Source organism: Aedes albopictus, chromosome 1 (genome assembly GCF_035046485.1).
Source record: "Aedes albopictus strain Foshan chromosome 1, AalbF5, whole genome shotgun sequence".
In the NCBI taxonomy this organism is placed as follows: Eukaryota; Metazoa; Arthropoda; class Insecta; order Diptera; family Culicidae; genus Aedes; species Aedes albopictus.
Genome location: NC_085136.1, coordinates 73,412,934 through 73,534,829, shown reverse-complemented (window position 1 = coordinate 73,534,829; position 121,896 = coordinate 73,412,934). Strand labels below are relative to the sequence as shown.

Here is a 121,896-nt window from a genome sequence, read left to right as displayed (position 1 = left end):
TTTTGAAGTGAACCGATTTCGGTGGCGTTACAATGAGGGAGCATTCAAATTCTTCTACAGATGTATTCGTAGCCCGGTCAACCATTTCACAAATTTCGTTAAAGTTCTTTACCAAAATATTGTCTATCTGGTTGGAATCAGGACAGACATTCAATCAAAAATTGCTATTTCCTTGGACCACAAGTGTCGCATCTGTTTCGCATCTAGTACGCTGTGTTGCTGACAACAACGGGAAGGATGCGCACTACTTTTAACATGATTCAAAAACGTCGCGAGTTGGGTCGCGTCGCGACTTCATTGTGCGAAGTCCGGTTTGGTGGCGGCCCGACAATATAAAGAATAACGTCGACTATTCTTTACTGATTATTACTACTTTACATATATTCAAACAAATTCATCGATCGATAACGAAACTTGAAAAATGTCCTTTATCGGTCAAAAGATAAAAATATTTACCGAAAAGTAACTTAATTCCGTTAAATTTCATGTTGTCGCTTGAACTTTGGATTTCTTCGTGAATATTTATCGGAACATATTCAATTTCCGATATCAACGTAACTTTACATATTGATATCGAAGAACAAAGATTAGTCACGACACTCCTTTACCGTTCTGTTATCGTTGGATGAAGCTGAGTAAAGGTGTTCTTATATCTCATGACAGGAGCAATGTTTTGGTTTTGCTCGAATTAGAAAAAAATAAAATGAAACCAAGGATAAATCAAGACGGTTACTCCTTGAATTTATCCGAGCACGAAAATGCTTCCTTGGTCCGGATTAGGCCACAGCTCACCGGATTGCTCCCCGGGACAGCAACATCAGCAGAAATACATATTGGTAGGTATTCTGGACATTTTATTGGCAGTAGGAAGCCACCGCCGTGTTGCGTTATTTCCGTTCACCGGCAAATCTGACTCCGTTCGGGAACCCTGTGAAAGATCCGAACTTTATTTGATTAATTATGTTTTATTTGATTAATTATGGTTTCTCAATATGATGTTTATTCAGTTCGTCAAAGCCGGATACATTTTTTAATAATTCTGTTGTGGCTTTGGAAACTGCTAAAGGCTAGTAATTTGTTGGATATTTGAATGCATTTGGCCACCCATAATCATTGTAATACCGTGTGACTCAGTAAGTAACTATATAAACATAACATCTCCCAGTTCCTATAAATGTAAGTTCAATTCCCAATTTAGAAAATGATTACAAAAAAAATCATAATAAACATGAAGAGGGGGTGGTGGGTGAGGTGGCTTTTTTTAGCTTCTTTGAATAATTATGACAGTTCGGTAAAGTAGAACCCACTATTTTTAATATCGATGTGTCGTCAAAAATATTTATCAATCGATATCGAAGTAACTTGGTAGTTATTTTAATTTCTTTAAACGATGTCGATCGCTATCGATTTTCGGTATGAACGTCTTATAAATAAATGTAAAGATTTTTAAAGAAATGGTTGATCGGGAGATGTCATCTAATGAAATATTATTTTGTTTGTGTATATTGTAAATCGATTATATAATAATCGATTATTTGGGAACAAAAAACTTTGACACCCCTAACATCTTTTTTTCGAGAAATGTCACCTTGCACGGTAAACAAAAATTGATCAAAATACAATTATTGACTTTTTCTGATAACAGGTGGTGCTGTAACCATTCGTAAACGGCGTCTCCATGTCGTTGTATGTGAAAACACGAAGTAACCTATATTGTTAATATAGTATATTTGTTAATAACCTTTTGTACAATTTCTGAAGCAATCCTTGGAGAAAACTCTTTAGGAAGCTTCTGAGAAAATTTTGAAGGTTTAAACAATTTCTGATTCCTAATGCATCCGTTGAATCGTTTTCTAAAAAAAAATTCATGGAGTATTTTTGAGAAAGGTCATGAGAGGTTTTCTAGTTGAATGATTTGAACATTTTCCGGAGGAATCTTTATGAAAAAAAAATCGTAGCTGAGTTTCATGAACAAACTATGCAAAATGTTTTGAAAGGAATTCTTGAAATATTTTCTAAATGAATCCATGCAACATTTTTGGAAGCTATCCGTGAAAGACTTTCTTAAGGAGTTCTTGGAGAAATTTTCGAAGGATATTCTCAAATCTAAAGGAATCCCTAGAAAGCTTTTTGAAAGTTTTTTTTTTATTTAGGATTTCCAAAGGAATCCCTAAAAGAATAAATTTATTTAAGAATCCCCGGGAAATTGTTTCAGGAGCTCGGAAATCTCTGGAAGATTTTCTGACAGAAATTCATTTTTTTTTTCAAAAAAATATCCTTGGAGCAATTTTTAGCAAAACCCGGAGAATGTTCTGGAATACATCCTTGGAAGATCGTATGGCTAAAGAAATTTCCTAAGGATTGTTCGCAAAAAATCTAGAAAAGCATCGAAAATATAGGGTAAATCCCTGAACGATTTTCTACAGAAAACCCTGCACTATTTTATGCTTTGGAAAAAAAGTTAAGCTATGTCATTGAAAAATATAAGCAATTTGTGCAGAAGTTTTCAACATATATATCAGGGATGTTTGCATTTGCCGCATTGAACTTACAAAAGCGAAAAATTTCACAAACCTTCACCTTCCAGCGCGCCGTCATTTTCCTTTGCAACCCCCAAAATGGAAAACCACAACGCTTCGGTACATCGAACAAACGCTACAACCCCCCTCACGCTAAAAATATTTCGTACTCGACCAATCTTTGTCAATTGTTTTCTCTGATGTTCTACCACTGTAGAATTTCTTTCATTCGTCCATACAAGAAATTTACAATGCAGAAAGAATTAACCACTTGAAAAAGTTGTGCTTCAAGCAAAAGAGATCAAATTTTCTGCAATCTCTAGCCAAATATCTCTGCGAAAAGTTCTTAGCGTGATCGAATCTTCGCAAACGCTTCTCATCGTGCGCGATGATCGTAAATACACAACTCCACCACCTGGGTCGCTTGGCGCACATGTCAAACTCGCATCGGTCCGTTCGTCCGTCCGTTCGCGTTCGACCAAAAAAAAAAAAGCAGAATCAGAATTTTTGCATCCGCTGCTCTCGCGCGAGACATTGTGGCAGCTGCATCCTGCTGTGTGAAAAGAAGTTTGCTATTTTCTCGGAACTTTCCACGGAAATTTGGCTCCCGACGTGAATCGATCGTGCTGTGGAAGTGAAAGAATTGTGATAAACGGTGCGATATTCAGCGGACAAGTGCGCGCTGGTGCAGGTGTGAAAAATCGTCGCCTCGAGCAATGTTTGCCTTCAGCGGAAGGAATCGGGAATTATTACTAAAATAAAGCTTCGCTGAGTGGTGCTGCGGGAAGGACGATTTGTGAATGCACCGGGTGCTTCGGGGATGAATTCGATGGCGGAGTCCGGATCGAATCCGTCGGCAATCTACCGGATGAAGACGGAGCGCAAGCTGGTCGTCTATTACGTGTTTGTTTACATCTTCTGTCTGCAGATCATCACGACAAACACACGCACCTCGACCCTGTGGAAGCTCAACCCCGAGCAGGGGAAAATCGTTAGCGTACCGACCGGTGGCGTCGGTACCGGTGCTGGGAGGGTTAGTTTTTCTTTTAGTTGACTTGTGAAAGGACGAGTTTTAATTATTTAATTCTCTTCACAGGATGACGGCCCCGGATACGGTGAGGATGAATTGTCCGGACGGGTGGGTGATACGCTACATCCGGAGGAACTGGACGAGGACGAGGAGTCCACGTTCACCATCATAACTTCGACGGCAGCTAACTATCGTCACAACACGTGGAATCGGGGCGAGGGTACGACGGAGGAACTGCTGCGACGACTGGCAGACGAGTAAGTGTGCATTCCTTTTTGTTCCTTCTTTTCGCTTTGTTCGGAACATCTGCTGTACAGATGATATGAATTCTTTACATTAGAAATTCGTATCGGTTCTCGGTAATATTATTTATCATTATGAAACATGATTAAATTATACAAATTATTTGTAGTTTATAAGGTACACCGGGGCAATTTGAAACGGGTGGGGCAATATGAAACAGCGCTTTTTAGTTAAAAGACGATTTAAATATGACGACCACCATTTCTTGAGAGTTTTAGAATTTGTGCTGAAGTATTGAACTAATTGTTCATCACCAATTTCTTTAGGATTTCTGGAGTCCTTCAGGATTTGTCATGAGTTTCTCGGAAATTATTCAAGGTGTTCGTCGGAAATTCCTCCTTGCGAATTCCTCCAGGATTTTACCGAGATTTCAAGACTTCCTCGGGCATTCCTCCAGAAATTCCTCGAGAATTTCTTAAGGGGTTCCTTGGGAATTCCTTCTAGAGTCCCTCGGAAATTCTTTCAGGAGTTTTCCGAGAATTCTTCCAGGAATTCCGCTAAGGGATCCTCTGAAATTCCTTCAGGAGTTCCTAGGAAATTTCTCCATGTAATCCTCGGAATTTCTCGAGGAGTTGCTCGGGAAATCCTCGGAAATTCTTCCAGGAGTGCCTCGGGAATTTCTCTGCGAGTACCACGGAAATGCTTCCAAGAGCACCTTGGGCATCTGTTCAGAAGATTCTCGGGTATACCTTCAGGAGGTACTCGAGAATTCGTGCTGGAGTTCCTAGGAAATTCCTCCATTGGGATTCATCCAGGAGTTCCTCGAGAATAGGACAGATCGGTGAAGTACTAGATTTGTAGTAATGAGCTGAATTTTAGTATGGTGAGAACGTCAATTCTCCGTTTCTGCAATGAAATGGTGCTAAAAGCGTGGGTGTAGGGTTTGTACTGGCATGCACTCTCTATGTTTACATTGAGTGTGTAGATGATGCGAATTGAGCAGTTACGAATGAGCGTGTAGAGTGACAGTTGCGATAAAGTGGAGCGTCGGCGGACGACGGACAGCGAACCTGTGGGAAGTCTGGTGAATCCGAACGACCGGAGAAAGTTTCTGAACTGGAGAGCTGGAGTTTGCCGTTGCGAGAGTTGCCGGAAGTGGACCCTACAATTGGCGACGAGGATGGGATGGAAGGCCTCGTTACGGTGAATATTTTTTTGGCCCTTTGAACGTGTTTGTTTTCAGATGGATTGCTGGCAGGTTGGTTGATGTTGTGATGATGGGGGGAGAAACGGTGCAACAATCCGGCAGGTGTTAATGGATAATTTTGGACAGCTCAGTGAGAGAGCGTGCTTGTATTTCAGTGGAGAATTGCGAATGCGCGTGGTACAATCGGTATTTATCTGAACATTTTTTCAACCGTGGCGGGTTGCCGGTTAAAGAAAATTTTAACCGTGGCGGGTGCCGGTTAAAAGAACACATGAGACCGTGGCGGGTGCCGGTCGAAGCAAATTTAACTGTTGCGGGTGCCAGTTAAAAAGAACAAAAAGACCGTGGCGGGTGCCGGCCGAAGGAAATTCAACCGTTGCGGGTGCCGGTTGAACGGACAATTGAGACCGTGGCGGGTGCCGGTCGAAAGGAACATTTGATCGTTGCGGGTTGCCGATCAAAGAGAATAATTAACCTTGAAAGTCCCTGCAAGGGTGCTTGGGAGCAAGGTAGTGATTCCATGGCTTGGGGGCGTCCGGAAAAGGATCCGTAAGTTCCTGAAATCAGGTGACATCGAGGTGTTGTGTTGTCATGACTTAAGGGTGCGTTGAATACACAATAGTAGTTGGTAGTGGTTTTGGCAGTTCCTGTAACCACAACATGGTAACATTTCCATGGCTGAGGGGCGCATGGAAATAAAGTAATTTACTTTAGAAGATCCTTCCTTCAGGTAGGGTGCTTGAGAATTGGGAAGTGATTCCATTACATCTTGAAGAAAACCAGGGTATATTAGTGGATCCATTGATTGGGAACAGTGTGATGATTGGCTGGATGATGGAGAGGCGATGCCTTGCATGTTGTGTTTGAAGGCAGTGTAGTGTTTCCATGGTTTGAGGATGCCTCTAGGAAGATTGGTCTGACTTAGAGATTCCAAGTTGCACTTGAGACTTTGAGAGCACTAGAAGTAAATCGTATTATCGCCTGATAGTTCTTGCGAGAGACGTGCGGGTGTGACCATTGTATTCCATGGTTTGAAAGTACTTGTAATGGGTAATACATGTATATAATGGATCACTAAAATAACTAAAACGGCCGCTATGAAGCGAACAGAAAGTGCCACTGTAGCCTTGTGTGTTTGACGTAACTCCACTGCTGTCACAATGTGTTAATGCCCATATACGCTGGCGCCTTTGTTTACATGGGGTGACTACCCAAGCAACCAAAAGTTCGGATAAAATAGCATGTTTGGGCTTAATCAGCTATTCGAAGGTATATGAATAGCATTCTATTCAGCTCACTTTTTAAGTAATTAACCGAACTTCAGTTCACAAAAAGTACACTTGTGTCGCTGAAAGGAACGCTATTCAGCTTAAAAATAAACTTCGAAAAAATGAAAAAAAAAAGTTTAGTCCTCAAAAAAGTAATTTATTATTAAGAACCATTAGTTCATGTGGAATCCAAATTGACTAATACCTTGAAATAATGTTTGATGTTTTTTACTTACTGAGATTTGAACTCGGGATCTCCTCGTTGAAAGTCGGTGCCTAACCACTACTCCATGTATGTGTTGTTATGCACTGTGGGATTTTACTCAATGTGCTGATATCATATAGTAGAGCTCAATCAGGTTCGCGTGTGAACTTTCCCTGAACTTGGAATAGTTTTTGAAGTCGAAAGTTCGAAAGAAGTTCACGTGGAACTTCTTGTGAACTTACGCAGTTTGACATTTTCAGTTTGTTGTGGTTCGCAGTGCAAAGCAATAAATTAAGGCCAGTGTATCGACTTCAAGAAAAGATTATAAGTTTTCAGCTTGGTTTTTAGTGAATACGATTGCGTCGATTACCGGTGCGCTACAGTGACAAGTGAGACGGGTGTGAAAACATCCAGCAAAGCTGGAAATTTTTTGTGCGCAGCCGAAAAACCCCCGGCGGCATCCTAGGAGGAACAGTTTTCCGCTGCGGGGGCAGCCTTTGATCCACATAATACGGATCCTTTGCGTTGATTACAAGTAAGTACGTTCAAATATTATAGTGGAACAAAGTGTACTTGAGGAATTAACACAAGCTGTGGCTGCTGGGCTCGATTTCCGAGTGATTTAATTGAATGAGAACTTCTCCCCGGCCCCGCTGTCGCCGAAGTTCAAGTGAAGTTCACTTTTGGTACGGTTAATATTTATCCGAACTTTCAGTAGTAAGTTCAAAACAAGTTCGAAACAAGTTCGGAACGGATGATTTCAAGTTGTTGGAATATGTTCAAATGAACTATATTTGAATTTTAAAGGCACGCAAAAGTTCAACATGAGTTCGGTTAATATTTGATTGAACTCTGTTTTAAAGTTCAACATAAGTTCTTTCTGAACCTTTTTTCGACTTTAATGTCGTTTTGAAGAGAAGTCAAAAGCTTGTACATGTACTTCCAAGTTCATAAACAATACAAGAGTAACTTTTTGGAGAATTAAGTTCAACGAAACCTGGAATTGAACCGAACTTGAACTTCTGAGTTCGTTCTTCAAGTGGAATCCGAACTTTTGGTTGCTTGGGTACTAGAAAAGTTTGCTTCATTGATCCACTGATTCTGTCTTGGTAGAGGAGAACAGGGTTTTCGTAGTTCGATGGATTTGATGCAACAGTAGTCACAATTACACCAAGCGAACGTGTGATGTTTGATGGTTTGTGCATGGAGTGGAAGGGAAAGCGAGACATGTTTTGTTTACTGACCTGGATGCTGGATTCAAGAATGGATTGTTGATTATACTAAGGGTTGCTGAAACTTGGTTGTTGAAGGTTGGCTAGCTATCTGTACACGGATGGTTGGGATTGGAATGAGAAAATTTGGTTGGACTTTGTGCGTCATTGAATTGCGTATTTGAGAAGTTGGCTGAAAAATAAAGTAAAGTAGACGTTCGCTCGGTGCAAACTCTTTAACTGCAATGCTTTTTAACTGCAAGTCTGCTAAGTGCAACAATTTTGCAGTTATTGCACCGCTATCCGTCAAAATGAAATGTCAACAGCGATGCGATACTTTTTTGCATGCAATTTTATTGCAATGCGATGTTTTTCGTCTGCAGCAACTAACAGCTATGTGACGTCTGTCAGTTGTTGCAGTTATCGAATTTCATTCGGTAAGTGAAACGTAAACATGTTGTAGTTATCGAACGTCCACTGTATTTAGTGTTGAAAGGAGTTGACGTATATGATTAATAAATTTTACACCGTTCACCGAAGGGGTCAGCAATATTATGAAAAGCAGTGTGTGGTTCGAATGCAGGATAAGTTCGGAGAGTGACACACGTGGCTCCTATCAAATGAGTATAATGCACAGACAGAAAACGTGACTAAGAAGAGAAAATAGTGACTTCAAGGTTTGGGTTCATTGTGTATGGACAAGATGTGTTGTGCCATGAAAACTGAAATTTTAGAGAGGTAAACAAATCCTTAAGGTATGTTTTTGTTTGGATTTGTGGGAACTCACATCGACCCGGAAACCTCTGCACCAATGGGAAAAGTCAGCTGGTTGAAGAGTTAAAACATTTGGAGTGTTAAAACAGGCATTGCCCTATGAATTTAGGCATTTTGTCTTACTTTGTCTAGTTTCTCTCATATACATTATTTATATTCATTTGCTTGACGTTTTGGTGCAGTGCGGCTTATAGAATTCTATTGAACTTTGACTTCAAATTATTCCCTTGTCATGGAAAAGTGAACATCATGTAAAACTATTGACAAAGCTATTGACTGTTGTTCATTGGTAAAAAGTTGGAATTAGAATTGGAAAAGGTTTGAAAAGCCAAGGGGATGTTATTCGAAAATAGTTGAGCCACGTCACATCACGTTGATGTTGGGCAGCATGTGGGCCGGCATGAAAAGATGCAAGAAGGTTGATGGTAGCTGCTGAACACAGAGTCTTGTTTTGTGGATTGTTCTGATAATTTGTGTGAAGGGGGTTTGATAATTAAGGAAGGGAAGGTTATGGATAACTGTTTCTGGTTTCGCGGATGTGTTTTCGTATTTAAAAGATGTTGGATCTCCAGTTAGTCCAATGCAGTGGTGCTTGGGCTGAAGCATACCTCGGGCTAAATCGAAATTTAGCGTTCAAGCCGCAAGCCGCAGTTTGAGCAACACTGGTCTAATGGATAGGGCTTGAAATTTCTAACCCAGAGAAGCTGAGTTGCCCGAGCAGAAACAAATAACTGACACATAACTGCAGCATACCAAAGTCAGGTACCATACCAAGACAAGGTATTGGTCGGTTATCCTGACGTGGAAAATAACTTATTTTAGTTACTGTGTTGGTATTGATATAATACCTCAACGAGTTATTGGTTTGGTGTTGAGGACTGCTTGAGGTATTATTCAGTTATGGAAAAATCACTGTTTGTATGGAAAAAAAATCGCCGATTATTATTTAGGTATTGCCATACCTGATGTCATTATTTACGTGTTATGCACAGAATACACACCAGTTATTATTTTAGGTATTTTACCTCTTAAGCAGGGCTTATGAATACCTCATTCAGGTTGTAGGTATTCGGTTTTCCATACCTAAGTTTGGTATTCTTCAGCTATTTTCTCCTGCTCGGGTGGATTCCTGTCGTAAGGTATTCGAGATTTCCTGGATGTGATATATCAATGAGTTTTCCACAATGTGCAAGTTCGTCCAATAGCAGGTGGGGAAGGTCCTTGATGTTAGATTGCTTATGGAATGTTGCTACTGGGCAGGCCGAAGTCCAGCGGAGGCATTGTGGATTGTTGTTTTCAAGTATTGAGTTGCATAGCGTAAATGATGGGTGCTGAGTGATAATAAGGCTGGTATTGCATTTCAGAGCATGGGTTAAATTTGCTGAATTCAAGGGAGCCTGTAGTTTTAGTGTTACATAAAGAGAGATTGTTTAGATGTCAGGTTCATAAATTTTTTTTAAAGAAAGATGGGGGTGTAGGGTTTGTACTGGCATGCACTCTCTATGTTTACATTGAGTGTGTAGATGATGCGAATTGAGCAGTTACGAATGAGCGTGTAGAGTGACAGTTGCGATAAAGTGGAGCGTCGGCGGACGACGGACAGCGAACCTGTGGGAAGTCTGGTGAATCCGAACGACCGGAGAAAGTTTCTGAACTGGAGAGCTGGAGTTTGCCGTTGCGAGAGTTGCCGGAAGTGGACCCTACAGTGGGTATTATGATTCCTTGCCTAATTTGATGCTGTTTGAGCAAAACTTTGAGCAACAGTGTTGTTGTTTTCTCCATTTCTTGCAAAATAAACAACAAAGTTATCCAAAGTTTTGCTCAAACAGCAACAAATTAGGCAAGGAATCATAATACCCACGCTTTTTGCACCATTTCATTGCAGAAACGGAGAATTGACCTTCTCACCATACAAAAATTCAGCTCATTACTACAAATCTAGTACTACACCGAACGTGCCCCATTGATTGATTGATTTGTCTTTATTAAAGAGACCTTCAGCCCTTGGCTGGTTCGTCTCTAACCCTTTCCTCGAGAACTCCTCCATGAAATCTCGTTAATACAGACAAAAAAAAATCTTTGGGAATTCCTCCAGGCGCTCCTCGAGAATTCCATCTGGAGTTCCTCAGGAATTCCTTTAGGGGTTCACCGTGAATTCTTTCAGGAGTTCCTCGGGAAATTCCTCCAGGGGTTGAACTTCCTCGGGAATCCCTTAAGCGATTCCGCGGGAATCCCTCTAGGAATTCCTCGGGAATTCCTCCAGGTGTTCCTCGGAAATTTCTCCAGGAGTTCCTCGCAAACTCCTTCAGGAGGATTTATTCAGAAGTTCCTCGGAAAATCCTCAAAGAGATCCTCTGAAATTTCCCCAGGAGTTCCTAGGAAATTCCTTCTTGTGTTCATCGGAATTCCTCCAGGAGTTCCTCGAGAATTCTTCCTGGAGTTCCTAAGCAATTTCTCCAATATTTCGTCGTTTTCTCCATGAGTTCTTTGGGAATTCCTTCAGGCGCTCCTCGAGAATTCCATCTGGAGTCCCTCAGGAATTCCTTTAGGGGTTCACCGTTAATTCTTTCAGGAATTCCTCGAGAAATTCTCCAAGAATTCCTCCAAAATTCCTTCAGTAGTTATTCGGGAATTCCTCTAGGAGTTGGCCGGGAATTCCTTCAAGAATTTTTCGCCAAATTCTTCAAAAGTTCCTTGGGAGCTACTTGAGAATTCCTCCTGGAGTACCTCCTGAAGTTCCTTGGGGATTCATGCTAGACTTCCTCGGGAATTCCTCCAGGAATTCCTCGAGAATTCCTTAAGCGATTTCTCGGGAATTCCTCCAGGAGTTCCTCGGAAATTTCTCCAGGAGTTCCACGCAAACTACTTCAGGAGGATTTATTCAGGAGTACCTCGAAAAATCCTCAAAGAGATGATCTGAAATTTCTCCAGAAGTTCCTAGGAAATGCCTTGTGTTCCTCGGAATTACTCCTCGGGAATTCCATCTAAAGTTCCTCGAGAATTCTTCCTGGAGTTCCTCGGAATTCCTCCAGGAGATCCCCGGGAATTCTTCCAGGAGTTCCTCGGAAATTTCTCCAAGATTTCGCCGGAAATTCCTCCAGGAGTTCCTCGGGAATTCCTCCAGGAGTTTGCCGAGTATTTCTTCAGGAGTTTTTCAGCAAATCCTTCATAAGTTCCTTGGAAATTTCTCCTGGAGTTCCTTAAGAATTCCTTTTGGAGTTTCTTGGGAATTCATCCTGGACTTCCTCGGGCATTCCTCCAGGAATACCACTAGAATACCTCTAGGAGTTTCTCGGGAATTCCTCCAGGTGTTCCTCGAGAATTCCTCCAGTTCCAGAGTTCGTGAGGAATTCCACCAGGAGTTCATCGATCCAGGAACTCATTCAAGAGTTTCTCGGGAATTGGAGGGAAATCTGCAGGAGATTCTCGAATATACCTCCAGGAGTTATTCAGGAAATCCTGAAGTAGTTCTTTGGGAAATTTATCTGGATGTTCCTATGAATACCTTCAGGAAATCCTCGGGAATTCCCGGGAAACTCCTGGAGTAGGTTGCTGGGGAACCTAGAAAAAGTCCTGAGGAACTGGCGAAAAAAACCTCGAGGAACTCCGAAGAAATTTTGGTGGAATTCTTGGAGAGATTTCCGAGGAACTCCTGGATGATTTCTCAAGGATCTCCTGGGGGAATTTCCGAGGAACTCCTGACGAAATTCGTGAGGAACTCCTGGAGAAATTCCCGAGGATTTCCAGGAGTACTTCCCGACTTCTCGAGGAAATACTGAAGGAATTTCCTGGAAGAATTCTTACGAAATCCCTGGAGGAACTCTCGAGGATCTACTGTGGAGCATTTCCCGATGAAGTCGTAAAGAAATTCCTTACAAATGCCTGTAGAAATTTGCGAGAAACTCCTAGCAGAGATTCCGAGGAAGTCTTGGCTGAATATCCGAGAAATCCCTGAAACATGAATCTCCTATAAACTTCTGGAGGATTTCCTGAGGAACTTCTGAAGGATTTCCCGAGGATCTCCTTGAGGAATTCCTGAAGGAATTCCCAATGAACTGCTGCAAGAACTGCTGAAGAATTCCTGGAGGTATTCTGGAGGGACTCCCGATGAGTTCCTGCTGGAATTCCAGATAAATTCCCAAAAAAAAATCATGGAGAAATTCCCGAAGAGCTCCTGGAGGAATCCCAGAAGGCACTCCATGAGGAATCACAATAAACTGGATGAATCCCAGAAAAAAAATTAATGAAGGCATTCCAGACTCCTGGAGGAATTACAAAAGAAACTGACGTCACGATTTGGACTACATCAATGGAGCGCATGACGTCATAGTCAACCGTCCCACTCTTGAAAATTACTTCTTACACGCTTGAAACATGGGGAAACAGTGGTTTAGGCTATGGATCGCCAATCCGGAGACGACGGGTTCGATTCCCGTTCCAGTCGGGAAAATTTTCTCGACTCCCTGGGCATAGTGTATCATTGTACTTGCCTCACAATATACGAATTCATTCAATGGCTTCTCGAGGAAATACTGAAGGAATTTCCGAAAAATTTCTGGAGGAATTTCCTGGAAGAATTCTTAAGAAATCCCTGGAGGAACTCTCGAGGATCTATTGTGGAGCAATTCCTGATGAAGTCCTAAAGAAATTCCTTACAAATGCCTGTAGAAATTTGCGAGAAACTCCTAGCAGAAATTACGAGGAAGTCTTGGCGGAATATCCGAGAAATCCCTGAAACATGAATCTCCTATAAACTCCTGGAGGATTTCCTGAGGAACTTCTGAAGAATTTCCCGAGGATATCCTTGAGGAATTTCTGAAGGAATTCCCAATGAACTGCTGCAAGAACTCCTGAAGAATTCCTGGAGGTATTCCCAAAAAAAAACTCCTCAAGGAGTTCCTGGAGGGACTCCCGATGAGTTCCTGCTGGAATTCCAGATAAATTCCCAAAAAAAAATCATGGAGAAATTCCTGAGGAATCCCAGAAAGCACTACATGAGGAATCACAATAAACTGGATGAATCCCAGAAAAAAAAACTAATGAAGGCATTCCAGACTCCTGGAGGAATAGGAGGCAATCAGTGAAGTACTAGATTGAAAGTAGTGAGCTGGATTTTTGTATGGTGAGATGTTCAATTCTCCATTTTTGCAATGAATTGGTGCAAACCGCGTGGGTTATATGTTTTCTTGGCTAATTTGATGCTGTTTGAGCAAAAGTTTGGGTAACTTTGTTGTTGTATTATTTATTTAATGCAACTTCACAAACGCCGTGTCTCCGGACTCCGACGTGTGTGACACTCCGACGGGTCTCCGGAGTGCTTCCCCGCCTTTGACAGTTATACCAAACTCTACCGCTTCCAAACCTCTGGGAAACTCCCTCGTTCAGGCATTTCTGCATAGCAGACTTGAAACTCCCGAGAGCCTCTGTAATAGCTACTTTAAAGGCCAAGTTCGGAACTCCGTCCGGACCTGGATCCTCACCTACGTTAAGGGACTTTTCTATCTTCACAAGTCCCCAGTTGTCCTACGAAAGGAGGTCAAGGACTAGGATCATGAAGCGGAAAAAGTCCCTCGATGATCGCCTCCAACATCTCTGACTCAGAGACTGCTCTGCAGGAGCCATTACACCTCTCGCCATTATCCACGCATTTGCATTGGCATTATGACCGAGACCTTCAAACGGCGGTAGGAACTTCGAATAGTTCTCGGTACTGCATGCCAAGTACACAGGTACCGCAGAATCCAATAGCATTAACCTTCGGCCCGATTCCTTCTGCCATACTGTATCTCACCAACGTGTTCATCATGATTTGGCTAGCATGACCTAACCGCCGGTGTCAAAGGTTTCCAACATCCATCACGCAAAGATTTGCTGAAGCTCCTGCATATTGCAGTATAAATCGAACACATACAAATTGCCTCCGATAACTGAGTCATCTTGTTACTCCGATAACTGAGTCATCTTGTTAAATTCAAATAAACTATTTATCTTCGGCCTTCTTGGCGCGACGATGGCATTTGCCGGAAAACTTTTTAGGTATCTCCCTTTTCCGACAAACACAGCGCTGCGATCCTCACAACACTCTTCCATCCGATCAAGTTTGTTGGATTTTTCTGCTAGCAATCATTGCTTTACGGTCTCCAACGTCAGGTCGTTTTCACTGAAGTTCTCCAAAGCCGTTACCAAAGAGTCGTAGGTATCGGGGAGGGTCTTGATGTCGTCAAACTGTGGAAACACTGCCACATTGAAGTTCCCTCACATTGAAGAATAATACTAATAATATTTGAAGATTAGTCCAAAAAAATCTCTGAAGGAACTCATACTTGGAGAAAATCCAGAGGCTCTGAACTCTTTCTTCAAAAACTGTCCTTAGAATTTCAAGAGATAACCAAGCGATTATGTCGTACCATGTTTACTTACAAAGATCTCAGAAACTTTTTTGGACAAATTCGAGACTGAAATTGATTTGGGAAACCTGAAAGTAGCAATGGTAGAATTCCTAAAATTTCGTAGAAAAATTCTCCGGGGTTTCCTAAAGGTATCAAAGTACAAACTTTCAAAGGAATCCGTAAAGAAATTTCTGGAGTAATCTCAACAGAAACTTATGTAGGCATTCCTTATGGAAGGAAGGAAACATCCTCGAAATCTCGTTCCGGGAGATAGATCATTCCTGGAAATGTTTCATCATTGAAACCATCGTTACAGTTAATGAACTGTCATATGCGTGACCAGGCTCTGCAGGTTTTGTTGTGTGTCACATATTGGGATTCGGCTTCTGAAGAGTGATAGTGAAATATATAGTGAGGACTATCAGTATCCAACGTCGAGAGTGCTACTTTTCACCCAATGTCGGTTCCCTGAATGTCATTTCTCCAAACGCCAATTCTCCGACTGACCCGTATCTCCGAAAAAGACATTCTTGTTCGAAATGATTACATACCACAAAATGTTCGTGATCGTGGGGACTAGGTTAACCGACCATAATTTAACAGCTCTTTAGGGTTAATTTGGTTCTAGAAAGAACGGGCAGCAATGGAAAGAAGGAGTCACACCATTATTTATTCAGTAGTGTTTCAGCAGGTCTGAGGAGCAATAGAACTTGAAGAACCGCCTATAAAATAAAGAAGAGTGTGATTCGGGGAACCGATATTCGGGGAAAAGTAGCACAACTCCAATGTCATGTTTAGAGGCTTCAAGCGGTTAGTAACCTAGGAAATCCGGTTAGTAAAGGGAGAAATTGTAGTGGGTCCGTGGCCTGGAGGAATAAGAAGCGACCATCTAGCGAATTGGAAATCGTAGGTTCAGTTCCAACCGGAGCACGTGATTTTTTTTTTCTACCTAAATTCCAATGTGTCAATCGGCCATATTTTTTTAAAGCTTAAATGTTTCAATTTCGTTAGCTGTCAGTTTCCAGACAGTAAACACGTATCTCAAACTGCAGCGCTATCGTAATCTGAATTTTAGAAAACTGTGGTTCATACGTTTAATCTGGGAAAAACATCCCTCGCGAAGTCAGAGGTCGGCTCGGCCTCGGAGGCTGGGCCGTCCGGAAAAGCCAATATCTTGATCCGCAAAAATTACGAAAAATCCAAACTGCGCCTAACCTCATCACATCAAATTGATGATATGCTAGGGAGCTCACTAGTAGTGCCTGAAGATCCGCAGCGGAACCGGAAAATCTCCGGTAATCTTGATCATCCGGCCGATTCCTTATCGCAATCGTCCCTCCCCACAAATTCGTCCACCATCAAGACATCTACAACGACCCAACCAATGTTGTTCAACGTGCCTACCCGTAACTCCTTCGAGTCTCTGACCGAAATCGTGGATGACACAAACGCCCCCGGCGACCATGCCGGTCCAGCGAATGGTCAAATGAACCGCGACGTTCCTCGGAAGATTCGCTGTCCTCCGATTTATGTCTACGACAAATCGGTATCCGAAATAAATCAACTCCTGTCCACCGCAACCGTAAATAAACAAGACTACCTCCTCCGCGTAGGTAGAGGAAGCATACAGATCACCATCAAATCAAAACCTCACTTTTCTGCTGCTGTGGAAAAGTTACGTGCGAGCAATGTTTACTTCTACACCCACGGCACGAGCGATGAATCGCCAGATAAATTTGTCCTCTCTGGCCTCCCAAAGTACGACATCCAGGACGTGGAAGCGGAACTGAGTCGCTGTTCAACGTTATCGTTTTCTGGCGCTTCTACACTCGGAAGAAGAATGATGCGGTACAGTGCTTCAGATGCCAACAGTACGGGCACGGTATGCGGCACTGCAATTTGCAAGCAAAATGCGTAAAATGTGGTGAACTCCATCGCACGATTGACTGTAATCTCCCTGCGAAAGCTGACAACAACCCGATGACGAAAGAGAAGATAAAGTGTGCTAACTGCAGTCAAAACCATACTGCCAACTTTAAAGGGTGTCCCACCCGTATGCAGTATCTGAAGAAACTGGAGGAAAGGAAGAATCGCCAACCGGCAGCCCGTCCCACAGGCCGCGTGCAACAACCGCAGCAGCAGTCGCCCCAGCGGAAGTATCTCAATTGTCATGAACGGCCTGCTGAAGTTCTGTCAGCAATCACTAACCAAGTCCAGTCGTATGCAAGCGTTACCAGGAGTCAACCTGTAAGGACAGTAGACCAGCCTGGTGAACCCGATTTGTTTTCTGTGCAGGAGTTTTTGTCGCTCGCCCAGGAACTTTTTGCAAAGCTTTCAACTTGCCAATCTAAGGCCGCGCAATTTTCAGCTTTATCTGAACTCGTTTTGAAATATGTCTACAATGTCCAACCGTAACATCCTCAAGCTGATGAATTGGAACAGTCGTTCCTTAAATAACAAAGCGGAAGAGTTCTTTCACTTTACTGAGTCCCATGACATCGATGTCGCTGTGGTTACTGAAACATGGCTACGCAGCCACAACTCTATTTATAGCCCAAACTACACGACAGTTCGGTTAGATCGCCAGCACACTGACGCAGACCGTGGTGGTGGAGTTGCTATCTTTGTCAGGAGGAACATCGCGTTTAGCCAGCTCGAGCTCTCCACATCGATTGTTGAGGCTGTCGGAATCTCCGTTGTATCCGCCTCAACACCAGTCAACATCGTAGCAGCATACTATCCTGGGTCCAATAAAAGAGCTGATCTGCAACATTTTCGACGCGATATCCGAACGTTGACCAGCTTTGCAGTACCATTCTTCACTGTGGGGGATTTCAATTCTCGTCACACCATGTGGAACTGTGCAACCTCGAACAAAGCGGGAAAAATTCTCGTCCAGGAGTATGAGTCGTCAAACTTCTACATCCACCACCCTGATGCACCGACCCGCTACCCACCTGGAAGAGGAAGGTCGTCCACCTTAGATCTTACTCTGTCAAACAACGTGATCCAAATGTCAGTCCCGGAAGTCCACACCGATCTCTCGTCTGACCATCTTCCGATTACATTTAGTATCATCATCACCGTCCCTGCCACAGCAAGAGGCCATACCTTCCGCTGTTACAACCGTGCTAACTGGAATCTTTTTGTCAGAACAATCAACGAACGCATCGACCTCAACTCTCCATTAGTTACCAATTTGTCTGATCGCGAGAAAGTTGACGAAGCCATCTCTCTCTTTGAAGACATCGTGGTACGTGCTGAAGAAGTTTGTGTTCCATTGGTTGCTGTTGACCATAAAAAAGCTGCATTTCCCGAATCCATCAAGCTGCTCATCCGTCTGAGGAACCTACGAAGGCGTCAGTACCTGCGCACACGGGATCCTATGTTAGGCACAATAGTGTCTAAACTCAATGTCACCATTCGGGAAAAGTGTTCCGAGCACCGGTTTAAAAACTTTGGTGATATGCTGAAAAACCTGGATAAGGGGTGCAATCAATTCTGGAGACTTAGCAAAAATCTCCGCAACAAAGTGAAGCAGAGTCCCCCTCTTAGGGTGGATGGCAGGCTAATTGTCACTTCCACGCAAAAAGCCGAAACTTTTGCAAGGTCCTTCGCTGCAGCACACAACAATCCTCTCGTTGGCGATGTCGCAACGACTACAGCAGTAAATGAAGCATCTCTAAGGGTAGCCAAAGCGGATTGCGTAGTTCAGCCTTCTGCATTCGTTAAACCTAAAGAAGTAAAAACAATTATCAGTGCAATGAAATCCAAAAAGTCCCCGGGCCTTGATGGCATCAGAAATGTGCTTCTGAAACATCTTCCGAATAAGGGAATTGTTTTCCTTACTAAAATATTCAACGCATGCCTGAAATTGTCATACTTTCCAGCCAAATGGAAGCACGCATCCGTAATAGCTATCCCAAAAGCAAATAAGAACATCACCTGTCCTGGAAACTATCGTCCGATCAGCTTGTTAAGCAGTATCAGCAAGATTCTCGAGAGGGTTATCCTGTCCAGATTGAACCGTCATCTGGAAACCGAAGTCATCATCCCTCACGAACAATTTGGTTTCAAGAAAGGACACTCGCCAATTCATCAACTGGTACGCATCAAACAGGAGATCAAGCGTAATTTCTCTGCTGGTAAGTCTACCGGTATGGTCCTGTTAGACGTCGAGAAAGCCTACGATTCAGTCTGGCAGCTAGCTGTAGTCTTCAACCTGAATCAAGTCAACTGCCCTATGTACATAACAAAAATAATCCAATCGTTCCTGTCCGCTCGATCGTTTGAAGTTGTAATCAATGGCTCGAAGTCCAGCACCTATCGCATTCCTTTTGGGCTTCCTCAAGGCTCGGTTCTTAGTCCTACCTTGTATAATATATTCACGGCTGATATTCTTAAGGTTGACGGAGTGGTGTATGCCTTCTTCGCGGATGACACGGCCTTCCTAGCAGCCGATAAGGACCCTGCAATCGTGGTGACGAAACTTCAGCATGCCCAAAACAGTCTGGAGGAGTTCCAGCGGAAGTGGAGAATTAAAATCAACCCCGCCAAGACCCAAACTATATTCTTCACGAAGAAAAGAGCAGCGCGAAATCTGCCCAGATCAGTGGTTTCAACCAATGGAATTCCATCTACTTGGGTGGACGATGCCAATTATCTTGGAGTGTTATTCGATTCCAAACTTACTTTCGGAAAACACATAAATAACGCGATAAGCAAAGTGGACAGAGCGACTCGGTCCTTGTACTCGCTTATAAATCGTCGATCCAAGTTGCACGTGAGAAACAAAATGTTAGTTTTCAAGTGCATATTGCGTCCGATTATGCTCTATGGTTCTCCAGTATGGGGGGACTGTGCAAGAGATGGAAAAATCATTGAATTTTGAGAATGAATCGCTACCGATTCACTCTCAAAAAAGAGTCGACTCTTTTGACCGATTCAGCAACTCTTTTCCGTAACTTGATAAAAAATGTAATTTTTCTATGTTAGCCGACTCCTTTTTTATATGTCCAGATTTTTAGGAAATCAGCTCGCAGGTTATGGACGTCGACTCAGCCGTCGACGCAATAAATACAGGATACACAGATTTACGTTCTTTCCACTAAAGAGTCGATTCACTAGCGCGAGCCGGCCATACAATATACGAATGAAAAAATTTCGATTGGCAAAGCTTGCTTGCGATGTTCTGTGTCTAAACATCACTAAAGTACGCATTTAATCCAACTATTTTCGGCACTTGTTGTACTCGTAATGAATTAAGCGAATCGTAACTCTTTTGAAAAGAATCGTGATTCACTCCCTCATATTCGCGAATCGGTTCTTTGAGTCGACTCGCGAGTGAGTTACCCATGTCTAGTGCAAAGTCTCATCGTAGGCGCGTTCAAGTTAAGCAGAACAAACTCCTTAAGATGATACATAACTTGAACCCATGGTACCCAACGGAGCAACTTCACCATGTCACGAAAGTGGAAACTGTTGAGGAGTGCATCAGAAGAAGCACTAGTAAATTTTCTAATTCGTGCCAGTTGTCCTTGAATCCTCTAATTGAAGACCTTCTAACATAGCCGCTGTGATATTAGATTAAGACTTTCAGATCTAGGGTTTTTTTGTTAGTTAGTTTTCCCTACATTGCCCAAATACTATTCACAAACATTGCATTCCTATTAAATTAGAACTGATAATTCGCAGCTTGAAAGGTGAACCAAATCTCTGCAAATGTAATTGTATAATTGTACACTATTGTTTAAGTTGAAATCGAATAAATAAATTGAATTGAATTAAATGTTTCAATTTATTCTGTCCTTTCAGACCTAACGAAGCGTACCTTGCGGCAACAACTAAGTCATCCATTCGGAATGGAAATGGAAGCAGCAATCCAACTGTTCCTTCATCTCAATCGTCAATCGGCAGTTCCATGCCGGAATCCAAAGTTCCCCCCGAGGATTTGCTAACCTGTGGCAAACCGGTCAATTTCACCCACTACGACGACCTGGTGGGAGTGGCCCAACGCTACGAACACAACCTCGCCCCGGAACCGGAAGTGGCGTATCTGTTCCTGAAGCGGAAGTCCGGCGGACAATCGCTGGAACATTTCAACGTCGACGCGCTGGAAAGGCGATTGCGCAGAGCGAAGAAGGAACAACCGCATACGATCCAGCTGTGGAACCAGATCGGGAACTTCTGGCGCATCAAGGGCGATGCCGGCCACGCAATCGAGTGCTTCCGCCGTGCCCTGTCCATTTCGCCCACCAATCCGGACACCTTGCTCAACCTGGCCCGGGTACTGTTCAACCTGCAGTACCTGGACGATGCGATCAGTTTGACCAAGCGGTAAGGCTGACTGGATTCACCACACTAACCGGAACAGACTTTAAATTTACCATTCTTCGTAGATCGCTGGAGGTGCATCCGCCGGACCGAAGCGCCTGGAGGCAGTACTTCACCCTGGGGGAGATTTTCAAGGCGTACGGTCAGCTGTCCGACTCGATACTGCACCTGAAGCAAGCGCTGGCACTGCATCCGCACTACGAGCCGATCCGGCGGCTGATTGCCGAAACGGAAAAGATCGAGTTCGCGTCCAACACGACCCGGATGCAGTTCTACACTGGGTTGATCATCGTGGTGCTGGTAAGTAGTAAACGTATATTGTAGAGCAAAGGCTCTCTGCTTTAACTTCCGTGGCAACAATCAGCATACGAATCGTAAATGCCCCACTTACAAACGGGAAGCTGATGTTCTCAAGTTACAGACTGGTCGTGGGATTGCCTTCCAAAAGGCCAAGAACGTATGGAGAAGCGCGAAAACTGGGGGGGGTGATTCTTACGCGGATGTCGTTAGGACTACGTCTGTTGTGTTGGCCGACCTCCGAAATGAAGAACGATTACCCGATCGCAAAAGAAAGACGACGCGCGGTTTTGCTAAGGACTATCGTATATTTAATGTTTCTCACGCAACGTTTACTTATTGACTAAAAAGGGATAACATAAAAACAAACAACATACACTTGTACAATGTTCAACATGGCAGTGCTGCCAGTTTATAAGGGGCGCTCACTGTTCATCCAACATGTTGTCCCTATCCGGCCACAGACCCAAGAAAACCTCAACAGATGAAGGCTGAGAAATCAATCTCTCATAAAAGCAAAGAGGCAGATGGATCCCTGTCTTCTAAGGGACCCACCGTGAGCAAGCAGCAGAAAGCTCCCAAGTCCACCGAGAAAGTATGTGCTGGGATGAATCAGCCTACAAACGAGGCGACAGGATACCGAAAAAGGGTAATTAGAAGTTAGAACCGTTCTGGTAAAGCACTATTTTTTAGACAACTAATTTTTGAACGATGATATCTCGGAAACCAGTGAACCGAATTGAATGAAATGTTTAACGTTTATCAACAATATATTGATACTTGCTACGACGCTATAAAATGTAATATTTTCTTACGATAAATAGGGGTAGTCGGGGTAATTTGACCAATGGGGCAATTTGAGCACCACTAGAAAATCACTTAAAATCTAGTAATTTTTAAAAATCTACGTAGGAGCTCCAATACTGGCCTGAAATTGAAGCGATTGAAACATTAGAACGAAGTATTTTAGTCTCATAGTAATTTAGAAAAATAAAATTTAAATTGTTGGCCAAATTACCCCGACGAGGGCTGAACAAAAACACCTAATATGTCTTCTTTTGTTTAAATACCTTGCTTAGATAACTTTCAAATTAGTTTGTTTTCTGTATACTTCAAGTTGAAACTATATGATTCAATATCAAGCGAAGCATATTAAGTTTGTATTGCATTAGGCGATATAAATTCTTCATTGAAAATAGGGTGCTCATATTACACCGACGGTTCAAAATCGACGCTAAAACAAACCTTTTTTCAAAAAAAAAATATATTGACATTTAATCACAGTTAGACTATGATATTTTCATGCAACTAGTATTAGTATTATCAAAAACATTCTGACCATACGATGTGCGAGAGATTCAACGTTGTTTTCTGCATCTTCAGTCGACTTTTGCTTAAGGTGGCCAAATTACCCCGATTTGCCGTAAAGTTATACCGGTTTGACATTTTCATCCATATAGAGGAAAATAAGTCAAATTTACAATATGTATCATAAAAAAAAATACTAAATGTGTTATTCTTTCAATTTAAATATGCTCTAATATATCTTATCAGAGATATCTTGTGAACAGAAGCAGAAAATCTTTGGATATCAACACTGGTATTGTAATGACATTGATGTAAAAAAATACATTTTCTCGAGAAAGATCCAAATAGTTTCAATCCATGATAACTTTTTTCAACGTTCAAAAAGTACCTATGTTTCAAAGACATGAGAAGCATCAATGTATTGTTGATAAACGTTCAAAAGTTCATTGAATTCGGTTCACTGGTCTCCGAGATATGACAGTTCAAAAATAGTTGTCTAAAAAATAGTGCTTTACGAGAACGATTCTAGCTTCGCGAAAGATTAATCAATCGAGCTCAAAATTGTACCAATGTTACACATATGCGGCCCCTATTCGCATAACAGTCCCATGTTTGCAGGGTTCCCTATTCACATGGGACTGTTGTGCGAATGGGGGCAGTATGGTAGGTAAAGAAACAGTCAAAATTTGAGAATTTTTGATAAACTCTATGGAAAGTTACAGCGTTTTGAACTTTTTTGTGAGAGTACACTAAATTCTGTTTTTACGCGATTTTTTGTTCCGCGTAAAAAAAAATCGTGTAAAAAAAGTTTTCAAAATTTTTTTTATCGGATCATCCTAAACTTTTGACAGGGTATCAAGGATGATAAGAGAGATCTCTGGTAGATATTCGAGCCCCATCGGAAGTAAATTGCGACCAGGAGAGAAGAATCTTTCCAAAAACACATCGCGTAATTTCGAGAAAATCGTGTAAAAAAAATCGTGTAAAATAAAACCGCATAAAAAAAGATCGTGTAAAAAAAGAATTTAGTGTAAAAAAAAGTTGCCTATCCCAAACATTCTGGCCACCCCCTGTATATGCATTACCGCTTGCAAACAAGTATGTGGTTTGTTGTATTCTCGGAGTTGTATGAGCGAGCGGGTCGATTACCCATGGTTGAGCACGCCGGCATCCCAGGCAATGAGCTCATAAAAGGCTGGCGGCATTCTTGCAAACCAAGGACGTCATGCTCCAAGGAGGTAATTACGATTCCTCTCTGTGACAGAACCCACTGGATCATACAGACCTCGAGGTATACGTGGAGCTTTCCCATGCATCCCAGGCTAAGACGTTTTCTTAGGATTTGGGCTCTAGTGGTCTATGAAACTAGAAGTAGAGGGACTGTTTTAAAGGGGTCTTTAGCAACGATACGCGAGCTATCGTACTACGACAAAATACCGGTAAAGGCCGTGCTAAGACTTGGAGGTTGTCTCTCTAAGCATTGAAGTTGAACTTGAAAGAAATAACGTTGGTGTCAGTCATCAAGAGCGGTCAGCTCAACTAGAGGAAAAGAAATTCTCCTAAACTCTAGTTATTGGGAGTGAAGAACACCAGCCTGTGGTATTCTAAGAAATCAAGACGCAAGGAACATGTACAGTTGTACAATGAGGAAAGTGCGCGTCTAATGCAATCTTACTGCCTATGATCGCATAATTGTCCCATATGAATAGGAAACCCAGCAAAGATGGGACTGATATGCGATCATGGGCAGCTTACGTCGTAGCTGTTTGCCGACTGTGTGGGGTGAGATGGCAACAGCGTGTGCCACTCTATATTATATACTCAGCTCGGGCCCGATCATTGCTGTCCGATCATGAGCAGCGAGTCAGTCGTAGTGGAGACGTTCATACGGTAGGACGTGCGTTGTCATCCGGGCCGCAGTGGGTGATTTCTCGATAGTGGTTCAAAGTTGCACATTGGCGTCCGTGACAGGTTTTTGTCATTCCCCAACATGGCAATAAACTCCAATATCTGTGAGAAATCACCCATTGCGTTGTCGAAAATCTAATTTGACCTTCAAGAAGAAAAAGGTGCAAAGCGAAGTGACGACAGTTTGAGCGGCAGCAAGAAAAGTGCGAGTTGAATGAGAGGACCGCCAGTTGGAGGGAGTGCACCGGGTGAGTAAAACGAGAATGGACTGAGTGGTTTCAATTTGGGGATCCGCAACCGACAGGGTAAGCAGGTGTTGCTCAATGAGAATATATTACAGGTGGGGAAGAAGAAGAGATTGCTATGTATTAGTAAGCAAAGAAAAATGTAAACACAAATAGTGACGTCACTATTTGACACGCGTTCTTATGTGAGCTCGCTTTGCTTGTAGTAGTGATATGTTTTGCACCAAACACGGATCTCACGCACACGAAATGTCTCTTCCACACCTTCATTAGACTCTCATTGGGTGTTGCTGATTCGGATGCCCCGCGATTTTGCATTGTGTTGTTTCGGTCGGCCCGATATTTTGTTCGTGTTTGACGAGCTTACTACCTGATTTCAATCGTCGGCAAGATTGTCAGAGTGCGATGTCAATTATTCACAGGTCCGGTTGAACGTATTTGTTTGCCTGTATTTGCCGACAAAAATATGTAAACAAACCGATCAGCTGATCGCAACGTCACGTTCGCCAGAAAATTTGTTCGCAGCTTCTGGAACATGACGTCACCTTCGGCAACTTCGTAAGATTTCGGCTTGCCGAAGTTGACATGACACGACTACGTGCACAACTACTACTTCAAAATTATCATATCACAAACACCACTTTGTCCGATGGGCCTAACCTGTGAAATTTAGAACATTGGTCAGAGTGTTATGGGCCTTTTCATTTGACGTCTTAAATCAGCTGATTGTTCGGGCGTTTGACAGTTCTTCTATGAAGATGACACGTTCTTGTTAGCAGCTGTTGTTCAAGCTTTGTAAACAAATGCATGCACGGATCTGTCACATGAAAAGGCCTATTGTAAATGTCAGAAGGGGATGGTGCACGCTAAAAAAGTTTTAATCAATTTGGTTGCAAAATGCTTTACTTTGGAAGTTTTTTTTTTTCATTTTCAACATTGTTAGCAAACGCTATTACAATGTGTAATGTTTTTGAACTGTATTCGTCGGGACATTAAGGACAACGAAGGATTATGCATGGTCTTTGAAAATATTGTTTTGTACCACTACTCTGTGTATTAAGCACGGAGTAGATTGACTTTTACGACCTTTCTTCACTATTTTATTTCACTAGATCTGATGATTAATCTGGATCAGCAACAAAAAAAGCGTGTTTTGAGGACCGCTTAATGAAAAACAAGCGAGTTGAGAGGACCGCTTGATTATAAATCAGAAACGCGTTTTGAGGACCGTTGAAAACAAAAAGCGAGTTGAGAGGACCGCTTGTAGGTAAATAAAAAGCGTGTTTTGAGGACCGCTTAGTAAAAAAAAAAACAAGAAGCGTGTTTTGAGGACCGCTGGCCATATTCGAAGCGTGTTTTGAGGACCGCGTAATGGAAAATAAGAAGCGAGTTTTGAGGACCGTTTGGTGGTAAAGTCGAACCGTTGTTTGAGGAAAGCTTGGTAGTAAGAGGGAAGCGAGTTTTGAGAACGGCCGGATGTTAGACAAAAAAACGATCTGAGAGGACTTGTCGTAAATTGAAATAAAGTTCAGAAAACCATTAAGTGATCATTAAAAGTGTTTAAGCGCGGCCTGTGAGTAAATAAACGGCTAATTAGGGGAACACAGTTTCTAGGAGCACATAGTAGGCATGTTTTCCACTGAAGATGCACCTTTGTATTTATTCCAAGATTAACATTGTTGCCAGCCTTTAGTGAGGATTCGACATAGATACATTTCTCTGGAAGGGGAAAATCTTAACTCCTGTTATTGAGTTCTCACAGCGCGGTGTCACGTACACTAAAGCAAATCTACTGGCTGAAAATACGTTCGATTTTGACGGGAACAGCTGATTTTTGTTTACTATTTTCCACCAGTAACTATAGTAGTGTACATGTACATGCAACATCACTAAAAGCAGAAACCACTACGTACTGAGCACATGAATACCCGCGACTTATACAATTTTTGGCATATTTGTTCTATGTGTTATTGTGCTTGCATTAGCGAGTTTTCGTTGCGTATACTTTGGATATGATTTGGCGTATGGATATTTGTCAATAAGATGTGCGCTTTTCCCTGAGTTTAGTTACTCGCTGGTGTTTTCTCCTATCGTGACATTACTTCCCTAACGAATCTCGTAGTGCTTGGTTCCGCCTATTAGTATTGTTATGACGTATTCATCACCAATCTTCGCTGTGTCGTGTCTCAGTTGGGCGTATGCACAGCTGTGCCAGCATTTCAAACGTTTATGGTTTAAATATTCGTTTCGTCCGCAAAGCACATACATTGCCGGATTTAGATAAAATCGTGCCTCTGTTGTTAAGTCTGGCTAGTCGTATTACACATTCCAGGGTGATGTTACGGATTAGCATCGCAGATCACGGAAAGATTCAAATGAATTGGGTAGTTCACCTAAAACCCTTTATGCAATGCTGTACACCTTCCATCGTTGATTTGTTCAGTCTAGTCAATTGTCCAGGAAGGCTATATTTTCCATAGCTCTGCGCGGTTGATACTGTCGGTTGCCGCCTTTAAGCCGATCATATGGGCCTAGTATTTACCTGTATTTACGGCAAATTTCAATGATTTGCCATACGCCGAATATCTGGTCCGTTGTGCACCGACTGTCGATAAAGTCCATTTGATATCCAGTTAATTTGTTGGTTTTGGGTTGGTAAATGATATCCTTCAATTCCCTCAATGAAGGAGTTGATTCATTTTCATCCTCTGCTATATTCACTAAGTCATTTTAGGTAGACGAGGCACCTTGTACCATCGTAATGAATACGAGTCTTATCTCCATCTATCCGAGGAACAGAGAAAGAAATAAGGAATACTACGGAGAAAAGGCAGTTAGGAAAAAAGAATCGTCGCTAACGCATAACCGCACCTCATTTCATTTATTTAGTTAACATCAAATTCATGATAATACTGAATCAACAATTTGCCGCCATAATACTCGATTTGCAGCTGCAGCTCTCCAACGTCGGTCACGCCCAAAACTCGCCAGATCACGCTCTACCTGGTCCACCCATCGTGCTCTCTGCGCTCCACGCCTTCTCGTGCCAACCGGATGGTTAGCATACACCAACTTTGCAGGGTTGTTGTCCGGCATTCTTTCAATATACCCTGCCCACCATATCCTTTCTGCTTTGGCCACTTTATGGATGCTGGGTTCGCCGTAAAGTGCAGCGAGCTCGTGGTTCATCCTTCTCCGCCACACACCGTTCTCCTGCACGCCGCCGAAGATCGTGCTTAGCACCCGTCGCTCGAAAACTCCGAGTACTTGCAGGTCCTCCTCGAGCATCGTCCATGTCTCGTGTCCGTAGAGAACCACCGGTCTTATTGGCGTCTTGTACTGTACATGGTGCATTGGGTGCGGGGGTATATCTTTTTTGACCGCACCTCAATCCGTCTTGGAAAGGGCACTGTTGTAACTCATAAAGCGTAGAGAGCTTGTAGCTCCCTATCACATCGGGTGAAGAATAACAGAACGCCCTGAGGGTTCGGGTTTCTGAAGTCAGTTTCACTTAATAAGTACTCGGAAACGCAGTTGCGAAAACCTTGACAGTGACTTAACAAATGAAATGAATTTCCATAATCGGATTCACGGCTGTCGCATACAAATGAGTCAGCTTGGCGAATATTCGCCATGTGATAGATGAGTCTGTAGAAGCCAGTCAATGCATTTCCCAGCTTGCTGCAATTCAGCTAAGACATTTTTTTTTTTAGATTCTTCGCCACCCTTGGCGATGGCTCAGTACATTGCCATTTTGTTTGACGACATGACTCCAAACTAATCCAATATCGTTTGTGCTGAGTGGTACCCTAAATGTCAATCTGAAGCTTATCCCAACATTTCGATATCGGAATTGCTGGCTCAGGTCTAATGAAGCATGTGATATTCCAGTACGAGTCATCAGCCAATCCACTTCCAGGAATGGAAGAATGGCCAGGTACCCATACAAAGTGAACAGCACTTACAGAATTCAGCTCCTCGAATTGGGTTCGACAAGCGATAACTACATTTGATCTAGAGTTGGTCGAAGCAAGTAATTTAATGGCAGCCTGATTATCTAAACAGAAGTATTTAACTATGTTTATTACGTGTTATCTGTCAAGAGGCTCTCGCTCTCGTCCTTCTTCCTGCATATTTGGGCTCCTGTCACTAAATTATTGCATTTTCATCGATTTTTAGCGATTTCAAAAACTGGTTCGTAAAACGGAAGTGGTGCAAAAAGGACATCTACCATGGGGTAAGATGCCACTCCATGAAAACATTCAAAAATTACGTTCAACAATTTTCTGACAATTTCGACTCATTGTCACCCCTCTGTCACGTTTTTATCGTATACTCAATACATGAAGTGTCACCCACTCTCCCCGCTAAACAATGGTCGTCATATCTGAATGATCCCTAACATGGATAGCGTAGACATCAACAACCATGCGTCTCCATGAGTGCATCAATCTCCTAGGAATCACATGGCTGGTAATAAAATCACCCGAAAACCTCAATTGCAAGCACGAAAAACCGGAAGTTGCCCATTTTCATTGAGAAATCAGAAGATTTTCCGTGGGTTTGGTGACCTACCTTCTAGAAGAATGTTCAATGCAAACATATCTTGACACAATTCACCTATATCAATGATCAAGTCCCATTCAGGAATGATTGTATGGGTTGGGCCATTTTACCCCATCTTGGCATTTTGGGTTCTGTCCCCCTATTGTAAATCAGTTCCATTGAGGTACGAAGCTTGGAGTCTTCAGTTAGATCAGTCAATAGGAATTTTAGATTTACATCACCCGTACATAATTTTGATTTTCTCATCATTCTTTCCAGAGAGGAAGGGGGATGTGTGGGGTGAGATGGCAACAGCGTGTGCCACTCTATATTATATACTCAGCTCGGGCCCGATCATTGCTGTCCGATCATGAGCAGCGAGTCAGTCGTAGTGGAGACGTTCATACGGTAGGACGTGCGTTGTCATCCGGGCCGCAGTGGGTGATTTCTCGATAGTGGTTCAAAGTTGCACACCGACCAATAAGGAATCTTATTTGCATTAATAAAACTGGAAACCCCTTATCTATCCGGTTTAAATGATGCCTAATCTGTTCGTCAACGCGCCAATGTTCTCTACCTTCAATAGCTTCAAAGTGCCCTCTCCATCATCCAGCTAACACAGTTTAATCAACCAGCATAACTTGCTCGATCTTGCACGATCATTGCAAATGACGGAAGACGGCGCTGTTATTCTCCACACGCCATTGACAGTTTCGTAAAATTTGCGCACATCATTTGGTTCCATACTGTTTTGTGCTTCGGTAATGGCATTCCCACCTACTGCTCTTTCTTTCTGCCTGTTAGATCATATATTTTATTGCAGCCAGTAAAGATTTTATGTTCTGAACTCTATAGCGTTTTGGAGAACCTAGAATACCTTAAATGATCTCATAATGTTTCGTGTTATTCCAGAATATGCATTAAATAATAGCTTAACGGAATCCCTTAAACCACAAAGGGTTAATCAAAGTCTTCGTTTGTTCTCTTTCAGTCCCTAGTGGTGCTGCTGATGGTGACGGTCATGCTCAAGTCCCGGTCCTCGAGTCACGGACACTGCGGAGGGTCGTCCATTAGCATCACCAATTTGACCAATGGTAGTGCCGGTGGTGGTGGTGGTGGAGGTGGAGGTGGAGGCGATGGCAGTGCAGGGGATGTTGACCGCGATAACAACAACCACAATAATAACCACCACCAAAATGGCCGACTGGGACCGATCATCAATGGTTTCTCGTTGGCAAGCTTCCGACCGGCCAAGCACTTCAACCGGGCCCAGGCGATGCGGTCGCTGCGGAGTGTGGCCTTCCGCTCGTTTCGACCGTTCCGGTACCGTAAGTAATTCCTAGGGCGTCGGCGTGCAAGCTGCTCCGTTATATCAACCTACTACAACTATAATATTGGATAACCGAAAGAAGCGCACTTGCAGACACGATGAAACACACACACACAAACAAAGCTATTATGTAGACACTAAAGAGAGAGATAAGTGGACGAAGAAGCGAAACTGCTGAATAACTACCTAAAACTATTTATTATTTACTGAACACTGGAAATGAACAACCGATTTCAGTGTTGAGAATTAGTAAAGTTTACTGAAGTTCTCTTGAACCTTACATATTGTTGGTACGCGATTACCAAAATATGTTTAGGTTTTTCTGAAATAAATTATTTCAGTAAATTATACACGGAAAGTAAATTTCCAACAAAGTCGGCATTTTTTGTTCAGTGCTAATGATTGGAAGTACCAGCACTCATTATCAGAAACTTAAAACTGAAAAAAGCAGCAAACAAGTCGTATTCGCGTGTTAGTTTTTAGAGGAAAACGAAACCAAGTCACAAAAGGAAAACTCAGAATACTCCCCTTTTTAATTAGGTATGACTAGATTTTAAGAGCATCAGAAACAAGCTTCGGAAGCACTTCGTGCACACTGAGAAAGTTTCGATGAAGTTTTCGGTAACATTTCATTGAAGTTACGTTCAAAGTGTGTTCTAGAAGAGATTTGCTCCGTTGCCCTACAGCTGAGAGTACTGAGTCGGATTTACTTACTTACCTTATACCTTATAGCTTACATGATTTACCCATTACAAAACTACTTCAGTGGAAGTTTCCGTTGCAAAACGTGAGTGGATTAGTTTAGGATTTGCTATAGTGGAAAAACATTGATGTTCGAGTGTTTGTGCCATCCACAACACGGGCGGCACCCTATACCACCTAACCTACCGTACGAGGTAGACGAGGCGAAGTAGCACACGGTTGTGTAATGTTCGGTTCTCCATCAATATTTTCTTCAACTTGAATGTGGATTAGAAGAAATTTGCGTGTAGTCATCATCAGTCAGATTGAAAATTTGAAATTCAGCTTCCTTAACCTTAACAACCCGTTTGCGTAAATTGAATGTGATAATCGCGGGAAAAAGATGTCCTTTTTAAAAACTGCTAGAGAGCTACCTATTACCTTTTTTATCATTATCGCCATTACTTGTTTTAGAAGACTAAAGCGTATAACTGTAATGATTTGTTTTAAAAATCGTTTCCTATGTAAGTGTAGCTTTTGTTTATTTTTATTTTTTTTATATTTTTGTCGCGCTTAGTATTAGAGTGAGAGCACAAATTTTGTTCCGTTCATTTTTTTTTATTGAAATTCTCGAATTTTACTTTTTAGTATTTGCGTTTCGGTGAAGTCGATCGAATTTAGGTAGATTCTAGTGGTAAAAATGTGAGTTCTGCCAGACATTGATTGAAATAAATATGAATCTACAAAACTGAACAAGAGTTGTAGGTGATTTGATCCGAAAGCAAACAAATTATTCTAATATGAGTCTTTGTTGGGTGTCTTTCGTAGTCTCGCTTTCACCTTTCACCCATTAAGATGCTCTCATACCTAAACTTACAAATGTAACTGCCGGTCTAGGTAGGTGATTGTTCTTTATTGGTTTCGAACTCCTTGTTGTTATATATCAATGTATTCTATTTGTTCTCATTTCATTGTTTTAGCTCAACATCAATTTCATGATAATAATGAATCCATAATTTGCCGCCATAATACTCGATTTGCAGCTGCAGCTTTCCAACGTCGGTCACGCCCAACGCTCGCCAGATCACGCTCCACCTGGTCCGCCCATCGTGCTCTCTGCACTCCATGCCTTCTTGTACCAACCGGATGGTTAGAAAACACCAGCTTTACGGGGTTGTTGTCCGGCATTCTTGCAACGTGCCCTGTCCAACGTATCCTTCCGGCTTAGGCCACCTTCTGGGTGCTGGGTTCGCCGTAAAGTGCAGCGAGGTCGTGGTTCACCCTGCTCCGCCACACACCGTTCTCCTCGCCGAAGATCGTCATTAGCACGCGTCGCTCGAAAACTCCGAGTGCTTGCAGGCAGGTCCTCCTCGAGCATGGTTCATGTCTCGTGTCCGTAGAGGACCACCGGTCTTATTAACGTTTTGTACATGGTGCATTTTCGACCGCAGTGTCTTCTGGAGCCCGTAGTAGGCCCGACTTCCGCTGATAATGCGCCTCCGAATTTCACGGCTCATGTTGTTGTCAGCCGTCAGTAAGGGTCCGAGGTAGACGAATTCCTCCACCTCGAAAGTATCCCCGTCTATCGTTACATTTCTGCCCAGACGGATCCGGTCGTGTTCGGTTCCGCCTACCAGCATGTACTTTGTTTTTGAGGCATTCACCACCAGTCCGACCTTTGCTGCTTCGCGTTTCAGGCGGGTGTACAGCTCTGCCACCGTTCCAAATGTTCTTGCAATAATGTCCATGTCGTCCGCAAAGCACACAAATTGGCCGGATTTTGTGAAAATCGTTCCCCGGCTGTTGAGCCCGGCTCGTCGCATCACACCTTCCAGAGCGATGTTGAAGAGTAGGCATGATAGTCCATCACCTTGTCGCAGTCCTCGGCGAGATTCGAATGAACTGGATAGTTCACCCGAAACCCTTACGCAGTTTTGCACACCGTCCATCGTTGCTTTAATGAGTCTTCAGCTTTCCGGGAAAGCCGTTTTCGTCCATGATTCTCCATAGCTCTGCGCGGTCGATACTGTCGTATGCCGCTTTGAAGTCGATGAACAGGTGATGCGTTGGGACCTGGTATTCACGGCATTTCTGGAGGATTTGCCGTACGGTAAAGATCTGGTCCGTTGTCGACCGGCCGTCGATGAAGCCAGCCTGATAACTTCCCACGAACTCATTCGTTTTAGGTGACAGACGACGGAAGATGATCTGGGATAGCACTTTGTAGGCAGCATTCAAAATAGTGATCGCCCTGAAGTTCTCGCATTCCAAATGGTCGCCTTTCTTGTGAATGGGGCAGATTACCCCTTCCTTCCACTCCTCCGGTAGCTGTTCGGTTTCCCAGATCTTGACTATCAGCCGATGCAGACAGATGGCCAACTTCTCTGGGCCCATCTTGATGAGTTCAGCTGCGATACCATCCTTACCAGCTGCTTTGTTGGTTTTGAGCTGGTGAATGGCATCCTTAACTTCCCTCAGCGTGGGAGTTGGTTCATTTCTGTCCTCCTCTGCACTGGCGTCGTCGTTTCCTCCGTTGCCGTGGGCTCCCGTGCCTACGTTCTCCACGCCGTTCAGGTGCTGATCGAAGTGCTGCTTCCACCTTTCGATCACCTCACGTCCGTCCGTCAAGAGGCCTCCGTCTTTATCCCGGCATATTTCGGCTCGCGGCACGAAACCGTTGCGGGATGCGTTGAGCTTCTGATGGAACTATCGTGTTTCTTGGGAACGGCACAGCAGTTCCATTTCTTTACACTCCGCTTCTTCCAGGCGGCGCTTTTTCTCCCGAAAGAGGCGGGTCTGCTGTTTCCGCTTCTGTTTATAACGTTCCACGTTCTGTCGAGTCCCTTGCGGCAGCATTACCGCCCTCGCTGCGTTCTTCTTCTCCAAAACCGTTCTGCACTCTTCGTCGAACCATTCGTTCCGTCGATTCCGTTCCACGTATCCGATGGTGCTCTCGGCTGCGTCGTTGATGGCTGCTTTCACTGTACTCCAGCAGTCCTCTAGAGGGGCCTCATCGAGCTCGCTCTCGTCTGGCAACGCGGCTTCGAGATTCTGCGCGTATGCTGAGGCGACATCCGGTTGCTTCAGTCGCTCTAGGTTGTACCGTGGCGGTCGCCGGTACCGTACATTGTTGATGACGGAGAGTTTTGGGCGCAGTTTGACCATCACCAGATAGTAGTCGGAGTCGATGTTGGCGCCACGATAGGTCCTGACGTCGATAATGTCGGAGAAGTGCCGTCCGTCAATCAGAACGTGGTCGATTTGAGATTCCGTCTGCTGTGGTGATCTCCAGGTGTAACGATAAGGGAGGCTGTGTTGGAAAAAAGGTGCTACGTATGGCCATATTTTTGGAGGCGGCGAAATCAATGAATCGTAGGCCGTTTTCGTTCGTTTGGTGGTGGGCGCTGAACTTACCAATCGTCGGTTTGAATTCCTCCTCCTGGTCTACCTGAGCGTTTAAATCTCCTATGATGATCTTGACGTCGTGGCTTGGGCAGCGATCGTGCTCGCGTTCGAGCTGCGCGTAAAATGCGTCCTTGTCTTCATTAGTACTTCCGGAGTGTGGGCTGTGCGCGTTTATTATGCTGAAGTTGAAGAATCGGTCCTTGATCCTCAACCTGCACATTATTTCGTCGATCGGCCACCAACCGATCACGCGCCTCTGCGTATCACCCATCACGATGAAAACTGTTCCCAGCTCGCGTGTTGCCGCAGCTCTGGTAGATGGTATGATTACCTCTAAACACACCTCCTGCAGCGCTACGATGCCGAACCCGCGGTCCTTCAGTAGATCGGCGAGTATGCGGGTGCTCCCAATGAAGTTGAGAGATCGGCAGTTCCACGTACCGAGTTTCCAATCGCAAGTCGCTGGGGTCGTTGCCGTTGGTCTCGGTTCGTATTATTCTGTTGCTGATTTTTCGGTACAATGGTTTTTTTACGGCTGGCTCGTAGGGCCTGACACCAACCCCCTACTTTCCGGAGGACCATAGTGCACAGTTGAGCTTAGAGTCCTTCCCTGGCACTCGGACGTAGATCAGCCGCCCCTAACATGGGGATCAGACGCTGTTGTGAGCCGCTCCTCCTGGAGAACAGACGCTCAGGTTTGCCGAAGCAAACCCCCCCCCCCCCCTTCCCTGTCAGCCTACGACCTAAGTTCCCACCGGGGTTGGTTACCCGATCTTCCCTAAGGTTGCTCATACTATCCGACCGATTCCGCGAGGAGGTAGGGATAGGAGCTGCTGGGCAGAGGCTAGTGGATCACAATGGGATCTGAATTGCGCAGCATACCCAGCCTTTACCCAGTGATCCCGCGTCTGGTAGCCATTGAACGCGTAACCGACCATGATCAGTTGTCGACTCATCACGTCGAGCTTCTTCCTTCGTTGTTATGGTATCCAGGCAAAGGCTAAACTTCCAAAAATGCACGCCTTCTCTAAATTTGGCTTTCTACCATACCATTGTTTAGCAGGCGTAACGTTGCTTGGAGCACAGCTTGACACCAGATCAATAATGGGACTAGACTCATGGCACAGACTCATGGTACGATGAAGGGTCCTGTTAAACCTTTCCGCCACTCTGTTTCGCTGCGGTGAGTAGGCTACAGTTGATTCGACTTGAATTCCCTTCTCCTTGCAGTAGGTTTTCTGACTGGTGGAGAAATATTCACGTCCTTGATCCACAGCAAGTAAGCCTTGAAATCTTTGATATGCCTTTTGTGCGACCCCTATTTTATTCGGAAAACTTTTAGATAAAACCCCAAGGCAAAAGTCGTCCATACATCGTTCCTGGATAGCACGCTTCTGAGTTGAGAAAACAGCAAGTGAGAGTAACTCTTTGCAAGTGAGTGTCCCCATCCCTGCTGGCACCAAGGGGTCGTAGGATTCCTGGAGGATCAAACTGGGATCAAACTGAGTGCTGCATAGTGCATACACATCGCTCTCTTCCAGGTTAGAACCGGCCACTCCAAGTTTCCGAACGAGGTCCTCTAACTTCATCTGCAGACGAGCGATTTGCTTCCGAATGATCCTTTGCTCAGCGGCCAACTTTCTGGCGAAAGTATCTTCGTGAACCTTCCACATTTTCTTTGTTCCAATGGTTCGAAGTGCAAACGCGACGACAAGTACTGCCACATGGCGAGGGAATGTGGGGAAAATAAAACTCTTCGATTGATTTTTGTTTTTCTTAACGAAATTTTTATTTAATTTCAAACAAACATATTAAGCATTATCATGTTCATTATTACGGGTTGTTAGCAGTAATGCGGATAGGAAAACTCTCTTATAGCGATACGATATCACTTTTCCCATTTCTTCACGAAGAAAATACCAGCAAATAGCATAATATTTTTTTTAATAAAAGGTAGCCCGTCAGTTTGATTAGCTGTACTTGTAGTAGGTGTGGTGTTTGTGTGCATGTGCATGTGTATGTGTGGGGGTGTATATTCTCGGTGCGAAATTAACCGCTCGCGTATTTCGATGTGCTGCAAGCTCTGGGCTAGGGCGCCGTCTATGCCGAGTTGTGGATACACAGCCGGAAGATGTCGTGCGCACAGAAGAACGACGTCCCCAGGGGTTTCAGGACGAAGACCTGCGAGTAGGCATGCGGTGGATCGTCGTCACACTGAGAAGAAAATAGAAAAAAATGTCAGTTGGGGATGTGTGGCGTACAGATAAATTTGCAATAACAATGGGTAACGATTGGGATGGGTGTAACAAACAATGATGGAGGATTACAAGCAATTCATAGCGAAGATGCATGCAGAAACAATTCTTAATAATAAAGCATATGCAAATTTGGGATCTTCATTCAAATTTCGAAAATGGTATTTTGTTTTTGTTACAATTGTTCAAATTTTTAGTAATATATTTATCGGCAAGAAGCAAGTGTTGGATGTCAAACTTTGGAATGAAATCCTAGGGACTGATTGAAGTCATGCAACATGAACACTCTGGCACTGTACATTAACTACGTGGACTTATTTCGGTCATCCTGGAACTACCTCCAGTGCTCCCAGTAGGGGAAGTGAACAAGGCGGCTGCAGTTGGGAATGTCAGAGTTGGTTGGTCGGAGCGTGCCCGCTCAGCATGTACGACCCGCCAGAGGCGTGCTTCAAGTGCTTCGAACAACAATACAAGTCGTGGACGCGTAAAGGTCTTCACAGGAATAAAGTTTGCAGGAAATGCGGAGTGGAAGGCCACATCGCCAGGGATTACAAATTGGTGATGTAGAAATCAAAAACTGAACGATACATATAGGGAATAGTAGTTTACGCAACAAGGTGCAGAATGAAGATTTTTACAGCACGAGTCGTACATTTATACAACGAGGCTTGCCGAGTTGGATAATTACGACGAGTGCTGAAAAAATCGAGTTCTGCACCGAGTTGCGTACAACGTTTTTTGCAATTTCATAAATTACCGCTTGAGGTTAGTTTTTAACAAAACTTTTTCATCAAACTGAACACTGATGTTCATAGCCTTGTTTAAGAAAATCTGATCATAGCAGGTTATACTGTGCAGTTGTCACAATTTTTCAAAACTGCGTCCAGAAAGCATCAATAAATTGATCAAAACTGAAAACAGTGCTGTAATGGTTCATTACGCAACGCAAATCAGTGCTGTAATGAATCATTACCGCACTGTTTATTTGGTGTGGGAAATTGGGCCTTTTCCTGTCAGATTTGCGTGAGGTAAACCAGCCTATTACGATGAGAAATTGCAAAAAGTATTTTAAGAATGTTTCATATAATCCAAAAACGTCTGATCGATTTGACCCCGGGTTTACGGTACTGGTCGATTAGTATAGGGCAGTGCATGAAATTATCTCCTTCTCTTTCACTCTTACAGACATTTTGTAAACAACAAGGCCACGAAACGTCAAAATCCCATACAAAATCAAAACAGTGCGGTGCCCTATAGCCGGAAAAGGGCGATACATTCATTGTAACGCCTTACTTTGCCTAGGGTATAATTTCACAGGCATTCAATCACTTTGCGATCTTCGACAAAGTTGTTAACCAAAAGTGATTATGGTTGAGTGCTTACAGCGCTACTTTGCAGCAAAACAAAAAACTTGTCATTTTTGCTGTGCTTGGACAAGTTTTCCCAAACTAACTTCAAGCTCGTTGAAAGACGGGCTTGGTGGTCTAGTGGCTACCCCTTCTGATTCATATGCAGAAGGTCCTGGGTTCAATCCCTGGCCCGTCCCTTTCCTTCTACTTTGTATCTTTCTATCCACTATCTCTATTCTCCTATACTCTCCTCTTTATATATACAACTCATGTATATTGATATGTTCATAGCCATCGCTATAACCAGAAATGGTTGAAAAGCCGTTTCCCTTGCTTCCAGCTTTCACATCACAGTGCCAATCTATCAGATAACGCCTACAAGTTATGCAATCAAGCGAATTGTGCCGCTTTATAGTAATAATCGCACTAATCTTACGCCTGGCATCCACGCACCAATGTGTGAACCCTCTTCCAAGCATATACCACCAACACTCCGATATACGCAGAGTTTGTGCAGACGCAGAGATACATTCGGTCTGATGTGGATACAAACGATTGCCATCATCACTTCCTTCCCCTTCCTCACATTGGCCTGCAATCTGACGAGGCAGGCGCCATTGTCGCCTAAAAAAAATAGAAGATCACCAACGCTCACACACTGAAGATTCCTGCTAGTCTCCGGTAGATAATCTCATAGATTACTTGTATGAGTGTAGCTGGTCTGATGATACTGGAGTAGCATCTACGGACGGTCAATGAAGCTCAATTTCAAGCTCAAACTAACTTCAATCTCGTTGAAAGTTATTTTAGGCCTCAAATTTTGATCGTAGCTTCTGTTAGTCCAACAACAGCTTTGCATTCTTCGAGTTTTATGTTTTTCATAGAAGTGTGTACCATCCTAGGTGAAGCAGGCATTTCAATATCGAAAGCTTGCCATTCGAACGTATCTGATGATGTCAACTGTTTATGGAAGTTCATCCACAAAACAGTGACAACAACAAGAGCAGCTGAGAAACGACATAACGAGAAGAATGTGAACGCAGAAAAGCATGCATAGGAACGATATGCAGAGGTTTAATGCAACAGTGAAAGGCACGTGGCACAAGACTGCGCCAGTCACACATTTGAAGAGAGGCAGAAGAAAGTTCCGTCGAGCCAGCAAGAAGAAGAACTTGTAAACTCATAATCTATTATTGATTTCAAAGTATCGTACGATTCAGTGCAAAACATGAGCTTTGGCTGATAATGTCAAAACATGGTTTTCCGGCGAAACAAATTAGGCTGCTACGCGCAACGCTGGATGGATCGAAATGGCTTATCTCGGTTGTGATCTTGGATCGATTGAAGAAGGGATATGATGCTCTTTCAAATTTACTGTTCATCTTTGAACTCGAATGAGCGATTAGGAGGTCTGGCGTGCAAAGAAATGGCACTACCATCATATGATCGCCCATGCTCCTCGACCTTGCGGACGATATTGATCTCATCGGCATCGATCGTGTAGGGCTGTGGAGTCAGCTTATGCTCTACCAAGACGAAGTACATGATAGCGGATACAGACAGAGGCAGGCCTAGTGGTGTTAGTGCTGAGGTAGTGATTGATGGGGATGTGTTGATGTTGTTGAAGAATTTGTTTATCTTGGAACACTTGCAACATGTAGCATTTGCCGTGAAGAGAAAATGCGTAATGCGTGAAAAGGAAACTTCTGACCGCAAAGTTCTGCAGGCAATTATTGGTGAGAAACAAGTAAAGGGTTTGTGTACAAACCTTGAGCGTCCACGGTAAATGGAGGAAAATCGCCCAAGACCGACGGAGATGGCGCTCTACTCTACGTTCAGCGCTGGAGTGAAGTTACTTTGCTATCAAGGTATCAAATTAGATTGTCTCAAAACGGTAAATATAACCTTAAGTTTTAGCAAGTTGGACACTGTAACTGCCATTTTTATACACGATTCACCCTAAAAACAGATATCCGTAGTAAAAATATCAAGCGCTGATTAGTCACCGATAAACACAAATAAGGCAAGATGCAAACTAACAAAGGAATTAGTAATACACACTTGAACACTTTGAACGTTACCTTTCAAGTAGATTCCGCATCACTTCACAAGTTGCAACGTCGAAATAAAACAATCGAGCTTTATCGTTTAATTAATAAATGATCTTCGTATTATATATATTATTCGTCACAATAATCAATACAATTCAATTACACATTGTTCGTGAGTCTGTTATTGTGATGGTGCCTAGCCAAAATCAATGCCCAAAATGAAACATTTGATAGAAAACACAAAGAATTCTTTTGAAAATTTGCCTCACGAAAAACGCAACAAATAATCCAACCAACGGCCAATTGGATAAGCTACAGCTACTATAGTTTGGTTTTCACTATTGAATCGGAGAAAATCGAGGACGTCAACAACAGTTAAAACAGAAGGAGCTATATTATTCTTTACAGTAGGTAGTTAGAGCTAAAATTGGTTTGTCTATAGCTTTCCGCATGGGGTTTTCTTATGTGCATCTTTCAATCCTCCATATGCTTTGTATGTAATTATAAAATTTGATAGAGTATCCTAGACTTTTCCTGCTTAGGGAACGTCCATAAATTACGTCACGCTTTGAGGGGGGAGGGGGGGTTCAGCAAAGTGTGACGACCCATACAAAAATTTCAGAGGTCCAATACAAAAAGTGTGACATAGGGGGGAGGGGGGGTTGAAAATGGTCGATTTTTGCGTGACGTAATTTATGGACGTTCCCTTATTCTCTTTGCTCAAAACCTTTGCTACCCTGAGGGAAATGAAAATAGCCCCACTATATGTTCCTATTAAGCGAAGACGGCTAATAACAAGACAGACAGCTCCCACCCTGTTGCAGGCGACATGATTGAAACGCCCTCAACGATTCACAGGAACATTAAAATATGATTGTGTGCGTGTACATGCGAATACGTATACGGAAATGGTAACATCGCATGCACACTCATTCATGATGTTGTTCCCTGAACTCGCTCGTGGCGCTAGTGTGCTTGTAGCTCCCAAAGTATATGGAGCAAGAGGGTAGATGTCTGTCTTGTTATTAGCCGTCTTCCTATTAAGTCGAAGCCAAACTGAGTTGTTTTCTGCTATTGCTTTGAATCAATTGTAATTATGGTAAATATCAATACGATAAGAGGAAATAGTTTTGTTTGTTCAAAGAATAGACATAGCGGTGCTATTTTCATTTCACTAAAGTGAAAATAATAGAGTCTGGAAGAATGCTGTGGTGGATAAACTGAATGGTCTTTAGCAAGTTTAGTTTCAGATTAGTAGCATTTCAGACAGCGCCCAGGAATTGTTGTAATGCTTCGATCTCGTTTATCTGTCCTGCTGTTTAGATCCAAAGTTCGGGAAAGTTGGGAGCAAAAGGGAGCGCGGAGGGTATATATAACAACAAGTTTGCTTCGTTTACACGTTCGCGTCGGGGAAACAAGCTACGCCATGTCGTGCAACGCTAATCTGAAAACGTCGTGCTGGACAAAGAAGCTGGTTCCGATGGGTTTCAGGACGAATGTTTGCGTGTAGGCGTGCGGCTGATCATCGTCAGTCTGGGCGCGCGCAAACGATAACCATATGCAAGACACCCCAAGACACAGCAGGGACGATTGCAGATGACCACGACGGAAGGGAAAACAATAGAGAGAGAAAAAGTTTGAATCAGTTCCCGTGTGCTGAAGAAGCGATTCGAAAGAGATAAAGGCTTTGAAACGGAAGGAGAGGACATAGGCTTATAGGTACTTACTTGCAATCGGCCTAGAACGTTGATTAGGACACCTCCGTCAAACATGGGCTGGGAGTCGACCGCCGTTAGGGCTCGGGAGATTTTCTGGAAGGTAAGACCCTGCGGGAGAAAAACAAATAATGATGAAGGATGCGTTGTTACAAATCGTATTTAATTACCTGTAGTTTTTCTAAGATTTTGGCTGCTCCTTGGATTTGCTGGCCTTCGAAGGACATGAAGGATAACTCGGCCTGAAATGAAGTGAAGGATTTAGTTAGATTTGTTCAAAATGGTACAGCCCAAGTAGCTTTTGTTTCAGGACCTAACTTTCGTAAGGGGAAGTTCTAGCTAGGAAACCTAGTGAGCAAACTCGCGTGTCATGCCTCGAGCATGTGTTCAACCAGATCTGGCCCGCTGAAGGCAAAGGTATCACTACACGACAGGCCCTATCAGCTGCCCAGAAGGTTGTTGACAGTAGGGCACCCATCTGCCCCGGCCCTTACCGGGAACGCTGTTCCAACCGCGGGCTCGGATCAAACCCAGTAAACCGATGCCACGACAGCAAAGCTACCATGATGTTCTCTCCGCAACCACTTAATCGCTGTAAGGGTCGATTTAGACCGCAAGGCACCAATATGGTCTACGAAGCCGACTCCGAACCCCTGGACCACCTCTTGTACCGCATCTGAATTAGCCATTCTCCGAGTCCACGCACCACCTCTTCTGTAGCCCCAAGACAATGTGGGTGATAGCCGTTGCAGTCTGCCTTTTTTGCAGTCCCATGACTTGTGCCCTGGTATCAAAGACCTGAAACTAACCTCCGGTGGCTCGTGGAATGTCAGATGGCATGCGCACCAGCCTACCTTGATCTTCCCTACTTTAACGGACTTTTTTACGTCCGCCACAGCTAGTTGAACCGAAGCTACCTGTGTCCCTACCGGCCCCTTGCGTAGCCTAACGGCTGCGGTGACCAACTGCACGTCGCACTGTTGCCGCAGTGCCGTGACGAGCTCTTCCACTTCGGTGACTTCGTCTAAGTTTTTCACCTTTAGAATCGCCTCTTGTGTAAGAGCCCTCACCTCTACCCCTTCACCAAGGACCTCTTCCGCCAAAGTTTTGTATAGGCGGCGCCCTTGCGTTCCTTGTCGCGCTGCAGCTCCATGATCATCTCGCCCGTACGAGTGCGTCTGATACTGCGCACCTCGGCTCCCAGATCCACGAGCTTGGCGTCGCTTCGCATCGCCTTCAGGAAGGCCGAGTACTTGATGACGAGCACGTCCTCTTTCTCGTCCCCTTTTTTGTCCAAGGGGGGTGCTACTCTGTGGTTGCTGAGGGCCTAACAACGGTCACAATTCCCTGCAGGCTGTAGGCTGTTCGAGCCCGTATCTTCTTCTTCTTTTGTTTGGTTCGAGGGACTTTAACCCGAAGGTCATTCGTCCCTCCACGAGCCCGTATGAAGTTGATCATCAATATTAACTTCTTTTCTCGATCAGCCAAGATAGCTGTGTAGTGCCGGTAGCGATTATCTCAATTGGCTAAGAATAACACTACGGACCGCCTGTTCCGGTGGTAAGAATCCACCAACATGGTGTGATGCGGCTTCATGCTTACCGTGCCTAGGAATGAATGGCTAGGGGGGGTCTAATAAAAACCTAACCGCAAACGGAGCCTGTGGAGTACCAGGGCGCCCTCCACAGTATGCTGCCCTTACTGCGCTAACCGGAGCAATGGTGCAGTGGACCTTGTGTTTCTCCGAGACAATCGGCTGCCCTTCTTTAGTCTCACTTGAGGCTAAATAAGGGCGGGATTATGATGATGTTGTTAATTAGTTCAAATTTTCACCTATATGGTTTCGCATTATGCGATTTACACAGTGTATTCTGTGTATCCTCGCCTTTGGCGTTTTCCAATCGATACCGATCTGGTTTTGTTGCTGCTGTTCTTTGTTGTGCTGTTGTTGCGAAGAGTTTAATCTTGTCTAGTTTGGGTAGTGGCTACGGTTAGGATAGCTGAGATCAATCTTCAGCATAAAAGAACAGCAACAATCAATCTTTGCAGACTTATGCAAAATGGTTCAGCCCAAGTGGTCTTGGTCCAAGAACCTTACTTCCGTAAAGGGGAATTTCTATCTAGGAAACCTTGTGAACCCGGTGTTTGCTACTTTCAGTAAACATGAAATGGTAAACTCACGTGTCATGCCTCGAGCATGTGTGCTTGTCAACAACGCAATCGTGGCTACACTCATCTCTGAACTAACTACTAGAGATGTATGTGCTATCACAATCGATGTATCTGTTGAAAACCTCAACAGGAAATACGTCTATTGTTCGGTTTATTTACCGCATGATGAACCATCCCCTACGGATGCTTTCAAACAAGTCATCGCATACTGTACTTCAAAATGCCTTCTGCTAATTGGTAGCAGTGATGCTGATGCTCAACATATCATCTGGGGCAGCTCAGACATTAATTTGAGAGGCTCCAGTCTGATGGAATACTTAAGTAGTACAGATCTGGCATTATTTAACATAGGCAACCGCCCAACCTTCATGGAATCTGCTAGAGAGGAAGTGTTAGATATAACACTTAGCTCTAGCAGAATTAGTCACGAGCTGACCAATTGGCATGTGTCAGATGAAGAATCTTTATCTGACCATCGCTATATCTTTTTTGAACATTTAAATGTTACTTCGCAAACATTGCGTTTCAGGAATCCCCGGTCAACAAACTGGTATCTTTTTACTGATTTAGTTGCGGTCAAATTTTATGGATATTCATCATCTATTGACACACCAAGTAATTTAGATGATGCCGTTGATACTACAACGACCTTCATCATGAAAGCTTTTGAAGAAGCATGCTCTCTACGGTCTGTGAAGATCACAAGAGGAACCCCTTGGTGGAACTCTGATCTCGGAACAGACGACGTTCGGCTGGTTCGGAGGCTTTCAGGTCGGATCGCAAGGCCTACAGGAAAGCTCTCCGATCTGCTGAACGATCCAGCTGGAAAAACCTTTGTACAGATGTTTTCAGCTTGAGTAAAGTCAGTCGGTTAAACAAAATCCTTGCGAAATCTAAGGATTTCCGGGTGAACGAACTTCGTTTGCCAAATGGCGGTCTGACTTCCTCTGATGAGGAAGTTCTGTAATGCTTATTCAGCACACACTTCCCTGGATGTGTGGATATTACATCTTCGGATGATCCTGATGTCTTTTCTTGTATGTATACAACTATAGTTATGATTCCCTGGCTTCGGCTCGGAGTATTGTAACTATAGATTCGATTGAGTGGGTTCTTAATAGCTTTGCTCCTTTCACATCTCCTGGGGCAGATGGGATTTATCCTATTTTGCTTCAGAAGGGATTTGATTATTTCAAACATGTTTTGAAAAAAAAATACTTGTTTGCAGTTTTGCTACAGGGTATATTCCAAAATTTTGGCGGAATATTACTGTGAAGTTCATTCCCAAAAGTGGGTCGTGCGTCTTATGAAGAAGCAAAGAGTTTCAGACCTATCAGTTTGGCCTCTTTTCTTCTGAAATGCTTAGAACGCATTGTGGATCATCACATCCGTGATGTTCATCTGGCCAACGTGCCTCTTCATGTGAACCAACATGCCTACCAATCTGGTGAGTCCACTGTGACTCTTTTACACAAGGTTGTTTACGATATCGAGAAAGCATTCGCTCAAAAGCAATCTTGTTTGGGTGTTTTCTTAGATATCGAGGGTGCCTTTGACAACGTGCCTTTCGATGCCATATTGGAAGCCGCACGGAGTCATGGTATATCTCCAATGATTTCCAATTGGATTCACCAAATGCTCAAAAACCGATATCTCTTCTCGACATTAAAGTGTTACTATGGTCGGGACAACGGACACGGCAATACAACCCGGAACAGTTACGGAGTAAAAGACAACACGTTCTGTATATTCAAAGTTGGGTTATAATACATGACAATAAAAGATAAACATTTAGCACTTGACATTCGTTCAAATACATAGGTGTAGCATATAATATTCAGGAGGGGCACGAAGCAGTGTTTGCAGACTCAACAGACATTGCGTCTAGCAGGGATTAGGAAATTGAGTGTTTGTGGATGCCCCCAAGGGGGAGTCTTATCACGGCTTTTGTGGAATCTCGTAGCAGATACGCTATTGAGGCAACTCAATAATAGCGGTTTTCCTACTTATGGTTTTGCCGACGACTACCTAACATTGTTAGTTGGTATGTGCATCAGCACTCTTTTCGACCTGATGCAAAACGCCCTTCAGGTAGTTGAGGGTTGGTGTCGCCAATATGGCCTTTCGGTTAATCCGAGTAAAACATCTATTGTTCTTTTCACGGAAAGGCGAAACCGTAATGGCATTCGACCTTTGCGTCTCTTTGATTCTGAAATCGATGTGACTGAACAGGTAAAGTACGATGGAGTCATTCTTGATTCCAAGCTTTCCTGGACACCTCACATTGAGTTCAGAATCAAGAAAGCTTGTATGGCCTTCGGGCAATGCCGGCGTACTTTTGGTACAACTTGGGGTCTAAAACCCAAGTATATCAAATGGATTTACACAACTGTGGTTCGCCCAATATTGGCTTATGGATGTCTTGCGTGGTGGCAAAAGGGCGAAGTGAGAACGGTCCAATCAAAATTAGGCCATCTCCAAAGGATGTGCTTAATGGCGATGTCTGGAGCGTTATCTTCAACTCCCACGGCAGCGCTCGAAGTTCTCTTTGACGTTGCCCCACTACACATTCATCTCAAACAAGAAGCACTTTCTTGCACTTACCGTCTACGGGTAATCGGTCTACTAGAGGAAACTCCTGTGAACCGCACATCAACACACACCTCGTTGTTTCCACTTTTGGTGAATTGGGACAAAATTGTCCTTGCTCCAAGTGATCTTACAATTGCTTGTAATTTTCCATATAGGACATTTTCCACGAAATTCCCTTCCCGGGAAGAGTGGACATCTGGTTATCTGGAAAGAAGTATTTCAGACGGCATTGTATGTTACACTGATGGCTCCCTTCTCGAAGGTCGAGCAGGTGCTGGTGTTTATTCTCGTGAGCTAAGGCTGTATCAGTCTTACTCACTTGGTAGACACTGCACCGTTTTTCAGGCCAAAGTCTTTGCTCTTATGTGCGGGGTGCAATCAGCACTTCAGCAAAACGTAATGGGCAAAGTAATATGCTTCTGTTCAGATAGCCAGGCTGCTATTAATGCCCTTGTTTCGGCCAACTCTAGGTCGAAGGTAGTTATCGCTTGTCGAACTCTAATCGAGGAGCTGAATTCAGCAAACACTGTTCACCTTGCGTGGGTACCTGGCCATTCTTCCATCACTGGAAATGAATTGGCTGATGAGTTAGCTCGCTCTGGAGCATCACATGACTTCATTGGCCCTGAGCCAGCTATTCCGATATCGAAGTGTTGAATAAAGCTTCAGATTCACACCTGGGCTGCTACTCAACACAGACAATACTGGAATAGTTTGGAGTCATGTCATCCAACCAAATTGTATTGTACTGAGCCATCTCCAAGGGTGGCGAAATATTTTGTATTGACTGGCCACTGCCGACTCGACTATCACATGGCGAATATTCAGCAAGTTGATTCATTTGCATGTGATAGCTGTGAATCCCATGTGTATCCGATTATGGATTTTCGTATCATTTGATATGTAACAATCCAGTTTTTGCGCAACTACGTTACCGAGTACTTGGTAAACACTGAGACTGACTTCACAAACCTGAATCTTCAGGACGTTCTGTTGTTCTAGACCCACTGTGGTAAAGAGCTATAGCTAATCTTTACGCTTTATGCGTCATCACAGTGCCCTTTTCAGGGCGCTGTTTGAGCCCATTGTGGTACGTTTATGCGTGTCTGACGATCCCATTCCCTTACCTGTCCTCTTCCCTGCGGCACAAATTTCACAAATGGAGGAGAACGTGCCTCTGGAGCCGACCTACTAGTACCTGATAGATCAGGTTAGATGGTGACCTGGTGACCTTGATCTGATTGATATTGAAATATTTATTGTACATGAAGTAAAGACTTCAAACTTTTTCTAGAATGTAAGATAGAACATAAAGTTTCCTATGCTAAGTATTTCAAATTTTGATCTGATTGAGTTCATATTACTGCGTCGAAGTTAAGCTTTCTTATCCAATGGCTGTCTCGCATGATTTAATAAGCATAAGAAGCACTGATTGGATTAATTTCTCTACCAGTTCATTTTTTCCTCTTTCCTAATATTTCAACTACGAAACCATGAATCCAAACAAGTAACAAAAATAGCTACCTTTGACGTCATGTTTCCCCAAAATTCGCACACATTGGAAGTAAGCAAAAATGATAATGAATAATCCACTGCAACAACGAAGTCTGATTACGCTCGTCTGTAAGCAACAAGAAAGGTAAATAGCAATTCGAGCATTGAGGTTAGGTGCGACTACTAGCTCATTCGCGAAAGCTCTATCTCCTCCGTATCCTATTTTGCTTAAAACTACGTTAGCTCTAAATTAATTTCCCCAACCCACCCGTGAATAATACTCACATTGTACAAATTGACCAAATTCGGTCGCTGCTGCGGGTCGTCAAACATGGCATAGTACTGGGTGACGAATCCTTTGCCGATTTCCTCGTACTGTGGATTGAGAGCCATTCTGGATCTGGATTTTTCTCCCCGACTGCAAGCGATGTGGGGTCACACTGAGGCTCGTATGCCAAGCGGATTCAAGCTTTCTTCTTCCAGCAAGCTAATCACCTTCCGGAAACACCGGTTCACACGTTCGCCAACCAGCCAACAACAACGACGAGCGGAACAATCACCGTGAAATCTCGAGGAAAATCTATTTCTCCCGAGACGCAACGCCCGAAAACGCGAGATACCGCAAAATTTTATGTGATTCTTCTTCCTCTGCGGGAAAGTTCGTTCTCGTTGCGTTGCGATGATGACGGATTTTTGTGTCGCGACTGGTGTGCGGTTGTGTTTGTGTGTCGAACTGTCAACGTGCGCTCGTTTTGAACCGCAAAACGGGCGAAAATGCAACCGGTGAAACGGCGAAAATGCATCGATGCGGATGCAACCCTGCACGGTGCTGTCCATTTTACCGAATCATTATTTGTCGAGTGTCTTTACAATGAGCCTCTGCACGAATTTTCCCTGTCCTGCTCACTCCCACAGAAAGTTTGAATACAGCGCGCACAGTAAAAGTCAAATTTGACTTTTACTGTGCGCGCTGTTTTCAAACTTTCTGTGGGAGTGAGCAGTAGACCAGATTCTTGCAGAGGCTCATAGAGGTTGCTAATGATTGTAATCTATCTCTAGATTGAGTTTAAATAAGGGCGAAAGTAACAGGAGAGAGTTCTCTTCATCGACTCTCTCTTCTTCAAATTAAAGTGACAAGATGCAAGTATGGTTGGGGAACGTTCAAAAATTACGTCCAACAATTGGGGGAGGGGGTGGGGGGTCTAGAAAAGTGTGACAGTACGTGTATTGGGTATAGGGAAATTGCGTGACAGAGGGAGGAGGGGGGGTCTAGAAATCCCGAAAAACGATGGACGTAATTTTTGAATCTTCCCTTGCACTTTTAGGTCATAAATCGCTAGGTTGCGATGCAATCTAGCGTCTAAGAGTAAAAAAGTTCGATTGAATTTGCATCTTGTCACTTAAATTTACAGAAGAGCGAGTCGAAGAAGAGAACTCGCTCATGTTACTTTCACCCTTATTTAAACTCAATCTAGATCTCTTTCTGACTTACATAAATCTGGCTTTCGATTTGAATAGGTCGTACGTTTGCTGGGATTCCTATGCTGATACGACCTATTCAAATCGAACGCCAGAAATAATAGTCCTCTGTTCAACGACGCAGGTTGAACTTGCTCGAAGTTGCTGCATCTTACTCTTATACCCATTTGTCATCAAACGGGTAAGAGCGGGATGCAGCAACTTCGAGCAAGTTCAACCTGCATCGTTGAACAGGACTAATATCATTATCAACCTCGAAGACCTCAAATCCAGTACTGGTAACTTTACCCTAACACCGTTTCAAAGGGATTTTCCTTTTTACCGAACAGTTTCGCTTTCACGATTTCGCCCATTTTTCTCCTCTGTCAAAATTTTGTTTATTTTGCTCTCCAAATTAAATTTTGATGCTCTCGTCAACCCAGATAAAATCCGAGCGCGGGGTTTTTCAAGCAGTAATCTCGACCAAAATTTGGAACATTTTTATTTCATCCGATCTCGCAACTCGATGAGCAGAGCAGTGCCATTTCGTAACGAAGAAGCACCATGAACAGCAGCTTTCCGTACCAACACGCCGACCAGAATGGCCAAAACGCGCTGCCACCCCCGCCGCAGCATCAAGCTCACGAAACGACGGATGCCGTTAAACAGCGCTTTCTCGAACGACCAGACCCACCGGAAACGAGCCACTGCCTGTCGTGTGGGGGCACCTTCCAGAAGCAAACCATAGCGGACGTTATCAAGCATTACGCGGACCAGCCCCATACGCAGTTCCACAGCCCGTGTTTGTACTGCCGCGGAAAGGTCCACCGGTATCGGGATGGCAGAGGGGAGCTGCAGTACTACCACGATTGCTACCGATCGACGAAAAAGCTGGACCAGTGAGGCGTGACGACGAAACTCGAGGGTGTGTGTCGCGTGGCAGAGGTGTCACGCTTCGTTGCTGATGATAGTCGCTGGAGGCCAGTACGAGGAATTTAATTTGCATTTCTAAATGATTTCACTTCTAGTATGACATTATTGCGTACTCCAAAGATTAGTACATAAGATATTAAATATGATAAGATAATGAAAGTGTGCCCAGTGAAGACTGATAGCAACAGGATAAGGCTAACATTCCAACTCGTTATTTATAATCCAAAGTATTGTAGGTAATTATGTATATCTATGATATTGAAATAAATTATTAGATGTTATCCCACAATTTTCATGTTTGTACTTACCTTACCTTACCGGTCAGACTAAAGCCTGGAGCACATAGCGTCCGTTCCGTCGAGGTTTGCGTTTTTTTGACAGTTCTCCCATAGGAAATGTGTCAAACTAGTGTTACACACACGCAAACGTATGCATTGTGTGGGGCACTTAAGGTCTGAGTGACCTCTGCTGTACATAGGAGTCGTCTCCATTCTACTCGGTCCATGGCTGCGTGTCGCCAGTTCCGCACTCTGCGAAGGATCCGCAGATCGTCCTCCACTTGATCGACTCACCTAGCTCGCTGCGCATCAAGTCTTCTTGTACCGGTCGGATGACTCTTGAGAACCATTTTAGTCGGGTTACTATCCGACATCCTGATCAGCCCACCGTAGCCTCCCGATTTTCGCGGTATGGACGATGGTTGGTTCTCCCAGCAGCTGATGCAGCTCGTGGTTCATTCGCCTTCTCCAAGTCCCGTCTTCCATCTGCACTCCGCCGTAGATGGTACGCAACACCTTCCGTTCGAAAATTCCAATGGCGCGTTGGTCCTCTGCACGTAGAGTCCATGCTTCGTAACCATAAAGGACTGCCGGTCTAATCAGCGTTTTGTACCTAGATAGTTTACTTCGTGTGACGGTGAACTTTGTTCGATCGTAGAGTTCTACGGAGTCCAAAGTAAGCTCGATTTCTGCCACAATGCGTCTCTGAATTTCTCCGCTGCGTTGTGGGCGGTCACCGGTGAGCCCAAGTACACGAATTCTTCAACCGCCTCGATTTCATCACCGTCGATAGAAATTCGGGGTGGCGGGCGCGGTCTTCTCTGGAGCCCTTTGCCATCATGTACTTTGTCTTCGACACATTAATGACTAATCCGATTCGCCTGGCTTCATTCTTTAGTCGGATGTACGTTTCCGTCATCGTCTCAAATTCACGAGCTATAATATCAATATCATCAGCGAAGCCAAGTAGCTGAACTGAATTCGTGAAAATCGTTCCACTCGTGTTCATCCCGCTCTCCTTGTTACACCTTCTAAGGCGATGTTAAACAGCCAGCACGAAAGACCATCACCTTGCCGTAACCCTCTGCGAGATTCGAAGGGACTCGAGAGTGTCCCTGATACTCGAACTACGCACATCACTCCATCCAGCGTCGCCTTGATTAATCGTATCAGTTTATCCGGAAATCCGTATTCGTTCATAATCTGTCATAGCTGTTTTCGATCGATTGTATCATACGCCGATTTGAAATCAATGAACAAGTGATGTGTGGGCACGTTGTATTCGCGGCATTTCTGCAACACCTGGCGGATGGCGAACATCTGGTCCGTTGTAGCGCGTTCACCCATAAATGCAGCATATTATCCCACGAACTCTCTTGCAATCGGTGCTAGACGGCGGCATAAAATTTAAGAGAGTACCTTGTAGGCAGCGCTCAGTAGTGTGATCGTGCGATAGTTTCCGCAATCCAACTTGTCGCCCTTTTTGTAGATGAGACACACGATACCTTCCATCCATTCCTCCGGTAATACTTCTTCCTCCCAAATCTTGGTAATGACCCAGTGTAGTGCTCTCGCCAGTGCTTCTCCGTATTTCAGAAGCTCGCTTGGTAGTTCTGCTCCAGGAGCTTTGTCGTTTTTTCAACCAGATAACTTTCTCCTCGATCTCTAGGAGGTTAGCGGCTGGAAAACTGTCGTCCTGCGCACGTACTCCTAGATCTATTACCAAGCCACCTTCGGTACTTGCAACGTCGCCATTGAGGTGTTAGCAGAGCTTAAAAGAAAAGAACTTGCTTCTTCGAGTAGTAACAGTGGAATGAAAATTTTTATTATTCTATATTAACAGGTTGCTGCGATCATACATTTAATATTTGAATTTCAACCGATTGCTTCGATTGAGCTGTTTCGGTATCTCAACACTCCTCCTCGAAACGCCCAGGAAGTACACCAGCCGTGGAACGATGTTTCGTCAACTTAATTTTATTCAACGGCTTGGTGAGCATGTCCGCAACCATATGCTCAGAGGGGCAATAGATTACGGTCAGCACACCTTGTTGAACGAGGTCCTTGGTGAACTGGAACTTGGTATCTGATGAAATCCCAGCGCAGTGATTATCTCAACCGGACAAATTACCCGTCCCGGGATTTTCGTGATACGGAAGAAAGGAATTCCACGGACTACGTTTTTACACATCTATTTACATCTACGGACTAGTACGGACTAACAAGTATGTTTATAAACAACATTCACTCATAACACACATCAGCATTTATGCTTCGTCAGCTGTCAAACTCATACGCACACATTCATGGACACTCACGAGCATCTGTCATTGTCATCTTACCAGGGGGCTGCCACTACACTATTCCAACACTCCTCCTTAGTGCAGCCCCTCAAGTACACGAATATACTCCTCCTGGCTCAAAGCCGAGACCTTAGGGCGCACTTACTGCTTCAGGTAGTACAACCCTTCATTTTTCTCACCAATAGCAATGACCTTATTACCATCCAGGATTCGGCAACTTGTTGGTCCAAACACCACTGAATACCCCTCGTCGGTGATACGGCTGACAGACAATATTATGCGTTGCGCGAAAATTTGTACGCGCAAGCGCCCATACATCTCCGCCTGTAAGAAAAATCATTTCGGTGTTTTCGGCGCAGTATTCCTTGGCCAATTCGCGCACTTATTGTAGAAGACACCATAACGATTAAACATACCAGCGGAGGTCTATTAGCGATTTTGCACCTTTTTCGCTCTCTATTTTCTTGCAACGGGTAATACATTACCGGACAATTCAGGCACATACAGCAGCTCCTTCAGCTTCATGTCTATGGATGCCCCCTCTAGTCCACGTCCTATAATTCTTCCTTGGCCTCTTCCTTTGGCCTTCACTGTTCTGCCATCCGCCAATGTTACCTTCTCTTTCCACAAAGTCTTTCTCACAAAACTTTCCTCCGAACCAGTCATATGCTTTGTACAACCGGTATCCAAAATCCACTTCGGACTAGTCAACACGTCTGCTCCAGTCGTCGTCGTCGTCGTAAAACACACTCCTGGATCTGGGCGCCGAAAGACCTTCGACGTTACTCTATCCTCTTGTGTATTCATCTTAGCTTGTACTTCCTCTTGCAATACAGAACAATTTCTCCACAGATGGCCTTTCGCATTGCAATGATAACACATCCTCACATTTCTTCGTTTTTCGGGCAGCGTTGTGGTCACCATGGCTCTCTCTGGAACAATCTTTTGGCTTTTACCTTCACATTTTCTCCGCCATTCATCCAGAAGCTTCCCCTTCACATACTCTAGCTTTAAATCTTCCTCCGGACGACCTTCAAGTGCGGTGACGAGAGGGTTGTATGACTCGGGTAGGCTGGACAAAAGAATCGACACCACAAGATGCTCCTTTAATACTTCCCCCATCCTCGCTAAACGGTGAACTAGCTCTGCAGCTTCCATTAGATGACAAGACATACTAGCTTCTTCGGTCAGGCGCATCGAACACAGTTTCCGCAAAATATGGACCTTGTTGGAAAGTGACCCTCGCTCGTGATATCCTTTGAGAATATCCCACATTTCATTCGCACTAGCCGCTCCCATGATGTGGCTCAACTGGTTATCCTCCAGTGCCAATCCTATTATTGCTCTAGCCTTTTCGTCTTTCCTTATCCATTCTGTCGTTATGTTCTCTGTTTGTGGCTTGGATTTCTTCACGATCGACCACAACTCCTCCCTCATCAGCAATAACTCCATCCTGAACCGCCATGTACTCCAGTTGGAGTCGTTTAACCGGTCGAAAGTTATTCTCGTTTCAGTCATTTTTCTAATTAGTCGCTATTTTGCACTAACAAAATCACCACTCTGAACCACTGTGCAACACTCCGCTATCGTTTTTCTTCAAAACAATGGTGTCACTTTTTCAATCTGTCCTGTCGAAACACCATCGGCGCAACGGTTGCAATCGCTCCTCTTCGAAATATTTTCGCCCCGTACCGTCCGTAATCGATTTATTCCGCTCAGTGGCCGTCCAAAATAACTCCAACAGCACTTTTCCGATACACTTTCTTTCAAACTTGTTTCCAAATCTGCTATTCGATAGCAGTACTCGGGTGTACCCTCCGGGGGCAAGCAAACTTCTTTCACAAAACGTTCATTAAATGCCTCTTCGAACAGAGTGCATTTTTAATTCACTTTCTTCACGAAACCTGGGCCATAACCTGATGAAATCCCAGCGCAGTGATTATCTCAACCGGACAAATTACCCGTCCCGGGATTTTCGTGATACGGAAGAAAGGAATTCCACGGACTACGTTTTTACACATCTATTTACATCTACGGACTTGTAACGGTTAGATATTAGACAGCTTCATGAACGGGTAAGTTGCACAAAGATGATATATTTCAGTAACGGGTGTTGACAGCTATAGGAACGAGTGTGAGAGAACAAGCGAGAACGTGTGTATGTGTATGTGACGAGTGGGGATGAAAGTGACGCTCGCGTTCGGACGGCATTCGACGGTCAGCAGTACAGACGGACAGACGGCTTGACTCCGTGTGCGACGCGTGTATCGGAAAAAGGACGGAACATTCGGCTGTTACAATGGCGGCGACGGTAAAAATCGGTAAGTTAATGTACGAAAAGAATAAAAATGAGTTGAAAAGGCATACGAGACCAACAAAAAGGCTGAATTTAGTGAAATTTCATCTGATATGGAGTGGCGTGGCTTATCTGGATTGGCATGGGGAAAAACAAAATGGCGGTTGAAAAATATCTGGCGGAGAAAACGAACGGTAGTGATAATGGAATTAGTGAGCGACCAACACATAGGAGTTTATCAACTTGAAAATTAATGCAGAGGAAGTACTTCGTGATTACGATCGGATGCTACGTGCGATTTTGATTGACGTGGTGAGAACGGCTCCGTGCCATGATGGAATATTTTTTTTGGAACAGAATCCCAACTAACAATTGCAAGTCACTAACAAGCAAGCTTGCTGAATTGTTGCTTAATAATGGTAATGATAGCTGAACTAAAATTATGCTCTACACATTACTGTTTAAATGATTTTACAATTGAAAAAGTAGTCAATGTTCGACTTTCCTCATCGGTATCAACAATGATGAATTAAAACACTTTTCAAAAGTTTAACAAGAAATTTATTCGACAAGCATTAATTCCTTAACAAAAGGGTTTAACAAAACATTTGTCTGCATCTTATTAAGCTGATGTATCGATAAGCATATGCTCCTGAACAATGTGCTTTTCACTTGTCAAATAAACGCCTTCAGCCCGTCATAGTTTGACTCGGAACTTTGTTTGGATTATGGGATAAATCATGGCTAAAACTGTTTAGACAACCAAGTTATTAAATAACTAATATTTTAAATGAATCACATAAATAAAACAGAATATAATCACAAACTTATGAGTTTGTGATATAATTGTGTAGTTTTACATTGAGTGCCAAGAGACGTAATCCACGTAAAAATGAGGCATACATTTATTATTATAAATCTGTAACAAGATATCTTGTACCTAGATCAGGGGGATTGACACTTCCTTTGCTAACCGGAAAAACCCGCATTTATCCGTTGCTAACCGTCGTTAATCGCGTCTAACTGCTGCTCAGTTAGCAGCAGTTAGCGACGGTTAGGAACGGATAAATGCGGATTTTCCGGTTAGAAAAGGATATGTCATTCCCCTTGACCTAGATTATATTTTTTATCTTCCGCAGCAGTTCGATTGTACGAGACGCTTGGATCGATGCATTTGACATTTCAGTGCTGTAGTGTTTACTGAATATTGTTCCCACAGTCACCTAGATAACCAAACAGCATTCAGAAATCGACACATTTCAAGTATCCCTAAACATCCTTATGCACAATTTATAGAAGATTCCATGATTCAATGATTCCAACAAGATTCCATGACAAAAGCATAAATAAAAAAATTTCTTAACGGATCTTCGACTGAGAATGAGTAGATTACCAGAATAGATGCTGTGAATGCACCATGTCCATGTCCAAGACCATACCGCACCACAAATTGTCATACATTTTCAAAGATCGATAATTAATAAAAATAAAAATAAAAACATATTCATATCGCAATTAGTACGTCTGGAAACAATATCTTCAATAAGGACCAACACTTTTTGGCCGCATTCGATACAAGTTTTCTCACCGTGCGATAAAAATACTGACAGCGAAATCAGAATGGAAAACACGTGTTTTGGGCTGAACAGCTGTTGAAGTAAAAGGCGTTGTTCAGTTGATTACCACGTGCTGTGCTAATTCACCACTGCTGAACACAAGTTCAGGAGTGACCATTATTGAGTCATGGGAAGATTATGTTTTGCTTTGGGTGCTGCATCTCACCATCTCTAGGACGGCGCAGATAGGAAGGCATGCGGCTGGCAATCGACAGGTCTCGAGTTCTAATCCGGATTTAGGTAATTTTATATGTATTTCTTAATTCATAATAGGTGTTCTCAATACAAGAGCAAATAATTACTCTCGTGAGAGTTCAACATTTTTACATTTTATTTATTTTCAGTCATTTTTGCCAAAGCCGAATAACAACTTTTCTGTGCATTTACAAAACGCTTTTAACAACAAAAAATTAAGTTGGTGCACAACATGATGCTTAATAACTTCTCCAAATTTGTGTGAACAAAATCCGAACATAGGTTGTACGTGAAAATAATTCAAATGTTATTCAACATGATGCTGAATTAATTCGTCATAATGGTGCCTGTTAAATGAGTGATTGTTAGTTGGGAATGAAATGCTTCGTGCAAGCCTCGTGCGATGATTAAGAATTTCGTGGATGAGAGAATACTTCGTGCATGAATCTATAAAGTGCGCTTCGTGCCTAGCTACGTGCTGACTTCGTGTTTCAAGTGGATCATTCCCGTGCAATACAATTCATTCACCGTGTGTAGGCTACGTGCTGAATCACTGACCAGAGATCTTAATCGGAACAAGCAGAAGATATAACAGATGGGTAAAGGAGAAACTAAATACAAAATTTCCTAGTGAAGTGATGTTAGATTGTAGCCAATGCTTACGGTTTTGAGATTTGCGACAAAATTGAAAAACATGTGATGAGGAGGAGCTAAGAAGTACGTTTTTTTATCTTTGTTTTGATTATAGATGCGTCCGCGATGCCACCTTTTAAAGTGGGCACAGATCCAAGGAATGATTGGATCAAGTGGAAGCGAGCCTTGGATCGGTTTTTGCAAGCTAACAAAATAGAAGAAGACGAAGAGAAATTCAACCTCCTGCTGGTTTTGGGAGGTATCGACCTTCAATCGTATTATGACAAGGTCGCCAAATGGGAAGTACAGAAAACCGTCGGGGAAAACGAAGAAATATTGGAAGAAGTGATTATTTTGCAATACGAGTCCGCTATTCTCTCGCTCGATCAATATTTCGCTCCTCAGCTGCGCAAGAGGTTTGAACGACATCTTTTGAGATCGATGCGACAAGGCAACCAAGAGTCTTTCGAAGAATTTGTGTTCCGACTGCGTGACCAGGCCAACCGTTGTGTCTTTACCGACGTGGACGATATGATCGTTGATCAAATAATTGAAGGCTGTAGTTCAGCTGAACTCAGAAAGAAACTTTTGACAACGGAGATGTCGTTGACCGAAGTGGTATCGTTGGGAAAAGCTCTTGAAGAGGTGCTGAAACAATCGAGAGAATACGAAAAACCCTCTACGTCGTACGGAGAACACGGACTAGTCCAAAAGGTTGTCGGTAGAGGTCCACTAACCTCAAGGTTCACGGAGAGCTCCAGGAAGTGTTACAATTGTAACAAACCAGGGCATTTGGCCAGAGAAACGGATAAATGCCCGGCGAAAAACGTGGACTGTTTCGGTTGTCGGACAAAAGGACACTTCAGGATCTGTTGCCGTAAGCGTAAACATGACGAGTCCACCACTAAGCAGTCGATGTATGGAGCTAAACGGATTCACGCAATTGTGGGTGGCGACACGGAAACAGAGAAAGGCGTGTTTTTTGTGAAGACATCGGAAGAGCTGAGCGAAATTCTCGAACTGGACATTGGAGGAGTAAGAACCAGAATGGTCATCGATTCAGGATCCCCAGCGAATATCATCGACGAAGAAACCTACAATCACCTGATAAATAAAGGAGCACGAATTCTCAACGAACGCAAACCCCAGAATAATGAAATCAGTTTCAAAGCTTTCGCTTCGGATCAAAATATCTTCTTCAGTGCAGCTTTCGAAACTGAGATCAAAATTCCCGATGAAGAGGCTGGAATCTGGTCGCACGTTCTGGTAGCACCAGGTGGGCAGGTCAGCCTATTGAGCAAAGGAACAGCTTTTGCCCTGGGGATTTTAAAAATCGGGTACCACGTAAATCAAGTATCTGCTACGGATCAAACGGCTGTCGAAGATAAATCTCGTAAAGGATTCCCAAAGATACCAAATGTTCAGTTGACCATCCAAGTTGAAGATTCGGTGCTGCCCGTTGCTCAAGCTGCACGTCGATTTCCGATGTCCATGGAAGCCGACGTAGAACGCACGATTCAGGATTTGTTGGAGAAAAACATCATCGAACGAGCAGAGGCGCCCATAACGTGGGTGTCACCCCTGGTTCCAGTGAAAAAATCTGATGGGAGGATCAGATTATGTGTCGACATGCGAGCTGCCAACAAGGCAGTGCGGCGTGAAAACTACCCGATGCCAAATATCGATGACGCGATATCCGGAATCAAAAAGGTATGTAAATAAACAATAGATGGGAAATATGTCATTGAACTTGTTTTATTACTGATCGATTTTTGTTTGAAGGTTGCAAAATTATCTAAAATTGACCTTGAAGCAGCCTATTACCATTTTGAACTTGACGAAAAGAGCAGGAACATCACTACTTTTGTGGCTAGGAGTGGGGTATACAGATTTTCCAGATTGATGTTCGGTATAAAATCGGCTCCAGAACTTTTTCAACGAGAAATGGAGAACTTGTTCAGGGGAATTGAAGGGCTGGTAGTTTACATGGACGACTTTCTAATCCATGGAGAAACTATTGAAGAACATGATGCAGCGCTAAAGGAAGTGCTCCACCGAATCCAGAAATACAACATGAAAATCAACGAAGAAAAATCGGTTTTTGGGGTCTCCAGCGTAGAATTCCTAGGCCATATTGTATCTACCGAAGGAATTAGAACAACGGATAAAAAAGTGCAAGCTATTCGGAGCCTGCAACCCCCTTCATCTGTTTCTGAGTTAAGATCTCTACTAGGTCTTGTAAATTTCGTGGGAAAGTTCATACCGAATCTATCAGCCCTTACGTTCCATATGAGATCCCTCTTGAACAAGGAAAGTTCTTTCGTTTGGAGTGAGACACACACCCAAGAGTTAAATACGATCAAACAAATGATTGCTAGTGCGGACTACCTCGGGTTCTTCGATCCCAATGATGAGACGATTCTGGTAACCGATGCCAGCCCTTACGGATTAGGGGCCATTTTGATCCAGATAAAGGACGGGGTATCGCGGACGATATCATGCATATCTAAAAGCTTGGCGGAATTCGAGAAAAAGTATTGCCAAACAGAGAAAGAATGCTATGCTATCATCTGGGCCATGGAGAAATTGTATGTTTATCTGTACGGAAAACATTTCACCCTTGTTACCGACTGCAAGCCCTTAGAATACCTCTTCAATCGGGTGAAGTCGAAACCATCAGCGCGTATAGAGCGATGGATCCTACGACTTCAGAGCTTTGATTTCACGGTGAAATACGAACCGGGTAAAGAGAATTTGGCTGATCCTCTCTCTCGCCTGTCTCAAGGTGTAAAAGATTGCGTTTCTGGCTCGGACGTTATTGGTTGGCTAGCCGACGAAATCAAGCCATCGGTTTTGTCCATCGAAGAACTCGAAAAAGCTACTTTAGCCGATGATGAGCTTCAAAAGGTCAAGGATGCGTTGTATTCAGGGATCTGGGATGAGGTACCGAACGAGTACAAGACAGCCACGGTTAAAAATGATTTAACACTGTACGGAGAATTAATATTGCGAGGGGACAGAATCGTCATTCCTAAACAAATGAGAGAGAAAGTGGTACATTTGGCGCACTTGGGGCATCAAGGTGGAATATCCATGAAAGCCATGCTCAGATCCAAGATATGGTTTCCACTCATGGATAAGTTGGTGGACACGATTATCCGCCATTGCAAACCCTGTAGCATGACAGCACTCCCGGACAAACCCAACCCTATGGCCCGCCGGATTCCGACCATGCCTTGGCAAGATCTGGCCATCGACTTCAAAGAAGGTCTTCCGGGGGAGATGTCGTTGTTGGTTGTCGTTTGCTATACATCAAGGTTTGTACAGGTGGAGCCGATGAAACCCGCAACAACCCAAAAGGTGATAGGAACTCTTCTAAGAATGTTTAGCTCGTTCGGCATCCCCCGATCAATAACATCAGACAACGGCCCACAATTCAAAGCGATTGAGTTTCGGAATTTTTGTCTGAGCTACGGCATCCATCTAAACCTTTCTACACCATATTGGCCCGAACAAAATGGTGCCGTAGAGAGGCAGATGCGAAATATCGGGAAACGAATCAAAATCAGTAGTATCCAGGGAACAGATTGGAAAACTGATCTCTGCGAGTACTTGACGCTCTACCACTCAACACCACAAGAGATGACAGGGTTATCGCCCGGACAAATGATGTTTGGTCGAGAAATTCGGAACCGCATACCATCTACTCACCATCCTCCTAGTTTGAACTTGGAATCATCTAGAGATAGAGATATGATTCAGAAAGAGCAACGTAAAGTTCAAAGTGATAAATCTCGACAAGCCAAGGAACATAAATTGGAGAGGGGAGATGTAGTTTTATTGAAGAACTCGAAGATTGGATCATACCAGCCCAATTTCGGCCCTGAAGAATTCGAAGTTACAGACATCAAAGGAGGAGAAATCACCATACGATCGAAGGAAACGGGTAAGAACTAAATGCTAATTCGAATGGCCCAAACTTTGGCTATACGAACCTTTGGGGATATAAAATGTTTAAAATTTTCACGGTCACGCAGGTAAGACTTATAAACGGAACAGTTCACACTTGAAGAAGTTGGCACAAGCGGAATCCAGGCCTGGAGATGACGACGAAACTTCGGAACGAGTTCTGGATCCTGTGGAGCATTGTACCACAGACAGCCAGCCTAGCGATAGACATCCCGAATAAAAAATACAGTAGAAATACCGAATGTTGTATTGTAACAGTACTTTTTAAAACCATATTTTTACAATAGAAACCACTGTAAAAATAAAAATACAAAAACAATAAAAAGTATTGTAGAACACCATACAGTAAATTGTAAATAAGATTTTTACAATATACTATACGGGTTGTTAAGTATCGTAACAATATAAAAAAATATTTTTCTCCATATATATTTTTTTGCAAAACTATACATTATATTGTAAATTAATTGTTATAAATACTGATACGTGGGTTTTAATAAACCGTACATTGTATGGTACGCGTATGGTTTCAAACAATAAAATGTACCGTAAATATATTGTTTTTAATTGTAGTTTCACCACTGGTTATACAATTAATTAAATGGTTTTGGAATGGTTCTCTTTTGTGATGTTGTATTGGTTTACATTACATAAACCATGTAATGTTATTTTATCTTGTCATTTTCCTCCTGTTAATGGCATCTTAGGCTTACTAGCATTATGAGAATGCGCTTTGGGAATTCTCCAGAGCGTTTTGGATAACCCTTCATATATTGGATCGCCCACGTCTAAGTCTGAGTCGAGGTCTGAGTAGTCTCTGATTGCATTAACAGTTGAAGCTTAGGCTCCCATGCCCCACCAGCCAGATAACCGGGTTTTGCAAACTAAGCATTATTTGTGGCAACACTTTGAGCGGCATGATGGAACTATGCCGAGCGCGCTAAGCATTATTAGACCACTAATGTAGTTGCATGAAGTGGGTGACGAGGTACATAAGTATCATTACAGCGTGCTTAACCGTTATTGCAATATTGAGGCTCCAGTTTGACTAAAGTTTGAAATACACGTATGTATTTAACAATTCATTAGAAAATTGTCAAGTTCGATTCAAGTATAAGTTAGGTTAAGAAGCGAACCCACAGACGAACCTATATTAGAATTTCTTTCAGTATTCAGTCCAGTCCATATGTTAAAGATGGCTCTACGTCAAAGATAAAGTTCGTCAATCGTATTCCTCTCATCGCACTCTACATACCTAGCTCGCCATATCTCTTGGATCTGCGATTCTTAAGACATCTGGTTTACTACTTATTTAAACATTTTATTGACTTTAAATTGATGTTTCAACTTATTCAGTTTTTTCTTTCCTCTCCTTTGCATCATAAAAGTCACAAACATCAACAAAACAAAGCACGGAAAAAATGTAAAACTGAATAAATAATTAAAAATGCACGGAAAAATAATGTTTCGGAAAAGTGAATGGTTCAAACGTAAGAAAAACAGTATAATATAGTGTTACACAAAAATCGAATGTAAATGTATAGTAGCTACAATGTGCGAAGCTTTCAGTGAACCATTTCATTACAATATACATTATTGTAGCTGGTACACTGTATAGTGCAGGAATGGTTTTCACCAAACACCCTATGGTTAGTTTTTATCCGGGATCCGAAGCGCATTTGCAGACGACCAACAAGATGGGACGATTTCGTAATTTGAACCTCGACTTGAACAAACATGCGGGTGAGAGTATTGGTATGCCAATCATTCAATAAAGTTTTATTAAATTAGAAGAACAACTACATTACTAAAAAATGGGAGGAATGTAACGGTTAGATATTAGACAGCTTCATGAACGGGTAAGTTGCACAAAGATGATATATTTCAGTAACGGGTGTTGACAGCTAGGAACGAGTGTGAGAGAACAAGCGAGAACGTGTGTATGTGTATGTCACGAGTGGGGATGAAAGTGACGCTCGCGTTCGGACGGCATTCGACGGTCAGCAGTACAGACGGACAGACGGCTTGACTCCGTGTGCGACGCGTGTATCGGAAAAAGGACGGAACATTCGGCTGTTACAGGACTAGTACGGACTAACAAGTATGTTTATAAACAACATTCACTCATAACACACATCAGCATTTATGCTTCGTCAGCTGTCAAACTCATACGCACACATTCATGGACACTCACGAGCATCTGTCATTGTCATCTTACCAGGGGGCTGCCACTACACTATTCCAACAGTATCAACGTGTTTGGATCTCCGTTCCAGCCGTTCCGACTCCAGTTGCCGGATCGCACTCTGATTATCCTCGTAGAGCAGGATTTTACTCGCCGGTTCACCTACGTCTGCCATAAGCTTCCAGATCCAAAGCAGTTCTTGGCCAACTTCAGCTGCTGCAATGAATTCCGCCTCGGTTGAGGACAAGGCGACGCAGGTCTGCTTTCTCGCTGCCCAACTTATTGTACCACCGCCAAAAGTGATGAGGAAACCGCTGTTGGATTTTCTGTCCCGGTGATCTCCAGCCCAATCCGCGTCCACGAAAGCCTTCAGGTCAGCATTGTTGCCACCCAACTTGAGCCGGAAATGCTTCGTCGCCAGGAGGTAACGCATCGTGCGCTTCGCTTCAGTCCAATCATTTGTATTCGGCTCGCTCACTTTCCGTCCAAGTAATGACACGCTGATCGCTACATCTGGCCTCGTATTGACGGCTATGTAGAGCAAACCACCAACCAAGCTAGAGTACGATACATTGTTTGGTAGCTTACTGATCTCCTCCTCCTTTGCTTGTAGGTAGCCGGGATCCATCGGGATGAGTGATGGCTTCGCCATGTCAAGGCCGAATCGCGACCCCAGTCGCTGGATGTAGCATCGCTGGTTCAACGAAAAGTTTCCATCGGATGACCGCTCCACTTGTATGCCAAGATACTGTCGTACGTCACCCAGAGGCACTATGTTGAATTGCTCCGACAAGGCTCGCAATATCGCTTCATACTCGCTTTCGGTCTCACAGACGATGAGCATGTCGTCCACGTACAGGAGGATAAACACTTGCTTGTTTCCCCTAGTACGCACGTATATGTTGAGCAGAGGTGGACACAACCTACGCAGCACAACGGGTCTCCGAAGCGGAACGCGGAACCGGGATTTCGGGAAGAAATAAAACGCTCAAATTTCGCTACTGAACACTTTAATCACGTCTTGACTGGTCAAGCAACACATAACTTCTGATTGCTCTCTCTCTTCTACTCTACTGTTGGCGCTCTCGCCGGCGCCGTATTTGCACAACATGCCTACAGTGAGTGCGGCCAACATTGCCACAGTATGCACAATATTGCTACAGTCCAACACTCCTCCTCAATGTTGTACGCATTGTCTCTACTTTAAAATACTTCAGGTATTCTCCTCCTGTCTTACGCGCCCACTACGTAATCGCCAAACCGGCCTGGTCGAACACCACGGTTGCTCCTCCTGGATCGCCTGACTTCTCTCCAGTCGTCATCCGGATCCGAACTCGTCGTCTTCTCCAACGGACTCTCTTCCTCGCTTGAAGTATCCACGTCGTAAAACTCGTCTTCCTCCTCACGCTCGTCAGCTCGTCTCGACTTCTCCGAATACCAGCTCACCTCGCTGACTGGTTTTCCTCGTTCAACAACTTTCTTCTCGCTTGACTTCGGTGGTCGTGATTCAACCCGTAACGTGGGTAGATCACCTTGGAATGGTGCGTTACGGTGTAAGATCTACGATTTCAAGTTTTGATCTTGCTATTTTCCAGCCCGGTTTATTTAAAGGCAGGAACATTCCAGGATCAAGATTTGGTGTACTTTTTTACATTATTTATTTATTTTTTAATTCTATTTATTTTTCACTGCTAATATATCGTTTGTTTCAGAGGGATAGAGGTAAATTTAACCTATATATAAATAACAATTTTCAAAAATATAACAGTGGAGAACGTATCACAATTTAATACTTTTTTCTATTTCAGATTTACAAGCAGGCAATCAGCGATCAAAACGGCGAAGTATCCCTTTCTTTAGAAAGATCAAGATTACCGTACGATACAGTGACAAGTAGACCACGTTTTCCGCGTTGATTTATTCGTGCCGAGTTCCATAATTTCGGTTTCTTTTTCGAACATTTACGATGTATTTTTGTTCATCACACCTTCAACTTATATTACGCGTTGCGAACATTCGCGGAAAATAAATATGTACAACGGTTTCATTATCCGCAATCTTATAACACGGGAACGCGAAAAAAAAGTAATACAAAAACATAGGTGAAACTCAAGTGCAACGATTTTATTTGTTTAGTTGTCCAGTTTTCTCGTAAAGCTACGGCGCGGGTTTCGGTTTCTCAGCATTGGCAGTAACACTAAACGGAATTGCATACAGTTTATTTTCTGACTGAGAAACGATAAGATAAAACGTGCGTTATTACGAGTTGATCCGTCATAAGCGTGGTTTAAAAATTATTCATACCCGGTATATAATTAAATTTAATACACAAACATACAATAAAATTATTGTATTCTTCCGACAGCCGGCTGGCGGAGGACTAAATCATATCAAGGGTTGCATAGCTCACATCACTTACCAATGTGAATCCAGATCTATGTAACTTTCTATCCCTTCCCTTCCCACTAACAAACTTCCTTCCTGTGGCAACCGTGGGGATGCGGAGGTACACACGGTCTCTAGTAGCAACGGATGTCACACCAACATTCCTTCTCTTCCCCCGATGACCGTAAGGACGTGGCCGGCGCCGGTACTGACAATATAAAGTTTTGAACCTTCAAAATTGCACATTGAGGATGGAAAGCTACACCCAGGCCCCATCCATTTGGTTCCCTGTGCAATGTTGACTGTTCTGATCAGTAACGGAGTAGCAACTACGAATTGTACGGTCATCTCATGCTCATGCTCATGCTCATGCTTGACTTCGGTGGTCGTGATTCCACCTTCTTCACCACCTTCGCCAACTTTAGTCGATACAACTGTCCCGCTTTTTCACCCACGACCACTTTCTTCCCAGATGTATCGCGGATATCACATCCATTTCTCACAAAGTTCACCGAAAAACCTTTCGACGTTAGTCTATTCACCGACACTAGACCACTCGCCAACGACGGAACGTACAGGACATCGATTAGTTTCACCTCCACACGATTCCCGTTTCCATCTTCTCCAAACACTACACCTTCGCCGCATCCAGCAGCGGTAACCCTTTTACCGTTTGCCAACACTACACTTGGCCCGCTACTGTTCCTCAACGACTTGAAAAAACTTTTGTCACTCGTCATGTGACGACTCGCCCCACTGTCAATATACCAGTTCTTCTGCTGATCCACCCCAGCCATGAAGCACACACTGGCATTGCTGCCATCAAGGTCACCACAGTCATCGTCGTTCACGTGCTTCGCACTTGGCGGACCACGCACTCTGTCGTTCGGCTTATTCCTCTTTTCTTCACTCTCTCGTTCGAGCTCCTGCTTTGCCATCAAATACGAACGACACTCTCGACGCACGTGACCGGGCTTGCCACAAAAGAAGCAAACTCTTGTCGTCGCTCCCCTTTGCAATCTACCCACACTTTGCATTTCACTTCGCACTATTTCACATTTCATCGCTTTCATGTTGAACGATTCCCCGCATCGTTCCCTCCGCCGCTCGAACTCGTCCAACAGCTTCGACTTCACCAGCTGCATTGTGATGTCTGCATCCGCTCTGCTCTCCAACGCCGTAATCAAACCACCATACGAATCGGGCAAGCTGCGCAGGATCATCGCAATCCGCAGCGATTCCTCCAGCTCCTGACCTGCATTCGCCAGACGATCGAACAAATCGTCCAACACCACCAGATGATTTTCCAGATCACCACTTTCCGCGAGATTTACCGAGCACAATCTTTTCAATAACGAGACACGTGATGTCACCGTGTTCTTCTCGTGATAGCCACGCAACTGATCCCAAAAATCTTTTGCACTTTCCGCGTCTTTCACCAGTCCGAACTGGTTGTCGTCTATGCACAACCCAATCGTGGCCCGAGCTTTACGATCATCCTTCGTCCACTGATTGGTCACTACCGTCGGCCTCGCATCACTGATCACGTGCCACAGCTCCTCTCTGGTTAGGAGCATTTCCATTCGGAACTTCCAGATTTGCCAATTCTGGTTGTTCAACCTGGCAAACGCGAACTTGTTCACATCCGCCATTTTGTCTTTACAACACACGCACACACCGCTGCAGCAATTACACAAAACTCCACACGCGGCGCAAACGAACGAACGAATCACTTTCCCGCAGCGAACCGGAACCCTTCCGTCGGCACTCCTGGGCCCATAACCTGTTGAGCAGAGGTGGACACAACCTACGCAGCACAACGGGTCTCCGAAGCGGAACGCGGAACCGGGATTTCGGGAAGAAATAAAACGCTCAAATTTCGCTACTGAACACTTTAATCACGTCTTGACTGGTCAAGCAACACATAACTTCTGATTGCTCTCTCTCTTCTACTCTACTGTTGGCGCTCTCGCCGGCGCCGTATTTGCACAACATGCCTACAGTGAGTGCGGCCAACATTGCCACAGTATGCACAATATTGCTACAGTCCAACAGTATAGACACGCGTCGGCGGTTGACTGGATGAATCCGAGTTCCTTCAGCCTGCTATCGATCGTCCGGTTCCAGATTCGTCCGGATTGCTTCAAGCCGTAGATGCTTTTCTTCAGGTGGCAGACTTCTCCGGGTGAACCGATTTCGTACCCCTTCGGCTGTCGCATGTATACCGGCTCCGTTAGAGTCCCGTACAGATAGGCCGTTTTGATGTCAACGTGCTTCACTAAAAATTGGGTTTTTAAATTATGAAAAATGTATTGATTTTTTGATTTTATACAAAAGAGCACCTTTTTCTGAGCCACTATGATTTTTTTTCAGATTTTTAGAACCTTATTTTGGTACCTAAAATCAATTTCAAAGAGGTTTTTTCAAATCACCTTTTGACAGCTAGGCAACTGTTTGACAGCTCCGCCCAGTACAAAATGCGACGAGGGGTGATTCGACAAATCGCTCCCATACAAACTTCAAATTGATTTTTACATAGGTTCCCGGGCTCCAAAACTCATGAAAATTTGGATTTCGGCTCAGTTTCACATGCAGATTCAGAATATCGCATTATCTCAACACCGTTAAAGAAGCCAATTGACGCCGAGTGGCAATGGTTAGGAGTGTGCGAAAAGTTACCTGTTTCGCCACCGGCGCGAACACCTGGTCGTAGTCAGTGCCAAACTTCTGACTGAAGCCTTGAGCGACCAGTCTTGCCTTGTAACGAGTGACACGTCCGTGCTCGTCCAGCTTACGTTTGAACAGCCACTTTGATCCGACTGCCTTTCGTCCTTCCGGGAGGGCTGCAACGGTCCAGGTCGAGTTCTGACGGTGCGACATCATCTCCTCATCCATGGCTGCCTTCCACGAATCGCTCTCGGGTCCATTTACTGCCTCATCGAAAGTTGTTGGTTCTGCAACGAGCGCCATGTTGCTCATTTCGCGGTACCGCTGTGGGGCGACACCCTTATTTGGCCGCTCGGATCTTCGGACAATAGTTTCATTCAGATCTTCGTGAACGAATTCATCGCAGGAGTCAAAATCGGTATCGGTTGCAGCCGACAATCCGTCCTCTTCATCGTCTGGATCGCTTGCGGGTTCCTCGGTCGGTGCTTGATTCAATGCCGCAATAGGGGAGAACGGATTTAGGATGTCCGCGTATGACTCCTCCTCCAGATTTGGAACGTCGGTACCGGGTTGGACCAACTCCTCCTCAACGAATTTGACGTCTCGGCTGATGACCAACTTGTTAGTGGCCAAATCGATGAACCGGTATGCCTTATGGTTGTTGGAATAGCCGACGAACGTCATTGTCGGAACGGTTATCCGCGGGACGCTTGTCCGCGGAACGATTGTCAGCGGAAAGGTTTTCCAGACGCTTGTCCGCCATCTTTTTTCGTCGCGCAAAAATTTCACACGTCCGTGTGCTACAACTATCGTTAACGGAATCCCGAACGAGTCTCTTGGTCAGAACCACAAACCCGACGATGTACACTCAGAAATATAAAAAATCAGAGACAGATTAAAAGTTATACAATTTTAACTTTTATTGGGTTTACACATACCCAAGTTTAACATTTATACTGTATTAGTCTAGTAATTTAATCTTTACCAGATTTTTGCGAAAATATGTGTTAGCGTGTTTAAGTTTTCCAGAACTTTTCGAGTCAACAGGACAGACAAATTATCTTTGTGGCTTTTGCGAATATTCAAGAAATGAGAATTACCACCGCTGATCTTTGGTTTCCTGAGAAGAGCTCATCGAAAACGCCAGTAAATGGTAAGTACCTTTATGCTGCATAAAATCAACTTGAAATCAAGCGTATTCTGTGTTTTAGACTCCTCCGGCACCGGCAAGACAGAAACCAGCAGCAACGCCAGTTCCGTTCCAATGCGGCAGAGAGCATCAAGCGCAAGGACACATCGGAACCTATCGGAACTGAAAGCGCCAGAAAAGGAGACAGGCCAGCATTTCCAAGAGCTGTTGCAGGGTCCACCGTTTGCCGCTAGAGACCGCAAAAGCTAATTCCGCAACGACAGACGGAGAGTTCGTTCAATGTCTTTTTGGAACAGTGTTTTCGACGCAGAGGAGGTTCGGGAAAACCATGACGAGGATGCATCCCTTTTCGATCGTTGTTGCAGTTCTGACGCCGGTTTTCATACATACTTGTAAATATTGTTCAAAATAAACGACACGCTTAATTGATTAGCTTTTTCTTTTTTTTTGCTTTTAAGAAAATAAACAATCAAAACCAAGCAACATTTCAATAAACTCTGGTTATACATGGTTCGATATAGCTATCCTATACTAGACTACGTATAAATCGAAGTTATACTGAGCTGTATAAGTTGAACATATACTTAGCCTGGGGTCAACCAGGTGAAATGGATTTAGTGTGGGATTTATACTAAATAGTTTAGATTTTTTTTCTGAGTGTATTCGAACACTCTTGCTCTCGCTCGTACCCAAGTAACCACGAAGCCGTATATAAGTGCACCAATTTCGCCATATATTGATAATTAAAATTGTGAATATAATGCTGCATTACTTTAAATCCCTCATTGAAGCAATATTAAAGTCGAAAAGGGCCCCACTAAAATCAAATTAGTGCCACATATTGCAGCACGCTGACAGCCATTGCTAAAGTAACATAAATGCATGTGCTTTGCATTTGCATTTGCACATGCTTAATACGTGCAACACGGAAAACCAAAACAAAATTTATTTTTAGCACCGTTTCGTTATCGACGGTACTGATGCCCCCCACACATGACTGTTTTACTTTTAACCATTATTTTTTGTCGCCGGGTCGGGAGTCGAACCAGAAGTGTTGAAGACCGCTAGATGAGTTCCATCGCGCTGGCGCCTTGGACCGTTTCTACTGCAGTGATAACAACAGATTTTTCATTAAATAAAAGGAAACTGATCTTCTGTCTCAATCATTGCAGTAGAAGCCAAAACGACTATGTCATATGTAATAGAATACAGTAATTTATCACATTCTGATAAATTACTGATAAATACAAAATGCATTTTAGAAGATATTTAATCAATAAGAAAATTAAAACGTCGATTAAAACACCTTTCGCACACTGCTCATATGCTAATTGTGATTTCCATCATTATTGGCATGTGATAGCAGCCTACAGAAAAGAGAAAAGGTCATCTACAAAAAGGTTTTGCTGTCGTCGATCGGTGGCTCAAAGTTGGTCGGGAGTCGAACCAGAAATGTTGAATAGTGATGGAGTTGACCGTAAATATGTTGAATCTTCTTGATTTGATTTGTTTACCATTAGAGTCAAGCTTTTATAATTGTATTGTTAGAGCAAACTTTGCTAGTTTGTAAATTGCATTTTTTCAGTGTTTGCAGAGTTGAATTATTGAATTATCTTATATCACCTTTTAATGAACCCTAGTGCAAAGAAAAATGCAATGCATCATTACATTGATAATGCCAATCAAAAGGATTATTGCATGACAAGTGTGGAATTACTGCATTTCGCATTGCAGATGTTGATATTCAGTCTAATTCGTGTAATGATATAATGCTTGTGGTTACTTGGGTATTCTCTCATTGCTCTTTTCCAATCGATCTCGCAGTTTGGTTGGGCTCTATTCAAGGCAGTGGTGCTATACATGCAGATTTCTCTGTAATTGTACACATCTTTGTACTGATAATCATTTAGAAATCTAAAAATGAAGATTTCCGGATTATTTACACACTTATACATATTTGCATGAATTTACAGAGCTTTATACAAAGTTCCATCATAACATGCATAATCTATGTGGCTCTTACGAACCAACGGTCAAGATTTTTTTTTTTTTTTTTTATGGAGGGTGAAAATAGATATGAAAATATGACCACACTGATTCTACGCATTCCAATGCTTCGCTCTCAGAGCGCGATTCAGGACACGAACGAAACCGAAAGTTCTTGTCAGTGATGCCATATTTGATTATTTTCTTTTTTTGGATTTATAAATTCACTATTAAAATTATTATTATTACTGATTTAATTTAAATATTAGTATCAGTACAAGGGGTTGGAAACTCTGACACCCTTGAATGTGTTGCAGTGTGCTGATCGGGTGTTTGTGGGTGTTTTTGGGTGATTCTCGGTGCTTTGACGTTTTTGACAATTAATATGATAGACGTCACATTTTTCCCAAATTACTGGCAACACTTTATAATTTTTTTCATCGTTGATTGTTTTGATGTGGATTTGATCGATCAACATCGGTGGTGGGCAATCTCAGCGGCCGTAACAATCTCACATCTTGCCGGATGTAGCGGAATTCCGGTCCCGGTAAGTTAAGGAAGCTGTTAATGGCATAAAGTGATTATAACATCTGATATCTTTAAACAATTTTTATTTCAGTATTCGGTAGAAGAATCAGATGATGCTCAAGACTCCTACGAAAGCAACTACATTACCCAGTTCGGAAGAATGCGTCGCCAAAAGTTCAAAAGCAAGCGGAACCAGGAGCGGAACGCTCAAGGAAACCACAACCACACCGAAAAAGCAATTTAGCAGATCCGCGAACAAATAAACTGGTTTCCGAGTCTGTCAATGTCGATTCTGGGAGCTTCGAAGCACACGGCAGGCGGCAAAAGGAAGTTACACTTGCCCCATCTGATTTATGGTTTATTCGTCGAAGCCTATTCCCGCAAAGCATGGCGCGCTGGATAACTAACATTCCTGAGGAAGAATCGAAGGAGGAGAAATCGATGAGTTCAAAAACGTGGAGTCGAAAATATCCGACAAAGAAAAGAACATTATGTTTTCAGTGTGATGAGGCAAAAGCGAACGTTGGTCCAGTCACTGAAGAAGAAATCGACAAGAAAGTGGTAGTGGATATCAATCGGGTGACTCGAATAGTGAGATTCGAGCGGAAATTAAAGATAAATCTTCCGATAGGAGATTTCTAGTGAGAATAAAAAAAAACGAGAAATGAAATTTATTTTATTCAAAAAATTCAACTTTTTTTATTTGATTTCATAATGATACGTATACAACTTTTCAAGATTTTACCTAACTAATCATTTTCGGTCACGTAACTTTCGTGGAGATGATCCGCCAGGAAGTAGTCGGTGGTAAGGTCCCGTGAAGTTTCCCTCAGTAAAAGTTCCGCACAAAAGAGATTCTTCGCCACCACAGACAGCAGACACCGATGACGTCAGCTTCGGTTACTGGTTCGGAAAATATGGGCTAACATCACTGACACGTTATCCTCCTAGAGGAAGTCAACAGTTGCTGCTTGCTGTTGCTTTCGCAGAGTCCAGAAGGGATGAAAGCAACACCAGGTGTTGGCGCGAGTTTCTTCTGGATCAATGAAACACATATCGAGAGCAGCGTTTGTTTACGGCAGCTTCAATGCTATATTAAATAGAATTCATTTTTAGTATTTTACACTTCATTTTTCTTATAAATAACTTACATGATAGTTTCTTAATCTCTAACGAACTGTCTCACTCGACGCACAACTTAACACTAAATATTCTAATTAATTAATTCCTATTGGACAATACAGTTGCCAGTTTCACTCCAAATACACGCGATACCGTCGCAACATTCTCCCCCCCGTGAAACTGGCAACTAACTATCTCATCACTTTTCGAATCTATATACATTTCAATTCTTGCATTAAATTTCCTCAATAACATCTCTCTGTACCACTGTGCAATGCAGACGGTGTGGTAGTCTTTACAAAGCAGCTCCACCGGGGTCAAAAACAATACATTCAGAAACAGCGTTGCGTTCAACACTGACGACGACGACGACGAGGGCCTTCTCCACTAGTGCACATTTTTGTACCATATTCACCGTCGATTGTTTCGCTTCTATCTCTGTTGAATCAGAAGATAGGCGCACGCTGTGTGCTGATTGATTCCTGTTAGAATGGTTGGTCGTCGTCGTCGATACGAAGGGGACCGTGTGCATGATGCCTTTATTGTCATCGCATATAGCTGAAAGTCGTTGAGTAATTTGCGATCGCGGAGCGGCGAAATTTTGATCTGATGTCGGCGTGATTGGATCTGTAGCATTGGAGCAGGCAAACTGTGATTGGGTTTGGTCGTCGCACGATTCGGCCTTTTCTGCTGCCGATTGCACTCGGATGGCTTTCCCACTATATTTGCACATTAGTGCCTCTTTCTTTGCCGCGTACTCCAACTCAATCTTCTCCATCGCATCGGAGAACTTTTTATCCATTTGCGCAAGTTCGCGCTCGAACTCCAGTGCCCTGCGCCTTTCTTCATCCTGACACTGTTTGCGCCAAAGCGCTCTTCGGACTTCGAACTCTTCGAGTTGCTGCTTGAGGGCGTCCAGTCGGGTACCCATACCGACCACTTTGTGGTGATGATGTATCATCATTGAAGTTTGTTGGCGCGAGTTTCTTCTGGATCAATGAAACACATATCGAGAGCAGCGTTTGTTTACGGCAGCTTCAATGCTATATTAAATAGAATTCATTTTTAGTATTTTACACTTCATTTTTCTTATAAATAACTTACATGATAGTTTCTTAATCTCTAACGAACTGTCTCACTCGACGCACAACTTAACACTAAATATTCTAATTAATTAATTCCTATTGGACAATACAGTTGCCAGTTTCACTCCAAATACACGCGATACCGTCGCAACACCAGGGTTGCATTAATCGAGGCACCAATGGAAGAAGTGTTTCCGGGATTACTTCTCCAGTTTCCTCCAGAGGATGATGAAGTGGAAGTAGTTCGATGGCGATGATCGGATGGACGTAAAGCTTCTTAGCTGCATTGCTTTCCTCGGATGGGACGGGCGCTTTCATTGATTAGTGAATTCTGCCACCGGTGGCCGTGGTTTGACTTCGGCCGTCTTGGTGCAGGACGACCTATCCGATGGCTGTTTTATAGCTTATGACGTGCTCGCAGTTTTTATTATTTACATCGTCTACCTCGGTAGACTGCTGCGCTTCCGAGGCACGATTGTCCTTCGTTTTCAGCACTCCTTCTATCACCATTTCCAAATAGGTTACACAACGATAATTGTTTCTGTCAGGCTTTATCCGATTCTGCTGTTTTACCTGAATCTTCGTTCCGCCCAAGTCGTTGCGCTGGCTCATACAGCGGCTGATCAGGGTCTTTCAGGAAGATCTTTCTGATAACTATTTCGCCGGAGCCTAGCCCGGAGCTGAGGGAGGGTCTGGCAATTGACATCATTCATTCCGGCTTAGGTGGCGAGGGAGTAGCACTATGTAGCACCAGCACTAAAGACTAATCGTAGCACCTTCAACTCATCCTTTTTCGCCATTCGGTCCATGGTAATGTTGGACAGGATTTCGGCGGTTCCAGGCTCCGGAGAAAATGTACCTGGTCCTGCGCTGCTGCTCGTACCCGGTAGCTGCTGCCTATTCCGTTCAGCACTGCGACGATAAACATTGTCTGAAAATGTAAATATAAACATCGGCAGACCAGTGACGCCAGTAAAATAAAATAGAATCATGGTGCTACAATTGAAAGGTGTCGAAAAGGTGTCAGAAGGTGTTTAGGTGTGTGAAATGGGTGTTTCACACAAGGTGTCAGAGTTTCCAACCCCTTGTCTGATTTATGGTTTATTCGTCGAAGCCTTTTCCCGCAAAGCATGGCGCGCTGGATAACTAACATTCCTGAGGAAGAATCGAAGGAGGAGAAATCAATGAGTTCAAAAACGTGGAGTCGAAAATATCCGACAAAGAAAAGAACATTATGTTTTCAGTGTGATGAGGCAAAAGCGAATGTTGAGTCACTGAAGAAGAAATCGACAAGAAAGTGGTAGTGGATATCAATCGGGTGACTCGAATAGTGAGATTCGAGCGGAAATTAAAGATAAATCTTCCGATAGGAGATTTCTAGTGAGAATAAAAAAAAACGAGAAATGAAATTTATTTTATTCAAAAAATTCAACTTTTTTTATTTGATTTCATAATGATACGTATACAACTTTTCAAGATTTTACCTAACTAATCATTTTCGGTCACTTAACTTTCGTGGAGATGATCCGCCAGGAAGTAGTCGGTGGTAAGGTCCCGTGAAGTTTCCCTCAGTAAAAGTTCCGCACAAAAGAGATTCTTCGCCACCACAGACAGCAGACACCGATGACGTCAGCTTCGGTTACTGGTTCGGAAAATATGGGCTAACATCACTGACACGTTATCCTCCTAGAGGAAGTCAACAGTTGCTGCTTGCTGTTGCTTTCGCAGAGTCCAGAAGGGATGAAAGCAACACCAGGGTTGCATTAATCGAGGCACCAATGGAAGAAGTGTTTCCGGGATTACTTCTCCAGTTTCCTCCAGAGGATGATGAAGTGGAAGTAGTTCGATGGCGATGATCGGATGGACGTAAAGCTTCTTAGCTGCATTGCTTTCCTCGGATGGGACGGGCGCTTTCATTGATTAGTGAATTCTGCCACCGGTGGCCGTGGTTTGACTTCGGCCGTCTTGGTGCAGGACGACCTATCCGATGGCTGTTTTATAGCTTATGACGTGCTCGCAGTTTTTATTATTTACATCGTCTACCTCGCTGTTGCTTCCGGTAGACTGCTGCGCTTCCGAGGCACGATTGTCCTTCGTTTTCAGCACTCCTTCTATCACCATTTCCAAATAGGTTACACAACGATAATTGTTTCTGTCAGGCTTTATCCGATTCTGCTGTTTTACCTGAATCATCGTTCCGCCCAAGTCGTTGCGCTGGCTCATACAGCGGCTGATCAGGGTCTTTCAGGAAGATCTTTCTGATAACTATTTCGCCGGAGCCTAGCTCGGAGCTGAGGGAGGGTCTGGCAATTGACATCGTTCATTCCGGCTTAGGTGGCGAGGGAGTAGCACTATGTAGCACCAGCACTAAAGACTAATCGTAGCACCTTCAACTCATCCTTTTTCGCCATTCGGTCCATAGTAATGTTGGACAGGATTTCGGCGGTTCCAGGCTCCGGAGAAAATGTACCTGGTCCTGCGCTGCTGCTCGTACCCGGTAGCTGCTGCCTATTCCGTTCAGCACTGCGACGATAAACATTGTCTGAAAATGTAAATATAAACATCGGCAGACCAGTGACGCCAGTAAAATAAAATAGAATCATGGTGCTACAATTGAAAGGTGTCGAAAAGGTGTCAGAAGGTGTTTTAGGTGTGTGAAATGGGTGTTTCACACAAGGTGTCAGAGTTTCCAACCCCTTGTATCAGTATTATATCCACTTATCCGCGAGCGGTAATGGCGGCGGCGGGCATATCCAACCGGTTTAGATGTTGACGTTTCATGGGGGAAAGTCAAAACAGTTTCATTCTCCTCCTCACCCCTTCACTCACCGTTTAGTGGCGCCAACCGATTGTGATCCCCAAGAAACGTCAAAATTCGAATCGGTTAATTGTGCCCGCCGCCGCCATTACCGCTCGCGGATAAGTGGATATGCTCTCCATCCACCACATTACTTCCCTTCTCTACTCTCAATCCGAACACTTTGGTGTGTCAAATTATAACTGATATCTAATGTCTGGGTCTTCCACCTTCTCTCTATTTTACACATATTATCCGTTGCAAGAAAATAGAGAGCGAAAATGGTGCAAAATCGCTAATAGACCTCCGCTCGTACGTTTAATCGTTATGGTGTCTTTTACAATAAGTGCGCGAATGGGCCAAAGAATACTGCGCCGAAAACACCAACACGATTTACCGTGCTGGCGGAGGTATACGAGCACTCGCGCTCAAAAATTTTCGCGCAACGCATAATATTCTGCATTGTTAAAAATAATGAACACAATGCAGTTATTTTTTTAATTTGAATTTGGAACGCTATGTATGAATTTGTCATATTGGATTAAATCGACCCACCGTTCTATCGCTATCGTTCTACAATTTATAATATAGAAGGGCATCAAACATTGAATTTCATCACATTATTCTTTCCGTGCGTTGAATCGGTTCAATCGGTTTGCATGTGGCACAGACCTGTTTATCCATATTTATCGAACTGATCGAAACCGACCGACCGAGCTGAAGCTGACAGAGCAAGTCTGTCAAAGTCCGTGTTTACTTTTCGTCACGAAACATTTTGGATCATTTTCATTCCGAAAAGTTCTTTTTTTTTTGCATTAGGTATTGCAATACTTAGTGCCATAAGACTAGCCTTAATCGAGGAAATACTGTTGCATAAACGATCGAATCGTAGACAGGACGACGTTTGAACACCGACAGCAACAAACAGGTAGGGTAGTTGATTTCAATGTTGCAGTTTTTTTTTTTTTTTTTTTTTTTTCTAGTCCTACCATCAGATGTAGGATGTAGATTCTACAACGATTTTAGACAAATTTAGACTAATTTCAACTCATATTTCAGCCAAATCGCTGCTGGTTTTGGTCTGGTTCTTGGCCTACTAATCGACGCCCCGAAGAGTCACATCCCAGAGCACACATCAAATTCTAGGATATCAAATTTAATGCGGGTAACGGTTTTAAAGAAGAAATCGCCCAGACGTTGTTTCTATGCTACCAGCGACGTTGTACTCACGCAAGTTGAAGAATATCATCCTATCTGGAGGCGGCCACGTAAAATGAGATAAATCATAACAAAGTTGGGGCATCCAGCCGAAGGCCCTTTCACCGAATAGCCTGACACCATCCATAATTACGACAGTTGCATTGATCCAAAACTGGGAATGCAATTCTAAAACGAGTCCGACAGCGCAACTTGAACGTGTGTACATTTGAATACCCAGGTCAGCAAATCTTTCATTTATAATCAAACTTGTTGTGTACTACCATTTACTACTTCATTTTATTTTGATTTCTTTTGTGAACAATATACATTATTAATAATAGTGATTAACAGTAAAACGCCATTCTTCCTTCACTCAAACACATTATAAATGTAGTCGCTGTTGTACCTAGATGGTTTCCTTAGGTTTGAACGAGTACGTAGATGAGGACTGCTTCCATTTGCACTTACTTCGGTATCCGTTTGTACGATTTGAGTGTCAGTAGGATCTGGCCTATATGGCAGACTCTCGTTGGCCGGTGGTTCTCCAGTTTCCATCTCCGTGCCAGAAGCTCTTCTGACGTCCTGTACATTTCGTGCGTATTGGATTCCACTTTTGCTCACGACCACTACCTTTGGCCCCTCTCTTGCAACGACGGTATAGCGTTCCGATGAAAAAGTCGGATCAGTTTTAGTTTTTCGTTGCTGGCTTAGATGTACGACGTCTCCTACGTTGATGTCCGACGGTTTCGCGCCTCGAGTCTTATCTGCGTAGCACTTACTGATAAGCTTTTCTTCCGCGTCTTTCTCTCGTATATCAGTGCGATCTAAGGTATGATTGGAGCCCCAAAGACTAGGGAAAGTTCCTCGAAACTTCCAACCAACCATCAATTCAAATGGTGTGACATTTAACCAAGGGGTTGGAAACTCTGACACCCTTGAATGTGTTGCAGTGTGCTGATCGGGTGTTTGTGGGTGTTTTTGGGTGATTCTCGGTGCTTTGACGTTTTTGACAATTAATATGATAGACGTCACATTTTTCCCAAATTACTGGCAACACTTTATAATTTTTTTCATCGTTGATTGTTTTGATGTGGATTTGATCGATCAACATCGGTGGTGGGCAATCTCAGCGGCCGTAACAATCTCACATCTTGCCGGATGTAGCGGAATTCCGGTCCCGGTAAGTTAAGGAAGCTGTTAATGGCATAAAGTGATTATAACATCTGATATCTTTAAACAATTTTTATTTCAGTATTCGGTAGAAGAATCAGATGATGCTCAAGACTCCTACGAAAGCAACTACATTACCCAGTTCGGAAGAATGCGTCGCCAAAAGTTCAAAAGCAAGCGGAACCAGGAGCGGAACGCTCAAGGAAACCACAACCACACCGAAAAAGCAATTTAGCAGATCCGCGAACAAATAAACTGGTTTCCGAGTCTGTCAATGTCGATTCTGGGAGCTTCGAAGCACACGGCAGGCGGCAAAAGGAAGTTACACTTGCCCCATCTGATTTATGGTTTATTCGTCGAAGCCTATTCCCGCAAAGCATGGCGCGCTGGATAACTAACATTCCTGAGGAAGAATCGAAGGAGGAGAAATCGATGAGTTCAAAAACGTGGAGTCGAAAATATCCGACAAAGAAAAGAACATTATGTTTTCAGTGTGATGAGGCAAAAGCGAACGTTGGTCCAGTCACTGAAGAAGAAATCGACAAGAAAGTGGTAGTGGATATCAATCGGGTGACTCGAATAGTGAGATTCGAGCGGAAATTAAAGATAAATCTTCCGATAGGAGATTTCTAGTGAGAATAAAAAAAAACGAGAAATGAAATTTATTTTATTCAAAAAATTCAACTTTTTTTATTTGATTTCATAATGATACGTATACAACTTTTCAAGATTTTACCTAACTAATCATTTTCGGTCACGTAACTTTCGTGGAGATGATCCGCCAGGAAGTAGTCGGTGGTAAGGTCCCGTGAAGTTTCCCTCAGTAAAAGTTCCGCACAAAAGAGATTCTTCGCCACCACAGACAGCAGACACCGATGACGTCAGCTTCGGTTACTGGTTCGGAAAATATGGGCTAACATCACTGACACGTTATCCTCCTAGAGGAAGTCAACAGTTGCTGCTTGCTGTTGCTTTCGCAGAGTCCAGAAGGGATGAAAGCAACACCAGGTGTTGGCGCGAGTTTCTTCTGGATCAATGAAACACATATCGAGAGCAGCGTTTGTTTACGGCAGCTTCAATGCTATATTAAATAGAATTCATTTTTAGTATTTTACACTTCATTTTTCTTATAAATAACTTACATGATAGTTTCTTAATCTCTAACGAACTGTCTCACTCGACGCACAACTTAACACTAAATATTCTAATTAATTAATTCCTATTGGACAATACAGTTGCCAGTTTCACTCCAAATACACGCGATACCGTCGCAACATTCTCCCCCCCGTGAAACTGGCAACTAACTATCTCATCACTTTTCGAATCTATATACATTTCAATTCTTGCATTAAATTTCCTCAATAACATCTCTCTGTACCACTGTGCAATGCAGACGGTGTGGTAGTCTTTACAAAGCAGCTCCACCGGGGTCAAAAACAATACATTCAGAAACAGCGTTGCGTTCAACACTGACGACGACGACGACGAGGGCCTTCTCCACTAGTGCACATTTTTGTACCATATTCACCGTCGATTGTTTCGCTTCTATCTCTGTTGAATCAGAAGATAGGCGCACGCTGTGTGCTGATTGATTCCTGTTAGAATGGTTGGTCGTCGTCGTCGATACGAAGGGGACCGTGTGCATGATGCCTTTATTGTCATCGCATATAGCTGAAAGTCGTTGAGTAATTTGCGATCGCGGAGCGGCGAAATTTTGATCTGATGTCGGCGTGATTGGATCTGTAGCATTGGAGCAGGCAAACTGTGATTGGGTTTGGTCGTCGCACGATTCGGCCTTTTCTGCTGCCGATTGCACTCGGATGGCTTTCCCACTATATTTGCACATTAGTGCCTCTTTCTTTGCCGCGTACTCCAACTCAATCTTCTCCATCGCATCGGAGAACTTTTTATCCATTTGCGCAAGTTCGCGCTCGAACTCCAGTGCCCTGCGCCTTTCTTCATCCTGACACTGTTTGCGCCAAAGCGCTCTTCGGACTTCGAACTCTTCGAGTTGCTGCTTGAGGGCGTCCAGTCGGGTACCCATACCGACCACTTTGTGGTGATGATGTATCATCATTGAAGTTTGTTGGCGCGAGTTTCTTCTGGATCAATGAAACACATATCGAGAGCAGCGTTTGTTTACGGCAGCTTCAATGCTATATTAAATAGAATTCATTTTTAGTATTTTACACTTCATTTTTCTTATAAATAACTTACATGATAGTTTCTTAATCTCTAACGAACTGTCTCACTCGACGCACAACTTAACACTAAATATTCTAATTAATTAATTCCTATTGGACAATACAGTTGCCAGTTTCACTCCAAATACACGCGATACCGTCGCAACACCAGGGTTGCATTAATCGAGGCACCAATGGAAGAAGTGTTTCCGGGATTACTTCTCCAGTTTCCTCCAGAGGATGATGAAGTGGAAGTAGTTCGATGGCGATGATCGGATGGACGTAAAGCTTCTTAGCTGCATTGCTTTCCTCGGATGGGACGGGCGCTTTCATTGATTAGTGAATTCTGCCACCGGTGGCCGTGGTTTGACTTCGGCCGTCTTGGTGCAGGACGACCTATCCGATGGCTGTTTTATAGCTTATGACGTGCTCGCAGTTTTTATTATTTACATCGTCTACCTCGGTAGACTGCTGCGCTTCCGAGGCACGATTGTCCTTCGTTTTCAGCACTCCTTCTATCACCATTTCCAAATAGGTTACACAACGATAATTGTTTCTGTCAGGCTTTATCCGATTCTGCTGTTTTACCTGAATCTTCGTTCCGCCCAAGTCGTTGCGCTGGCTCATACAGCGGCTGATCAGGGTCTTTCAGGAAGATCTTTCTGATAACTATTTCGCCGGAGCCTAGCCCGGAGCTGAGGGAGGGTCTGGCAATTGACATCATTCATTCCGGCTTAGGTGGCGAGGGAGTAGCACTATGTAGCACCAGCACTAAAGACTAATCGTAGCACCTTCAACTCATCCTTTTTCGCCATTCGGTCCATGGTAATGTTGGACAGGATTTCGGCGGTTCCAGGCTCCGGAGAAAATGTACCTGGTCCTGCGCTGCTGCTCGTACCCGGTAGCTGCTGCCTATTCCGTTCAGCACTGCGACGATAAACATTGTCTGAAAATGTAAATATAAACATCGGCAGACCAGTGACGCCAGTAAAATAAAATAGAATCATGGTGCTACAATTGAAAGGTGTCGAAAAGGTGTCAGAAGGTGTTTAGGTGTGTGAAATGGGTGTTTCACACAAGGTGTCAGAGTTTCCAACCCCTTGTCTGATTTATGGTTTATTCGTCGAAGCCTTTTCCCGCAAAGCATGGCGCGCTGGATAACTAACATTCCTGAGGAAGAATCGAAGGAGGAGAAATCAATGAGTTCAAAAACGTGGAGTCGAAAATATCCGACAAAGAAAAGAACATTATGTTTTCAGTGTGATGAGGCAAAAGCGAATGTTGAGTCACTGAAGAAGAAATCGACAAGAAAGTGGTAGTGGATATCAATCGGGTGACTCGAATAGTGAGATTCGAGCGGAAATTAAAGATAAATCTTCCGATAGGAGATTTCTAGTGAGAATAAAAAAAAACGAGAAATGAAATTTATTTTATTCAAAAAATTCAACTTTTTTTATTTGATTTCATAATGATACGTATACAACTTTTCAAGATTTTACCTAACTAATCATTTTCGGTCACTTAACTTTCGTGGAGATGATCCGCCAGGAAGTAGTCGGTGGTAAGGTCCCGTGAAGTTTCCCTCAGTAAAAGTTCCGCACAAAAGAGATTCTTCGCCACCACAGACAGCAGACACCGATGACGTCAGCTTCGGTTACTGGTTCGGAAAATATGGGCTAACATCACTGACACGTTATCCTCCTAGAGGAAGTCAACAGTTGCTGCTTGCTGTTGCTTTCGCAGAGTCCAGAAGGGATGAAAGCAACACCAGGGTTGCATTAATCGAGGCACCAATGGAAGAAGTGTTTCCGGGATTACTTCTCCAGTTTCCTCCAGAGGATGATGAAGTGGAAGTAGTTCGATGGCGATGATCGGATGGACGTAAAGCTTCTTAGCTGCATTGCTTTCCTCGGATGGGACGGGCGCTTTCATTGATTAGTGAATTCTGCCACCGGTGGCCGTGGTTTGACTTCGGCCGTCTTGGTGCAGGACGACCTATCCGATGGCTGTTTTATAGCTTATGACGTGCTCGCAGTTTTTATTATTTACATCGTCTACCTCGCTGTTGCTTCCGGTAGACTGCTGCGCTTCCGAGGCACGATTGTCCTTCGTTTTCAGCACTCCTTCTATCACCATTTCCAAATAGGTTACACAACGATAATTGTTTCTGTCAGGCTTTATCCGATTCTGCTGTTTTACCTGAATCATCGTTCCGCCCAAGTCGTTGCGCTGGCTCATACAGCGGCTGATCAGGGTCTTTCAGGAAGATCTTTCTGATAACTATTTCGCCGGAGCCTAGCTCGGAGCTGAGGGAGGGTCTGGCAATTGACATCGTTCATTCCGGCTTAGGTGGCGAGGGAGTAGCACTATGTAGCACCAGCACTAAAGACTAATCGTAGCACCTTCAACTCATCCTTTTTCGCCATTCGGTCCATAGTAATGTTGGACAGGATTTCGGCGGTTCCAGGCTCCGGAGAAAATGTACCTGGTCCTGCGCTGCTGCTCGTACCCGGTAGCTGCTGCCTATTCCGTTCAGCACTGCGACGATAAACATTGTCTGAAAATGTAAATATAAACATCGGCAGACCAGTGACGCCAGTAAAATAAAATAGAATCATGGTGCTACAATTGAAAGGTGTCGAAAAGGTGTCAGAAGGTGTTTTAGGTGTGTGAAATGGGTGTTTCACACAAGGTGTCAGAGTTTCCAACCCCTTGCATTTAACCCTCTACTTCCCATGGTTGCTCTAGAGCACCATCGATTTTCGACGAACTCGAGACAAACGGAATCAGATGAATATGATGCAATAGTTTTTAGAATATGATTGTAATCTCATTAGGTAAACCCAACTCCCAACTACTTGTTTCAATAGTGGAACTATTGATAAACAATCAAAATACTATTGATTTACAACTAAATTTTTTTTCGTTGATTTCGAAAAATTTGACCAATTTGCAATAAGTTTTGTTCAAGCACTTTTTTCGGAAACGCTTTCCTGGCATAGAAATAGTCGTTCAAAGTCGTGGGAAGGAAAGGGTTAATCTGGCGTGAGGTACTAAAGTGTTGTGGTTGTGCACGTATTGTTCAAGTGCTTTCCTCCAGCTCTCCCCCTCGATCTTAGACGCAGCTACCGCTTTTATGATACCCTGATTCTGCCTCTCTACTGCTCCGTTCGACTGGGGGCTTAGGGGTATCGCCTTGCGGACTTTTACGTTCTTTTCCTCCCAGAATTTACAGAACGAGGAACTTTGGAACGGGGGTCCATTATCGCTTTGGATGATTCGTGGAAAACCCCATCGTTTGAAAATGTCACATAACGCTGCATTTGTACTGTCAGCGTTTGTTCGACGCATTTCAACGACTGAGAGAAACCGAGAATAAATGTCAACTACCACTAGGAACTCACCTGATCCACAGCTAGGAATTTCGAGAAAGTCGATCTGAATCACTTCCCATGGCGCGTCTGGCAGTTCACGAGACGAAAGCGGTACCGGAGGGTTCTTCCGGGCTAACTGGCAACATGTTGAACACTGCTTCACAAACTTCTCAGTTTCGGTTGCCATTCCAGGCCACCAGAAGAACTCACGCATTATTCTCTTCATTGCGACTTCCCCGATATGCCCGGCGTGTGCTGAGGTCAAAGCTTTAGTTCGAAGTGAATTTGGTAGGATGATTCTTTCGTCGTTGATTATTAGTGATCCAAGCGTGTGTAGAGTCTTCTTCTGGGCCTCATATTTTCGCAAATCTCGGGGCCAGCTTCCGTACTTCAAAGCCTTCCGCAACTTCTGTAGTTCCTCGTCGTTCTCTGACTGGACTTCGATGTCAGCTAGTGTGATGTCCATATATCCGGCGTCTAGCGCGAACAAGTAGTGGCCTTCGTCGTCATCCTCGAATGGAATTGCTTCTTCGGATGCTTTGATTAGCCTCGATAAGGCATCCGCTATATTGTCCGATCCTGGCACTCTTTTAATCGCGAAATCGTACGGTTGAAGCCGCAACGACCACGCTTCTGCTCGGGAAACAGCCCGCTTTCCAATCCGGTGTTCGCTTTGGAAGATAAACTCATTTGCTTCCGAGTCTGTTCGGATGACAAACGAAATTCCTAATGTGTGAAAAGATATTATTTGCTTATAGCGTACATAAATTTCAATATGATTTTTCATCTTACCAGTCAAGTAGAACGTGAATCGTTCAACTCCCCAGACGACAGCGAGTGCCTCCTTATGAGTTTGAGGATACTTCTGTTCTGTGGTCGTTAAAGATTTAGATGCACATGCCAAGATTCGTGGAATACCATCCTTGTTAAACTGGACTAAAACCGCTCCGAGGCCTATCGCTGAGGCATCAACGAACAGCTCAGTTTTATCTGTTGCACAATAGTAGCCTAGTTTCTTGATGGCATGCAGTGCATTGGTTTGCAAACATTTGAATTCTCGATCCTCCTCCGGCGTCCAGTAGAATACATCAGCATTGGCTAGAGCGCGTAGTCTTTCAGTTTTTGTAGCACGGTCGAGGATAAATTTGTCGATATAGGTAATAAGCCCTAGAAAGCTTTTAACTTCTGAACACGTTTCAGGCTGTCGGAAGTTTCGAATAGCGTCCAGTTTTCCCTCATCTATCTGCCATCCGTCGGGGGTCACGACAAAACCAATGAATTTTACGGATTGGCTAGCGAATACGCATTTTGAAGAGTTGATATTTACATTATGCTCTTCGAGTCGCGCCAAGACTACTGCCAGATTTGTGTCATGTTCTTCTTTGGTTTTTCCATGGACAAATATGTCATCTAAATAATTTTTGACCCCTTTGCAGCCGGCTAGAATCTTTCTTTGCAACACCTCCTGGAAGATGTCCGGCGCATTACAAAGCCCAAATGGGAGTCGGACATAACGGAACATACCGAACTCCGTGAAAAAGTTTGTCAAATGACGGCTGTCCTCATGAAGCTCTATGTGAAAAAAGGCGTTCGTTAGGTCGATTGTTGAAAACCAGTTTGAACCGTTCACATCGACAAGGATCTTCTCAAGAGTTGGCATGCTGAATGGTGTGCGGTTAATGTAGCGGTTAGGGCCACGCAAATCTATGACGAGCCGAATATCGTCTCGTCCCTTTGGCACTACCAACATGGATGAGCAAAACGAAGTATCCATGTTTTCGGTGACTCTTTCGATAATATTGGCCGATAGTAGTTGTTGAAGTCGGTTTTCAACCAATGGCTTCACAGCTGGCGGAATACTCATAAATATGTTTCTGCAAGGGGGTTTCGTTTTGTCGTAGCTAATTTGGATTGGTGGCATGTTGAATTTTGGGAATATTTCATTCTCTTCAACCATAGCAATACCTCTCGCGGTATTCAACGGAAACTGGGAAAGTTCAGATGACACCGGGACTTGCAATCCCAGCTGAAGCACACTGTACCGAGTTGCTGTGTGTCTGCCCAGGAGGGATCTACACTCGTCCACCACGTAAAATTTCTCTAGCAGGATGGGGCGATCCTCTGATACGTACAGGAGAGCTTCGAACGTACAGAGTACTTTTATATCCCCGGCTGACGCGTACGCCTTGAGTGGACGGTCGGGTCGTTCCTGGATGTTGTATACGCCTTCTCTGTATTCATGGTTGTCGAGAAGCACCTTGAATGATTCCTCGGTTAAGGTATTCACCTGGGCCCCGGAATCAATTAGAAATGTGCAGTTCATTCCTGATACCTTCGCCACAATTAATCCACAGTCATTTATATTTTTTGATAATTGGTTCGAAACCCCGAAACACGGCATCGGAGTTTTGTTTGGTATCTGTCAATTAAATATCAAATATTATGAAATTGCACTTTCTAATGAAAACGAAGTCAAGTCATACTACTATGGGTTCATGAAGAGACATTAACACGAGTTTTAAATGTGTTTTATTCCACTTGTGAATTTATTGCAACAAGTTTCATAAACAGTTCAATTTGGGAACTAATTCAACGTTAAATAACTTCATTTGTAATTAAAAAGTGTATGAAATGATCGATTAATTAATACATCTTGTCACCTACATCGGCTTCCTTCGGTCGCTCTTCCTCCTTTGTGTTTTCTTCCTCGTTCACCAATGCGATTCTCTTCGATTCGATACCCGAGTTATCTGATTCGCTCTGTCGTTTGCTGCCACTCCGGATAAGTGTCTTGCAGGCCCGCTTGAAGTGACCTTTTCGGCCACATTTCAAACATGTCTGATCAATCGCAACGCAATCGCTAGGTTTATGGAACATGCTGTTGCACCTGAAGCAGCGTTCTCCACCTGGAGCTTTCCATCCGGACATCCCAGGTCGCCTGGCACCTAGCTCATCCCAACGTCGAGGCTGATGATTTGCAAAACGCCCAAGGTTCGATGGAGCTCGTGAGAAGCGCTGCTGACTTCTTCCTTGACTAACGCTTACCGAAGCGACTGTGGCTTGTTCTGCAATTCCGTGTCTGAGGCGGTAGTACTCCTCGTTCATGGCGACGGCTTGAATTTCACGAACTTTGTCAATTAGCTCGGTTAGCGTTCCCTTACGGCTGAGCATCCGTAGCGCAGCTGTTCGCACTTCTTTGTTCCTTGCCTGTTCTGCTACGGTGCTGACAATCTCCTCAAATTCCTTTTCGGTACCATAATCGCACATTCTGGCTATGGCACCCACCCTCATAATGAACGAAACATCGGATTCGTCTGGTTTCTGATTCTTTTTTTTTTTTTACCAGTTCGTTTATTTAAAGGCTCGCCCGCCGAAAACAGCTTTACAGAGCCAAAATTCTAATATAATTATACATAGTATAACTAAAACTATTTCGCTTTTCTATTTTTAACTGCAAAAACTTTTTCTTGCGACAGAATGTCGATAACGCGATCCGCTCCATGACCCGTGTTTGAGGAACACTGCTCATTGCAAACTTTCTTTGTTTCATTCTCCTCATGTTTTTTCGATCGCCGTCGTTTGTGTGTTACCACATTATAGTCCGCCGAAGAGTTCGATTCATTGTCATCAATGTCGGTCCAGTCGTCGTCGTTCTGTTTTCCTTCCTCAGTCGTAGGTACGCGTGATGGTGCACTTGGTAGAGTAGGTGATGATTTGCGCTGCTGGTTTATTGGTGGGAAATCGGTGTGATCAAACAAACCATCGGCTGATGATAATGATGGTGATGCTGCTGATGGAATATTATCAACGGTGTATGAATCCGTGCGCTTCTCTGTCGGCTGGGATGGACCTCGTGATTTGGGTTGGTTTGGGTAAACGACCATTGTAGTTTCATTTTGTATCGTAATGACTGGAGGAATATCGCGGAATAAGTTCATACGGAGTACCCGTACTCCGTTAGACATGCCGGGGAAATAATGCTTCCATTTTTCTTCCCTTATGGAGATTACCTCCCCAAATTTCAGCATAGAGTCGATTATGGCTTTGTCACTAACCGACGGAGACAAGTCCAGTACTCGAACGGTTACAGCGTCGCCATCTTCGTGCACCGGAATGCGGAACGCTTTGCCGCTACAAACCATTGTTCTTTTCAGATTATGATCTGACTGGTAGCGACACACGACTTCGGTGGAAACCATTTCAATAAGCACACAGTTCCGTATGTGATGGAGCTGTATGCTCCTGACATCGGCATATTGAAGATTTATTTCCTTCTCCAAAAAATCTTGAACTTTCCCAATTTCAGGACGAATTGGGAGAACACTGAAGTCAACCACTAATGTGTTTTTTCGCACACCGTACATTTTACACACGCAGCGATCGAAAACAAGAAACTCGACAAGAGATCAAAAAAGCGCGACTGTCGTATACGATGTGTGGCTGTGAACTGTTGGGTTTCTGATTCATCATTGCTAACTTGCGTCGCTGGAGCATGATGTCCGAGCTAGACCCGAAATATGTCTTGAGCCGGTGCATGGCGTTCGTGAAAGGAAATGCTTGAGGGTCTGGACTGTCCATTGTTGTTGCCGTATTTTTGAAGATCTCCATTAACTTTGCGCCTGCTTTGACCTTAAACACTACAAACTGGGTTGGCTCATCAGTTATTCCGGCGAGTGTCATAGAGTCTACCAGTAGGTCCTTCCACGATTCAAACTCGAATTTCCCGATTCCTTCTCCTTCCACCGACGACTTGCATTCCGGAATATTGATTGTGGAGACCGAAATTTGGTTAACTGACGACATAAAACGTGAGACTTCCATGGTCGGTTCACCTCCACTATTTCGATGCAAGCTCGAAGGGCCAATGCCGTTTCCGAGTTCTACACCATTCACTTCAACTGTGTTGATTGGAGGTGCCCGTCCACCGTGGCGTCGTGTGCTTGAAGGGCCAATGTCGCTTCCGAACTCTACGCTGTTCGTTTCCATTGCGCTGTTCCCGGGTGCGCAATATGGCGTCGCACCACCATTTCGAAGCGCGTTCGCAGCGCCAATGTCACTTCCGGATTCCAGGCTGTTTACTTCTACCGCGTTATTTCCAGATGCTCTCAACGTTGCCTGGAGCGATAGTATAGTTTCGTGTGCTTTTTCAAGCTCAGTGCGCATCAGCTCAGCTCTAGCTTCCGACGCAGCGAGCTCTTTAACCGCCACGGTTAACTTTGAAGTTTTTTTCACCGTTGATTCAGATTTCGAAGCTTTTTTTTTCGTTTTCCTGCAATTGATTATAGAGAAATATGCACATATGTATTTTTTTTAGATACATTTTCTGAGCAAGCTTTAGTTTAATTTTTTTTTCATGATTTGAAAGGGCTTATCACGTATTTTAATTTGTTTGCCATGAGAACCGACGCTCCTTTTGTTTTTGGCCTTTATATTTATTGCGTAATACCTGGAGTCCTCCCACTCCTTTATTTTTTTGGTATTTTATTACTATTTTTTCTGCCATGAGACCTTCCGCTCTTTTTGTTTTTGGCAAAATGATTTTTTTTCGCTTTTCTTTCTCCGCCATTTTTACGATCTCAATCTTTTGATTCTTTTCGTTTTCTTGTGCCATAAATTTTTTTTTGTATCAAGTTTCAGCCAACAGTGTTTTTTTTTACCACATTTTGCTGCCTTTACATAATTAGTATCAACCTTCACGATTCTCCTGAAGAAAATCGTATTATACTTACCGACTGGGAGCGCCTTCAACCACGCCATTGTCGGAACGGTTATCCGCGGGACGCTTGTCCGCGGAACGATTGTCAGCGGAAAGGTTTTCCAGACGCTTGTCCGCCATCTTTTTTCGTCGCGCAAAAATTTCACACGTCCGTGTGCTACAACTATCATTAACGGAATCCCGAACGAGTCTCTTGGTCAGAACCACAAACCCGACGATGTATTCGAACACTCTTGCTCTCGCTCGTATTCTCTCATTGCTCTTTTCCAATCGATCTCGCAGTTTGGTTGGGCTCTATTCAAGGCAGTGGTGCTATACATGCAGATTTCTCTGTAATTGTACACATCTTTGTACTGATAATCATTTAGAAATCTAAAAATGAAGATTTCCGGATTATTTACACACTTATACATATTTGCATGAATTTACAGAGCTTTATACAAAGTTCCATCATAACATGCATAATCTATGTGGCTCTTACGAACCAACGGTCAAGATTTTTTTTTTTTTTTTATGGAGGGTGAAAATAGATATGAAAATATGACCACACTGATTCTACGCATTCCAATGCTTCGCTCTCAGAGCGCGATTCAGGACACGAACGAAACCGAAAGTTCTTGTCAGTGATGCCATATTTGATTATTTTCTTTTTTTGGATTTAGAAATTCACTATTAAAATTATTATTATTACTGATTTAATTTAAATATTAGTATCAGTATTATATATGCTCTCCATCCACCACAGTCATTTCCTTCGCCTTGTCCTGTAGCTTGCTTCGCTTTTCCTTTGGCACGTGGACGAAAGCTTTGCACCCAAACACCTTCAGATGCGACACGTTCGGTTTGCGTCCCCACCAGAGCTCATACGGTGTCGTCTCCACCACACGAGAGGGAAGGTGATTCTGGAGATACACGGCCGTACTGGTTGCCTCGGCCCAATATCTTGACGGCATCCTGGCATCCATCAGCATGCACCGACACATTTCGATGACGTATCGGTTTCGTCGTTCCGCCACTCCATTCTGCTGTGGCGAATATCCAGCAGTGAATTCGGGGTGGATGCCATGCTTGCGGTAGAACTCCATCAGGGCTTCGCTCGAGTACTCCCCTCCCCTGTCTGACCGGATGCGCTTGGGATATCTTCCGAACTGGGTGCGAACGTAGTTGCAAAATTCTTCAATACGGTCGGCGACCTCGGATTTTTTCGAGGGGGTCTCCAGGGGTCCATACACGTCCGAGTGGATGAGGTCCAACGGCGCGCTGGTTTTCTTCTCGGTGGTCTTGGGGAAGGGAGTTCGAGCCTGCTTTCCTCTGACACAGCATTCACAGCCTTCGCGTATTCCGCAATCAGCCACCGTCATTCAGTTGACCAGCTTTTTCTTCAGCAGTACGTCCAATGCATCTGGCTCGCGATGCCCAAACCGCCGGTGCCACGTGTGTTGGCAATCTCGCTTGTGAGATGCTGCCACTTGCGAGGCGAACGCTTGCTGCGGTTTGTCGAGTCGATACAGTCCTTTGCGTTTCGTTGCTATGGCGATCTCGTTGCCATTGACGACGATTTTGCATTTTTCACCGTCAAACTTCACCTCCGCCTTCCGGTTGGTCATAGTAAGCACTGACAAAAGGCTGGCTGACAGCTTCGGCACAAACATCACGTGGTGCAATCGAATTTTGTTCGTCCTTCCAGAACCGTCCACGCATTGAATCACGCCGGTCCCAGTACCAGCTATAGCCACTACGCGGCCGTCGGCCAACTCTACCTCACCTGTCGCCGGTTCCAGCTCGTCGAAAAATTCCCTGTTGGACGTCATGTGCGAACTTGCACCGGAATCGATGATCCAGTCGTTCACCGTGGCCCCGCTCCCGATGGTCAGAGCATACATACCGCCGTCCCGGGCAACCTTCGCGTTTTGCCTCTTGCCTCCTCTCGACTCTTTCTGCTGCTTGCAGTCACGTTGCTTGTGGCCAGGTTGCTTGCACAAATGGCACACAATTGATTTACGACCAGCAGCTTTCAGTGCCGATCCGCCGGTCGAATTTCGGTTTTGCTTGCTTACCTCGTCCAGCAGCTTCTCTCGGATGAGGTGCAACGTCAGGGCATCGTCCGCACGCGTTTCCAGAGCGGTTGTCAACGCGTTAAACGATTTGGGTAGCCCTCGCAGGATAAAGGCCACCATGGTGTCTTCTCCCAGGTCCTTTCCTGCGCTGCACAACTTGGTGTACAGTTCCTCCATTTTCGTGAGATAGTCGTCCATATCCTCACCTTCCGTGTACCGGGTCTCGCACATCCGCTGCAGTAACGAAACCCTGGTGGACAGCGTTGCCTTCTGGTGATGCTTGGCCAACGCCGCCCAAGCTTCCTTCGCCGTCGTCGTCGCTCGAATCACACCGAACTGGTTCTCTTCCAGCAGCAGCAAAATCGTGGCACGTGCTTTTTCATCACCTTCTTCCCATTTCGCTGATGCAGCCACTTCCGCTTGACTTCTGCCTGCCGCCGGGGGGTCGTTCTTGACGTAGGTCCACAGACTTTCCCGGATCAGGAGCGCTTCAGTCCGGAGCTTCCAGGCTTCGAAATTTGAATTGTTCAGCTTCGTGGAGTTCTTCAGATCCATCCTATCGCAGGAGAGGCTCCAAGCTTCGAACTTCCAGAAACTTCTTGATGAAAAACGGCAAGGTGCTAAAGGCTCATAACCTGTTAGCAGAGCTTAAAAGAAAAGAACTTGCTTCTTCGAGTAGTAACAGTGTGTTATGAGCAAGGTTGCTGAGCCGAGAGAAAGAGAACATTGCGCTCAGAGAGAAAAAGGGAATATTACTAACAGCTGTGGATGGACTTGAATAAAGCTTCAGTTACGTTTTATACTCGAGACAACTCTGACTTATCTCTGCTACCACTGAACTATCACGGTATCTCAGGTGGTCATAGTCCGCCGCGCTTGTCCGCTTTGCCTTGGATTGAAGATATTTCACAGTGGAATGAAAATTTTTATTATTCTATATTAACAGGTTGCTGCGATCATACATTTAATATTTGAATTTCAACCGATTGCTTCGATTGAGCTGTTTCGGTATCTCAACATGAGGTGCTCATCGTAATGCTGCCGCCACCTCTCGACCACCTCACGCTCGCTCGTAAGGATATTCCCGTGATTATCTCGGCACATGTCGGCTTGTGGCACAAAGCCTCTGTGCGGGCGGTTCAGCTTCGCATCGTACCAGTCGTTTCTGTGATTCAGTGTCGCGAAGCCTAGTGTTGCAGACGAGGTACTACCTATGGCGGATCGGATGTCCCTCCAGCCATCTTCAAGTGTAGCTGCGCCAAGCTGCTCTTCCGTTGGTAGGGCCACTGCTAACTGCTGCTCGTAGTCTTGAGCCACTTCTACGTTACAAAGTTGCTCGATGTTGAGCCGCGGCGTTCGACTTCGACGCGTGGTGATAACTGTCGAAAGTTTTGAGCGCATGCATCAGTGCTGGGAAAATTCGCGAAGATCATTCTGCGGAGTCCAAACTACGCAAATCACAGCTACCCATGGTTGTTACTGCAAAACCGTCCGCTACGGTAGCCTAGATTCATGAAATTCATTAGCAACCGTATGTTGCTACTGTAGCTTGCTCCTGTAGGTCCTAACTGCTGTTCAAACGGGAGTTTGTGCATATCGAGGGGACAAGGCTTCGGTACAAATGGTGCTCTGGTGACGGTTTGGTCTTCGCTGAAGGGAAGCCGTCGAGTTACTGGGAACAAGACAAGTGAATGAGCAATGTTTTTAAAGAGTGACGGGAGGGTATTCGTTGACAGAATCGAACGAGAAATCGGGGACATGCCCGCTTAAAAAACGGTAGAAACGAAATGGCGTGGTCTAATCCTAATGAGACGTACTATCGGAAACGGATCCTTGCGGAGTACGGTGCTTCGAATACGATGGTCATAATAATGCACTCCAGTACTGTGGGGATTCGCTGGTAAGATCACAACTGCGCTCCGATTAGCGAATCGTATTCGCTTGTTGGCTGGCATATTCGTTTATTGGGACTCATTCAAATGCCCTCGACACACGCAAATGACCAGAAATAACTCACGAAACACACTCATAATTGCTCAAACCTTCCGTACATAGGATTAGGATCATCGTTGTGACAGCAAGCAGATAGACGTCAAAGTTAATTGGATCATGCCCTAATCCAACTTGCGAAACGAGCGAATCTGTTTTGTACGACAAACGAATTTCAATGAAACTCATTTGGAGCTCCCGCGCTGTAGCTGCTACTGTAGAGATTTTTTAGAACGCCTACTATATTGATCCAAACAAATTGCTCCCGTATATAAAAATATATCGCTCCAGTCATCAAATTCAAGCAAACTACTGTTACCATTCCCAGCACTGGCATGCATACAGCGACTAAGTAGTGATCCGAATCTATGATCGCACTAGGGTATGTGCGGACATTGATTATGTCCGAGAAGAATTTACCGTCGATTAGAACGGGGTCGATTTGGTTTTCTGTTTGATGGTCGGGTGATCTCCAGGTGGCTTTGTGGATATCTTTGCGGGGGAAGAAGGTGCTTCGGACTACCATACCACGGGAGATTGCAAAGTTTACGCATCGCTGGCCGTTCACGCAAAAACGGCTACGCTCAAAAATGTGTTCGGCCTGCACATTTTTAGTAAACATCCATGCCGCACATGACTGTGTTGGAAACACACATTTTTTTTTTAAATTGCTGGTACGCTCACATGAGGATGTATTTTGCAATAATTTCGACATGGCAACCTCACTGGGTTTATAAACCACCTTCAAATACCGAAAAATATTGATATTTTGCAAAAATGTGAGCGTACGAGCAATTTAAAAAAATGTGTGTTTCCAACACAGTCCTTGTGCGGCATGGGCGTTACTCAAAAATGAGAGCTTTTATTTTAGAGAGTTATCATTCGATACGGCGTTCAGGTTGTTTCGCTCGACCGGTCTGTACATTTCCTCCCTTCCTACCTTCGCGTTTATGTCGCCGACAACGATTTTCACGTCACGCGGCGAGCAACCATCGTATGTTTGTTTGCTCTAACTGCCCGGTGAACGCTTCTTTCTCGTCAACAGGTCTCCCTTCGTGTGGGCAGTGGACGTTGATGATGCTGTTAGTTGAAGAAACGGCCCTTAACTCTCAACATGCACATCCTTGTGTTGATCGGCTGCCACCCGATCACACGTTGTCGCATCTTGCCTTACACTATAAATCCTGTTCTCAGTGCATTGGTGGTGCCATTGGTAGTTTATTGTAGATTATTCTGTCGAAACCAAGTGACTTTATAAAAAGCGAGTTTCTAATACAGTTGGTCTAGCCTTCTAGAACCTAGCTACGGCACATATGTCCGGGGCGCTGTGTACTCCGTTGATAAAACGATTGGTAAATAACGTGCTGCGTGCTTCTAGATCAATGGCGTTCTGCAATGTTACCATTATTTCCAAAATCTACTTATCATTACTTGTTTTGAGAGCCTCCTAGTTATTACAAGGCGAGCAGTCGGCACTAAAAAAGTCACTATAGAACTATAAAACGGCACTAAAAATGTCAAATAGAACTTTCATCGAAAGGTGAGTTTGTACAAACTTAATTTATTTCGCTGAATCTCGGCAATTTTTCTTGCTTTTTACCGAGATTGGCACCGCCGAGCACTCAGCAAACTTGTTTTTTAACGGGATCTCAGCAATCGTGTTGTTTGTTTGCTTTGAGAATCAGGAAATGTTTTGCCGAAATTCAGCTAACAAACGTAAACGTCAGTTCAAATATTTGCTGAGCCACGGCGGTGCCGGCGTTTGCCGAGCTCATCTTAGTGTGTAGTATACTAGAACTAATAGAACTTAGCAAGTCTTGCTAATTTTGAAGCTTTGTAAACGTCAAGTTTTGATTTCTATTAATCATCTAATTCTACTTGTAATTGTAATTTGATTATAAAAGTGAATTGCGTTGGTTTAGTTGTGAACTCACATGTTTCGTGCGACTCCTAGCAGATCAGATTCTGTCCACTGTCCCACTGTCACTCTCAACCTTTTTCAGTGTGGAACATGTTGCTGAATCTGGATCACTCTGCGCTACTCTTCCATTATTAACATTGGTATCGACTTTTGTAACAATTAACGTCTCACCCTACTACCTAAGTAATGTGGGACAAATGGGCTGTTTTAAGTTCACAGAAGTAATTTTTCGGCCTATTCCGATGCATGGGAAATTCCTTGCCTGAATCGCCCAAAAAAACATTTTTCTTCGATCGCAGTACGCAGTTGCGAAGAAATGATTGAAAGTTTCTGCTAGAAATCACTCAAGAACTTTCTTGAGGGATCCCTTCAAACACGAATCTGGGTTTAATAATAATGCAAGTTATTGATTGATTGAGTGATTAATCTTTATTATAGAGTCTTTCAGCCCTTGGCTGGTTCGTCTCTTTTCTATAATCTGGTGAATGCAAGTTATTGCAATTGCCGTACCTACAGCAGACAGTATTGAAAACATTCAGTAAAAGAGCAATCTCTAAACAGAGATCCAGAATAGATCTGTAGAAAATTTCTCATCAAAGTTTACATCTAACACTACTTTATACATATAATGAAACGTGAAATTGTATTGAAATAATTCATCCTAATCTGAACCCTGACACTACCTCGACATTGCCTATTATTTTGATTGGGCATTCAAAGTTTTTCGACAATAGTCACATACTATGTATACCCTACGACATTGACGATTCTATTGTCTGCCACTCATCTGTTTCGCGCCACCCAGCAGGGACTTGGTCTGATACCCAATCCAAACTCTCCATTCCGTGAATCATATTGCATTATTTTTGAATTGTGATATCTTGCACGGAATATCATTCTCCTCATTTGGATAGCGACTATGTAATCCATTGGATTAAAGTCTCTATCAAATATGAAGCGACTGATCGGAGACTGAAGACTCTATACCAAATTTGGCTCAGAGACAGGTAATCAGTGAGGTAAGTTTTTTTTCGTTTGTCAAAGACGATTGATACGTATTAAGACAAACTTTCCACTGTATCTGCCAGCAATAACCGGTCGTCACAGGAATGTAACGACTACGACTAGTGCTTTAAAGCAACACCTGGCCACCATATTGCAGGAAGCACTAAGGCGGACCAGAAGGCTAGATGAGGGATTCCACACCCTATACATAAGTGACCCGATTTTGTCAGCCCCTTTTCGGAACACATTTTTTGCTCTCTTTAAAAACTTAAACGGTTTTCCAAACTTTTTATCCCTTTATGTTCTGCATGTCAGCTGTAGTTTGATGATAAATATCAATAAATTGCTTACCATGTGATCGTAAGATGATGAGAACAAAAAGTTTGTCGCAAAATGGGGCTGACAAAATCGGGTCCTTATTGTATCTATATCTATATTATTAGACGGAATGTAATTCAAGAGATCTTCACCTCTTTTATTGATATCAGTGCTGCTCCATATTGTGTGATGAGCAATTGCATCGCACCTAATAATAAATTGGGCGTTTAAACCTTAACAATAATTGACCAAATTAACTACCGAAGAAGGAGGAACATCATCAACGACTCCTGGGAAGTAAGCAGAAGCAACACATACCTCCGTTTTCCACCGGATCGTCGGACCCTCCATCTTAACAGTAACAATGTCTCTATACACTGCATTTTTGTTTTTGCTGGCATTCAGCCAACTTTGCTGATTTTCAGCAATACAAATTACTGAGTATCAGCAATTATTTTTAATTTTGACAGTTGATCAGCAACGTTGTGCTGAAATTCAACAATTTCTTTTGCTGATTTTTTGAGTGCTAGAAACATTTCAAAAATTTTGTAGAAATTAATTCGGTAATTGGGACAAATTTAGTGTCCCTATTTAGTAAAATAGCGGTCCTTGGAATGGGCTGACATTCGCCATACAAAAGTTTTAAATTACGCGAGAGGCACCATAATACCCTTCTATTATTAATCTAGGGTTTTTGAATTAAACCCACGTCCAATTTCTCCTTGACAAACTAGGTGTTACTTCGTTATACCTTAACACCCGACATTCTGCAGTTAGGGAGCCAGGGGCCCAACACGTAAGAGTTACCCGAATCAGAGTTAGACTGCCCTACGATATCGTCATGGTTCAAAATTCTGACATTCTTTCTCTACATAAACAGCATTATGAATTCTACAACAAGATCCCTATAAAAATTGAGCGAAATATATATTACTGCTCATGCTCGCATATCAGTCCCATATTTGTGGGTTTCCTATTCCTATGGGACAGTTATGCGATCATAGGCAGATTACATCCTAGAAATTGAACAGCTCTTCATAACTTCATAGAAGAAGTGATGCGCTAAAATGACTTCTAGGAAGGAAGTTTTACAGCTCGTTTAGAATTCCTTATGATTTCTCATGTTTTTTCTACACAACAAATATCATCATCTCTTTCCACACACACATATATTTCAATCAAGATACAAAAACAAGAAAAAAAAATATTTTGACGTCAGAATGGATGGCAATAACGCGTAATTCTACATATGTGAACATCTACAAAGAAAATAACTATATATTTTACGGTAGGATAGGTAGAAGTAGAAACGTTTCTTCTTTGAAAGTTTCCTTAGTCAAAATGAACTATGATTATATTAATGAGGATTATTAATTAAATAAGAAACTGGGCTTTCACGAAATCATAATATTATTCGTTAAGTCCGTTATATTTTGAAAGCATTTTATCTATCTACAGTGGAACCAAAGATTATCGGAACCCTGGTTTTGTCAACTTACAGCTCTTCGTCGTCGCTGGGCAGCTCCGGCTCCGGAGGCACCCCGCTATCATCTACCTGCCCCACTCCGCTCGTTTCACCCTTTTCCGCTTCGCCCTCTTGCAGAAGCTCCGTCAGCACCTCCACCAGATTGCGAGCCTCCTGGAGCATCTCCTTGGAGAGATTCAGCTCTTCTTCCAGGGCGGCAACTTTCTCGCACAGTTCCTGATTCTCCGTCAAAGATTCCTCTAGAGCGAGCCGTCGTCTTTCCGCCAGCACCTCCCAGTACAGTTCACTGGGACCCTCGGCCGAAGTGAGATCCTCAGCGGTAATCGTGGGTTTGGTCACTGTGGCGGGTTTCTTCTCCGGCGACGTCTGGCTCGATTGCGACTGAACCGTCGTCGTCTTTTTCCGCTTGAGCTCGATTGCCTCCAATGCGTCTGAGCTGAAATCAAAACAAAACAGCAATTATGGCAACACTGCCCATCAACGAATTTCCTCCGCCATCGAAGGGAAACTTACAAGAGCGATTTCTTGGCCAGCTCCTTGTGGGACTGCGATAGGTACATGGGAAGCTTGTTCAGCTTACCGACGTTTTCCTTGTTCATCGCTGGGGTGTTCTGGACATCCTTCAGCAGCTTCCGTGCGTTTTTGAGATGCTCCTAAAACACAAGACAAACGGACAAAAACAATCGGGTCAGTCGCCATCGCGAACACACACATACACCAACGAAACGTAACCTCATCCCCGCTAGGACAGAACTTAAATCGATTTTACTCACTACCTCCTGCTCTGCGGGCGATTCCACCGGGATCACAACCTTGCCGCTGGAGGCCGACATTGTTGGGCGTCTATTTCCTTTATTTTCCACTGGCTTTTCACCGGTAAAATCGGATAAACCGGATTGTTTGTATTTTGCACTAATTTCGAGCGTCTTGATGATCGTCGTTGGTCGGAAAATTGCGCCTAAATTGAGCTGTCAAAGTTGTACTAAAATGGAAAAGTGGCCGCGTCAGGGGTGGGATTGCGATAATGTACTAAACTCGTCTATTTTTTCCCGGTCGGTTCACAGATGTGTAAACCAGACAACAATTCAAACTATTTTCCACAGTTTTAAATATTTTTTTGAACTTCTGCACGAATTGGGTTCTTTAGGGGTATCCGGATTATTCCATAATCGGATTCTCCGGCCAAAAATTAGTCGAAATCCAAAATTTCATAATTTTTGGATTCCGGGAACTATTTTTAAAATGCATTTTAAGTTTCTTCTTCTTCTTCCTCTCCTCTTATGGCGAGACTTTATACCGTCTATACTGCCAAGTGTTGTCAAGTCGTGAAGCGTATGTTTAGGGCATCTCCATCGCCCAATTTTATGTCGTTTTCGTTTTTGATTCAGTTCCAACCTGGGTTGGAACTGGATCAGATCACAGTTTCAACCCCAACCCGACTTCGGTTTCGCTTGTACTAAAGTTTGTTTGATGTTGTTTGTTTACATATTTTCCGCCGATCCAGTTCCAACCCAGGTTTAAAAACGAATTCGACATTAGAATCGAACGCGATCTCTATAGATCTTTTTTTTTGTTCCTTCAATTAATAGATGGCACCGAACGATTTAAGTCGGTGATTATATTTTTAATAGTACTGTAAGAGTGATGAATCGTTCTTTGTTTTGTGTCGGCTCTTAAATCGTAATATTATTTTGTTTAACAAATTTAGAGATTTCTCGGTAATTGACAGTGTTTGCCCGGCTAAGTAGTGAATCCATGTTATCGTGTTCTGTTAATATTTTGTAATTTGTTCTTGATTGTGCATATTTTGAACAGTGTAATAAGGTATGGGTGGAATCCTCTTTAACCCCACAACTTTCGCATTTATCGTCTTGTTCTAATTTCCACATATATAATTTTTCTTTTGATAGTGTGAAAACTTCTCGTAGTTGGGGTTTACCAAGCAACTCGACTGAAATATATTTCATAGTTATTTACGACATATACAATAGAGAATACTTAACCTTACAAATTGGTCTTCAATTGGCTAAATAGCGACGCACTTGGATGATTTGGAATCTTATATAGAGCTACTAAAATACAAGAGAAACCTTAGAAAACCTCATATTGAATTCAGTGCTGGTTCAACTTACAATTCTTAACTGATTAGATAAGTTTTCAATCAGTTAGCCTAGAGTAATTTATGCCTCTGAGCGATTGCTTGCAGGTTTCTAAATAGATGTATAGAAGTTGTGGTTATATAGTTCATCTTCAGTATGATAACCCGGATAAAAACGAACCATAGGGTGTATGGTGAAAACCATTCCTGCACCATACAGTGTACCAGCTACAATAAAGTGTATTGTAATGAAATGGTTCGCTATACTATACATTTACATTGGATTTTAATGTAACAATATATTATACTGTTTTTCTTACGTTTGAACCATTCACTTTTCCGAAACATTATTTTTCCGTGAATTTTTAATTATTTCTGGTGTTCGATTTGAATAGATCGTATGTTTGCTGTGATTCCTATGCAGATTCGACCTATTCAAATCGAACACCAGTTTATTCAGTTTAAGATTTTTTCCGTGCTTTGTTTTGTTGATGTTTGTGACTTTTTTGATGCAAAGGAAAGGAAAGAAAGAAAATGAATAAGTTGAAACATCAATTTAACCTTTTGGAATCGATTTTTTTCGCCGTTGTTGACGCAACCTCGCTGGTGTCGAACACGTTTGTTATGCTCGGTTTCATCGCCGGGGTCATATATGATCCCTCCGGCTCCAAAGGGTTAATGCCAATAACATGTTTAAATCAGTGGTAAACCAGATGTCCTAAGAACTGCAGGTCCAAGCAGGGGTCCAAGAGATATGGCGGGCTAGGTGTGTAGAGTGCGATGAGAGAAATACGAATGCAATGTAGGCCAACCCGGAAAGATGCAGGTCAGATTACCGTAAATCAGTAGATGAGTTCAACTCTTCAACACTATTCTTTCTGTATTTGCATTTAGGGGAATTTTCTCCTCTTCTCTCATGTGAACTTGCCTTCGACCACAATCGAATCAAATGCGGTTGACAAACTTTATCTTTGACGTAGAGTCATCTTTAACATATGGACTGGACTGAACACTGAAATGACTTTTAATATAGGTTCGTCTGCGGGTTCGCTTTTTAACCTAACTTATATTTGAATCGAACTTGACAGTTATCTCATGAGTTGTTATGTATTTCAAACTTTAGTCAAACTGGTGCCTCAATATTGCAATAACGGTTAAGCACGCTGTAATGATACTTATGTACCTCGTCACCCACTTCATGCAACTACATTAGTGGTCTAATAACGCTTAGCGCGCTCGGCATAGTTCCATCATGCCGCTCAAAGTGTTGCCACAAATAATGCTTAGTTTGCGAAACCCGGTTATCTGGCTGGTGGGGAATGGGAGCCTAAGCTTCAACTGTTAATGCAATCAGAGACTACTCAGACTTAGACGTGGGCGATCCTATATATGAATGGTTATCCAAAACGCTCTGGGAATTCCCAAAGCGCATTCTAAAAAAAACTAATAAGCCTAAGATGCCATTAACAGGAGGAAAATGGCAAGATAATATAACAATATATGGTTTATGTAATGTAAATCAATTCAACATAACAAAAGAGAACCATTCCAAAACCATTTGATTAAATGTATAACCAGTAGTGAAATTACAATTAAAAACAATTTATTTACGGTACATTTTATTATTTGAAACCATTCATGTACCATACAATGTACGGTATATTTAAACCCACGTATCATTATTTTGAACAATTCATTAACAATAAAATGTATGGTTTTGCAAAAAAATATATATGGAAAAAAATATTTTTTTATATTGTTACGATACTTAACAACCTGTATAATATATTGTAAAAATCTTATTTACAATTCACGGTATGGTATCCTACATTACATCTTATTGTTTTTGTATTTTTATATTTACAGTGGTGTCTATTGTAAAAATATGGTTCTAAATAGTACTGTTACAATATAACGTTCGGTTTTTCTACTGTATTTTTTATTCGGGAAGTTCTTTTTACCAATTTATAGAGAATGCAGCAAGGGGTGGATCACTCTTTGAACATCTGATGTATCAACAAAATTGTTTGCATTCAAATGCATTTCAATGCATTCATTTATTAATTCAGTAAAATGACAATCCATGACTTGCTACAATGATTGATTCTTGACAGTTGTCAGTTTCGAACAACAAATGAGTTTCAAACAGTGCTAACTGTCCAGGATAGCGATATAATTTACTTTTGCTGCCCGAAGATCTGGTGGTGCAGGCGCGAGGTACCAGGCGGATGTGACAGGCGATCAATCGTGGTCCGGTGTCGATCCTGCACTTTGGCGAAACAGCAAAGGAAGAGTCAAGGAGCAGCGTCACCGGCAAGCCGTTGGCGGAATAGCGTCTCACGTCAGCTCCGCGTGTCGTTCTACACGGGGGTGCCTGACACGGTCCGGCGGTCGATGAATTCTGGCGGGACGAACTGGTCGACGATGCGGCTGCCTGATGCTGACCTTGAGCGAGAGTGGGATTACCGGTGGCGGCGGCTTGACGAGGGCTACCGTAGCTCGTCGCGAAATGTTCCCTAGCTAGCGGGTGCTTCAGTCTAGTTCGTCAACAGCACAAATCGTAACACCTCGCCCACAAGGTTGGAACAGCCCTCAATTGCACGGATCGGAGGCCCAAACGTGACAACCCCGACCCCAAAACTTTACACTCTCTAGTGATTCACTGATCCCGTACACTTTTCGTCATCTTTAACGCAGTGCCATCGCCCGATCTTTTCTACAATTTTCTCTCTGTTATATTCCGAAAAATTAGTTTTTGGGGCATTCCTAAGGATGCAAATAACAAAACCGTTTACGTCCATGTTCTACAATAAACTCAATATATTCATCGAATTCTTTACATTTGATCACTTATGACTAAAACTCGGTGAGTACCCAGCCTGTGGATGATGTTGAGATTTCCGAAAGCAAGGTTACGATACCTGCTATTACAACACTCTCATCATACTCAGTGCTTCCGCTGGCTTCTGTCCACATCTCCTCCCTCTTCAGGTGGCTGCTTTGACCATTGGCGTGCCGTGGCGCGCATTGTAATAAAAATAACGTCGAGTACTTGTTTTTTCTTTTATTTATGGAGAAACCAGTCCAACAGTCGTTCCATCCGTAATCAGATCTGCTCCTGCAAATTTTTTCATGTTATAAGTTTGTCGACCTTAAGTTAATAGAACTATACTCACGATTTCGGTCCAAGTTTTCTATTTTCACTGTGAAAACTTCTGAATTAACAAAAATATAGAACTCATCACAAACGATTTTCGTCAATACTTTTGACATTTGCGTGTTTCAAGGCTAAGTCGATGGAAAAACATAAAAATGCATTTGTATACATTAAATGCAAATCGAATGCACATTCAAAGAGTGATCTGCCCCTTGGAATGCAGCGTATGAAACAAATTGTCTAAATAACTAATAACTAACTACTCAAATTCACTATAATTTTAGAAAGTTCATATGGCTCTTTTACGAAATAACTACTACAGAAAATTCACTTTATAAAACCCGTACGCATTTTCTCGTTTCTATCGAATTTTTCTTTGACACATTCCGTCGCTAGTGTGTGACATTGAAACGATCTAACTCTGCAAAGGGCCTATCGTTCGCTCGACGCAACAGATAGTGTATGATATGATCTTAATCTGCCTATTGTTACAATTTCTTGTGTGTCTAGATCTAGAGTATCGAACCAAGGTTTTAGTGTTGGTTTAGGCATAATATCGTAATGTTTAACTCCTTTTTGTGTAGATATATTAGTGTATTCCACTCTCCATTCTTCTAGTGTTTCTGTTTTAGCTAGGTTTATTGTATCTTGTAGGGGTATTTTTGTGTGTATCATTTGATCGCTGTTGCATCCTTCTTTAGAAAGGCTATCTGCGTGTTCGTTTCCTGTCACCCCTTTGTGTCCTGGAACCCATTGTAAGTTTATTATTTTGTCAGTTTTATTCAGTTTCTTTATTATGTCCGTTATAATAAAATTATCCTCCGTATTTTTATTTTTCAAGCTTATTAATGCTGATTGTGAATCAGTGAGAATTGCGAATTTATCGGTTTCCTTAGTATTGATAATATCTATGGCAGTATTTATGGCCATGAGTTCTACATTCATAATTGACATTGCGTTGTTTACTTTGCATTTTAGTTTTTCATTATTTTGTTCATACCATATTCCAATACCGCAAGCGTTAGCTGTTTTTGATCCGTCTGTATAAATTTTATGGAATTGCTCGTAGTTCTGGTTTAGGTAGCTTAATGCTATCGTTTTAGCTGTAGTGTTGTTCATTTCCTTTATTTTTAATCCAGGGATTTGGGTTCTTATTATTTGGTTGGCTTTGTTTTCATTTATTTCATTGTGATTTGTTTTGTTATTGGTTAGTATGATTAAATAGTTGTTTTCATACGTTGTACATTCTAAATATGTATGGTTTTTAGGAAGAAGTTCTATTTCTAGAAATTTTGAAATTATTTGTACAATAGGTTTGTCATGGAAAAACGTTTTAATTGCTTCTTTCTTTACTAGCCATTTTGCACGATATTTTATTGGAAATTCTCCTGCTTCAGAATATAAAACATTAATGGGCGTTGACTTTAGTAATCTTAGGCATGTTCTCAATGAACAGTTAAATGACGAATTCAGTTTTATTAGATTAGTTTTTGCAGTTCCACCGTATATTGTTAATCCGTAATCTATTTGAGATCTTATGATTGCTTTGTTTATCTTAAGCGCTGTTTTTGGGTGGGCTCCTTTGCTTTTTTTACATATCATTTTCATAACGTTTAGTCTTTTCTTTACTTTATCGTTCACGTAGTTTATGTGTGGTTTATGTGATAGTTTATTATCTAATATGTAGCCTAAGTATTTATGTATTTCTTTCTGTTCTACCTCTATGTTGTTTATTTTAATGTTTATATTATCGTTAAACCTGGAGTTAAATAGAATAACTGCAGATTTGTCGGGATTGATATCTATTTTTAACGCTGCTAGTTGGTCTTTAATTTGGTCTAGAATTATGTTTGCTGTTGTTTCTACCTCTTCTAGTGAATCTCCGATAATTGTGATTGAAAAGTCGTCTGCAAATTGAATAAAAAAAATTTTATCTGTTGTTACATCGTGTAATGTTTTCGTGTATATGTTGAATAAAATTGGTGATAGTGGGCACCCTTGGGGTAGCCCTCTGTTTGTTTTTTGTTCTATGTCTCCGTGTAATGTCTGTAAAATGACTTTCCGGTTTTTTAAGTATAATTCTAGCCATGTTGTTATTTTTCTTGGGATTTTTAAAATATCTACTTGTTTTAATAATATATTTATATCTACCGAGTCAAATGCTTTTTTTAGGTCTAGGAAAATTGTAGCTGCTATTTGTTTTTGCCTCTTGGCTTCAGTTATGATTGAATTGATATGGTTTATACAATTTATTGCCGAATAACCTTTTCTAAATCCGTATGATAAGTCAGGTATAAGGTTTTGTTGTTCTAGATATAGATTTAGTATTTTTTTAACCTCACAGTTAATTATTTTTAAGTTGACGTTTATTAGAGCGATCGGTCTGTATGATGTTTCTTTTAGTTTATCTTTTCCTTGTTTTAATATGGGTATTATTTTAATTAATAGCCAATCTTCTGGTATTTTCTCGTTTGTCCACACTTGGTTGGTTAACTCTAGTATTTTTGTGAGAAGATTTATATTGGTATTTTTTAAGAAATAGTATGATAGTTTATTTAGTCCAGCTGCCGATGTGTCTTTTCTTTCTTTGATTGTTTTAATCATGTTTTCTATTTTGCTACGTACTTTTCTTCTTCTACATCATAGTTTGTGTTTGTTAGATTATTATGTGTTTCTTCTTTAAAGTTTAATTCTATAAATTTAGTTGCTAGTTCTTTGTTATTTATGATCTCAGCATTTTCTTTGTGTTTGTAATTACCACTCACGCATCTGACTATACTCCACATTTCATTTACACTTGTCCGTTCATTTATTTCATCTAACATTTTGTTCCTGTATTCGAATACTTCTTTTTTCAACGCGTTTCTGAAATTTCTTTCTGCTTTTTTGAATTCGAGTTTGTTTGCAAGGGTTAAGTTGTTTCTGAATTCTATATGTTTTCTGTTTTTAATTTCGTACAGTTTTTTGATGTGTTCGTTCCAGTATGGTTTTATTTTCTTTTTGCTGTTTGGATGGATGGTGTAGGTTGCCTTGTTTAGTGCTTTTTCAATTTCTTTGTTTAGATGTTCTATGTTTGTTATTGATTTTGGGTCTATTTGATTAATGTTTTCAATTGCTTTATTTTTGCTGGTTATTGTTTTTGATGTTTTATTACTGTATTTGTTGTATTGTGTTATTTGGCATTCAATTAGTTTGTGGTCTGATCCTAAATCTTCTGAACTGGTTTCCCAACTTGTTATTGGGCCTAGTTCTGGAGTTGTAATTGTGAGGTCTATTGCTGATGAATTGCTATTGATATCTTCCCACCTGGTTCCTACTCCCGTGTTTAGAAAAATTGTGTTACTATTTCCAATTATTTCACTTATTAGTTCTCCTCTTCTGTCAGTTTTATTTGAAACACTGTCCCATGTTGAGTGATGAGCATTCAGGTCGCCTCCTAAGAATACTGGTATTGTACTGTTGTCTATGTAGTTGAAGAGTTTTTCGAGCGGTTCTTTTATTTCTGCTAATTGTGTGTCTGGTGGTATATATAATGAAATAAATAGAATTGGTTGTTTTGTGTTTTTTACTTTAATTGCTGTCATTTCAAGTTCTATGTCTGTAAATATTATTTCTTCGTATATAAGTGTGGGATGAATTAAAATTCCTGTGCCACCGTAGCCATCTGGTCTACAGTTTTTAATGAAATTGTAATTGAGAAATTTAAATTTCTCATCTGGCTTAAGCCAGTCTCTTGAAGTAAGAATATATGTATGTTTTTGGTTTTAATGTATGTTTTTATGGTTTCTCTTTTATGGAGAGGTCTTATGCTGTGTATGTTTAGTTGAGATATGTTTAAATCGTTTAAAAAACTATTATCCATAATTATGTGTTAATTGTTACTCTTTTGTCGAGTTTTAGTAAATTGAATTAAGTTTTGAATCATTGTAGCTATTTCAATTAGAAGTAAATCTGAATCCAATTGGTTTTCAGATGATTTGTCTGTTATTTTTTCGAATATGTGTTGTAGTTGTTTCGTTAAGTTTTCCTGTTCTGTTTGTAGTTTTTCTGTTTCCGTAACTCTGTGTGGATTGTTTTCAATTACTCGTACTTGTTCAGGATAGGTTTCTGCTGTCGGAAAGATGTTTTTTTGTATTTCTGGTCTGGTTTTGTGTTGTTTCTGTGTTTCGTTGGTGTTCATGTTGCGAATGATTGTCTTGTAGTCAAGTTTTGTAGTAGTTTGGTTGACATGTCTAAACTTTGTGTTCGTCGTACTGGGTTGTTCCAACTGTGGGAATTCAACGGTAGACTCTAACAAAGCGTATCTGTTGGATGTTTGTATGCCTTTCTTGGGGTAAAGTTCTTCTGCTTCTTGGAAGGTCATTTTGTTTACTGTCATTGCTACGTTTATGTGTTCCATCCTAACTCGCTCTGGACATTCTTTGTAAGTAGGAAGATGGTTTTCCCCACAGTTCCTACAGATTCGCTTTTGAGTATCGTTGCATCCCGTGTGATTTTCTGTTTCTGGTTTACCGCATTTGATACACGTTTTTTTGCCCTTACAAGCTGTGTCTTTGTGCCCTAGCCTCCAGCACTTTTTGCAGATTCTTACTGGGTAGATGTAAATTTCCGGGTTTCTGTATACCCCGTAGATTTGGACTGTTCGAGGAAGTTCTGGTCCTTCAAAGGTGATCTTAATGGAACGTGTGTTAATGAGTTCTGATTTTGGGTCTTTGGGGTCTTTGCGTCTTTTTATTCTTTCGATTTTTGTGATTTTTTTTTCAGAGATTGCGTTTTGATAAATGTCTTTTTCAGTGAGTGAGATTGGTACTTGGTTTATTATGCCTGTTGTTTCTAGTAGCATTCTCGGGATGAATGCTCTGTAGTTGTTGTTTTTTAGGAGTTGAGTCGCGTTTAATAGTTTTTCGGTATCTTTAGGTTTTTTGTAGATTAATTTGTAGCGGTATTGTCCTGCTTGTTTGAGTTCTGTGAATTGGTCTAGTCCTGCATCATGGAGAAATTTGCCCACTTCCATTGGTTCGAGCAATTTTTCCCCTTCCTTGATTGAGATTGGTTCGATAAAAAGTGTGTTGTGTTGATTGTTTTGGATCCAGATGATTTGGTTGTTGTTGTTTTTTTGGCTGTTTGTTGGTTTTTCTTTCGTCGTGTTTTTTGTGGTTTGTGAGGTTAGGTTTTCGTTTGTGTTTGTGATTGTCTGTGTTTGGATTTGTGAGGTTAGGTTTTCGTTTGTGTTTGTCTGTGTTTGTGATCTTGTGAATAGTTGTTTGTGTGGTTGTGATTTTTTTAGCTGTTTTGTGTGTTTGTCTTGGTACGTGTCTTTTTCGCGGCGATTTCGCTGTTGGTTTTCGTTTTGGGTTGATGTTTGTTCATTTTCCGAAAATCCCATGAAAAGATCTTCCTCGTCTGTGTTGGGTAAATTGGTTTCCATCCATTCCTTACCTTTATCGGGTGGGAGCTTTGGGTCGTCTGTTTGTGTGGTGTCCATGTTCGGAATCAGTCCAGCATAAAGCTGGCGTTCCTCCCTTTCACTTTCTTAACCTAGCTTACACTTAATCACTGATTTTTCTCTATTTATTTTATTTACAACTTATGAACTAACACTTTCTGACCGATTTTTCTCTCTTTTAAGCACTTATATTTACAACTTAGGATTAAAAAAAAACTATTAATTGAAGGAATTAATCAAGAACGATAGAAATATGGATAAGGAAAAACTTTCGGACGCGGTTTTTTTTTCTTCGCTTCACTACACTTGACGCTTGGCTAACGGTGCTCTCTTTTTGTGGTCCGCTTCAAACGACGGTGTGACGAGGAGTGTGCATTTTAAGTTTGTATGGGGAAATTTTTTTGTTCGGATCGAACTGTCACTTTAACGATTGAACTGTCATTCTATCCACAAAAATTAAAACTGTTTTGTTGGTTTAACCATCAAAACAAAGGTGTTGGAATCCGCAATAAAATCACGTTATACTCATAAAAATGAGCTCTTTCGATTAGGCTATAGAAAATAGCAATATTTTATTCACTAAACAACCCAATTTAGGCTCAAGTTTAGGCTAGCCTGCATTATTGCTGCGGTTGTTTTCAAACATGGATTTTTGATGCACTTCATTTATGACACTATTTTTGTGCTCGGGCACGGTTGCAGACATAAATTTCAAAAATTCCACCTTTCACAAACTTTTTACACGAATAGAAACGTACAAACCTGCCTAACAGCACCGACGAATCGACGTGACAGTGGTATTTCAAAACTGTCCCCCCTAAAGTGCCCCACACAATGCATACGTTTGCGTGTGCGTGACAGTAGTTTGACACATTTCCCATGGGAAAACTGTCAAAAAAACGCAAACCTCGACGGAACGGGCGCTATGTGCTCCAGGCTTAAATTTAACAGTTACCCAACGAAGCGAGCGAACGCTTCTGTCAAATCAGCGTAGATGCGAACCTTTTCCTATATCAACACACGGAGGTTTGGGATCAAGCTATCAAAGCAACGCGAACCGTTATAGAGGTGGCGATAGTGTTCGGCTATTTTTCATTATGGCGTCGGGGACAACAAATTTGAATTTATTTGCTCTACTCTAAAATGAAAACTCCGTTAGTTTTTATGTGCGCTAAGCAGATACAGTTTATTTATTTATTTCACAGATACAGTACACTGAAGAGATTTTCCGTTTAACTATTAAGTGTGAAGCTATATATTTTTTTGCAATTTGAGATCACCTTTAAAAAATATGTTCGGAAACATAAAATCTATAAAATTTCTCACAAATAAAAGTTATATTCGAAATTGAATGAAATCCATTAGTGTGATAATTAAAATTTATGTGTGAGGCTTTTAACATTTATGCATAGGTGGTATATAACAATTATTGGTAAATTTCCCATAAAAATCATTATTCAAGCTATAAACAAATGAAAACAAGCAACTTCATCAAAACATCATTTTTTGTTTATTGGATCCTAGATTGGATCTATGTTACATTATTTACAATAAATTATATTATACAATACAAAGACTGTACAAATTTCTCCTTCCATCGCCACTAAGAGATTGGACATAATTCTGGTCAGTGAAAATTGTTGCCTCGAGCACTGAAGTGGCCAGCATATGCCATCGATCCTCTATTCTTGTTGGCGTCGCTCCATAAGCCGCTGGACGGACTGGCTCTGCCCGAGGTGGTTGTCACCCGATGATGCAGCTGGCGTGAGAGAATTCTTTAATCACCGAACATACAGTTCCCACGGCCGCCGGATTCCACTCCTGTATGCTCATCCTCCAAGGCGATAGTGATCCTTTTACGGTTTCGGAAGTTGCAGGAAACGCAAATGAACGACGAATGCTGGGGTGACGAAGGTGTTGGTGGGAACATCCGTAGGATTGACGCGCTCCTGCTGCTGGGTCCAAAGGGCAACCACGCTTCCTGGGGGTTTGTTTTTCCTGTGATGAAAGCAAAGCCATGATCGCAAGCAATTCATTTTTATCTCACTTTACTTACGTTTCTGGTTTTATGTAGCCGAGTAGCGAAATCTTCTTTGGAAAAGTAAAGATGTCATCACGTCATTCTCGCTGGAGATCTAACTGGTGATAGTCATTACGACCGTTGGAAATCTGTTTGAATCATTGACAAAGCCAAACATGATAATTATAAGTGAACTTCTATAATTTTTAACTATAACGAAGACCCTTATAATATTTATGTTTGCGCAATCTTAAAGTTGAATAACCTCGACATACAGTTTATATTCGCTCACATAAAAATAATCCTTGATATGTCTTATGAATTTCAAGGGCGCCAACTACATAAACTTTAACTTTGCTATTTTATCAGTGTAGTTTATTTCACCCAACTTGGGGTTGCGTGCGGGAACCCATATTTGAGTGTTCGTGGAAGCGATGTTGAAGTGGGTTTTTTACATTTGATCCCGTGCGGCGAAGTACCTACCGGCCTCGCTACCGGCTAAGTTTTTTTCACCCAGCTGCTAGTTCAAAATACTCAAATTTGAGTTCAATGCTGTTTACTCAATTTTGGCTTCCCGCACCGAACTGTCAAAGTTGGGTTGGTTTGCTCTTCGCTCTCTGACAACAACAAAGAGAGTGGATGAGAGAGGAGACAAAAAAGAACTCAAAAGTGAGTTTAAAAAAACTCAAATTTAGGTACTTGAGTTTTCCGTGTATGCACAGCTATGAATAGAGATAAGTGACATTTCAACACACGAATACTAGCGTGAATTTCTCCATACACAAAAATGCACGTCAATTTAAAGGCTATTCAGATTGCATATGGAAATATTACCCAATTGATTTGGGTAAAACGGCTATATAATGATAAAACTAACAACCGGGGTAAGAGTACACATATTTTCCCCCAAGTTTCACAACTACATCTACAAAAGAGACACGCATACATTTGAACGTGATTACCACTATAAGGCAATCCATGAGACAGATGCGATCAGCTGATTTATTTTGTTTACCATGTATTTTTGACATCCAACGATCGGGGTGACAGTTGAACACAAAGGAATTTGTTAAGCACCAACGACACTTGACGAAACTTGGTTAAGTACAGTCGGAACCCGCTCGTTGAGCCACAACCTCCACCCAACCAACGAATTCGATTCGCTAGTTGGGTGAAGTGACAGCAGCACAAGGGGCGTGCACATTGTTTTTTTTTAAATCATGTTTAGGTTGGAAGCAAAAAGGAAAATTTTTCAATTTGTTTCACATTTAGTGCAAAATTGATACGTTTTGCAAGATACATATATGGCCAATGCGAGAAATAATTATTTTCACCCATTTTTAGTCGGTGAAATGAAAATATAGATGTTTATGAAACCACCCGGACCAAAAGCAAGCACAAAACGCTTTCAACGATCGACAAAATGAGGATTACCGATGTTTTGCATTTGTTTCGAAGTAATTGTACATATTCTTTTTGTTTTTGAAGAAATATGAAATAGAAATTCTTTTCGATTATCAGTAAAGTTAAAGAAACCAAAAACTCATTAGCTCGCCCCTCGGAATTACAGATTGGTTGTCATTTTCAGTTTGACATTGAATTATGACATCCAGGTACTTTTTAGTTGGCTGACAGCTCAACTAACGGGGCCCCAACTAAAAAGTCACCCAACTATTAAGCCCCCAACCAGCGAGTCATGACTGTAGTACTCACACTGTGTTTACATTTTTGGCTGTCACTCCCATCGCGAAAAGTCGTCATGGATTGCCTTATTCTAAAAATGATACATTTACATTATAGACACTATAGATACCATAGACTCGCGGAGACGAAGGAAACTGTAGCCAAACGAGCTGTCAGTTCGTGTAGCAAAGCGAGAATGACGTCATGATATCGATAGCGACAATGGATTGCGTGACGTCATATTCACTCGATACACTCTAAAATCGTATTGCTCAACCATGTCTCCGCGAGTCTATGGAATCTATAGTGTCTATAATTTACATCCTATGTTAACTGTATATACATTTTGAGTGTATTGATTGATATTTCAAAACCTTCAAAACATTTCACTAACGGAAAAATGGTGGACCAAGACTTTTGTTGCTGGCCAAGTTTACGGTCGCTATTTCAAGTCTCCCGGTCAAATTCCTGCAGTGTTTTAAGGTAACGTATTTCAATCATTTTCTTTTATTGCGCGCAAACCCCAAAATTTTATTCCCACCTTTGGGTTTCCGCGCTGAAGACCCAGCGCCAGATTCGGCGACAAAGAAAACTGACAGCAGTCGCCGGACAGTTGGCAATCCTGATATTTGACGGCGGCCGCCCGGTAGTCATGGGAGTGGATTGTTGTCACGCAAATAGATCTTTTCGCTGAAAATGCATGTGTATTGAGTTATTGTTGACAGATTTTCTGCAGTGTTAGTGTGAAATTCAGCGGTTTTCTGTATCGCGTAAGCCTTCGCAGGAAGAAAACGTCATGTTGTTCAGCGAAGCAAGGAAAATTTTCAGTGAAAAAAGCAATACGTAATGATAATAAAAATCTGCCAACAGATCCATGTCGTGAACCGAAGGCCGGTTCACGGAATATTCACCGGAACAATCCGCTAAATGCGGATCACAACCAACGCACTACCGTACACGTACACATCAATTTTTAGACTGAATTCTTGCGTGCTCGCGCGCGAGCACAAGGTGCCAGCCAGAGTGGACGCGTCACGCGGCGCGGCGCGGCGCAATGCGGCATTTGACAGGTCGCGCGGCGACGCGCGGCAGAACTCCGTTCATTGGAATACAGGGAAAACAATCATAGCATGCCAGAGTGCGCGCGGAACGATGCGAAGCGGAATGCGTTTTGCCGCGCGGCGCGCGCCAGAACAATGCATGCACTGTTTTTGATGCGAAATTCGCGCGTTTCTTGTTTGTTTACCTAGGTGATTCTCAAAGTTGTAATTGAAATGGCAGAGGAAAAAATTGAAATTGAGCAGCTAATCGGGTCCGTATTTTTACGGAAAGAGTTGTGGGATCAAACTTCTCGGGGATACCGAAACAGAGTGTTGGTGGACAATAGTTGGAAAGAGCTTGCCGAAGAATTCAATGTATCTGGTGAGCATCTCATTTTACTAACACAAAATTAGTATTAACGTCATTCGTTTTGCAGAAGATTTTTTGAAGAAAAAGTGGAAGAACCTGCGGGACAAATACGGAAAGATTTTGAGGAATCTTCCCGTATCAAGGTCCGGTGACCCGGGCGATGAGGACAATGGTACTAGCTGGCCTTTCTTCAAGTGCATGCAGTTCCTGAAAAATCAAATGAAGCCACGGAAAACATCCGGGAATCTTCCGAAACCACAACCGAAGCCGCTAAACGACGGAGGAGCTATGGGTTGCTTCACAAAATTTGTCCACTGTTTTGTGAGACGTTCTTGTATTTTCCCCAAAACGTATTCAAAAGTGTTTATTTCCATTCTAGTCTAGTCATGAATTTTTTTTAGGAAAATCCACCAGATCTGGATACAAATGATGATACTCTCCGAATATATTCCGTTTTTGATTGATCGGATGAATACCGTACTCTCTGAATTCACCAAAAAAATATCTTCGAACGCCTTCAGACATGAAATATTCATCATCTGAATCCATTTAGGCAACTTTAATGTTCAAATACGATGAAACAATTGGTATGCTTTTGTTTTGAACCCGCACATTTGCTTCGCATCAAATAGGCCTTTTCAGTTGACAGGTCCGTGTATAGAGATAAGTGACATTTCAACACACGAACACTAGCGCGAATTTTTCCTCACACAAAAATGCACGCCAATTCAATGGCTACTCAGATTGCATATGCAAATATTACCCAATCGAATTGGGTAAAACGGGTAAATAATGATAAAACTAACGTCCGGGGTGAGAGTGCAAATGTTTTCCTCACAGTTTCACAACAACATCTACAAAAAATGCACGCATACTTTTGAACGTCGTTACCTACCTCTATGCCACTGTTTACAACTGCCGAACAAAGGCGCAAACACTGAACTGTCATTTTCATAGGAGAACTGTCAAAGGCCCCCAAAATCAGCTGATTTTAGACGTCAAATGAAAAGGCCCATAGTCCATTTTACGAGCCGATTTTATCAATGAATTTTGACAGGAGGTAGCGTCCAATAACCCGTGAAAACCAATATCATCATCAACATTGTTGTTGCTTCGTAAAATGGCTCATTGACAGCAAGTATCAAGGCAAGCACCAAAACACGCGGTGCCGCATTGAAGCGCGTTCACTGTGGCTATCAAGCCGCGTTGAAAACCGCGTCAAAGACGCGTCGCGCCGCGTCGCGTCGCGTGACGCGTCCACTCTGGCCGAACCCCAAGACTGTTTTTACACACTTATCTCTGACTAACAATAATCTGCCAACTCGTAACCCACAGAAATAAATAAACAGTTAATATTTTATTCCATGACATCTTATTCCTACATTCACCTTCACCTCTACTCTCTAGTGAATGTTATATTGATTAACATATAAGAATATTTAAAGCATACAACATGCAATAATTCAGACAATGCTTCCAATAATACTTAAAAAAATCATCAACTAACAAATACCTTGTTTAAACACATCCTTAATACATCACAATTAACATTTTATAACACCACTCATCTAGTTCTATCTCTTCTTGAATATGTTTTATTCGTTTCAGTTTACATGGCTCAAACTTATTTTAAGCAGCAAAACCAGTAAAATATCCAACAACTTCTTCGACATTTCACAATTTATACGTTTTAACACACCTCAACGAGTTCTGTCTGATCTTTGGCATGCTATGTTGGGTTGAGCTTACCAGGCTCAAAAATCACATAAGCAGCAAAACCAGTAAAATATTCAACACCTTCCTCGACAGTTCGCAATTTATACGTTCTAACACACCTCAACGAGTTCTATCTGATCTTTGGCATGCTATGTTGGGTTGAGCGTACCAGGCTCAAAAAATCACATAAGCAGCAAAACCAGTAAAATATTCAACAATTTCCTCGATAGCTCGCAATTTATACGTTCTAACACTCCTCAACGAGTTCTGTCTGATCTTTGGCATGCTATGTTGGGTTGAGCTTACCAGGCTCAAAAAATCACATAAGCAGCAAAACCAGTAAAATATTCAACAATTTCCTCGATAGCTCGCAATTTATACGTTCTAACACTCCTCAACGAGTTCTGTCTGATCTTTGGCATGCTATGTTGGGTTGAACTTACCAGGCTCAAAAAATCACATAAGCAGCAAAACCAGTAAAATATTTAACAACTTCCTCGATAGCTCGCAATTTATACGTTCTAACACACCTCAACGAGTTCTATCAGATCTTTGGCATGCTATGTTGGGTTGAGCTTACCAGGCTCAAAAAATCACCTAAGCAGCAAAACCAGTAAAATATTCAACAACTTCCTCGATAGCTCGCAATTTATACGTTCTAACACACCTCAACGAGTTCTGTCTGATCTTTGGCATGCTATGTTGGGTTGAGCTTACCAGGCTCAAAAAATCACATAAGCAGCAACACCAGTAAAATATTCAACACCTTCCCCGACAGTTCTCAATTTATACGTTCTAACACAACTCAACGAGTTCTATCTGATCTTTGGCATGCTATGTTGGGTTGAGCTTACCAGGCTCAAAAAATCACATAAGCAGCAAAACCAGTAAAATATTCAACAACTTCCTCGATAGCTCGCAATTTATACGTTCTAACACACCTCAACAAGTTCTATCAGATCTTTGGCATGCTATGTTGGGTTGAGCTTACCAGGCTCAAAAAATCACATAAGCAGCAAAACCTAGTAAAAATATTCAACAACTTCCTTGACAGTTCGCAATTCGTACGTTCTAACACACCTCGACGAGTTCTATCTGCCCGCATAATGACAAACTGTAAATGTAGTGTTTCTCATACTGTAGATAACTATTAGCAATTGTCATTTAACCATTTCTCATACTATCGGAGCTAACAGTAAGCTTACCATTCCATGTACATATTTGCCAGTTTGACAAATTGTAACCCGCTAATTTACAGTATGTGGAATAGGCGGTTAAGATAGGTTACCATAAAATATCGCTCATTTTCCCGAACAAATTTTTCGCAATACAGTAAAGGATATGGTCAATATATTATCCAGTTTTTCAGACAATTCACTGCATAGCAAATGGGTTCAGAACAGTTTTACAATAAGTTTGGGAAAAAATCGAACAATGTATGTGTTATTATTGATTTATGGTCTTTCATAGTATTTTAAACGTATGTTATATGGTTCTTCTGTATTTAAACCATTTAGAAAAATAATATTTTTTTTTCTTAAATAACAAATCATACAAGATTATGGTTCATGTACATGCATTTCCTTATATATTTCACATGATTTAATGGATTAATTTAACTAGCATTGTTTTGCAATATTAAGTTTTTTCACATTAAATTATAGGCATGATCACGAGTTAATATTTTCCAATAAATAAACACTTCTCACTTCAACTCAATTAACCCGGTGTTGCATATAATTCTTAGTTCGATTCCCATCCGGCAGCTTCATCGTACCTAAGTTCCAGTCAATGCTTCAACACTGAACTTGTTAACTTTGTAGATGTACTGAACAGCGATAAACTGAAATAAATAAAATCAAAATTACCCAATGTCTAGTTTGTGAATCGAATTATGAATTATGTACCTGATTTTTTGTTGCTGCTGTGTGGAGTACGCCTGCCGCAGAGAAATCGACAACATTTTTCAATTATTGAGCTCGCGTTGATAGTAGTTACTCCGTATTAAATTTGATATTTTGGCACACCGATTTCAAAAACACGGATGATTAAACAATCGACGGAAAACAAACTATCAATAAATTAATGAGAAGCGAATGTTAAGTATTTTCTCAACTCGATTTTCACTTTTTGCTTTTTTTCTTGTAAACAATCTAACAGAAAGCGCAGCGGCAAATCGTAAAATATTTCACTTACAAATACAAATGTGTGTAACCATCTGACAGATTGTTGAGCATAAGTACTGTATTGTGAAATTCATATGTGATAGTGTGTTGCGCTACTGTGAGCCCAGACCATTTGTCTTATGGTGTACTCATAGTGTCACCATTTCTCACGGGTTTTATTTCCATAACATCCAACAATGCGTAGACACTATAACATACTGTTACTAGTTGGTATACGATATCAAAAACGTTCTCTACAGTGAACAGCGTCAGGCTTCATATTGTTGAACAGGGAATCAAATGTTTGTCTTAAAGTAACAGTAACAGTTAGAACAAACTTACTGTTTGGAAAATATGACAAACTGTATTTTGCTATGCGGGTGATCTTTGGCATGCTATGTTGGGTTGAGCTTACCAGGCTCAAAAAATCACATAAGCAGCAAAACCAGTAAAATATTCAACACCTTCCTCGACAGTTCGCAATTTATACGTTCTAACACACCTCAACGAGTTCTATCTGATCTTTGGCATGCTATGTTGGGTTGAGCTTACCAGGCTCAAAAAATCACATAAGCAGCAAAACCAGTAAAATATTTAACAACTTCCTCGATAGCTCGCAATTTATACGTTCTAACACACCTCAACGAGTTCTATCAGACCTTTGGCATGCTATGTAGGGTTGAGCTTACCAGGCTCAAAAAATCACATAAGCAGCAAAACCAGTAAAATATTCAACACCTTCCCCGACAGTTCTCAATTTATACGTTCTAACACAACTCAACGAGTTCTATCTGATCTTTGGCATGCTATGTTGGGTTGAGCTTACCAGGCTCAAAAAATCACATAAGCAGCAAAACCAGTAAAATATTCAACAACTTCCTCGATAGCTCGCAATTTATACGTTCTAACACACCTCAACGAGTTCTGTCAGATCTTTGGCATGCTATGTTGGGTTGAGCTTACCAGGCTCAAAAAATCACATAAGCAGCAAAACCAGTAAAATATTCAACAACTTCCTCGATAGCTCGCAATTTATACGTTCTAACACACCTCAACAAGTTCTATCAGATCTTTGGCATGCTATGTTGGGTTGAGCTTACCAGGCTCAAAAAATCACATAAGCAGCAAAACCTAGTAAAAATATTCAACAACTTCCTTGACAGTTCGCAATTCGTACGTTCTAACACACCTCGACGAGTTCTGTCTGATCTTTGGCATGCTATGTTGGGTTGAGCTTACCAGGCTCAAAAAATCACCTAAGCAGCAAAACCAGTAAAATATTCAACAACTTCCTCGATAGCTCGCAATTTATACGTTCTAACACACCTCAACGAGTTCTGTCTGATCTTTGGCATGCTATGTTGGGTTGAGCTTACCAGGCTCAAAAAATCACATAAGCAGCAACACCAGTAAAATATTCAACACCTTCCCCGACAGTTCTCAATTTATACGTTCTAACACAACTCAACGAGTTCTATCTGATCTTTGGCATGCTATGTTGGGTTGAGCTTACCAGGCTCAAAAAATCACATAAGCAGCAAAACCAGTAAAATATTCAACAACTTCCTCGATAGCTCGCAATTTATACGTTCTAACACACCTCAACAAGTTCTATCAGATCTTTGGCATGCTATGTTGGGTTGAGCTTACCAGGCTCAAAAAATCACATA

At 42.6% G+C, this 121,896-nt stretch overlaps 7 protein-coding genes and 2 long non-coding RNA genes across 12 annotated transcripts; 5 read left to right on the top strand and 4 right to left on the bottom strand.

The window, feature by feature from the left end:
• Window positions 1–2,966: 2,966 nt before the first annotated feature.
• On the top strand, window positions 2,967–30,926 carry LOC109422118 (uncharacterized). The gene is made up of 5 exons (XM_019696751.3): window positions 2,967–3,552; window positions 3,616–3,806; window positions 20,661–21,182; window positions 21,245–21,479; window positions 30,474–30,926. Exons 1-5 carry the CDS (start codon window positions 3,340–3,342, stop codon window positions 30,816–30,818), a joined length of 1,506 nt encoding a protein of 501 aa, XP_019552296.3. The 5' UTR covers window positions 2,967–3,339; the 3' UTR covers window positions 30,819–30,926.
• Window positions 30,927–36,658: 5,732 nt separating this feature from the next.
• On the bottom strand, window positions 36,659–49,241 carry LOC109422119 (probable nuclear transport factor 2). 3 transcript variants are annotated; one of them, XM_019696753.3, is made up of 5 exons: window positions 48,812–49,162; window positions 42,439–42,510; window positions 42,281–42,379; window positions 41,979–42,086; window positions 36,659–37,112 (listed from the first exon to the last, which is right to left on the bottom strand). In XM_019696753.3, exons 1-5 carry the CDS (start codon window positions 48,917–48,919, stop codon window positions 36,999–37,001), a joined length of 501 nt encoding a protein of 166 aa, XP_019552298.1. In that variant the 5' UTR covers window positions 48,920–49,162; the 3' UTR covers window positions 36,659–36,998. The 3 variants fall into 3 exon arrangements, with proteins under 3 accessions (XP_019552298.1, XP_019552297.1, XP_062700822.1); XM_019696752.3 differs by lacking the exon at window positions 41,979–42,086 and having other exon boundaries at window positions 48,812–49,241; XM_062844838.1 differs by lacking the exon at window positions 41,979–42,086 and having other exon boundaries at window positions 49,022–49,240.
• A 1,153-nt stretch (window positions 49,242–50,394) lies between these two features.
• On the top strand, window positions 50,395–51,206 carry LOC109422122 (uncharacterized). Its single transcript, XM_019696754.3, has one exon. The coding sequence runs from the start codon at window positions 50,549–50,551 to the stop codon at window positions 50,885–50,887; it is 339 nt and encodes a 112-aa protein (XP_019552299.3). The 5' UTR covers window positions 50,395–50,548; the 3' UTR covers window positions 50,888–51,206.
• A 4,338-nt stretch (window positions 51,207–55,544) lies between these two features.
• LOC134288617 (uncharacterized protein K02A2.6-like) lies at window positions 55,545–62,427 on the top strand. Its single transcript, XM_062853975.1, has 4 exons — window positions 55,545–55,819; window positions 58,354–59,948; window positions 60,021–62,184; window positions 62,276–62,427. The coding sequence occupies exons 1-4, from the start codon at window positions 55,798–55,800 to the stop codon at window positions 62,425–62,427; spliced, it is 3,933 nt and encodes a 1,310-aa protein (XP_062709959.1). The 5' UTR covers window positions 55,545–55,797.
• A 10,506-nt stretch (window positions 62,428–72,933) lies between these two features.
• Window positions 72,934–76,295, top strand: LOC134285009 (uncharacterized). The gene is made up of 3 exons (XR_009996069.1): window positions 72,934–73,127; window positions 73,200–74,125; window positions 75,473–76,295. It is a non-coding gene; the product is annotated as an uncharacterized LOC134285009 (long non-coding RNA).
• A 2,398-nt stretch (window positions 76,296–78,693) lies between these two features.
• Window positions 78,694–83,667, top strand: LOC134285008 (uncharacterized). The gene is made up of 4 exons (XR_009996068.1): window positions 78,694–79,040; window positions 79,172–80,492; window positions 80,565–81,490; window positions 82,838–83,667. It is a non-coding gene; the product is annotated as an uncharacterized LOC134285008 (long non-coding RNA).
• A 1,364-nt stretch (window positions 83,668–85,031) lies between these two features.
• On the bottom strand, window positions 85,032–88,362 carry LOC134288613 (uncharacterized protein K02A2.6-like). Its single transcript, XM_062853959.1, has 3 exons — window positions 86,832–88,362; window positions 86,070–86,765; window positions 85,032–85,222 (listed from the first exon to the last, which is right to left on the bottom strand). Exons 1-3 carry the CDS (start codon window positions 88,360–88,362, stop codon window positions 85,032–85,034), a joined length of 2,418 nt encoding a protein of 805 aa, XP_062709943.1.
• A 320-nt stretch (window positions 88,363–88,682) lies between these two features.
• On the bottom strand, window positions 88,683–89,330 carry LOC134285007 (uncharacterized). The gene has a single exon (XM_062844837.1). It carries the CDS (start codon window positions 89,328–89,330, stop codon window positions 88,683–88,685), a length of 648 nt encoding a protein of 215 aa, XP_062700821.1.
• Window positions 89,331–100,487: 11,157 nt separating this feature from the next.
• LOC109422123 (geminin) lies at window positions 100,488–101,506 on the bottom strand. Of its 2 annotated transcripts, none has more exons than XM_019696755.3 (3): window positions 101,305–101,506; window positions 101,045–101,184; window positions 100,488–100,967 (listed from the first exon to the last, which is right to left on the bottom strand). In XM_019696755.3, exons 1-3 carry the CDS (start codon window positions 101,362–101,364, stop codon window positions 100,541–100,543), a joined length of 627 nt encoding a protein of 208 aa, XP_019552300.2. In that variant the 5' UTR covers window positions 101,365–101,506; the 3' UTR covers window positions 100,488–100,540. The 2 variants fall into 2 exon arrangements, with proteins under 2 accessions (XP_019552300.2, XP_019552301.2); XM_019696756.3 differs by having other exon boundaries at window positions 101,308–101,506.
• Between the last annotated feature and the right edge of the window lie 20,390 nt (window positions 101,507–121,896).

Coding starts and splice junctions, on each gene's coding strand:
- LOC109422118 (XM_019696751.3), top strand. CDS start 3,340: ATGAATTCGATGGCGGAGTCCGGATCGAATCCGTCGGCAATCTACCGG. Junction 3,553..3,615: donor TCGGTACCGGTGCTGGGAGG/GTTAGTTTTTCT, acceptor TTCTCTTCACAG/GATGACGGCCCCGGATACGG. Junction 3,807..20,660: donor CTGCGACGACTGGCAGACGA/GTAAGTGTGCAT, acceptor CTGTCCTTTCAG/ACCTAACGAAGCGTACCTTG.
- LOC109422119 (XM_019696753.3), bottom strand. CDS start 48,919: ATGGCTCTCAATCCACAGTACGAGGAAATCGGCAAAGGATTCGTCACC. Junction 42,380..42,438: donor AAATCTTAGAAAAACTACAG/GTAATTAAATAC, acceptor TTTCTCCCGCAG/GGTCTTACCTTCCAGAAAAT. Junction 42,087..42,280: donor ACGTTCTAGGCCGATTGCAA/GTAAGTACCTAT, acceptor GCGCGCGCCCAG/ACTGACGATGATCAGCCGCA.
- LOC109422122 (XM_019696754.3), top strand. CDS start 50,549: ATGAACAGCAGCTTTCCGTACCAACACGCCGACCAGAATGGCCAAAAC.
- LOC134288617 (XM_062853975.1), top strand. CDS start 55,798: ATGGCGGCGACGGTAAAAATCG. Junction 59,949..60,020: donor CGATATCCGGAATCAAAAAG/GTATGTAAATAA, acceptor TTTTGTTTGAAG/GTTGCAAAATTATCTAAAAT. Junction 62,185..62,275: donor CATACGATCGAAGGAAACGG/GTAAGAACTAAA, acceptor ACGGTCACGCAG/GTAAGACTTATAAACGGAAC.
- LOC134288613 (XM_062853959.1), bottom strand. CDS start 88,362: ATGAACTGCACATTTCTAATTGATTCCGGGGCCCAGGTGAATACCTTA. Junction 86,766..86,831: donor ATTCACGTTCTACTTGACTG/GTAAGATGAAAA, acceptor TTCACACATTAG/GAATTTCGTTTGTCATCCGA. Junction 85,223..86,069: donor AATTCCTAGCTGTGGATCAG/GTGAGTTCCTAG, acceptor TTACATTTTCAG/ACAATGTTTATCGTCGCAGT.
- LOC134285007 (XM_062844837.1), bottom strand. CDS start 89,330: ATGAGGGTGGGTGCCATAGCCAGAATGTGCGATTATGGTACCGAAAAG.
- LOC109422123 (XM_019696755.3), bottom strand. CDS start 101,364: ATGTCGGCCTCCAGCGGCAAGGTTGTGATCCCGGTGGAATCGCCCGCA. Junction 101,185..101,304: donor CGCCCGCAGAGCAGGAGGTA/GTGAGTAAAATC, acceptor CTTGTGTTTTAG/GAGCATCTCAAAAACGCACG. Junction 100,968..101,044: donor CTGGCCAAGAAATCGCTCTT/GTAAGTTTCCCT, acceptor TTTTGATTTCAG/CTCAGACGCATTGGAGGCAA.